The sequence below is a fragment of the Hippoglossus stenolepis genome, chromosome 1 (genome assembly GCF_022539355.2).
Source record: "Hippoglossus stenolepis isolate QCI-W04-F060 chromosome 1, HSTE1.2, whole genome shotgun sequence".
Classification (NCBI taxonomy): domain Eukaryota; kingdom Metazoa; phylum Chordata; class Actinopteri; order Pleuronectiformes; family Pleuronectidae; genus Hippoglossus; species Hippoglossus stenolepis.
In genome coordinates, this window is record NC_061483.1 from 4,777,350 (window position 1) to 4,911,428 (window position 134,079).

Genomic DNA, 134,079 nt, shown 5'->3' on the forward strand with positions numbered 1-134,079 from the left:
TTGGTTGAGACGACACACGCTGTGTAGTACCTGTTGCTAGCGGCTGATCAGCGTGGTGTCTTGTCATGTGAAGACGGAGGTTGGTCGTGTTGCTGCAGTATTTTACTTTGTTTCTGCATAGCTTGCATATTGCATGACTCATGTCCAATTCCCGACTTCCTGGTGTCTGCAAAAATCCGAAATGCTCCCATATCTTGGCCTTGAGTTTTACCGGCGGTGGAAACAGTTTTTCACTGTTTCCTTCCATGTTTGTTCTGGGTTGAGACGTGTGCTCTTTTTGCCTAAGCTGCCACCTATTGGCTTCATTGTGCACTGCACCATAGGTGATGTTTCGTTTTCAAAACAGCCGTCACAGCATTTGATGCCGTATCGATACAGTAGCATCTGCATCGATGCGTGCATCAGCAAGGAGGACGTCACGATATATTGCCATATCGATTTTTGAGCACAGCCCTAATTTAAACCCTAATAGTGGTACAATTATTAAAACCACAAGTTATTTTATGCATTTGCCTCAAAAGCAATGTGTTCTACTGTATCAAGTGCTTCAGACGAATCAATAAACACAAAACACAAACAGAATGCAATTCCCCTTTCTCTCTGGGGAGTTTGCCATATAATAAATAAATGAGTATTGTGTGGAATCATTTTTCATCTTAGCTACAAGCAAGCAGTCAGTAGTTTAGCGTCAGTAATCAATAAACAGTGCATTTATCCCAAAAATTCACTGTAGGTGTCAGTTTTTATTGCCGCAGACAAACAGGAGGTGTATTTTATTGAGCGTGCACCAAAACTTTTTCTTCTCTCTGACAAACTCTGCGTCTGTCGCAGTGTAAACTCAATTTGTTGAATGTAAATGTTAAGCTGCGAGCTGTTAGGGACGTAACGGGAATGTATCTCTCCATCTGTCATCTCCTGAAATAGAAGGCCCACACAAACACACTCTGATACTCCGTCGTGTCGGAGGGAACAGAGGACGTTTGACTCGCCAAGATGGAGCAATAACCTTTAAATTCAAAAACGTTGGAAATTGGCTTTCCTTTCTTCAAGCGTCAAGCACCAACCTGGTCCCGGTGTTAAAGTTGGTTAAATTGCTCCATGTTTTGTTGAATGTCACTTAAATGTCATGAGTGATTTCTGCATGACTGGCTTTTTCAGGATTTACATTCCCTGCGTTTTGCAAAACTCGGTGGGCTCTCTTTGAATTCAGCCACATTCCTCCCGAGTAGCACTGCTACTAATGGGTTTCTTTTGAAAGTACAACTCAAGGTTGTGCATTTTTCTAAATCATGTTTTGTTTACGTCGCAGACACGAGAGCTAATTCCAGAGTCCATTTGTTATCAGAAGGTGCCTTGATTGGTTTATTACGCGGATCTGAGCCTCACCTCGAGTGTGGCTTTGCTGAATTTCCGGAGCCAGCGGACCAGCGAGGCTCTCGGTTCCGTGTTGGGTTTGATTAAGGGGGGTCACCTTCAGCTCAGAGGAGGATAACTATAAAGGACTTTTCCTGTATCCTGCCTTATACGCGGCATTAATTCCCTCTGCCACTCTAAAATTGCAGTTAGTGCATCTCCGAAGGTGTGGAAACGCTTTGGACACCAATTTGCTTTTCCTGTTCTCTGTGTCCTCTTCCCTCCTAATGGAGCTTTTTTCCTCACGGCTGCACTTTTAGGTTTTTAACGTCCTCGAGAAATAGAGAATTATGGAAAGTGAATGTCATTGTTTTTGTGTAATTTAATTGGCCAGAAACTTTGCTCTGATGACACGTTTACTCCTCATTCCTCTTGGATTAGGAACATTTATTATGCACACTAACCTGATCCAGTGAATGTTCTATAGCTGCTCCTTCTCTGCATATACTGCGGGGAAAAAAATCATATTTAGTGGATCATCGTAAACAGATGTACAGCGAAGGGGCTTATCTGCAAAATAAGGCTGTGTGGGCGTTTGGTGGGTGTATTTTTTTTCCACTCAGTGAAAAACAATCATTCTTTCTCTGTCCTGACTGAAGCAACAAACTAAATGAAGCTGAACCGCAACAGCACAAGCTACATTTCAAATGACACTAATGGGCCGTCGCGGTAATGATGCATGGGTTCTGGAGCCATGTTTTGTTTTTGTCGTTTGTTTTTGCCATTGTTTACTTTTTTCAAAACAACAAACTCTCCCACCTACACCCCGACAAAGCAGGTGATTCCTCAGCGACACCGAAAACAAAGGTGCTCGCGATAAAAAGCACACACACGAGCATTTTTTCTGCCACCAGGTAAATACAAACTCATTAACACTACAGACACATTCGATTTTGTGTATTTTGAGGTTCCTTAATGTCTTGTGTTGCCATTTCAATGTCTTTTCAGCTCCGATGCTTTTCCACAAAGTCGTCCAGAGTCACAGAAGTGATGTGACACATTAAAATATCTCCTGTGTAGAATTGAACCCGCTGGTTGTTTTGCACGTAGAATGTTATAGAACTAAGTGAGAGAATTACTGTAGAGACGACACTAAGTAACACTCAGACAATACCGCATACGACTAAAAATAAACGATTTTTTTCAGCCATATAACAATGTTCTCCTACTGTTTCCTTCGTTACTGAGACAAGACAGTTATTAATCCCATCACAGTGAGTTTACTCAACCCACAAGTCCTCATTCCTCATATCGCGTCCTTGCATTTCAAAATAACCTTTAATAATAATCCTCTTGTCAAAACAACTCATTTCCTGATCATCTAACTCCTTTGGTCAAGTTTAGTCAAATATAACTATTTGTTTGAAGTAAGAGAAGATCAAAGTTAAAAGAAACTAAATCTCTGACAGTTGGAAAGAGGACGTCGACCACAAAAGCGATATCAGGTGCGTCTCAGGTGTCTTCGCTCGATTCAGACTAATGCAGTTGTCATTTTCCCACTGAGCTCCACTTGCTTTTTAAATAGAAAGCTCTTCCAAGGTGTGGTCAGACACGTTGTTGACACGTTGCTTTCCTAATGCAAAACGTTTGCAGTATTTCACAATTATTTCAGCGCTGCATTATTAAATGTTCTCCTTCAAGTCCTGAATCCTTCAAGTTGCAAGTGCAGCTGTAATTTAAAGTAAATGGGAGGAGGTACTGTGATTGGTTTGTTGCACGTTATACCCATAGTATACACACGGTTAATAAAGAGACTAACTCCAACCATTTCCCTCCATGCCACTGCTGCAGCCATCTGTGTTTTCTTGTGGATTTCTACACACTCTGGTGCTTCCTGCACTGTGAGGCCTCTATCATCTTGGTCTGAGGCGGTGGAGCAATCACATTCTGCAACGCGCCTGATCAAACCTAATGCTCAGACCGAGACCAAACGTTAGAACACGTGCACTGAAGGCTGTCTCTTACTTACCCTACTCTGTATTCTGCACCTTGTTAGCAGCTTATTTGGTTAGAAATCTGCATGTGTATAAATTAATCTAATGGAAAAGCTTTTTTGGTGTGTGTGAGTCTCTGTCTCTCTTCTCTAAATGTAACCTTAACACCTCGTGTTTTATTTCAGAGAAAAATTACTTCCCTGCTTTGGTGACTTGTCAAAATAAGCAAATTAGACCTGAAAAACTATCCCATTTACCATCTTTCCCCCAGTGAGTGTCGCGGCTTTTCAAATGAAAAATAGCAGAGACAAAATATAATTGAGGGAAATACGCTACCCCACCAAATAAATAAAGCCACTGCCCGTCGAGAGCCACACGTTAATATGACTCAATGTTTGTGCCTTTGAATAAATATCAGCAGACCCTCATCCCACACACGCTGCAGATCAGAGTACACAGCATAGCTCCACTGTTGGTTGTACAAACATGGATCTGTTTACATGTGGGATGCGGGAAGCTGGATCGTTTGCTGAGATACAGGCTTCACGCTCAATGAATGATGAGATTTTTTTATGAGATTGCGGCGAGTTGACCTTCAGCGAGGTCGGTTGGAGCGGTGCCACAGACGCCGGCCAGTTTCGCCCCGGTGTCTGATCGTTCCCGGGAGATTTTGTTTTGTTGACTCATTTGACTTTGTTGTGTTTTGCTGTACGGCCCAGAATAGCCGAGCAAATTTGTGTAACGTCATTATGAGGTGACGTGAATGTTCTGGGAGAGTTGCTCCATCCATCTTTCATCGCAGACATCCACAGGCACGAGTCACCCTAACACTTAGTATTCAAAATAAGAGCAAGAGAACAGAAGAACCATCAAATAGTCGTAAAAAAAGGTCAGAATCTGTTGTTTCAAGCCGGCAGCTTGAGCTTGACTGAGACTTAAATAAAGATTGAGTGGCCTCAGACTCAATTTGGCTTCGATTATGCATTTAATTGTGAAGTGTAACTCAGGACCTTCTATTTGGAAGTAGTTTCAATTGAGCCAAAAGCCCCATTAAAAAGGTTTGACTCATCTCAAAATGTAGGGTGTGTTTTCATGAAATAAAAGAAAATTACTTTCCCACATTATCGGGCTCTGTTGTGTTTAGGGGCCTTTTAAACGTACTCAGGTTGCATCTGTAGGGTCCAAAGTTTCTGGACACGTCGACAATCTCCTGTGGATAAAATTCTATTAGGCTTTTTAAGTTCATTTTCAGTATTTACTTCATATCAGTGGTGCACACTTTTCCTCCTGAGTGCCGTGCCAGGAAATTGCATCGCCACCCCGTTAGACATTAAACATAAAGTGGATAAGTGAGCACTTCTAAAGGGAGCAGAGGCCAAACTGAAACCGTAAACCAGGCGACATCATCCACGATTATCATAAGAAAATATGTTGTTGGGTGTAAAGCTTGAGATTTAAAAGTTATTCAATGTTCACACGTCATTGACCCATTTCATTGAGTTTTCTTTACAGGAGACATTTAGCTTTTTTCAGTTTCTCTTTTTTCTGGTTTGTTTTTGTAAGTTTTTGTTGTGTATATGAAAGTTTTGTATATTTCCAGCATGAGTAAGAAGCGGTCGACCAATCGGAACAAAGTGGGCGAGCTGACCAATCAGAGCAAAGGAAGGGGGTGCCTTAAAGAAACAGGAGCTAGAACTTGGCAGCGTGCATTGATGCAGCCGCCTGGAGCTCTATTAGAATTCTACCTTTATTTTGAATTCCTTGTATATACACGTTTATAGATATTTAATCCTATTTTCACTGTGTTTTCTTAGCCTAAGCTTCTTCCTGTTAATTCCATTATAGTCTTAATTCGTGTGTGTTACCAATTCTGCATCCACAGGTTTGCTCCACACAAAATGTCCTTGTACTTGTGCAGTGACGACTAAGATCTCAATTTGAATCTGAAAACCAAGTGTTTCAGACCGAGGCTGAACAGAGGAGCTGCAGCATGTGATGTGTTTTCTGGTCATTAGAGCCTGTAAACATTTCCAAGTAATAACATAATGAATGTGAGCAGAATGCGTCGCCTCCAAAGAATCGCAGCATGAACCTTTTTTCAACTGAGCTGTGCAGTGAGAAAAAAAAAAGAAAATCACCCTTATTATGATGCAATACATCGAACGACATTTCCTTTTGTTATTTGTCGTACAAAATCCTCAAATTTATTGCGCCGTGTTCAGAAGGAGCTGGATGTCCCTGCTACCTCGTAGGTAAATCTCAGTAAATCACCACAGTAACAGGACACAAGCAGAGAGAGGGAGAGACGCAGGCAGAAGAGGAGCGAGGGGACGTCTTATCATCGTCTTCCGTTGCTCCGTGTTGTTCATTTCTATCCCTGCCGCTGTCGTGGATGTTGCTCTCCTGGATCGCTCACCCTGGGAGGAGGGATCGTTGACCTCTGTGAGGATTCCCCTTTAAAAACACGCTAACTGAGTCATGTAAATAAATAAATAAGCTGCTGCATGTGACACGCAGTCGAGCCGCTGTCCTTGAAGGTCGGGCAGTTGGCCCAAAGAGACTGAGGAGGCTGATCGGACCTTGAGAAGATCCACAGTGACAGCACATCAGTGCGAGGCCTCTTCACCAACATCCCCCCTCGCTACCACACTGTCACTCTGTAAGTGTGCGGACATGCATGCAAGTAAACACACACACACACACTTGGCGAGCAGTTCTTTATGGAGATCGACTATGTAGGGCAGCCTCCTTCACTGTGTGCAGCGCTGACATTGACACATGGTAACAGAGGAGACTCGGCTCCCTCACAGGGTCGGTTCAGGGTTTATTTTGGGCCCGTGGGTTTCATGGAGCGGAGTGGCTCACTCCTGAAGGGGCTGAATGTGTGGGAGTGGGGGGGAGGTGTGTGTTTTGAACATGTTTTAAAAGATCCTGACTGAAGGTTTGAATGTTCAGTTCTGCACGAGTCAGCAAAACATTTCATTCCCTAAACTTGACCTAAAGTCCATTTATAAATAAATCTGTAAATCCAACTTTTAGATTTTGCCCCCATCGTGAAGTGATATTTGAAACTGACAGTTTCCTGGTACTAGAATTTAATTTGATACTGTATATTTGTGGTAATTACAGACGACAAGTAAGAATGAATTGAGCAGATTTTCACGAGAGGTTCAGCTGCCTTCAGGAGGCTGTGGCTCAGGAGGGATGACGGTCGTCTGCACTTCCTCCAGTCTCCACTCTGAAGTGTCCTTGGGACCCAAATTGCCTCTGATGGCAGTGCCGGCAGTTTATGAATGGCGTGTGATAGAAGCATAGACTATAGGATATATATAGGAGCGCTGCATGTGTGTGCATGAATGGGTGAATGGGACTTGGACTGTGAAGAGCTTTGAGTGGTTGAACAGACTGGAAAAAAGCTCCATATAAATACTCTCCATTTACTATTTACTGCTCATACAAGCAAAAAAACCCAAAGGAATTCAAATTACACATCTTTATTTCCATCCGAGGATCCGAGAACATGCGCCCAAACCAAACGTATAAAGAGTGAAGGCATTTATCCCCATGTTAGCTTTGCTGGTTTAATTAGCGTCAGAACATTATCCAGTGAATTGCATGAGATGTTGTTTTTTTTCCATGAACATGCAAAACAGACTGAGGCGCTTTATTCCCATTAGCCATCCTATGTGGGATACACGGGCGGGGGGCTCTTTCATCTTTACATTCACAGTGTCGGTCAAGTCAAGTGATTGATTATATTCAAACTCAAAACAAAAGTAATGAGCGGACATGGGGTGGTAATTGTTTTAATCACAGTTATTTAAAGCACACGGTGATTGTTATTGTCTTAAATGTCTCAGTTTGAATGTATTTCTATTGCTCCTGTAAATCACTCGGAGTTGCCGCACGTCTGAGTGATGCCGTGCAAATAAACATTCAAGGCCTTACCCCTTAAATGCCTTTTTTAGGTTTCTCCGCGGGAGCTCGCTTTGTGTGGGCGGTTGGGTTGTGAGTGTGTGTTTGAGAGCAGCGCTGCAAAAACTGCAGGCGTGAAAAAGATCAACGGTGGAATGACAAATACTGAAAACAGTTATGTTATGTTGGGAGAGAACGTGGAAAAAGACGAGCCCCACAGAGAAAATAACCATCAATCAAACACCAATCTCAATTTGTGATCTGCGTTTAAACACAGCAGGATCATTATTGAGCATTCTGACTGTTTCATATTGTCTCTACATTGATTTGAAAGCAGTGAATGCGCTACAGTACAATCTGAAAATGTGTTTTTTCGCAGGTTGTGCTGCCTCTGCCTCATCAATAACGCTCCCGAAACAAACTCTCACAACAACAGCGACAAATTAGATTCCAACAAAGCACGGCATAGATCACCGGTGACTTGACACAGTCGGTGCGGTGCGGCCCATCAGTCACACGGTCATATTATAACAGTACGGCAGTAAAGAAGACGGTTTTATTTATCGGCTGTCAAACAAACAACAGCAGACACGGCACCGAGCGGAGATTTGTACGTGAACCTGAAAGAGACACAAGTCACTGGGTTTGTCTCTTCAGACGCGTCACCTGTTGGAGAGGGTTCATCGACACGAGGATCATTAAGAGACTTTATGAAAGAACGACGATTGTGTGAAAACTGCTAAACTAGGGATGGGACTCAGAAGAACACATTTTATTTCGGTGCAGATATTTGTCTCTTTCTTTAGCATTTCTCCACAGGGAAAAATGCACAAATCCTTACTTCCCACTGTTTAGAATGATGGTTTATGACAAATAAATAATACAAGTTATCAGACCACTTGTATTTCCATAAGAACCAGACAGTGATGTGTAGGATTGCTTGGCCTTGGTGCAGATTTGCACTCTACTGAATGGCACATTGTTCTATTCATACTTTAATTAACTGCTGCTCATTTGAATACATGCTCCAGTGGCTTGTACAGTAAAATGAAAAATTGTTGTAGCATGTAATTTATAAATATATAAGAAGTCCATATGTCCATTAGCTATATTGTTTTGAGGGCTACAGCCGGGGGGGGGGAGTTAATCCCTTAAGTATGAAGTGTGCACCCACATTATATATATTACATATTTAAGACTGAGATAAATGTCAAACTATCATTATTTTCACCTTCAAGCGTTTTTTTTAACTTCTCAGTGTTTTGAGAATAAATTGAAAAATCAAACTGAAGTATATTTGTCACAGCAGCAATTTTGACATCAAATCACAACTGTATTCAATAACCGATGACTCCACTGAAGGAAAGTCCAGTTATTACAGTTAACTTGAATATTTTACTGGGAAATGAAACAGAGCCACCATTAATGTCACTGAGTCCATCTGCTACCTATTTCTATTATTATTATCATCATCAAATAAGTGCTGTTAGCTGCTGATACTCGAGACTAATTACAGCTGATGTGTTTTCATCCTGCTAATGGGGGGGGGGGGGAGGCAACAGATACATGAGGAGCTGCAAAGAGGACCTCAGACTTTTAGTTTTACTCCCAGAGAGTTTTACTGGTAAACACGTACAACAACCTGAACGTGATTATCTTTTAACCCTTTTTATGTTTGTTTATGATACTTTATGTGCTCCACTATTTTTCATTAGTTTTCTTTCTGGCTCCTCTCTGCTCATGTTAGTCTGTGAATTGGAATCGGATTTGAAGGAAGTGGGATTACTTTCTTTTAAAAATGAAAATGCCTCTTGATCTCTACGTGTAAAATGCCATAATGTCTGGCCTCAATAAAACATTGTAAAAGGTTCAGGATCCATGAAATTATAATCTCAAAATGGTCTAAAAGATTAGAAACATGAATAACAATATACAAATGTATATTAGAACATACAAATGAATTACAATGTATTAATTATTCACCATTAAAGAACATATTTACATATATAAACTAAAACATTATTCAGTGGACTTATTGTGCATAATGAGAAAATGAACAAATAATCAGCAGCTGCATATAAAAGCATCTTTGTTAAGTGATTGCATGGTGGAGCGTTTTTTTTTTTTGTGTTGTGGTGTTTGTGTGTAACTGAACTAACAAACTAAAGTTAGAGTTTAACTTAGACCGTCAAAAAACGTAAAAGTAAGAGCACAATTTTAAAAGGCAAAAAGGGTTTTGTAAGTAATCGTCATCACCACGTGTAAATCTGAAAACAAGAGAGAGAGAGAGAGAGAGAGAGAGAGAGAGAATAAAGCACAGGGACATAAAGTTTTCAATAACCCACAAGATTTACACTCTGAATATGAAACGGTTTGCAGCAGTGCACCAAAAATAGGAAAGTGTTGCAAAAAAAAAAAACCAGAGACGAGCACAAGAGCGTTCCCACTCGGGTAAACAAAAGAGCACTGGGTGGCCATCTTGAGATTTTCCCGGAACATTATAAATGTTTCATGGCAGAAGCAATTAATTCCTATTTTGGAGAAGAGCAAACGCAGTTCTATAAAAAGGTATGGTCCTGAGATGTGTACGTCACTTTTGGCCTAGATTCAGTTGTTTTTCTGTTTGGAAGGAGGAAGTTTACCAGTTTAAAAACTACAGAGAGAGACGGAAACTCTTCCTCCCAACTTGGGAAACTGTTTTGGGAACGATTCTGTTTGAACAGCCTCGTTGTAAAAGGGCTGATTTGAAATATGAGTTGGAGGAATAAAACCATTAAAACCAAGGAAATAATCAGTGGTGTCATGTTGTGTTTTTTCAATAAGCCCGTAATACTTTGTATGGACAACAATATGCAGGCTGAGATGAGACACAAACAGAATTGCATTTGGATCAAAGCAGTGCAGCGCGAGTGTTTGTCCTTCAATGTCAAGGTCTCGGAAGAATAATCCCTGTGACAGCAAACATTCACCCGGCTGAAGTGTCCTTGACAGGAAGCGCTGTGGAAGAGTTTCTCCCGTGGGGATTACAAGAGTATCGCAAAAAACTAAAATGAAACCACGCGCCATCACCACGGCTGTCGGCTGCAAAGGGAAACCATCACACAGAGAGAGGGAGGCCGAGGTGGAGCTGGAGGAAGGTTTCCAGGTATGTGATGCAACACTTGCACGGGGAGACAGGTGAGGGTAAACAGGGAGGTGGAACTTTCTTTGCAACTGGGCATGAATTGCTGGAGAAACTATTTAGAGAGGTTGTATATTTTAGGCTAAACAAAATAGAAGCGTTGACAGAGAGGAAATTGCTCGTAGAGGAAACCCGTTCCCTGGAGGACGAGGCAGAAGAGGGTCAGAGAATGAACAGGGAAATGAAGCTCAGTGGAAGAACACTGTCTTTTTATAAACTGTGGAAATCAACCGATTTATACAGAAGTTACTTTGATGAAAATGTGTTTTTGTAATTTGTTTCTGAAATAAATCTTTGAAAATGTATTGACGTTGAGTTTATTTGAATTGAGTGTTTTCTTCTCTGGTTTTGTTTGATATGATCTCACACTTCTTTTACACCAGAATCTGCAGATAAACAACAAACTCCTTTTACTGTGGAGTTTGTTTTATGTTTTCTTTTCACGTTCGACTAAACATGCTAGAAACCAACACATCTGAAAGCTCGCTGTGTTGCCAGATCTTGCTAAGAAAGAAGTAAAAAACAATGTGTTTATGGCCGTTTACGTCCCAACGCTCAGAAGTCCGATGCTCATCGTAACGTTGGAACAGAAACGGTGCGGCGCCAGCGTCTAGACCGCCAAAATAAAGAAGAGGGAATTAGGTTGTCATGTTTCCATCCCTGCTGATGGAGTCAGAGGCGATAAAAACCTGTGAATGATTCCCACTAACAGACTTTACGCTATAGTCTCCACCAGCTCATTTCTTCTTTTCATCCAATCACAGCCTGACACACTCGCCTTGAACCAATCACTTGCAGATTGTCAAACTTAAAAAATTCCCAAACCCACCTCCACCCCAGCCTCCAACTTCATGCTCCATTCCTCATCACCAGCGTCCAGGCTCCAGGTAATTCAGTCACTCTCATTCGTTTCTGTATAAGTCTCCTGATTCAAAGTGTTTTAAACTTGGAACAAAAAGAAATAGTACATTTTCGGAGGAATGCATATCATCGCAGTTGAAAACAACATCTGTCAGCAATGCTTAGAAACATCCCATCACAATATAACACGGTTATTTCGCAGGGTGAATTGATAAAGTCGAGCTGAAAGTGAAGCCGATTCTTTCGAAGCCCCCGGAATCAACAAATGAGAGTAAACAAAACAAAATCAATGTATTACCTTCTTCGGAGAAAACAATGCAATGCATCAAATAGGCAATGTGCTGTGTGCGGATGAACAGGAATTATTTCTAAGTGGTTTCACCGAGGGGAGGATTTTTAGAGTAGCAAAGCAACTCGTGCTCCCAGCAGCCGGATGATATTTGACCTGTTACTGTTTAGTCTCTGCACCTTAATGCATCACGGGGGGGGGAAGTAGCACAGATAAGCACAGTTACATGCCCGGCGGCGAGGATACACCCTGTAGCTGCCGGAGCCAATTTGCGGCCACCTGTGTCCTCACAGATTTGGGTTAATAAATTACAGCAGGACACACGGCTAATATCAAGAAGTGTAAGGGGAAAGAAAGTAAGCCAGTGGTCTTTGGATACAAATCCATAAAAATGAGTTAATGTGCCATGAGGGAATAGCTATGGTGGTTTTAGGAGATAGCCATACATCACCCTCTATTCCTCAAATACTAGTTTCCACAGGCGAGTGTGTGCTGAGACGGTTTCTGAACGGCGGGATGGGATGTTTCAAACACACGGGGTCGAGTGTTCGTTTTTTAAAGGTCGCGCCACGAAAATCGCACACACACAAAAACACCTTCTCTTCTTACTCGTGCAGATGTTGACAGAGGGCAGACGTGACCGAAATCTGCAGCCGAGCCAATACGAGAACGGAAGGAAGTGGAGTTTTCTTCTTGATCAAACACTTTATATCTCTACAAATAGATTCTACATGTGGATATGTAGGTGTGGGACAAGATTCGGGGGCTGGGGGCCTCCTGGTTTCTCTTGGTCTGTTTGACCAATCACGTTTGAGCAGACTTTGGTTTTCCGCAGGTAAACGGTCTGTGTGGACATTAAAAGACACAATACACATTTTGCCAGATTTTATGGGTTCTTTCTTGACCCATATCTGCAAGATTTGTTGAAATCTGTTTTGTAGTTTTTGCCTATTTCACCTTTTCCTTACTGTGTAAACCTCCTTGAGATAATGTATGTTATGATTTGGTGCAACACAAATCAAATGAAAATGATAAAAAGAAAAGAAAACTAAAGAACAGGGATGAAAACCTTCTCTCGGTGGAGAAAATATGACAAAACTTTTACATTTTTTAATTAATAAATTGTCTGTGTTTAAATAAGATAAGTGCCTGCAAACATGTGCCTCACAAAATACATGATCCCATGTATGTATATATATATATGTATTCATTTCCATTGCACTGGACAGGAGAATAAAATCCCGGGAGATAACCAAACTATCTGCACATCTAGATGTCCCCAGGGTTACGAGAGGGAAATGAGGGTTTTTGTAATTTAGTTAATTGACCATTGAAACCCGTGGAATATATGAATGTCAGACAGTTTGATCTGTGGACATTAATCTGTAATCGTTTCAAAGTGATGGTGACTTCAGAAGGGACGTGAGGGCCTGAGTGTGCAGCACACGCACAATGAGGGAGGGTAACAGGCCATAGACATCATTTGTTCATATTGTGGGAGTATTGGGAACCATATATTTAATGCAGAATATAAACCTAAATACAGATTATATTATTTTTGTTAGATGAAGATTAAACGCTGAATCTCTTCCGATCCTCAGAATCGTCATTGTTGGAGCAGCTGTGTAAATCACAGCAGGACTAAGATGTTTATTCTCCATTTTATCCATTTACGTCACGTCTATCATTCCCATAATTTAGGTTCTTTCATCTGTTCCAAAAAAAAAAACACCACAGGGACAATAACAGATGGGAAGAAGACTTTATTTTTTTCTAGGGCTTTTATATGATTGATTTTCTCAGACAGAGAAGACGAAGCTGAAACATTTGTGGATGCACAACATTTCATTTATGGAGATTTTATTTGTTTGCGTTAAATCACGGTTTACTGCTTTTTACAAGGTTGGTGTCGGGCCTGTTTGAAACATGCTTATTATCTCGTGAATCATTATCACTATCATCAATGGCTCAATATTTGATTTAGTCATTCATTGTCATCGTGTAATTTTCATATCGCTGCTGTTTTTATGATATAATGATAATAGACAGTTTAATGTATTTACCCTTATTTAACCCAATAACAAAATGAGGGATGGTGACAGTTTGTGTTGCCATGACAACAGTGGTGCATACATTTGTGTACGCACATTTTTTTATTGAAGAAAATCAAGTGACACTCACGTCACATCACGTCAGTCCCAAAATCTTCCTGCTCACCTTTAATGACTGGAACTCAGATGATACTTCTGATGTTTTCCATGGAATTTAAAAGTTTTATACAATTTAGAGATGTTGTCGGAGACTAACATTGCAAATCAAAAGCTTGGCCAGTGTATTATAAATGATGTTTATTGAATGTCCACATACTTTTGGCCACATGATGTTCACGGTTCTCTGTATTGCTTCATGTTGCAGATGGAACCTAAAATAAGATTTAAGCCGCAGAAATCCAGCCTCTTCTTTAAACCTGGGTCTTTTCAGATTCTCCTCCTTTATCTGCGCTGTGGCTTCAGTCCTCCTCCGCTCCAGCACTTTTTACTCAAATCCAACTTTGTTAAGCTGTGATATTCACAAAAGCCGATTTTTTTTTCCGATATCCACACATTCAACCTTTCATCACATTACAGGCGGTTGTAAATTCCCCAACTCCGCCGGTGCTGTACGTTGAGGGATGAGGTGTTTGAACTAAAGCAGGTTTGTTAAGTTATATGTGAAACTGGAAAATGACTTGTTCTCCACATCCCACCCCGGTGACATCATCCTGCAGCCATAAACACACCCGGATGACTTTCAAACCCAATTGGCTCGGCGGCGTGATATCACGATCCCGAACGTGAAATGTAATTTTCCTTCACCACTTAAGATATCACATACCAAGACAGGGAAAGGGGCATTATGAAATTATTCATCATGCACGGCTCTTATACACACACACACACACACACAGGCTCATGCTATACACACACCTACTGCAGCTTTGATGGGAATATTTTTATTAATTTCACCTCCCCTGAAATCCAATTACTAACAGAATGGCGGCTTTCTGCTCATTATATTTCATATCGATCACTGCAGTTGAGGCTCCTGCTGATTGCTTTTCAGTTGGTCCAAGTATTTTCTGATTGTTTCATTGATGTAAAGGAGTATTTAGCTCCTTCTTATAAAGGAGCCAAGTGGCAGAATAAATGCCGTGTGACTCGGAGGAATAACCGAACGTTGAGTCTCTAATAAGGACTTTACTGGAGTTGTACTTCAATAAACAAGGCCGGGTTGTTAACCTGTCATAAAGTTTATAAGTGGGGCCGCCGGCGTGGATCACTTCCTCAGAGGACGTGAGCAACACGGGGAATCAAACTGTGTAAAAACAGCTGATCCTTTGCCAGCGGATAATGATGACGAAGTAAAGACCGAAGCTGTTTAAAAACACACGTAGATGAAGTTAAATTGGAAAAACAAAAAATGGAGAATCTGTCTTTGATTTACAAGAGTCAAACCTCGCCAGAATCAACGGAATGTAACAGAGAGGTAATTGTGAACATTCACATCTTTTCAGAGCAAAATCCACTGCGATGCGATAAATGAAATGCATTTTTGCAAGTAAGTGAAAGTGAAAAACTGTAATACTGGATCCAGGTTCATCCAGATCAGTCCTGTAGTTTTTGTGTAACCCTGCTAAATAACAAACAGACAAACGAATACTGATGAAGATTTACCTGCAGCAGGAGCATCACGTCTCCTACTATTTGTTTCTATGCAGTGAAGAAGCGCTGCACATTCTGTCTGAGGCCAGAAGTGCTGCATGTTATCTGATTCTGCCGGCATTTCACAAGGTTTAACAACGGCTTTGTAACCCCTCACACGAGCAGATAATCTGGGCCGAACATCGGTATCGACCAAGGTCCCCGACCCACGATTCTCTGGGTGAGAAACGTCTTTTTCTTGGTTCTCTTATTTTCCACTGCTGTGGCTTTGAAGAAATGAGAAGAAACCACATTTTGCTCTCATCCACTGAGGGACGTCCTCCCTACATGTCCAGCAGGCAGTGTGCGAACATCCACCGTCCTGCAGCTCAGCTCACAGCAGCTCTGCCAGATGTTCCTACACGCCCTCGTAGACCGGCCTGGCAAATCTGGACGTGTTCCTGGAATCCCTCTGCCGCCGCTGTCCTCTTTGCTTGATTAAAAAAAGGTTACCGGCAGGTCAGACAGTTTTTGATGAGTCACAAACGAGGGTTCACGAGGTAAGTCCTTGTAAAAGGTTGTTTCCGGGGTTATGATGACACAATAATACGGGAGGAAACATCCACAGACACACACACACTGATTCGTGGAGAACACACAGAGTAATCTCCACACGCTGAAAACAAAATGTCACCTTCAACACCTTTTATTTTCAAGAAGAGGAGAACAATTTACAGTTTCATTTTCAGTGGAAAGTGTAAAAAATGTCAGATTCACATGTTTTCTCCTTGTTTCTGAGTTTTATTTGTCAGAGGACGCGAGAGGACTTTTAAAAATGTAAGCGAAGACATTTTTATGAACTTTCAAAACTTTTACAGCAGACACACCGACGTCTTGCTCAGCAACTTTCTCAAGGGTGTTTTTTTCATCTCACATTCCACAACTCTGAAGAACTTTGAACACTCACTGGCCGACGTGAAGCTCCACTCCGGGGACGTGAAGTGGGAAAGACGCAGACTGGGTTCAAAGAAACTCTCAGTTTAACTTTACATTAAACTGTTGAATGTTCTGACACAGTTTAGGATTTTATTGACTCTGCACTTAGTTGTAATAGTTGTAAAAAAAAAAAAAAGGAAAACCTCTTGGTTAGAAAATGTTTGACATTATTTTTCAGTCTTTGTGAAATAAAAAATCAGCTTTGAATACATTACATTTTACATTTTGGCAGCATGGGTACCGTACTGTCACAACCACAGACGGTATAAAGATGGACGACACAGTAGTGATCGGGTTGTGGAGTTGTGGTAATCGTGGTCCTGCCGACACGCCCCTTGGACCAATCATGAGTCAATATCACCTGTCAATCAAGGTGTTTCACCCCATTTTTACTGCACCAAATAACTAAATACAACTTTTGAATTTCTGTGGAAACAAGTTTTTGTTTGTGAGCAGGATTGGAGCTTGGTGAAAACATTTCAAAACAAATAATATTTTCAATATTCCAATTAAAAATGTAATCTTTGGTCCCTTTTAGAAGCAGGAATGTTATAATTTGACTCTTAAAATTGAACTGTAATATAACTTTTATTGGACTTTGTTGACGTTGTACCCTTGTTTAGATAAGTGCTATACAAATAAAGTTATTATTAATATAATTATATTTCCTACGTGTAATTTCCTCTTTATTTATCAAACAAAACCTTTTTATTCTACCACCAGTTATTTGGGAACTGTTCCCCCTGAAAAAAAGGCGTCTCCTGCTCAGTGTGGATCTCTGAACACTTCTCTGCAGGAAACACACAGTTGTAAATTGCTCTTTTTGTCTCGTGTGCTTTCACGGGCTCTTCTTTAGTTTCTCTGTCTCCTGTTTAAATCCACACAATTTATCAGGGTAACTGCATTTGGATGATTCATTGCGCTCTTACTCAAAGTTATAGCAGGGAGGGGGGGGGGGGGGGGGATGCAGAGCTCCTGCTGTGCTTTGTATCTCCAGCATTTTAAACAAGTTGTGTCATGAAACATTAATCATCATGTCTGGAAAAATAACATGATTATTTTATTTTTTCTTTATTTTCAGATACAGACTTCAAAAAGATATTACAGAGAGAGCAGGTGGAAGACACCTTCTCTGCGGGGGTTTCTCTGCAGCGTGTTCATATTCAAAACTTTAATGGTTCTCAAACGGCAAAGGAATTTTAAAACAGATTTCCTCCACATATATTTAAACTTTCTTGTAAAGCTCAACATCAAACCAACAGTTAATAAACGGCACGTCTCTAACACGTGAAGGTTTCCCCCTCAAACATATAACTATAGATTTAAAAACATATCTTCGGGCATTCGGAATTAAATATAGAACTGAAATATGTTCGGGCCCTGGGTATATTCTCGGGGCATGACTGACATGTTTTGCGCTTTTTCATTAATCTTTCACACGAGGCAAACTTTCAGGTCACTGTTGTGATACAGTGCAGGTTGATAATGCACCGTCCACAGCTCATGCAGCTTGTATGAGCGCATGAAACATTTATAACACCGTCTATTTTATTCTACTTTAGGTTCCCTCAAGCTTGGTATATATATATATTTTAAAGTTTTTTTTATGTTGGATTATTTTGTACTGAACTGAGCAAGAACAGAAAAGGCATCAGCGTCACCACACTTGGATTTAGAAAGAATCTAAAAAACGAAAAAGCAGAAGCAGTGCAGAACACGTTGTCATTACAGCTAAAACAGACGAGGTTTACTGCTGAGCTGCTGCAGAAGAACCGACGTCCCTCAGAGGTTTGGCTTTTGCCTAATTTTAGGTTTGTATTATGTGGCTGCCAACGTTGGACTAGTTCAGCTTTGAATCCATCTGGAGAGGTTACCTGCTCCTCCTCCTCCTCCTCCACTGCAGCATGTGGAGCCACTAAGCCTCCTTTGTTGACAGCCCTTACTCATTTCCCTCCGTAATTTTTCTCCCTCTGCTTAATCTAAAAATACCTTCGTTAAGTCTGAAGCAATTTTGCTCTGCTGACGTGTTTCCTTCCTTTCTTTTTTTTTTAAATCGAATCAAATCTGGCTTTTGATCCGTCTCTGATTGACAGCGTTTCCTGTCGGGTGACGTTCCCTTCAACTCTGTCACCAACTTTCACCGACACACAGATGAGGTGGTGTCGTTATCGTTAATTGTTTATAAGTTGCAATATGTTTTATTTTATATATTTTAGTTAGTGTGTAAATAGTTACAAAGTTACACAGTTACAAAAGAAATGGTTTTGTGGATGTGTGATGCTCTGGAGGTAAAGGAAGGAGACATGATGGATAGATATGCAAAGAGGATAGACGTGCAAACAACAGACGTTTTGCAATGATTAGCTAAGTAGAGCGATGTAGTCAGGCAATATGCTAAAGGTCAGAAATCTCCCCACATTTGGATTAAAAGCCTTTAATTGAACCTCTTGTTGTCATTTTGAGGCCGTTTTCTTCACGCTCCTTCACGACCTGACGGGAGGAGAGCAGCACTTTCCGTCGCTCCGTCATTACAGCTCGACACATATAATTAAAAGTCGATTTACAGCTTCAAATCCACATTTATAAATAATACTTCTGCAAGTGCCTGTGACAGGTTGAGCCTCTTTTCACTTACTGGAGAAATCTGAAAGACGTGAAGAACCATCTTACAAGAAGAGAGTGTGTGTGTGTGTGTGTGTGTGTGTGTGTGTGTGTGTGTGTGCACACTGCTGCATGTCTCTTTTGTGGACACTTCTTGAGTCCTCTCCTCTTCTAAAAGCTGACTGAGGTTTTAGAATAATAAATAAAAAAAGTGCTGGATAAGGAAGAATATTTTCAGTTTGTTCCTCTCTCATCATATAGTGGAAATCCAAAAAGAGAACGGCAGGGTCTCACAATACCAAGGAAAATAAAATAAAAAAACGACTGAATATATTAAGAATATCTTTATTATCCCAGAGGGGCAATTTAAATAGTTAAATTGAATTTGCTCGTCCAGAAAGCTTGCAGCTCTTTGAGAAGCGTTCTGCAAAAATAATGGTTGAATTTACCATAATGCAACGTGATAGCATCGATCATTAAACCCCCTTCACTTGCTAAAACTTTCCACACTCTCAGTTTAGCTTTGTGTTATGTGTTAAATGGAGCCTTCTCTTAGTAGCTGGATTTCAGGTATCCAGTCATTATGCTCAGAATTCTTGAAGCTCTTTTTCCTGTACAGTTTTGGGGACAGTGTACAGGTATTGAGGTGGTTTGTGCTGAGGCAGCGTGTGGAGGGGACAATGGAGACCGGGGATCCTGAGCAAAGGCCGGCAAAGAGACAAAATCCACAAAGGCAAAACTAGACTGAGTCTCAGATTTGGCCAAAGTGTTATTACCACTTTATTGTCGAGCACGATGATCTGGCAAAGATGGGAAGTTGTGGTCAAGCTGCTCTTAATTTACTGCAAGAATGAGGATGTAGAGTTGGCGGGGATGGATGTACCGGGAAGCCACGCCCACCCAGGAACACACACCGTCATGTCCAGCAACAAAGAGCATAACACACACACACACACACACACACACACACACACACATCATGATACTGACGAAACCAGAGGCATAAAGTCCAGAATCCCAACAGTTTCTTTTCTGAAATTGCAAATTCCGCCATTGTTGACCTTCTTCTTGTTCTATGGTCATCTGGCTTGAACTATGAGCTACACCCTAGCCCTTGTCTGTTTCGTCCGTATCTGTTAGCTCTCCGAAGACGTGCACATTCACGGACAAAATTACCGTTAAGTACGAACAGAAGGCCTCGTCAGTTTCTGTATCTGGCAGTGAACATAAATGAGTCTTTAACGGGTTCGAGGGGTTGTTCCAATGTCACAGAACTGGAGTCACTCTTGCATGAAATACCTCCACTTGCCAGGAATTCGCTCACCATTCATTTGTTTGGATTTAACTGCAATAGGTCAATCAATAATAATAAACGAAAGACATCCAGACAGCCAGGTAATAGCTCCAGTGATCACTAATCTGATCGCTGTTAGTCCCTACAGGACAGGAGCCATGATTTCCTCTGCGCTACATGACAACCACATCTGTCTCCGCGTGTGATACGGCGATGGGAAATGATGTGGCGTGCGTGGTGCTCGACCTCGGGGATGGAGCTGCTTCAGTGTGAGAGCAACGCAGCCAAGGATACGAAATGGAAATGAGCAAACGAAGAACGCTACTGTAAATCCTACAAGATGAGCTGGAATATGTTAATAGGAATTGCCTGGAGTACAGTATTTGCATTGCACCGCGTATCATTGCTGCAGAGGCATGGAGGGGGGGGGGGGCGATGTTTGGAGTGTGAGCGTACACATGCACAGTACACATGCAGATCTGAGCCCGTGACTGCCAGGGAACACAAGAGATATACACGCAGGATTCCAGGCAAACATCAGGAACCCTGTGGCTCGAGTGTACAGAGCAGGAACACACGACGTGCGCTGCTGGCATTTTCTGGAATGTGAACAGCTAACCGTACGTGAAATCCTCTGATATTCTACACCACGCCACTTCCAACATTTAACAGGGTTATCGATTGTTTTGTAGCTCGGCGCTCTGTCAGTCATCGTGATTGAGTTGACCTGGGATTTGCTGGGGGTGAATGTGGAAGCTGAGTGTGTTTCATAATAACAAATCGGTGCCATAGAGGTTCAGCAGTTGACAGGAGAGTCGGTAGAAGATGTTGTTTTAGTAAATGTCATCAAGGTGGAAAACAGGACGGCTCATTGTCTGGTAAATTTGGTTTTAATTAGTTATTTGATGCTATAAAAATGGGATTAAACGTCATAATTGACAGCTGAGACTGACTCCTAATTGGTCAACAGTTTGTATTGGTGGGATCTCGATGTTGCGGCTCAATCCCATTCGCTACTGGCTCCAAATGCACAAGATGGCCTCCTTCGTTCATTTCTGGACGTTGAGAGGAAGTGGAGATGCCTCGTCCGTGTGTGCATCCAGTCTGTGGTAAATATCTGTAAATTATTAAAGTGTTATATGAGAAAACAACACTTATGTTGTGGTGTCAAGAGATGAGAGTCATCCCTGTATAGTTTTTGCATGAGCATACAATTAACTGCCCTTAATACGGTAGTTTATGTTTATTACAATGCACTTGTTTAGCAAATTACACATATTTCCAACTGCAACCAACAACTGTCACAGCTGCCAATCACTACGTGTAGACTGGTTTCTATAGCAACAAATATCTAGTTTAAACCAATCGTACGAGAGAAGCAGTTGAACATACACAAACTGTCTGAAATCACAGAAACGATGGTGGTTTTAGTTTGGTCCATGCCCTCATCCACTAACATGGAGGAGGCAGTGTGTGACCTATACTGTAACCAGCCACCAGGCGGCGATCAAGGTGATTTGGCTTTCATGTTGTGCATATTTATATTCAGTCGTTGGGTCAAACCATGAGGTTCTGCCAATAAGTTGTTTCTAAGAATTACTTTTTTCCCCTAAATGATATTCACGAAAAAAAAAAAAAAAAGTCCTTGACACAAATCCAGCTGTAATAACACAGTGTGTCTTAGTGTCCCACTCACATCTGTACTAAATGTCTTTAATGGACCATTTTGTGGCCTTTTTCTTGGAGCTTTCACTCGACCTGACAGGAAGAGAGCGGCACTTTGTGTTGCTCCGTCGTTGCAGCTCGACACATATTATTTAAACTAGATTACAGCTTCAAATCCACATTTTAAAATATTACTTTAGCAAGTATGTGTGACAGGTTGAGCCGTTTTTCACCGAGATGTGAAGAACCGTCTTACAAGAAGAGAGAGAGTGTGTGTGTGTGTGTGTGTGTGTGTGTACTGTTGTGCGTCTATCTTTGTCGGTACTTTAGGAGGTAATTTCTGGAACATGAGGAACGTTCCCTGAAGCCCTCACATCTCCAAAAGGCTAACTGACGTTTTTAGACTTATAGAATGAGAATTTAGCTATAAAGACAGGATAAGGAACATAGGTTTAAAAGTTAAAGGGGCACAGAAATTGAATTTAGCTGGCAGCCATGTAAGAAACATTTAGCACAAATAATAATGCTCAAATTTGCCTTAATGCAACTGGATGGCATCCGTCTCTGCCTGCTGAACCTCTCTACCTCCACACTCTCAGTTTGCCAGAGCGCTCCCTCTCACAGGCCGGTCTCCTCCTTGACGTGTAAAAGTGGTGCCGAGCCCGTTCCCAGATGAGGTGAGATGTCAGTGAGAGGACTCACAAGTAATAATCTGCAGAATGTGTGGGTGAGAGGCACAGGTGTGGCGTTAAGCCTGGCCTCGTGAAATGGAGACTGTTACTGTGTCAAGGTGTTGACGCCCCGGAGCTGTCATCTACCTGGTCTGAATTCAGAGAGCGCGGCGGCGTCCTGCAGCTCCCGACACGTAATAAGACAGAAGCCTCGACACTCAGCCGCACAGAGAGATAGAGGATTTGAGCTTGCAGAAATTATCATGCAGACATGTTTCAAAACCACTAATATCAGATATGATGTACATGTACATATAGAAAACATAGCCAAATTACTTTGTACATCAAAAATAAGTATTTGCGCTGTTCACCCATCTTATTTTCTTTCTGTGTTTTAATGCTATTTATGTTCTTGCAATTATATTTTCCACTGGTTCTAGATTGTAGGGTATTGACATTTTTATTTCGTTGTTTGCTGTTGTTTGCCTGATGAATGTGAGAATAACTGCACAACAAATTGCCCCTCAGGTTATTTTCAAGAAATCCTTGATATTTTCAGTTAGTTTTCACTGAATTTATCTTGTTGAACTCTACTTTACGATCTGTTTATTTTAAAGCGTTGCACAAAACAGTAAATGGAGTTTATTTTAACACCAGAACGGTTTGACACTTCCTCGTCTGGCGAGAGGTTTCATTATGCCGGGTGAGTAAAAAACCCTCCAGTTTGTCCGTGATGCTGCTGAATTGATTCCCTGAATACTTAGATTCACTGATTGTGTCACTCACACCATTACTGTCTGTCACACACGGAATAATATGTGATAATGAGGGCGAGTGAGGGTCACCGGGAAAGTTTGGAGACACTATTTAAAATGATTTGTGCCGTGAGGGGATGTTGAACTGTATCTGTTTCAGTCTCGTATTGTTAATATGTAAATTATATAAAGAAATACAAAGAAGGGATAATTAAATAACGTTTGTGTAGTTATCTCCAGTCACATCCCCGCCTGCTGAGTAGCTGGAGATATCAAGAGCTCGTCTCTAACTGCCGTTGATAATATGTCACGTACAAAACCTGCTGGATTCTCCATCACGAGCTAACAAGCTAATTTATCGAAGCCTCATTCCATTTTGCTTCGGGGTATTAAATCACTTGTCAATCAACCCGACTCAAATGAGCTCTGTGACATTAATGTATTCGTGTTTGAAGCAGTTCAATCTCAGCTCGGCTTGACACCAGGAGGTTTGGATCACTAGAAGGGAATCGATATCTTTTAAAATATTCATCAACGTTCAGCATTGACGAAAATGATCCAATACACCTTTTTGTTTTTTATTGGTGGTTTTCTGAGGCCCTGGGTTCAGACAACGTCACGGTAAAGATGAGTGTTCCCAGTCCCTCGCACTTCACTTCATGTCCGCCATGCTTCTCCAGCCATTCTACGTTGATTAATCGTTGTGTTGGGCTCTTATTGTGCATCAGATAACCTGTATCCTAACCTCTCCGGCCTCTTTCCCCTCACCGGTCTGTCTATCTAACCTCTGAACTCCCCCCTGCCGGCCTGACTCCACACTTTCCTATTATCCACCCGACTCTGTCTGTGTCCTGCATACTTAATTAGTTGTGTTGAAAAAGTCACAGTCCGGTGGATGAAGTTCAACAAGTGCACACCCCTATGAGCAACCAGATGTCAGAGAGCAAAACAAACCCATCTGTCGGGTGGGGGGGATTAAATTCTCTAAGACGCCGTGTTTCTGCGTTTATCAGAGTGTGAGTGTCCAGATGAGACCAGAGGTTTTCAGGAACCTGTCTTATCTTCATCTTTATGTGGTTTTTAACTATCTCCACCAGAGATATGTTTTTATTCCCATTCATCAGGATCATTCAAAAACTGCTGAACCGAATTCCATGACAAATGGTGACCAGGCGCAAACTCCTTTCACTTTCTTTAACATGGAGACATAGAGCGTTACCCTTGACGAAGGTATCCGCTCTCAGAACGGCCTTCTGCTTAGAGGTTTCTCCATCTGTGTCTGAGTCCGATAAGTAAACACCTTTCAGATGGGAAATCAAGCAGATAGAAACTGGGACTGTGGCGAGAAACGATTTCCAATGAAACTGTGGCCATTTGAACCCAAGAGTTCCCTGCGTCACTGGTTTATATTGTGTGTAAAAACCTGCCGTGCCGAATGTGTCTTTACAAGTTCTGTCACGCCGTCAAGCCTCAAACCATCGGCTCTAACTTCCCGGGATGTGCGTCAGACTCCGCCCGGTCAGGCGCTGTCACCCTGAATCTCAGAAGCATCTGCTGCAGCTGCTGACGAGACGCTCCTGCTCATCTGAAGAAGTGAGCTTCCTGGATCTGCAAGTGGAGTAGATTCAGTGTCAACATCCATTAGAGAGCTGGTAATTGAAACTGAGCGCTAATAGACTCCTGGCCAAATTGGAAAATACACGCCATGCAGTTAAGAGTATAGGGGAGGGAGTCACATATAGGATACTATAGAGACACGAGTTTTTCATTTGAAGGATCCAGGCTTGTTTTAATGTGAATCCGTGCATCGATTCATTGATCATCTCTCACCTGCAGGACATGCAGTACATGCACAGGTTAATTTACATGATCAAACTCAGCACATGGACTGTAAAGGCTAAAAGCTCCACATAGAGCTCAGGAAAACACACATAAATAACATTTCTGTAATGAGCTCCGCCGTCAGTTAACCCCGCCTCGGCGCCCTGACACAGAGGAATGTGAGTCCGGCCTCCGGTGTCACTGGCTGCCGTGATGAATCTGTGCTGCTGCGTCTAACCAGCGCTGAATGTTTCCTGATATGAATTTCTCTTTATTCTGCTGAGTGGGCTGATGTCACCAGGTTGAACGTCAGCTCCAGCGTCACTCGCTCAGAAGGTTGAGAAAACAGAAGCAGCTCCCTGGATTGCTGGCAGTCTTCACCTCCGACAATAAAGTCTCTGCACGACGAGATGCCCGTTTCGCTGGCAGCAGTATCATAATGATAGTGGCTACGAAATCAAAGCAAGAGTTGGTAATCCTGGAAAAAGCAGGCTACACTTTGAAAATATGCGACTGATACATCCCAGGCCCAAAACACAAGAACAGACAACTTTCAGAAGACGAGTTTTCCCAGAGTCGCTCTCTCACTTCAAACTCTTGTTTCTTCTCTCTGGCTGAAGATCCCGTCGTTTCATTCAGTCCGAATGAAACGATTGGTCGTGTTTCTCAGAGTCCTGCGAGGGCCACGGACTCTGGCTTTTTTTCAGACAACTTCATTTATTTATTGCTGTAGGGACGTGAGGAGGATTTGAGAAAATGAGATAAGAAGCAAATGACCAATGCTGCCTTGAACAAAATGAACTGGTTGATTCATTTTCTCCAGTAAAACGGACATACTACTTATTTAAGGTGTGAAAGAGGACTAATTTATTCAGCCTTGTACAACCAATGCCACAGGATCTGAGATAGAAGACCTTTGTTCATCGAAACCTTCAAAGGTCACATGTGTTAGAGCTGCATCTTGTCTCAGAGCCACTAAAGTCAGATACTACACACACAGAGTATAGCTTTAAATAACGTGCGCCGAAATGACACCGCATCTGAGGGGTTTTATTCAAACGCATTCCTCCTCTGTAAGTACATCCTGTCTGTTGTTCTCCTCTTTCTTCTTCTTCTGACAACTTGTTGGATCGGAAAATTATACATGTGCTTGTGTCTGGAATCGACCGGGGAATCATCGTGAACCGGATTCTGTCAAACGCTTTTTATAAGGAACTCTGACAGCTTGTTTTCTTCTCACTCGTTGTTTGCCTGGAGATGATGCATTCGGGTTCAATTTGACATCTTCGTCGGTGCTTGCTCACATCGGATTCTGCAGACTTTCTGTTAAATCAGGGGCCCAGACGGAGAAAGTCCACAGATAATCCGGAGCCTCACACTCGGACATTTGCTTTCACACATACACGTCCTCCGGAGAAAGTGCGGATAGTCTCTGGCGTTCAGTGCATGTGTGAAAGCAGCTTAAAACAAATCATATTTTACAGGAAACAAAACCTAAATCACCAAAATGGCGTCACAGCAAGAACGTTCTGGGATCCTTCTGTGTGGAGTTTGCACGTTCTCCCATGTGGGTTTTCTCCGGTTCCTTCCACAGTCCAATGACATGCAGTTTAGGTAACTGGGGACTGTCGGTGTGAATGTGAGTGTGAATGGTTGTTTGTCTCTTTATGTCAGCCATGTGATAGACGGGTCCACGGCCGTCCCCTTCCTCTCGCCCAATTGGCTCCAGCACTTCCACAGCCCTCAAAGGATAAGCACTATAGATAATGAATAACATGGTTTGAAATCTACAACTCATACAATAACTAGAAGGATGTACGTCCCCTAATGTCCTGTCTTCATGGCCATAATAAAGGAAGTGGAAAAGAAAAATCCTGGATCTGCTCCGGTGATCGAATAAGCTCCAAAAGTTAATGAGTTCTTCTTTGGGTCAAACCACTCCCCTCAAAACAATTTCATGGAAGTCGGTTCAGTAGTTTTTGCTTAATCCTGCTTGCTAACAAATCGACAAACAGTGCAAACCTTGCCAAGAGCCCAACAGTCCCCTCATGGAACCACATCTAAATGCACTCGATCTGGACATTTGGACGTAAATATGTGATTTTTTTTTCATCGAGATCCACAAATGATTGTCTGTGAAATCAACGAAAAATTATCCCTCTCTAGAAATGTCAAAGAAAGTGAAAACAATTCCTGGATCAGCCCCAAATATTTAATGGGTTCTTTCCTCACCCATGTGGCTTCCTTCCACCAAATCGTGTTGTAATCCATGCAGTAGTTTTTGCATAACCATGTGTGTGTGTGTGAAGAACACAACTGGTTAAATGGTTCTCGTGCCACTTTTTAAAATCCATTCCTGGATAAAACACAACTAATAGACGATGCATCCCATTAAGTGAAGTGATTATTCTAAGTGTTGTTTCTACGTGTTGTCTTTCTTCAGGAGCGCCGCGGAAACACGACTGGAATTAATCTTGAAGCTCTGTGAAACCAAGAGAGAGATCCCAAGGGTGCGTGCGCTTTAAACACTGTGTTTATCGGAACATATGAAAGAGGAAAACCTATTTATTGCAACATTTATAAAAAAAATATCTATAATTAAAAAACGAAGATAGTAATGAGACCCCACGTAAGAAGCGAGTTCCGCTCTTTTAACTTCCTGGAGTTTTACGGTAATTATAATGATGGTGGCGTATTATCACTTTTCAAGTGGTTACTCACATCAGCCCATGAAACACATTGTTCCTTTCACACAGAAACTAATAGAATAAAAAAACTGACTCACAATAATCAGAGAGACAAGTTTAGACCTTTGTGTTAAGACGACATCTCCGTGATGATCTCATTAAATATGGATACGTCAGTTTATAATGAGTTCAAAATAAACCAAGGCTGAATTAATGATATTTATAGAGAGCTGTACAAATATGCAGGTTTGAACAATGGTTTTCCTGCCAAATCTGAGGTATATAATGTCAATTCTACATTTACAAATCTCCAAATTTAACCAAAGGCCGTCACAAAAGAATTCCCGTTCACATTAGGGTTTAAACAACTTATTTAGAGTTTTCTGCTGCTCAGTTTATCCTCGACTTCGTGCAACTGCCTCTGATGCTGTTCAGTCCCATTTGACTCAACTTAAACTGGCTGTTGAATGGAGACAAATCCAATTTCAAGCTATATCCAAAAGGCTGGTTCAGCGCTGCTTTGTACCGGTAAGAATTTGGTCCAAGTCCAAGTCCTGCATCTTTAAAAATACAGTGTAGTCCACTTTAAAGGATCAGGAAGTAGCTCTTATGGTCACTGTGGATGCTCCTATAAGTTTTTATTGAAATTCTGCTTGGAAAATTGTATGTACTGTATGTTGTGCACGCATGTGTATGACCTGTATTTGTCTGTTTGTATTGATTTTATTGATTTTGCTACTTTCTTGGCCAGATCTCTCTTGTAACAGAGATTATAATCTCAGTGTGACTTTTACCTGGTTAAATACAGGATATATATCAAATAGAGAAAGGTGAATGTAAAGCGCTGCTCTAATTATTACAACTGAAAGTCAGGAGCAATTTAATTAAATGTAAATGCAGTGTTGTTGCCTGCATGTAGAAAAAATGAAGTTACTGAGGAGCTGGAGGTGATAAATTGTGTGAGAATACAAGTCTATAAATGCTGTGTTAAATACACAGAGAGAGTCTGATCCAGTAGGATTTTGAGTAACAGAAAACATGATGAGTAAAACACTGTATTCACGTGTGGAGCGGTGGCCGGTTTGTTTAAACCGTGTAGTTTGAGAAACAGATTACGTGGAGAGGAAAATGACTTTTTGACCCCTCGAGGAAGGTGAGCGAGAGCTTTTTGCAAATTGTACCATGCGGGCAGAAGACTGTGTGCCGAGAGAAACAGAAAGCAATAATTCAGTTTCACCTACTGGGGTGGTGGGGGGGGGGGCAAAGTTCAACCTGCAAGGATGGAAAACAAGTGCTGCTGTTGGAAAAACTCAATTTACCGAGCTGCCACACTGTGATATGGTCGCAAATTAGGCGCTGGAATAAGAGAGGGAGCAGCTTTCGTAAGAGTTAAATAAATAACACAGGCTGTTTCACACCCACGTAGAAACATACAGGCCCCGGTTCATTTTATTGTGCTTTGTCTTGTTTGTTATTTTTCCAAAAAGGCCCAGAGACCTATACATGTTTCACAGCAGCTTTATTTTCTGAGACTACATACGAGAGTGAGCTGGGTGGTATCTTTAATTAATCTGTGAGGAAAGGTGAACAGTGTCTGGAAGATGAATTACTGTTCAGACAGGGAACGATATCACGTGCACACACAGGAACAACAAGCCCAAACTAACACAGTCAACATTACACACTGTGTAATTTAAAAAAGGTCACGTTTACAGCGCTCGCATCTTTTGTCTTGTTCTTGTTAATTAATACAATGTAATACGATAGTGGCTCAATAGCTGGTTTTCAATTTCAAAAACACAAAAGTAAAACTCAAATATAAGACATTAACATGATAAATTTGTTTGCTGATAAAAAATTGGCTGATAAAAGGCCGTAATAGACATATAATGGCCATAGACACCAATATGAAAATGATTTTTACATTATAAAGAATACAGAAAAGAACTAGATTCATGTTTTTACATATTACATTATATATCATTTAGCTGACACTTTTTTTATTTATAATTCATACATGGCTAATAGCATTATGGGCTTTGTCATCAGTCCATATTGGTCAGGCTTGAATATGTAAGAATAACTATTTAATAAACCAACAATAAATGTGTCAATAAATAATTATATAATCAAAAGCTGAGTTTGCCTTCATCTGTTCACCTTCGGGATACATGATTGATTTTAATAATAAAAGAAAAAGGGGAGGAAAATGATATGTTCACCTGAGAACTTTACTTTTTCTGTTAGTGACTTATTCATTTTATTTAACATTTCTATTAGCTAGAGAATCTTGTTTATAAAAGTGGTATCATCTCAAAAAGGACGACCTCGGGTGGCGATACAAGATACAGAATCCAAACAGCCGACATCTGACTCAAAACTTTGTGTTTGGGTTCAAAAAAATAAAAATATCTGTTGGCTCCAGATGCAGGAAACATTTTTCTTTCTTTAAATTGGGGCATAAGTGGCAGAATTAACATTGTGTCTACAAGATACACGTTGAGTAAATGAAAGAACTTCTCCTCCTCAGCCTGGCCTCATGTAACGCCCCCTCATCGACCTGAGACAAAGCTTTTCAAGGTGCTAAAAACATCTGTGGACCGATTGTGCACCAAAACAAGCTGCATCCAAAGTGGTCGACGTAGAAAAACCTTCTCCTGCCTCAATATTTGTGCTTATTTCTATATATAAAGGTGCATTAGACTGTTTTCTGTATCACTGCATTAAAGGCCTAACTGTTGTAATATGTGTAGTTAAGCTAATGTTTCCCTAGTCCTTGTTAGTGCTGTCTTGGCAGTGTGTGTGTGTGTGTGTGTGTGTGCAGATGCTTTGGCTCTGCATGTGTCATCTGATAAATGTGCCGCCTCTCTGGCACTGAGGAATGTCTCGCTCCCACGGACAGTCGGAGTCTGAACATCCTGACAGAGGCGAAGGTGAAACAGCTTTTGGCCATAATTAGAATGAATGTGAGGGAGAGATGTGGGGAAATGAACCGTCACAACAAAACATCACTTCTTCCTATGAATCACTTCTTTAGTTTCTTTCAAAAAGTGTAACAGAAATTGCTTTTAAGATGCTCAGATCTATCTTCCTCCATCAGTTTATTTTCCTTGTCAATTAGGATGCAAATTCTGTCACTGCACGTGTTTTGCATGTTTTACAGGTTTTCCAGGGGTCAACCTCGGAGCCCGTTGGCTGTCGTCTGATTACAAAATAGCTTCTGCGTGGAATGGACAATACTTGGAGGCATCCGGTGCCGTTAGCCGGGTCAAGACTCCATCTTCTGTTTGCCCTGCACGGTTTACAGTCCGAGGTAAACGCTCCTCCACCGTGATGTGTGTCCCCAGCTGCTCATATTCCCACAGGTAACTTCTCTAGGTGGTCAAATGAGTCTTGTATTAGAGGGACGTGAAGTACGACTGTGTTCAGGTTCGACTGAAATGAGCTCCTTCCTCTTATCGTCTCCACGCCGGAGCTGCTCATTACTCTGCAGCATCTGAGCAGAGACAAATGCAATTTGTATGGAAATGCGCGGCGCTTAGTTACGGCGCTGTCTGTGGGTAGCGGCGTGTTGTGTGTCTTCTGTGAGCTGATGGCGTGTTCACATCATATCAGAAGTCAAAGACAAGGGACGACATCTCACTGCTGCAACTTGGAATCAGTCATGTGAGTAACGTGTGGGACGGGTCGCGTTTAAATGAGTTTGTATCTGCGTGTGTGAAGTGCCCGTCAGCTCAAATGGACCAGAGAGGAAAACCAACACATATCACTTTAATTTAAAATAGTCTGGACTGTTGCAGGTGAAAGTTGCTTTAGTGTATAACATGAAACTTAAAGAAATTATTGTTATTTTATCATATTTTCATATTGAGCTCTTTCTCTCTCTCTTTTCTATCACATTTTCTACATTTGTTCACCATCGGAGGTTTCATCTTGCATCGCCCTCTTCTTCTTCTTTATCTTTTTACTGACACACATCTGGAGGATTAGCGGCTCCAGCTGTTCCCATCAACAGGATAACTCTTTAGGTGCCCGTTCTATTTGTCGTATAGTTTTTTATGTGCATATTAAAGGTGAGTGACAAAGGCCAAAGTCTGTGGCAAAGAGAGTCCTTCTCTCCCACAGGAAATGAACTTCAGCAGTGCTTTACTTCTGTAATGGAACTACATCCAGAAGTAACATGCAGTTTTTATCACGACGTGGGATGAGACGATTACAACGTTGCAGTCAAAATATAAAAAAGAGACAGAATCTGTGAAATCTCCTGCTCAAATCATTTTTACAAAGATAAAACTTATATCGAGCAGTAAAAGAATGAATCTCTAAATGACTGAAACATGTGCACTTTAATGTTCACATTACAGCCGTGGATGGAAACACAGTAATTGGCTTTTTCTTTGGCTGAATTTATTTAAAATGTGCATTTCATTGGATTTTATACAGGAGTCTTTTCTCTTCTCTCTAAATGCTTTAATAGAACCATTATCTGTAGGTGGTGTATAGATAGATAGATAGATAGATAGATAGATAGATAGATAGAGAGATAGACAGATAGATAGATAGATAGATAGATAGATAGATAGATAGATAGATAGATAGATAGATAGATAGATAGAGAGATAGGATCTCGGTAAGTCCTTCTTTCAAGTGCTAATCCTATCGTGCGAGTTCATGTAAGAGGCTGTAGGAGTGGATTTATTAGACAAACAAAACAGTGAACCTCAAGAGAAATAAACATGAAATTGATTTAAATAAATCTGAATTGATTAAAATAAATCTCGGGGAGAATGCGCTGCAGTGAGTGGTGGAGGCGATTTAAATCATCTATCAAGTTGCCAGCAGAAATGCTATTTTAGCATAATTCAACTAACCAGAATGGAGGCACTTAATAACTGTGCTCTCTGGAAAAATATGAACTGACAATCACATGAATTTAAGGTGCAAGGTCAGTAGGAAACAGATTTGTGCGCTCGGGATTTACCCAGTTGAGTTCAGCATCCGCAGGAACCTTACACCGAAACCAGCCATCGGCTTTATCGCCGGGCCACAGACGTTTTCTTCTCCGTTCCACAAACGCCAAACCGCTTCACCCTCACACATGTGAAGGTCACAAAGTGGGATTACACGCTGAATTCACAAACATGAATATGTGAGCATTCTGAACCAGAGGAACCTTTGAGTCACGTGCCCCCCCACCACCCCCCGGTGTCACTGCACCAGGAGCTTCGCAGGGCAGCTTATAGAGGAAAATCATTTGAAACCAAACCAGTGGAAACCACACTGCACGTTAAAGAGGTGATATAGAGGCAGATGAGAGCAATTAAGGAAAAGCAGGAAACACATTTGGAGGCGAGCTGCTTGATTTACTGTTTAATGCAGCGTTGCAATATACTGTCCGTCAGGCAAAGCTAATCCATTGAGCAGGAAATGCGATGTGATTTCATTTAAATTGATGAGATTGTCTATTAATGTACAGAGGACGTGTTACTCGTGTTTTGTGTTTGGCTGTTGTGTCTGTTGGGCTCATTACAAAGTTGAAGAAAGTTGTAGGAAAGCATAGCTGATGTGATGAGACTGTGACGTTAATGGGGAAACTCTATGCTCCTTATATTTATGGATGAATGGTTTGATAATAAGCGTAATGGATTTTAAGGGATTTTTGTGCAGCTGAGTTTGGGGAATAAACTTGTGACTTTGCTTCAGCTGTGCAAAAAACAGGCTCAAATCTTACAATTGAAGCTGAACTGGTTCAATTTGTTGATGCATTATCTGCTGGTATATGTGTCAGGAAGTGGAGCGGCCACCAGGGGTTTCAGAAGTTTGCTGGTTTGATTCCTGGCTCCTTGTGTCCTTGTCTCCTTGAATGAGACACTGAACCACACACTGCTCCTGGAGCTGAGTCACGAGCGTGTGAGTGAGACGTTCATCTCAATCGGCCTTTTGGTCGACACACTTGAAAAGTGGTGTATGAATGCAGTCCAGTTTAATGCAGTCCATTTAGCATTCATGCATATTTCATAATACGCACGAACCAACAATTTAAAGTGCAAACATGCTCACACATAAAAATGTCTCCATTGTCAATTCAGATGTGCTCAGGGATGAAACAACCCAGAGTGTGTCCTGCAGCGAGGCTCCTGTCTCCATGTTTTCCACGGCATGTTGTGAGGGAGCCGGCAGATCATTTATCTCAAGAGAAGTTTTTTTCAGACACGCCGAGTTAAAAGAAAAATGAATAAATATATGAAACAGCGACTGAACTGAATCAAACATCTGTGGCAGCCTAAGATGTAATGAAGGCGAGACGAACAGAGAAGCATGAACAGCCTCAACAAGTCGTCCATGGAAGTGAAGCCGTGATGAGAGATCATAAGATTCAGAGTCTCGGCGTCAGCGCAGAAGAAATAACAAACGACTCGTGTCGGTCCAAGTTGTCTGTGTCCCTCTGTTCCTCCCTCTCCTTGATTCCAACTTAGATGTGAATGTTTTTGTTGAATCAAATTAAATTTAAATAGATCTGCCATATGTATTCATTTCAGAGAAGATTTACTTTTTTGAAGTTTTCTTTTCCCTCTGGACAGCGACTGCATTACCATAATGCACGTTGGGCAGTTTCCATAGAAACAGTCTTTCTGAACCTTTCTTTTATGGAGCTGATGTTTTTTATAGAGTCTGAGTTTTTGTCATCTGACAAAAATAAAATTAATTTTAGAAGAAGTGAAAGTAATTAATTAAAATGACAGCCTGCACAATAGTTTGTTTTGGGCTTTGTATGAACCCACAACACTGTCTTTTCCAGAAGTATCATTTAATTAACGATTTGTATTGTCACAAATATTAATACTTTTATTGTTATAACTTTATGAATCATGGCTTGTAAACAAAAACCGCATGAGACTGACACCTCAGCAATGTTATTGGGTATCACAGCTGATTGTACTTGTCCTTAACGAGAACATTTTAATAATTATTTTATATATTAATGCTGAATGACAGATCCATACAATTACAACTGCAGTTCTTGGTCGTGATGACAAGTTGTGCATCATCTGCGTAACAATGTCATTTATTGCACATGCGTTCTGAATGACGTCTCTGATGTCATCACCTGCACAAAGATCTTGGTTGTGAAGAAAATAATCTTCATCATCTGCATAGAAATGTAATTTGTATGTAGCTTTTCATACATAATGACAATGAATGAATGGCAGCTGAACTGACATGTGTATGTTTAGTGACAGAAGGATGATTTATTTATCAAATCTAACATCGTAAAAGTTATGTGGGTTTTAACTTAATGCATTTTTTTGTGCACTCGTCTTTCAGGTCTGTGTTTTTTTTACCTAAATGTGCCACAGTTGATTGAACTTTGATGAAAACAGAGCTGCTGTGTCACCTTATGAAGTAATAATGATAAAAACTGACTAAATCAAGTTGCGCATATTCAAAGGACCATAATTTCCAAGAGGAAGTATTTTAGTTTTCTGCATATATACACACCTAAGTGTTTATACTGTACATTGCACTCATCAATCCAGGTCAGATTTGCCCTTGAAAACTGCTCTAAGACGTGTTATGCAATACAGAGAAGTTCACGTTGAGTTTAATTAATTCCGAGGGCGTCGCAGGATTTTGCCAGACAACTCTCAGGATTTCCATGAGGGAATAATAACACACTGACGTACAGTGCACTGCTTCGTGTACACATTTAAGTCTCTCTTTATAGATGAGTCTCTGTGGTGGCACATCTTTTAGTGATGTAGGCTGACGAGGTAATTACCAGTAAACACCGGCTCTGACTATCAAAAACATGAATAGTCGGCTAATCATAGTACATCCTCGTATAGCAAATCCAGACAGGACACAGAATACAGCCAAAGCTGATCCCGGCCCCAAAAGAAACAGGACATGTTCAACATGTCAGGCAAATGAAATGGAATTCAATTCTTTCTCATATTAGCCTACATCTAATACACCCCCGTTCTCTTTGGCCTCGCCGGAATATCTAATGCTTGGGAAAAAAAAGGCTGGAGAGGATGTTTAAGAGAAATTCTGTTTGATATGTGCCTCTACAAAGATAAGAGAGTTAATGAAGTTGGAGATAAGTAATTTAATTTCTCTGCCACCTCGGCGCGGTGAGATAAGAGGAGCATAATGGAGAGAAGGGAAACTGGAGGAAAAGGCCGAGCTGTTCGCCTGCAGGAGAGGACTTCTACCGGTCAATAATTAAACCCCATTTGCCAAATGAGAAATGAACTTGGAAGCTACCGTCGAGCACCACCATCGAGTAGTTTGGATATTGTATTGTTTATTACATCCTTCTACATCAGCTGTGCTTTGTTCTTGCTAAAATAACCTCGGACTCCTCTTTTTGTTCCGACATCTCTAATTAAACGCCCGCTGATGCTGTGTATCGACGGATCTTGTGTGTGAGCGGCGGCCAAGCTCGCTCCTTGAGCGTGTTCATTTGAAAAAAGGTAAATGTGTGGACATAATGAGCATCGTTCTAACAGCGAAATAATGAGGTTAAGTTGCATTTAGTTTGGCTGCAGGAGTGGTTTTCCACTATCCCTCCACAGACAAGTTTCCCTGCTGATGATAGTTTCTCTGTCTGTTGATCCCAGAATTACAAACTTTCACTCAGATACTTCTTCACCTCAAACAACAACAACGTCCAGAACAAATCTTCTGCTCTTCTGTTGGTCTCCACTGGCGTCTTAACCATCACACACTGGGAACGGGCTGTTTCTTTGAGCCTGTGGTGATGCTGGTTGCAGTTTTCTTAAATCGTAAATCAAAAGTAAAGACCAGCTGCTGGAACCGAGTTGAGTGAAGATGGACTCATCCCCAAACTGGAGAATCAGTCGTCCTTGTTCCACATCACTTCTCGATGCTGCTACAGAACCCTGCTCGCCTGTTTATTCACAGTTTATTAAAATATTGAACGTCTTGTTTGTCCAAATTACACAGAATTCCACGCTGCACTTCCTTGGGCCCATAATACTCACACACAGTGTGCAGCTGATCAAATGAGCGGTTGTAGAGATTTGTGATCCACGAGTCTCTGGTCTTTGCATTTTGCTCTGAAAACCCACTCCTGCCCAGAATGAAGCTGCTCGAAGGAGGAATATCAAATACATATTTTTAGAGTTGAATTTTTCCCAAGTGTATTTTGGTGGTACTGAACCGTGGACTCTTGTATTATGAATCAAAGTGTGCTGACTGCATCAATGCCCCCCTCGAGAGGACACACATTTTAGTGGAAGCAACAGGACCTTCAGTGGAGGTCGCGCCGCAGCTCCAGAAGCCAGATTTTATAGAAAAGACAATTAATCGCTATTTGACATTTACTGTGGGTCAGTGTTTCTGAACACTCCAATAAAAGTGAAATAAAAATCCTTGTGGCAGCAGCAGACAGCGAAACACCACATCGTCAGAAAGTCTCAATGCTCTGAGGGGCCTTCTTTCTTTCTTTCTTTTTCTTTTTTATCCGTAAGAAGATGCGATTGTTTCAAAAATCGTTTTTTCAAGCTGTCTGTAAATCGAAGAGGTGTCACAGATTCAGGACAGGAACAAACTCATATCTCATCTCAGAGTAATAAACGTTCGCCGCGGCGTAAACCTACAACACCCCCCCGACGTGGAGTCCGTGGAGCACACGGGGAAACGGTGGATTTAAGAAAGAGGCCAGTGTGATTTCCCAACGGACCAGAAAGGATAAACTCCGAAGGGATTTCTTGCCGCATTTTCTCTCCTGTTGCAGTTTGTCTGGCAATCGATCCAGTGCCACACGACTTCCTCCCAAGAATGATTACTGCTTGGATGCCGTTTTACCTTTTATCGCTCGCTTCCTCTTTTTCTCCGCTGCTAATAACAGAGTTTCTATTTTCGAGAGGCTGATGAAGTGCTTCATTTCCTCTGCTGAGGAAAGCAGATATAATAATAGATCGTCAGCTCAACCGACAGCTTCTTTGATTGTTAAGTGATTTCAAATTGTGACACCACAAAAAAAACATGAAGTATTAGGTGCATGATTTTATATTTTTCTTTTTGCTATTCGTTCCTTTTTGTTATATTTACTGCGGGGAGTTTTGCAGAACGTAGTGGGCGATGAATAGTGCTGCCAATTAAGGTAATGCATTAACAAGTTCTTGCTTTTGATTTATTTTTCAACAGTTCTCTTTACTTCACTCCGGTTTTACAGTAAAGGCCAAATTCGCTCTTTGCTCTTTCCTCTTTGAAGGTTTTCGGGTAAAGGCAAAGTGTGGGAGGTAATTGTGAAAACTCCCGACATGAAATTGCAAAGTGAAAGTGAAAAGTAGAACACGACTGCGACACGTGCACTGCAAGGTCGACAAATCTGAGCGAGGCGATCGCTCAATGTTCAAAGCGTTTGATTGGAAATGCTGCATCGTCAGCTCTCTCTCGGGTTATTCTACCTAAAGCAATTCTTTCAGCGGACAAAGGAGTTTATGGAATACATCCGGGGTGGGTGGGGGTTATTAACTTATAGAAGCTGTGGTAAACCCACCTAATAAATGCAGCGGAGCAAATGGTACATGGTAAAAGCAAAGAGCGTTTGTACAATGATGCAAAGTGGATGATCTCACCTTAGAAATTTACAACAGCATCAGACAGCGATGAAAGAAATTTACTGAGCTTATCACTGCTACACGGCCACGGTCAGCTTCAGGACTTTGTTGGAGTGACCATGATCACAACCTGCATCCAGTGGAACTGCTGTTACACACACACACACACACACAATTTTATCTAGCTGAATTCGGAGGACATTACATTTACTTAGATTTATTACCGTGAAACTTACTTTAACGTTAACCACCATAACCCTTAACCTAAACCTAACCAACACTTGAGACATCTATCTAATAAATCTGTAACCCTAACCTATCCTAACTTAAATTAACCTGACCTTAACATTACCTAATTTAACCTAATATATCCTAACTTTAACTAATCTGACCTTAACCTAACCTAACCAACACTTGAGACAACTGATAAATCTTTAAACCTAAACCGTACTTACCTATCCTAACTTAACCTAACCGATCCTAGCTTAAACTATTCTAACTGAATCTAACCCTAACCATTCCTAACTTATCCTAACCTTAACATAACCTTTCCTAACTTAAAATTACTTGATCTTAACCTAACCAAATCCTAACCGAAACCATTCTGACTTAAACTTACATTAACCTAACTTAAACTAACTTAACCCCAACCTCACCTATCCTAATACATTGAAACATGCCTTCACCCAAGAATTTGAGTCCCTAAAATGTGACAGTGTAAACACAACACATCAGTACTACTTAGACAACACACACACACACACACACACACACACACACACTTGTGCTCCCCAGTAGGCAGGAAGTCCTGAAACTGTCTGCTGCTAGCCCATGAAATAAGCTGCTCCCACACTGTTCCACCATGTGCTTTAATTTTTGGCTTCACTGGTCAGAACCTCATTGTGTGACCTGGTTTTTCTCAGCTGAACTTCACAGCTTTGGTTTCTCTCCAAACTCACTTTTTGAATGTCTTTTAAAAGTTAAAGTGGAAGAAGTGTTGATATAAAACTCCTCATTATTCATACATCACGGAGGGAAAATGATTACATGCGTGTAGTTAATTGAAGGTGAGCAATTGCTGTTATACATTAACAAATAGACATGTTATATTCAAACTGATTTCTTTAAAGGCCAAGAAAATGAAGATGAAATTAAGTGTCTACTCATCCTCGTGTTCTTCATCCAAATGTTATACAGTAGTTTAACATCTACTTTATGATGGTAACTGGTAAAACTAAGTTTTGGAGCTATTTACTTCCGTCCGACCTCTAGTTGTCGATTCAAGTCGTTTTCCCTGCATGTAAAAAGCAGATCAGATAATTTTTAATTCATGAACATTGTATTTCGTAGGCCGTGGATCAGCTGCAGCTGGCAAATTATAGATTCTGGCTCGGCTGGAACCTTTCCAAGAACTCTGCATTGGGCCGGAGCCACATCTGGAGCTGCTGCCAAGTTTGTGTCATAGAAATATGCCTAGTATGGGTGTTTCTCGTTTGGGTGCTGCATGTATAATACAATGCCAGGACACATGCAGTGTGATATCAAGCGTGATTTCACAAGCTACTTAACTAGCTCGGCTTCCCGCAGCCGCTTATTGACAACCTACTACAGTATCCTGGCTCCTTCTCACATGGGATTATAAATCACAAAGTGCAGCCATCACGGTTCATTTTATCACCAATCCTGCTAATGAAATCACTGAGTCGCTGCGAGCTTTTTATTCTGTAAATAGTTAGAACCACTTAGTGTGAAGAGTGTAGAACATAAAATGTCTGTGGAAATCTACTAAAATATCTGTTCTTATCCTGAACCCAGTGGTCTACAATCGTAAAAGGGACATGTGTTAATTACTTTGGACTTTCAAAGACAGAGGGAAGTATAATAAAGGTGCTACAGTATCCCGGTGGAGCTGGATGTACCGCTGTACTTTTTTTTACATTTACAAGGCTCCTATTCTCCAACAGATCTCTCCTACTTTTTAATTTATTTCATGAAACAAATTATCTCACTTACTTTAGTGGAGGATAGTGTCATTGAAATAGTCATTAAAATTACAAACGTATTGGATTTTGCATTAAGCAAATCTCCTCTAAAGCTTAAAGCATAATCTTGGTAGAATCGAGTAAATAATTGATTAATATGTTAATATTAACCACGGAATATGTACATTTTTTATATTAATTCAAATCATAGTGTAATTTATCTTGCAATTTCTTTTCAAACTTTCCACGGCCAAAGAGCTTAAGGACTCTTTAATACCATTAAATAACTACTTAGAACCAAACGTTTCAGAAACAAAATATTATTGGCCAAACATCTGTGTGATATTAACGACCTAAAATGACAGAAACAATCTTTCTAACATGATCTTCGACTTTTAATCTTGCTCATTTATTAGACAGCGTGAGATAATTGACACTTTCTCTAATTAGACTGTTAAAGTAATAATTCTACACTACGCACAGAGTTGTGAGTAAAATCTGAAAAGTCCCTTTTCCTGAAATACAAAATTCAGAGGATCAATGTGAGGAAACTGACGTCCACAGAGCTGCTGACTCTGGTTACAATGAAATCAGTCTTGCGGTGCAGAGCCACCCCCCCACACTCCCTCCATTCCCAGTCAAGAGCCCATTAGTAAACCTGTGACAAGAGTCCATTCTGTTCCAGTAATATATGGCCCTTCACTGACCTTGTTTGATTACATCGCTGCTCACCATTTCTCTTTTGTGTGCCCAAGACAGAAGCTCCTTAGTCAAGTTACAGTCCCTGAATTGATCTCTCGGTCGCTCTTCCCATCGAGTGTACGAGAGGATTTCCCTGAGAAAGCCCATCGACGTGGACGGGTCCTTTGCATTTTCAACCTACAGCTTTACAGGATAATAAAGAAACTGCCTCATATATTACACAGAAATACCACAAGACAGCTGCAAGGAGCTGATACTGATCAATACTGAGGCCACATGGCACCTTTAATACCTCCCCCCTGGGTTTGAGTGACACGTGGTTATATAGTGTTAACTAGAAGAGCTCAGAGAAGTGAATACACCACATGTAAATTGATTTTTAAAAACTAAATAAAAAGCTGTTTTAATTGGATCTGAAAAATGCAAAGACATCAACAAATATGTTGAAAAACACAATATGTTAAAGAAACTGAAGAAAATAATCCTGGATCTCGAGCTGCACCAACATTTTCACGTTTTGTGTCGATCGGTTCTTTAATTTTTCCGTAAACTAACAGACAAACAAGGAACACTTAGATGTGAGGAACCAAGATGAGGGATTGATTTTTATTTCTACTGGATCTCAGTATATTATTAGACCCACTGGAAAACCGGGTAGGACTTTCTGGCAAAGCGCTATCACTGGTTTAAATCCTAGGATTATTTTTATGTTTATTGGTAATTACACATCTGAGCAAATAACATGTGGAATCCCTCAAGGCTCCATGTTGGGGCCCCTTCTGTTCAACATCTACATGCTTCCACTTGCTCAGAAAATGGAAAATATCCAAATGTGTTACCACCACAGTTATGCAGATGACACATACATTTACATAACTATACCACCAGGGGACTATAATCCCGTACAAATATTGATTTAGTGCAATGAACAAATCAATGATTGGATGAGTCAGAATGTTCTACAGCTAAACAAAGATAAAACTGAAGTATGTGTTTTTTGGAGACGGTGAGGAAGGATTTAAAAGTCAGTGCTTGGCTTGAATCTGTAAAGTTAAAAACCTCAAACCAAGCCAGAAATCCTGTTGTAGTCATAGACTCTGACCTTAACTTTAACAGCCACATTAACACAATTACAAAGTCATCTCATTACCACCTCAAGAACACACATAAAAGGACTTAGCACCTAGAAAGTGGATCACATCACACTTTTAAAGATATTTACACTTGCTCCCTGTCTGACAGAGAATCAACTTCAAAATCCTGCTGTCGGTTTGTAAAGCAAAATAATATATCTCTCTTGCCATATGTTGTTGAAATGTTCTAGACAAATAAACTTGCCCGGCCTCTAAACAATAAAAGAGAACAGCAAATAAAAAAAAATTGAGATTACAACTTGTACGAGATTAGATCATGAATCTATATGTTCAGTAGTGGCTGCATTGAGAAAATTTGCATATTTTTATTCATAAACTCTCCATATAAATATGTGACAACGAGCTACTTGTCCTACCTGCACTGATTTATAAGCTTGAAGGGCATTTGTCAGGCTTCACACGCTTCAATGCAAATCCATCATTTCTCGTTTGATTCCTTGCATCTGTGCACATCGCAGACGACTGTGAATCCACCAACTTTAGTGTAACACAATGGCGAGATGGGAGATGTGCCCACCGGTCCCTTTCCCGTGACACTTCCTGAATGGCGAAGTAGTGAAGAACGGAATAAAGGACGAGACGACGACATTGCTTTCCGGGCTCAGTCATCAGTGTCACATTTCACGAGGCAACAAAAGAGATTCGCTGGCAGTTCAGTTGAGCCAGCACCTCGGCTCCCTGCGCTCATCCATGATAACAAAGAGCAGAGTTAACAGGCCGTTTTGTCCGGGACGGGCGGCTGTGTGGCATCTCTGATTCATCCAGGGCACATTGAAGACACAGCCTGTGTTTGGATACCAACCTGTTATACTATACACTCCGCTATACTGTTACGAATCAAAGCTGGTCCCAGTATCCACATGCAGCGACTCATATTGTAATGTGGGGAAACGGCAGCCTCCATCTTGTGATCCTGACCCTGATGCCACGGCAGCTCAAAGAGAGATGTTTGTGCTTTGTTAGCCTTTTTAAAAAGCAGTGGCATGTCCGGCTAAAGAAGGAATGCAGTCCTCTGACCACGGAAACAAATTATTATCGTGCAAATATTCCTACACTGTCCCAATTTTGACTGCCGTTGAGATGAATATTTCTCGAGATGTGTTCCAAACACACACAGTCAGACAGAGTTATCTGGAATTAGTAGACAGATACTATCACTTCTGTACACTTCTGAATATTTAAAATAAAAACAGGCTCTGTAATCATCAACTTCCCAAATACAGTAGATGTGTAATCATCTGGTAAATGACATGTGCTAGACTCAATATTCACTCACCCTCAAGACTCAATTTAGCACAAGAACCAAAACGTGTTTGTCGTCACCTTGAATAACTGAAGCCGTTTTGGCCTTGAAGCACACGCAGCTTTGGAAACTTTGCAAAAGGGTCACCCACTTACATGTGTGAACTTGGGAGGTGACAACCCACCACAGCAAACAGACAGATCCCAATAACAAACAAACACGGCCATGTTTGCCCTGCAAGCTGAGCAGCTGCGATAATTCTCCTCGCACAGCTTGTTGTGCAAACAGGTAACAGCACATGCATACATTACCAGTTTACGACTTTGAAGTGATCCGTGGATGCCAGAGCGATATTAGCAGCGTGATACCGAGGAAGGTATAACTTCAAATGCATTGCTCGTACATCAGAACAATATAAAAATTATGACCAGATTATGACGAGCGCATTTCCCCCGTAGTGTCGGATATAAATCTGTCCACGCAGCAGGGAAGTGTTTTCCATATGAATCCAATGGTCTAGTTTTTACCTGTGGGCTTTTATTTTCGGTGTCGTCCTGCTGAGATTCCATATGTCGCTGCAAACTGCTTATCAAATTTTATGAGTCATTCACAGAGCACACAATTCGCATCCTTATTCTGAACTCCATGCAAAGCTGTTTTGTTTAGGCCAAGTCAGTCTCATACGGAGGCACCAACCACAGGGACAAAACAGAGAGTGTATTGGTAACGCAGATGAAATGCAACACATGAATTTTATAGTATATATATATATAATTATATATTATATATATAATATAACAATAATAAAAATAATATTTTTGCAGGAAGTCATCCATCTAGACTAGGTATCCTAAGGCCAGAGTCTCCAATTAATCTAAACCCAATCTGTGAGAGAGGCTGGAATACCCGGAGAAAACCCACCAAACACTGGGACAACATGCAAACTCCACACAGGAAGACCCCGGCCGAACCTGGATTCAAACCGGGAACTTGCTGTGAAACATCAGAAAAGTCCTGCCTACCAGAATACTTGGACCGCTGTAGCCTGTAGGACAATCAAATGTCCTCCCTTCCTGATGCAGTAGTTTGCAGCATTGTCCCTGTGAGATGTGAGGAAAGAAGAAGAACTACATTGAACTGCAAACTTAAAATGCTGCAGCCACTGGCAGCTGAACAGCATGAGGAGGATGGTTAGATGTCAGTCAAACTCAGCTGAGGGAGACATGGTCTAATGTGATTTGGGTGGAAAACAAACATCAAGAAACATTACATCGCTCCAACTTTACAGGCTCCATTAGAATATGCACCAGTGGTGTCGGAGACATCACAGAATATTATTCATCTTCTGAAAATGATAAGTTGTGCTTACAAGAGAAATATTTCACACACGTCTGCTGCTGCAGCTTGCGTCGAACATCTGCATCGACATCAACAGCACTTAAGTGCAAACTCGTAAATCGCCCACTGTCTGCCATCTGTATTTCCTTCGTCCCACTCGTCGCCGATGTGCTGAGGACAGAAGGGCAGATTGTTTTTGATCATCTCATCAATCAAATCCATAGTTAACCCAACGATTCTATCCCGAGCAGGAAAATGAAGAGATACAAACACTTTTCTGTAAATATTAACCTGCAGCATTATTCACACAAAGCTAAAAGACTGTTGCTGGACAGAGTGATGAATTCCACAGATCTGTCTCTTCTATGTTTATTTAGCTGAACACTGGTGAGTATATTCAAATCCGCATGTGTTCAATCTGAAGAACTCTTTATACATATATAGCCTTTAAAGATGTCTTGTTTGATTATTTATGTGCTATATGTATTCATGGACGCCGTTGGGACATTTGTTACTTTGTGATGACACATCTGTCACCACCGCAGAGTCTATAGAAAGATGGACCAAATCCTTTTGATCGCCTCCTGGTGGCTGGCTGGCTGCAGAACGAGTCATAAACCCTGCCTCCTCCATGTTAGTGGATGAGACGTGGGTCAAACCAAAAGGGGAATCTGTTTGTTTTAGATGTTTGATGGTATAAAAAGATGTGAAACGTCTTCATTGAGGATTATGACTGATTGAGGATCTCGACCATGATCGCTGCTGCACAGACTTGTGGCTTCAAATGATGTCAAGAAAGCAAGATGGTGGCACCTGTATATGCAATATTTTGGATTCATTTTTGACACGTTCATCTCTACGCTCTACGGCCCACCCAGATCCACAGTCCACTTTGCAGTTGCTATATTTTATCCAATTTCCATTACGGACTCTTATTAGTGTTTTATTGGACAATTTTTCCAGCTTTCAATCATATTCTTTTCAGTTCTTCTTTGATGACTTTAATTCTACTCTTCTAAGATTCCTGAGTGACTCTTGGACTGAAAACATACAGGATAATATCGGCTCCCTGGCGTTGGAGCGCTGAAACATATAAAAGCTAAAGTAAGTTGTTCAGTAAAAGTGAGTAAAGGTTAAAGTTAAAGTACTTCTCCTGGTAATCCACTCACCATGTTCCACCCCTGCTGTCCCAGCTGCTCAGTAACACACCTCAAGGATGTCTGTGATGGTCTCGTATTGTGCAGCCATGTATGCTTCCCTGGATGACCTTGACACAAAGCTGGGGAATTTAAAAACAGAGGGGGGTGAGCACGAGGCAGTGCCAGTTGGCTCCAGCACCCTTACATTGGACCTGAATGCTGCAACAGTACCAAATGGTCCAGGGGGTTTCACCAGAGCCAGGCCAAAGACTCAGGCTACAATAATGGCCGATCAGAAGAGAGGACTCTGAACGTCCCCTCTGATATTCCAAACCAACCTGCTCTGACCAGCTCTCCAGCTTGAGAGGTTGAGAAATACAGATGTTCCCAGATGATGATATTTTTTCCACTCTTAACTTCATATTAGATAACCTGTAGGTGAATCAGAAAGTTACGAAACTAATGAATAGATGAAACTACTGCAGTTTACACGAATGACTGTCAAATACATCTAATACACAAGGAGACAGATAAGTTATTCCAGTTTTCCACATATCAGCACATGTGCGTTTTCCCAGCAGTGCAACAGGACCTATGTAATGCTATTACAATTATCCCACACTACCCGGGTCCATTGCACAATTCACCCTCTGCCACCATAAAGCTCACTTTCATTGACGCGTTGAACAAAGGTTCACATTTAAAAGCCGCCGCATATCAGAGGGAACGACCGTGTGGCTCAGATCAAAACCTCCCCTTGACTGAGGAGAAAACTCAGCTAATTAAATGCTTCCTGATTAATTCAGTCACTCTAATTAGATGGGAATTTATTCCACACTGTGTCAGCAGAAACGCCGCCGTGGCCACGAGAGAACGGAGAACACAACTTCTTTCTACGCGCCCGCCTGGTCCGCCCCCGCCACCCCATCACACTCCGTGACACACACACACACACAGACACTCACACTGTGACTGTGAGCACACACACACACACACACACACACACACGCCTAAGCTGTCCCACTTATTTAATCATTTGTCTTCTCCCTCTGATGAGTTATTTCCCCTGGTGACTGATTTTGAGGTACGGGGCTGATGCAAGAAATGAAAAGTCAAAAGTTCACCAAGTCAGACCAAACTGCAACTGAGCAGCTTTTAAAATGATGATGACTGCAGACGTGAAATCAAGTACAAGATGCTCTCCTGCTTTATTAAAGTAATTATTATTCTGAGAATTCAATCATTGTTACTTACCATAAAGATATTTATTGATTAATTCCACTGGTTTAATCATATTCTGCAGGCCGATGCCCCTGCTGTTACTCTTGAGCTGATGCTGTGTGGATACAGATCTGTTAAATATTTTCATTTTCTTTTCTTCAAAATGAGTTTTGCTGGGACTTTAAGAAATAACCGACTTTCTTTGATAAAGTTCCAACAGCTGTAATTGCTCGGATGCTGGAGGCCTCCACATTAAACCTTAATGAGTTTGGGCTTCGTCCATGCAGAAAAAAAGGCTTTGTTCGGCAAAGCTGATCCCAGAGTTTATTTAAAACTTCTCTCAAGTGAAATTAAAAAGGTATTTACTTTGTGCAGTTCTACATTTGACTTGTTTTACAGTAGCAGTTTTTTTGGGGGGGCTGTGTTTGTTTTAAAGACTTTTTCCCACATGTAGTTCTCAACACAAGGGACCAGAAGAGAAAAGCTGCATATATGCTTCTGGTTTTGTCGTTCATATCCTGATCGTGTTCAGATCATAGCTGCTGGTTCTCGTTAACTGTACAATGAGGATTATCACAAACAATTCAGATGATCTATAGAGTCTGTGGGCATCACCACAGCACTTAAGGATCTGTGCTACACCCTGGAGACACATACACACATACGATACACACTCACATTGGGAAAAGGTATGAAAGAAAAATAACTTTATCATCTACCAAGGGTGGAAAACGGCCTTCGGCTCACCAGTACAACTTAAAATCAGACAAACAGGTGAAAGGACAACTCATCAAAATTAGTTTCTGTGGGTTGAGGTACAACTAGTGGAAATAAAAGCAGTTACAACAGTTAAAAGTGCAGTTTGGTGTTGAGAGTGGAACAATCTCAGAGCTGAGACACTTTAAAAACAGTCAAAACCTTAAAAAAGTAGGACAAAGACTGAGGGTTAAAATGCGGCGATCGCTATGTTGAGTTAAGAAAGTCGATGGCACATGGGGTGAAAAGGCTTTTTGAAAACATCAGAGGAACTCTGTAGCGTCTCCCAGAGTTCAGGAGCTCAAACTGGCTGCTGAGAGGACGAGAGTTCTCTGTTCCCTCAGTGAAAAGTTGGTTCAAAGGTCTTTTCTTGTCTGCCAACTATCTTGCTACAGATCAGTACAATGTTTGAACGTTTTGCTTTTGTTCTTACAGTTAAAATGACCGATACCAGGCAGGAGGATGGGTTGTTAGAACATTCTCAACAAGGCAAATGCAGAGAATCTTCCTGCTGACACCAAGGCTTCTTAGAAGGTAGATGCGCTGTGAGCATTTCTTTAATAAATTGTCTGTATATTCCCAGAGAAGCTCAGCTGGTAATCCAGGACAGTCCCGAGATATTTGAAGTTCTTTCGGATCTCTACTCGTTGCCCGGTTAGTGAAACTGGCTCCGTATCCAGATAGATTTTTGTTGTGTTGATCATTTCCTTGTCTCTCGGGCGTTGGAGTGGACCAGATCGGGCAGCTTACATAAACTCACAGGAATCTTCTAGTTGTGAGAATATTGTGTTTTATTATGATGTTTGATTTTTAATGTTAAATCATGTATTTAATGTGAACAAATCTGACGTGAGTAGTTAAGACATCCTTTATTAATGAAATGAAATTTGAATTTCAAGGGAAATTGGGCTGAGACAACAATGGTCCAACAATGGAACCCTGGGTAACCCCACGGCCGGACCTTGTTAGAAGAGCAACCTTCGACACTAACAAACCTGATATTTTAACAATTTAGAAGCAGTATCATGAAAACCACATTCCCAACATGGCACTTCACTCCACACTACAAACAGGAGAAGAGGCCTGATGACGCATTTCAGTTCCTAATGGAAGAAATAGATGAAAATATTAATAATTAAATCACAGGTGTTGAAATAAGGTGACTTCTTTGTGCAGGGTAACCCTCCATCGTGGGTGTAAAGCTGAGGGCTCAGAGAAACTTGGAAAATGAAGCAGGAAAGTAAAAAAAATAAGCAAGACAAAAATAGGGGGAATGATTGAATGGGAGAAACACAAGAGTCCTATTATCGATCAAGCACAAACGGCTCATTCACCCCTCTAACAACACATTCAAGGCTGGTGTGAGACCAATTTCAAACAAAGGAGATAATTAACCAAGCCCGTGGGCAGCAGTGCAGGAGAGTGGAAACACAAGCGTGCAGTACACAACCACTTTAGCTTCATTAGCGGTGTTGTAACCAGTGAGTCACTCAGTGAGCTGCTCGGCTCGTGACCTTTGGAAAGCACTCTTATGCACTTTACGCGCTTTGTTCCGTTCCCCGGGACGAAAGTAGTTTAACTTAATTCACCAGAAATTATTACCTCAACCAGAAATGTGTAAAACAAACGGAAACGACTTGTGTTTATTCGTTTTTCACTGGTATCATGAGGCTTGAATCATGAGTGTTTCAGGAAACTACGATATAACTGCTCAGTTGTTCTACGTCTATGTGTGATTGACTGCTTCTCATTAAAGGAGTTGGCCTTTCTTCTTCTTTTCCTGGTGAGTCATGTTCAACATCACAAACAACACATGCCAGTGTTGTAGCATGATGTTCCCAAGATGTCAAATATCAATAAGTACACACAGGTAATGGCTGTTTACACACCAGCATAATAGTCAGAGGATTCATCTTTTCTGTCTTTCACCTCATCACATTTTATGCGACGACATCATCAAGTTCCGTTAAGTACGGTGAAAAACTTTGTTGATACCACACGGTGGCACCAGAGAGGAGCAAAAACAACAGAACAAATACAAAATGTACATTGTTTAAGTTTCTGTAACTAGAAATCTTTGGGATCCGTGTGTTTTATGTATTTATTTAGCAGAATATGGTGAGAAAGATTTTTTGGTTTTCATAATACTTTTATTCCATACTTTTATAATTTATATGGTTTATTAACTTACATAACCTTTTAGCTTGAGTTGTACAGAGTTTATACCAATATCGCCAACTTCAAAGACAATGGCAGACCAATAAATGAGCAAAAAGAAAATTAAAATCTCTCAGGATTTGCTTCACTTTCTCTCTTTTAGCCGTGACTTTGCTTTAGTTGATAATGTGTTTGAGTGTTATATTGTTTGACCGCTAACCTATCGGAGGTGTATCGCCCTCCCCCACTGCATGCTGGGATAGACACCTGCCCTCTCCACGAATGAATGGGAGTCACAGAAGATAACGGATGAGTCTCCTAGACAAAACGACAGCAGCATTGTCATCGTGCTGCTCCTTTTGTGCGACTCACAGAAGGATGAGTCATCATCACACTCGTTCTGCCAAACATGTCGGTCTGACAGTGACGAATACAACATCTGCACACACTACGCACTGCAGCTGTATTTCATGTAGCCGAGCCAAGAGGACGATGGCCAGCGTATATACTGAATAGTTAACGAGGTTCTTATTAGCTCTATCGTACTATTTCATTCTGAGAGGACGGCTCATTCATGTTTTATGATCTTGGTTCTTCGGGAGGATGTCGTCCTTTCTTGGCTCTAAAACTTTTACAAGGTTGGGATGTTTTATGTGGCATGATGGCCGATGAAATGTCCCCTCATGGGGGATTGTTGCCATTAGCTCTGCACTCGGGAGGTTTTCGACTCGCAGATGAACAATGAATGTGATGATATATTGTGAGAAAAGGCAGAAAATCTAACCGTGATATGTGGTGCGATGGGAACAAACACTAAAAGCTTCGGTGGGGCGGTAAAACAGTTTTTTTAGTATTTTCTCTATTGCACAATTTGTTCCTGTCTTTCTCAACAGTCTCCAAAGAAGAAGAACGACTCAGGTTGTTGTGGTTTATCGGTTTTTAAATCAATATGATGTCTGGGTAAATAATGTGAGTCACCTCTGAATAAAACTAAAGGTGTTTTATCGCTAATAAATAACAGCCTGAATGCTAATTAGCTCATTTAGGTCATCAAACAGGACTATAAAAGATTTTACAAGGAAACTATTTTATTCTGTCAAGTAGTCACACAACATAAATTGGATATTTAAGTTGATTTCACTTTTATTTTTATTTTCTAGTGAATTAAAACCAATGTAAAAACATCGGCAGGGTTCAACAATACAGATGAAACAATGTGAAGGGGCCTGCACTGCTAATGTTGATGAAATTTAAGCTGTTCATCATTTCATAACTTGATCAGAAATGGGAACAACAGCATCTCTGGATTTTTAAAATTCATCTGTTCTCCTTACGGGGATTTGGAAGTAAAAAAAAAATAAAGTTTTGCAATGACTCAGTACGAAATAAGTTGGTAAACAACATAAAAATTGTAATTGAGATTCGTGCGTTTCAAGTCAGACTCTCCTTTAAACTCTCTTCAAAGCCAAAACTGTTTGTTCAGGTACTTCTATAATTTAATATCAGTGAAAGATTTGTAGAGTTTTCTTTTCATTGCAAAAATAAATCCAGGGCGCATTAGTGTATTTCTACAATTTGTTTTTTTCCTTTATCTTTTTTTCAAGCCCGCTTCAACACTCCAGCTTATTACAGTGAGAAAACAGAAGTTGTCACAACCACAGAAATCAAAGTGGTAAAAGCAGCATCACTAGGAAAACCAGTGTTGGTCAAACATGGAGGATGATGTATGTTGTTTTAAATGAATCTGCCCCGTGAACTGTGTCACGTCACAGCCTCACCGGCCCGATATCAGCTCCCACTACTCGCTGGGCGGTTCAGCTCGACTGTAGCATTCAGTTCTCCGTGCTGATACTGAGACTGTAGTCACAACGGCCTCATTTAATGATGGCGGTGTCATTAATAATACATAACCCACGGCTCCAGTGAAAAAAAAGGGGGGGGGGCTGGGATAAAGCTGCTTCCTTGACTTTTCTATTCGCTCGGCTCTTTCACCAATTAATCATTCATCATCCGACTTTAACAAATAACAGAATGTGGGTTTTTCCCAGTTGCTTTATTTAATGTTGATTTATAGAGTTGATCCTGGTCATACTGAAGAATGTCCTCGATAACAGGTGTGGGACACTGAAGACGGACGAGGAGGTAAACTGCTCTAAAGCAGATTATGTTTTATTCAAGCTGATTTAATTATGATAATCATCTTCTTATATGTGTGATCTTGGCATATTTGTCCCTGTTAAACAACCGTCCACGGCCCTGCACCACTTTCTTGAAAAGATGGTACAGTCCAAATGGTACAAATGCCCATTGCTGGCCCGTATGTGGGCCACGGTCACACAAACAGGGATGCATGTAAATATCAGGGGGTCAAAGTTCACCAAAGTTCAAGCCCACGCTGTTGATTTGCTTCACCACAGGAAGTGAATGTTTTATTCGCCCCCTTGAAGGAAACAAGAAGCTGTGTGTCTTTTATGTGTGTTTATTTTTGCGTTGCTCGCCATGTCCTCCGTACCTCAGCTGCTGCATTGGCCTCATACAGAGTTCTGAAAAGGACATAAACCGATGCGCCTCTTACCGTGACACTCGAGCAAACAGCAATGAAGAGGTTGTTAAGATGAGCACATTTGTCATTTTGATTATCAAGTGGCCGTCTTTCACAAACGTTTGTTGAACGAGGCCCTTGACATTTAACAGAAGGGTTGCGGGAGGAAAAAAAGCCTGTAAATTCTGCCCTTGACGCGAACATGTGGGGATTCAGAGAACTCGTGGTGATATTTCACCCGCTGCTCAATGACCGTGGCACTTTCCACTGATTGATTTGAGCCGACGGAGCGGCAGCATCACAACAGGTTGACTGATCTATGTCATGTTTCAAAAGAAGGTGATGTCTTCATGAAGGTGTCGTTTCTTTCTGTGATTACAATCTGTGATATATCACACAAAAGATCTCTTCAACCCGTAGATCAGACGCAGGATTAGTGTTTCGCATTAAATGTTAATTATTCGGAACAATCACTGGAGGAATCATAGATCACTTCCTGTTGTAAAGGTGCCATCTGGACGGAATGTGAAATATCGTCTCTTAGGAGGCAGAAGCTTCAAGCTGGAATTCATTACGACGGTTTTTATAACATACAATTTGCAAAGGCTCATCAAAGTTAACGCAAGTCACACAACATGAGAATAATCTGGAGGTTTTAAAGTGTTAAAGTGAAGCATTAGGCAGTTCTGTGGCTGTCAATCAAATTATATTTGTTTAGCCCATTTTCACATCCTCACATCTTCGCCCTTAACCGTTGAAAAGAGTGAGGAAAAACTAAACAAAAGCTTTTGTCAGGGGGAGAAAAAGAAAATATTCCCCACAGTAAATGGAGAGCTGTATCAGCGTTTGAAAAGAAAAGAAAACAAAAGAAAATGTCCAACAGAGATAAAGGGAGCAATAATGACAATTGTGGTGATAGCGGTATTGCCAGTAATAGTAATATATGATATATCATTGTAATCAAAATCCACGATCAGCTGCCACCACCAAGAGACAATGTCTATTCCTCTGTTCACATTAAATTTGGTTTCACTCAAATTTTCTCAGTTTCATTTGTTTCTCTATAAGAATCTCATGATTGACATGTACAGTGCTTTAAAAGGGGCAAAAATAAATAAAGATATCTAGAATGAAGAACTGTGTTGCATTTCATCCACTTTAACTATTATGTAAAAAAAAAATGATATGGAGCCACTAAAGTCCAGATAGGTGATATATATATTTTTTAATCGTGTTATCTTATGCAAACAAATCATTATCTTACACACACAAGAAAAGAAAATTACTTGGCAGGACTTTATAGGGGCTCCGTAATTTTCAGTTTGGAGTTGACAGTTATTACTTATTTACTTTACACACTGACATGCTGGTCGGACCTGTGCTAACACACAGTGCAGATGCTTCATGATTCACCTGCAGCATCTTCCCTCACTTTTTGTGTTTGCTTAATAAACCCTCCTCAGCTGCCAGGGGTCGGGGGGGCAGGACAGTAATGTGAATACTAAACTCAGCTGCAGCGTGACATGTTTCTTCTTGAAAAGCCTGAGCAAAGGGGGGAACAACGAGGGGTCAGACACCCTCTGATGGACACACAGGCTGAGTCAGGCTGCACACACGCTGCCTGTGCTCCTGTAGGAAGATTGATGCACCAGAAAACTGACTACCTGTGTATTGTTGAAGAAGATACTGTGTGTAACACCAACACACAACGTTCACTCACAGCAGATTTCCAGCATCTTCAGTGTTGCTACCAGAAAGTGAAGAGCAAGTTAAACTTCACTCGCTAGATTTTAGTGAGACGCACTTATCAAGATATTTAGAAAGCAGCATGAAAAATAAATGTTGCATGCTCTGCTGTGACAGCACCGACTGGATTCAGCTGGATTCACTGCTCCACCTGCTTCTTCAACATGATCTCTGTCACAAACCAGACTAACAAACACATAACCCACACTGCTGCTGACAACATACGTCCTCCCACACCCGACATCACTCCCCCACTCCACTGCCACTTCTCCGTAATGCCGTCAAGACGCAGGTACATGAGAAGCAACCGGGCCCTCGTCTGCAAATACCTGGCAGACCTGCAGCCGTAGCAGCACTTAATGAGACATTCAACCGCTAACTCAGCTTCGACCTTTTACTGTATGTCACTGTGATATCCTTGTTTATTATTACGATGAGGTGCACTGTCTGCTGGGACGTGGTTTCACAGGACGTGGCTTGTCGGGGGTTATTGCACTGAAACTGAATTTCCTCCTCCAGGACAATAACTAACTAAACTAAACTAACAACTACACGTAAAAACAAATGTGTGCAAATGAAACGCAGAGCACACACTCCGATATTCAGACAGTATAAAAGCAATCAATACAACTAAATCCTACATGAAATGGGTTTTAGGCAGTCAGCAGCTGCACCTGATATAGAAAAATGTTTTTTATGATTTTGCAGCCACTTCTATAGAATTAAGAAAATAAGGTGTTGTAGAGCTTGTAGATAAATTAAAAAAGTGTCTTAATATCTATTGTAAACTTGGGGCGTGCTCAGAGTACGTCAAATAAAAAGTACTGCAAATATAACTGTAGGCTTCTCTCATCACAAGTAACTTGTTGTGGTGTTTAAAATGTAAAAACTGTTTTATACTATGCGTTGCTTCATGTAACTTTGATACAGAAACAGGTCATCATCACTATGCAAGTACATGTTGTCTAGTTGTGTGTGTGTGTGTGTGTGTGTGTGTGTGTGTGTGTGTGTGTGTGTGTGTGTGTGTGTGTGTGTGTACCTGAGTTCCTACAGACAGAGTCAACATTTATGGTGTTTTTCTGCCACCTCCTGTCCTGCGGCAGTAGTACAGGCGGAGTGGATCAGAGGAGCTTAAATACCTGTTGCCACAGCATGGGAATCAAACTATTCTTTTCCATTCCACAACACACAAACATGTTTTAAAGTCAGTGACGGGGGAATCAGATAAATGACAACTGGAAGAAAAGTCTTTATAATAATTGATTCTATTAATTCAAGTACTAGACTTCATTTGTTTTGTTTGCACATTGCTTTTAAACACCACAAAGATACGTCACGACTCCTGCATCTGGTCGACTCTTATTTCATTCGGTGATTTTCCTGTTCAATCATCTGCTGACTGATGACATTATTCATCATTCATTTCCTTTTCCTTGGTGGCCTGTGGAATTTTAAAATCAATAAGGATTTCCTATCTTTAGGGTGAAGTCTGAGATGCTCAGATTTAAAATCAAACAGATACAGGTACATTTAAATTCCCCTAATGCCTTTGCACACATCAACCCACATGGAAATCAGTTGAGCACTGTTGATGATTCTATTTAATTCATTTTAATCCTCCCTCAAATCCCACGTATTGTCTCCTGACGTGGCAGGACGTGTTTAACAGGAAAGTCTGGTTGTTCAAACTGCACCTGTCCTGTTTCCTCATGGGAGGAGCAGCACGAACACACGCACATTTCCTTGTTGAAGTTTCCTCAAGCTGGGCATCACGTACAGAATCCAGGACAGCTGAAGGTATGGAGACAATTTCTAAATATCAATAATCCAATGAAGAAAAATACAAATCAAGACGTGATTAACTCTTCAGCAGGTTATACATCTGGTTGGTAATTGGACGAGAGGGTAAATGCAACAGTGCAACTTCAGATGGAGCAGAGAGGAAATGGATGGATGAGTAAACTCGTTTCAATATTAACAAGCTGGAATTATTATTTTAAAGAAAAGCGCACAAATGAAATATAGAGAAATTAGTTATTTTAAGGAGCCCGTGTCTTTAAATTCATATAAAGAGTTAGTTCAAATGCGGAAGTTGTCTCGCTCCAGATTTCTGGTTGGGGCACCTGCCTTCAAAATAAAAGCATTTATTCATTCGTTCAGTGAAAAGTTGTGTGTCGCGAGACAAAATGTAAAAATGTGGCTCGGTGCAGTGTAAAATTTAAATCCAAAATTTATATAAATTTCTTCCACATGCTCTTTCATCATTATGCTTGTTGTTTTGCTTTTGTTAAATTATTTTGATATTAAAATACAGTGGTACTTGTACAAGAATAAAGCTGTACTTGCACAAGCATACAGTGGTACTTGTACAAGAATACAGTGGTACTTGCACAAGAATACAGTGGATATCTGCGAGCATGGGTTCTCCTTGCTGCTTATCCCCTAAAAAAAGTCTTTATCACTATTCTTGGTTAATCACGACTTTATTGTTATAAAATTACCATTTATTTATCCTATTATATATTTAAAAAACAGCCTGTGGACACTGCACTGATGTCATCGCTGTTTCTTTCTTGTGTTTTACTTCATACCCTGACATGCTCTATATTTGGGCCTTGGAATTAAATACAGTTGTTTTGAATTAGTACACGAGGAGGGGGGGCTTTTATTCTGAAGAGGTCTGACCGGAAGTGTTAGTTGTTGTTGCCCCAGGCGGAAGTCATGTCCGTGAAGTTCCCTGTTAGCAGTTAGCACTTAGCTTCCGTAGCTAAATGTAAATGCTCCGCTACTCTAACTCCGGCCGGACCTTCCCGCTCCGTGTCGCCATGAACAGGACGCACATGAAGCGGTTCAACATCTTGAAGATGGCGCTGTGGGGCTCCGGGGGCTCGGAGCCGGGCGGCCAGGAGGAGACCTTCCTGTACCGGTCGCTGAAGATCGCGTCGGTGGTGGCGCTCTACTGGTTCATCTCCATCACGATGGTGTTCCTCAACAACTACCTGCTGGACGACAAGGACCTGGAGGCGCCGCTGTTCGTCACGTTCTTCCAGTGCCTGGTGTCCGTGGTGCTGTGCGGCTTCATGCAGCTGCTGGCCAAGCTGTGCCCGTGGCTCATCGACTTCCCCCCGGTCCGCTTCGACCTGAAGACGTCCCGCGAGGTGCTGCCCCTGTCCGTGGTCTTCATCAGCATGATCACCTTCAACAACCTGTGCCTGAAGAACGTCGGCGTGGCCTTCTACACGGTGGGTCGGTCCCTCACCACGGTGTTCAACGTGATGCTGTCCTACGTGATCCTGAAGCAGACCACGTCCCTGCAAGCTGTCATGTGCTGCGGCATCATCCTGGGTACGTGCCGTCCCTTGTTTATTACTCATTATACTCTATTGTTTATTACTCATTATACTCAGTGGTCACCAACCTTTGCGAGCCCAGGATCACTTTTTAATTCAAAACGTGAGCCGAGATCTACCACCCTGATGTCTTCCAAGAAACCCACTTAGGAGGCTCATACTTATACGTTTTTTTGGCAATTTCTGTTAAAGGCTGAATGTACGAGCATAAATATACACAAAGAAAGGCGGTTGTGCAACTTTATCTATTCAATGCACAATACTCACATTAATACCAAATTCATATTTACAGCATCTGTTCAGTGCACAATATTTAGCTACTGCAGCACAAGGTTTTTACATATGCTTTGCCTTGAATATGGCCATAAATATGAATATTTCCTTGTATGAAAATAGTCCCTTGTACTCAAATAAATACAAGTTCTGTACAGTATGAAGCCGTGTGTCTTCCGCTCCTGCAAATATTTCACAATGAAAAAAGCGTTGCTTTTAATTTGAAACGCATACAGAAAGTGCTTTTAACATTTTAAAATGCATGTTTGAGACATAATTTCAACAGATAAACATTAAAACTCAGGTGAAATATCATTTTCTCTGTTTATTCTTCTGTGAAACACAACATTTATCTGTCTATGACACAAACGTATTTACAACTCCAGCGTTTCACTTTCTGAAACCATTCATTTGTTCTAACGGGGCTTTGATTGTTATCAACAGACCGAAAGATGCACGTCTTCGTACCGTAGTGTCCTGGTGTTTAGTTTAGTACATAAAACGACTTGTTTTGAAGGAGATCGACAGTGAAGACTGCGAGATCAACCGGTAGATCAAGATCGACGGGTTGGCACCACTGCTCTATTGTTTATTACTCATAATACTGTGTAAATACTGTAATACTGTTCCTGAAGCTAATGTGAGTATCTGATATGTCCTCAACGAGGTCAGGGACGGAACGTAAAACCTGCCACTGTTCTTTCAATTCGTTTCACCTCAGGAGTCATCACAACAGAACAGGGTTGTGGTTTTATTAGAATAAAGTTGTGGTTTAACTAGAATAAAGTCTTGGTTTTACCAGAATAAAGTTATGGTTTAACCAGAATAAAGTCGTGGTTTAACCAGAATAAAGTTGTGGTTTTACCAGAATAAAGTCTTGGTTTTACCAGAAGTGCTGATCTGTAAACCTACACAAGTCTCCTGTCAAGCAGATCCGGGAAACGTTTGCATTTACAGGATACGACACAAACTTAAGCTTCAGGAAAAGTAAACTTCCGTGTGCCTGAGAGGAAACTTGTCATTGTCATACTGCTACACACCTGGACAAGAATTCCAAGGGTTGAAAGAAAAGATTCATATTCAGCACAAAAAAAACATTATTATTGTTCTTTAAAAAGGGGAAACAAAGAATTGTTGCAGCTCTAGTTTGATCAATAATTAAATTTGTGCCTGAAAATATCCATTAATCCAATTTAGAGTTAATAATTTGTATGGCTCCAGTTGTGAAAAAGCTTTATTGTGTACTGATGTGACTGATATCCTGTGTGCTCTGTCTTCTCAGGTGGATTCTGGCTCGGTGTGGACCAGGAAGGTGTAGCAGGGTCCCTCTCCTGGTCGGGGATTTTCTTCGGGGTCATTGCCAGCGCTTGTGTTAGCCTCAATGCCATCTACACCAAGAAGGTGATGCCAGCAGTGGACGGTAACATCTGGAAACTGTCCTACTACAACAACATCAACGCCTGCCTCCTCTTCCTGCCGCTCATGCTCGTCTTCGGAGAGTTCGGTCGTCTCTACAGCTTCAACCGTATCACTGACATGGGCTTCTGGGGCATGATGATCTTCGGAGGAGTGTTCGGTTTCGGCATCGGCTACGTCACGGGTCTCCAGATCAAGTTCACCAGTCCGCTCACACACAACGTCTCGGGGACAGCGAAAGCCTGTGCGCAGACTGTCATCGCAGTGGTGTATTACTCGTCGACCAAAAGCCTGCTGTGGTGGACCAGTAACATGATGGTTCTCAGCGGCTCGTCGGCCTACACCATCGTGAAAAGTCGAGAAATGAAGGGCAGCCCCCGTAAAGAGCCTCAGGACTCAACCAAAGAAAAACTGCTTCCAGAGGAGAAAGACGGCGTTGGAGTTTGACCACCGGCTGAGAAACGTGTAGCATTTGTCCGTGTGGTGAAATAATGTGAACTGATGACACAGTAATAATGTGATATGATGTGATACTTTTCCTTCGTGGAATCAGAGTGGGGTTTGTGGGTCTTATTTTTTTGTATGCACCTTAACTCAAGGTGTAAAGGAATTTGTACATATTATTAAATTAAAGCTTCATATTCATTTGAGGCCTCTTTTAAATTCTTTTTTAATAGAGAAAAATTATAATGTGTCTTTAATGGTGTAAGCTACGCCAGTTTTTTTATTCAGCGGGAGGGGAGAAAATATTTACTTGGTATCACGTTTAAAATAGCTATTTAATTCTGATTGTTATATTTTTAATAGAAGGGATGTTGAACATGCAAATTGCAGTTAATTATGAAAAATAATGAAACAATCATGTCAATGATTTGAGCCTTGGGCTATAAATCTATTAGTTATCGCAAATATGAATAAAGCCAATGTTTAATTGCTTGTTTTTTAACAAAGGTTTGCAAAGTTCATGTAGCTGCTGCTGCAGATCTTAGTATCTGTGTCTCAGTGGGAGTCCCCACTGTGCATTTACGTTGTTTGGTTATTATCAATGAGTCTCCAAATGGAATATTCCTCCGGGCAACATGGAGGGTTGAAAATAGCTCGGGGCACCAGGGGTAATTACACGAGCTGAAAAACACTGGTCTCTGATGTCAGGAGCTCATTTCAACAGCGAGTTTGGCCTCGTGACATAAATGAAAGTTTTGTAACTGTCAGAATTGGGACACATAATCTCCCAGGCTTCCATCTTTCTCATGATCAGTGTTGAGTCCAAGACTTTGATTCAAAGGTTTCAAGAATCAAAAAGAACCCACTCGTGTTTCTGTATATGTGGTTGTGAAAAAGTCCCTTAGTTAATTATTACCAGCACGTTTTCAGTGTGTCACAGTTTTATCTTGTGTGCAGGAACATTTTATATTATATGTTATGTTGTAAACACCTGTTGTAAAAATGATTTCTTACGTGGTTAAATATCCTGAGCGGCCATCTCGTCAAACTGAGACTGAACCAAAAGAGCAAAGCTGCAAGTTGTAAAACAAAAGCAAGGAGCTGAAAGACACTTAACATCTCACCCTTTGTTTTTATACCATCAAATAAGTAATTAAATATATTCTTAGTGTGAAAGTAAACACCTGAATACATCAGCGGGAGAAGAACTACCTCAAACTACAGAAACCATCTTTCAGGAAAAAAATTAAGACCTATATACTGCCGCCAGCCACCAGGGGACAATCAAGAGGCTTTGGCTTCACTTTTAGGGAGCAGTCATGTCCACGTCCATCTTCATATAGAGTCAATGGTGTTTCCCCGTTCCCCCTGAACTTGGTCCTACATGTTGTTGAAACACTTTGTGGTTTTCACCGATGCGATTCTATGGGAGATCTACGTCCTCCATCCATCTATCATCCATATCGCTTATCCTTTGAAACAACAGGGGGCTGGAGCATATCCCAGCTGGTGAACGTTCATGTTCACCTAGGTCGTCGAACAGGTTGTCAGCGGATCACAGGGCTGACAGATAGACAAAAGCAACTATTCACACCTATAGGCAACTTGTGTCAAAGTTACCTGAGCTGCATTTCTGTGAACAATCATAAAACAAAGAAGAACACAACCAGAGTCCCAAAGTGTCTCAATCCTGTCTTGCAAGAACAAAATAAAAAATAATAGTCTTTCTAAAGAGCAGTTGAAGTCACATCTCTCCGTCAGTCCATCTGCAACCTGCTGTAATGCAGAAGATGAGAACTGGTATCACAACATGGAATCTCTCAGGTAACGTAATGTCTTAGGTTAATGGAAAAGCAGCCCTGGTCCTGCGATGGGCTGTGACGCTGCTATCAGCCTCATTGCTCCTGGCAGATCCGCGGAGACTGACATCATAAACATTTGAACGGGGTCATTACAGGCAACATCTGGTATTTGTCTACAAAGAAGCTGCGAAGCCGTCATGTCTGCCGTCTGGCAGCTGGTGTGTGATGACACATCAGTAAACTCGTTTGTCTTCGTGCTCGTGCACGCACGCACAGCGCATATTTTATATTTCTAATGACTTTGACTGTTTGGAGCAAGAAGAAGCTTCTGCAGCTTCCAAGAAAAAAAACATGTTTCCTCCCCCTGAACTGATAGATTTTATTTTTCCTCTGCACTTTCTTCGTCACTGCTTTTCTCATTAGCTTGTCTTCATTTCCCCTCAAATGCTCTTTCCACTCACTTTGCCAGTGAGTGTTTCTCCCCCCCCCGTTAGTCACAGTGTGCTCTGATCAGTCTGAGCTCATAACGGGAGCAGAGAAAGTGGAACCAGTTGCAGATGGAACACTGATTGGGAGCCGAACGATCTCAAAGCAAATGAAAACATCCCGGGAGGAATGGGTTAATGATTTCTGTCCGTTCTGCCGAGATGGAAGAATTCATCATCCGCAGCTACGCAGTGTTCTGAGCAGGAGAGGATGATCTGACTCGGAGCTGGAGATACTTCCTCTGAAGCCTTGTTGGACGGTCGCTGCAGCTGAGATGTTCCCTTTCCTCACGAGGAAGATGAACGTGGCCCCTGAGCTCTGCTGCCTCCTCTTAAATATCTGTTTTTGTGTCACAGCTTGGCCACGTGGTGAGTGAAAAAGCATTTGTCACAGCTTCGATTGAATGTTGTTCTTACTTTACACAACTTTATATTGATTGCCTTCATATTTTGTTAGAATTCTGCTAATTTTTTTTACAGAGAAGCCTGTTTACTGACGTGCTGACTAACTGTGGAGGTATTTCTTGGTGATGAGTCATTTCCTCTGCTCCCAGTTCGTGCAGCAGACTGAAATCAGAAAAACACTTTTCTTCTCCTGCTTCAACCTCTGTTCAACCCTTTATTGTTAATAAATGTAGATATCAGACGTATTAGCGAAGGTTCAATATCTGGGAGGATTTGTTATTTACACTTAACACAGAAATCCATAGATATTGATGGGTTGAATTAAACATGGGACGATGACAATTAGCTGTGGCCTCATCTGAATCAGGGGCGTAGGAGGAGCAAAGCAGGGAATGGCCCGGGGCCCTGAGGACCAATAACTAAGAGGTCAGATGTTTCTTGTTAAGTTTGATCCAATGGTCTCTCCTCTGGTTTCCACAGCTCCCACAGGGGACACCTGTCCGAGCGCTGAGTGGAGCATCATGTGTCGTCCATGTTGTGAGTACCACCTGATCCAGTGCCAGTGTCCCTCCAAAGGGTCGAGGGTGGGTTACACCGTCCCCTGCTGCCGCAACGCTCTGGATCAGTGTGACCCCTGTATCATCCACCCAGGTACTCTCTCACTGTGGCTCGTACAAAGTGTTGTTGGTCGATGACCTGAAATCGTTACCGTCGTCCTCTTTGTGCCCTTTGACCCCGCGAGGCTGCAGCCTGTTCGAGAACTGCAAAACCTGCCACAACGGAACGTGGAGGGCCAACGACGACTTCTTCGTCAATGGGAAGTTTTGCACCGAGTGTCGCCAAGGCTGGAGTGGAGGGGACTGTAAAAGTGAGTTGCTGTAAGCGCTTATCTTGCTATAGTATAGGTCTGATGTTCTGAATATCATCGATGATAAGAGAATGCACTGATCACATGGGGCAAACACTGCATTTGCCAGTTTGGTGTCAATGTGGTTAGTGAACATTTGACATTTTAAGTGTATATGCAACTGCCGACAAGTGAGTGTAGCCAGTGACTGCGACTTATATTCGATTAATTCAAACTTCTTCATGTATTTCAAAGTTTTACAATCTTAATTTATAATTTCCAGCATGTATATTTAGACATTTATTTTAGTCTAAAGTCTAAAAACATAATCCTCCACTTAAGATTACATTTCTTTAATATTTATCATAATATATAATATACACATTATTTTGGGGATGTAATCTTTATCAAATCTGTGTCGTCACCCTTTATAAACTTCAACTACACATTTGTAATACACCACATGCTCACTTGGTGGCGACAGCGTCCTTTTTTTGTAGTATCTCCTTTTTTCTTTTAATAAACATAATCATCAGCATAATGTTTTGCCGAAGCTCCCGCAGCTAAATGATTTGAATAAAGTGTGGGCTGGTGACGCTCATGGTTTAATAATAGATGAACACAAACAAGTTGAACACGTTGCCACTCCTGCTTTTCACTGTGAAACCTTTCTCTGGTGGAAAAATACCTCACACCTGATGGAGTTATTTCACACAAGAGGATCCATTGTGCTGCTTCTGTTGTCCTGAGCAACCTGTGTGGTGTCTCACTGTCAAACTGATAAAGATTTTTAATTAAATTGGCTGATTTATTTGACTGATGATTTGGTGAAGGAGGAAACCTTTGTGTATTCTTTTAAAATTCCAAAGAAAACCTTAAACCCTCAATAGTGAAGAGTGATAGAAATCAAATTAGAGAATTTACCTTATCTTGTTTTTGCTTAATTACTCAATAGTCAATAGCTTTTGAAGTTGGTGGTTGTTTCCCATCATGTCACCACCTGCCACATTAAAAACACATGACCCGTGAACCCATGAATTTACCAAACGGAAGTGACTACGTTTCTCTTGCAGCATGTGGAGGCGTCATCCAGCGAGCCCAGGGTCTCGTGGTCCTGGAGAGTTACCCGACAAACGCCCGGTGTGAGTGGAGAGTGCGAGTGCAGAGGGGCAGGAGCATCGAGCTCAGGTGAACGTCACTCCTCCACAGCACAGAGAGAGAGAGAGAGAGAGAGAGAGAGAGAGAGAGAGAGAGAGAGAGAGAGAGACACCAGTTTCCCAAACTACACAGACAATATGTATTTAATCTGAAAAGCCCAGCATGTTTTTGAGAGGACTTGCTGAGCCCCTGGTGACACCAGAGTGAGTCAAGCCGTCAGAAGATGTTACCGTCTCTGTGTTTGACTTCCTGGATTCCTCAGGGTTACGTTTGGCTCCAGTCGGGGAAAATATTTACCATAAACACAGCGAATAAGCAAGTCGTACATGAGCGGCATCGTTGGATCTCACTCGAAACCGTGTTCAGATTAGAGTGAGGAGTAAATACCTGGAACATGAAGTGACATGTGTGTTAGTGCAGTACTGGACCAACAACCCACGTAGAGTGTGGTGCATGCTGGGAAGGGCCGAGTCCCTGAACATGATAAGTGATTATTAGTAAGTTGTCGGACTGTAAACTGCCACATGCATGAATGACTGGGATCATTTCTACCATCAGCCAAAGAGGTTCTGATTCAGCCCCATGCGTTTGTTTGTTGGTTGGTTTGTGTGTCTGTAAGCAAGATACAACAAGAACAACACAAATTGTAACCTCACCATAACATCTCTGTGTGTTTGTGCTGCAGGTTTTCTCTGCTCAGTTTGGAGTCCGACCACACGTGTCGTTACGACTACGTCGAGGTGCGCAACGGCGACGACCTGAGCTCCCCTGTGATTGGCCGTTTCTGTGGGGATCAGCTGCCTCCACCGATAAAAAGCTCCGGGAATCGCCTGCACATCCTGTTCACCTCAGATGGCTACAACAACTTCGATGGATTTGCTCTCACTTTTCAGGAGAGTTCAGGCAGGTATAATATATATATATATTGACACGGCATAGGAGAAATTACACAATCACTGACCAGTTTAATCAACTGCTTCCTTTCAAAGCTTTATGATGTGTGTCTTACTTTGAGTGAGAAAGTTTCTGCATTATATTGAATTATAAATCAAGTCAGATTCATTTTTGTAGCATGTTAAAAACAAAAGTAGTTGATTCCCAGTGCTTTACATTCATGGCAGAGGAAATAAAAAGCAAGTATGGATACAAATTTACTGTACAAGTAACTGTGCGACAAAAAAAACAAGATAAAAGTAAATTAGATACAAAAATTAGGGGCATTAACAGAATCATGAGACAGAATCAGGCGGAAATAAAAGCAGAATTAAAAATACATATTTTTCTATATGCTGTTCCTTCTTATTTTGTCCACACAGTCTTGGCAGAGTCGTCTTATTCCCCGTACGAAGCTGGTTTCCTCTGTGGAGTCCACATACACAGAATACTACCGCACCAGTCAGATTTATTCTTTTTCATGGTATACTGAAGGTGTCTACTTCAGATATCATGAATACACGATGATTCTCCGCTGCCCCTCCATGCATAGTGCAGCACCTCTCTCCTATGAAATGCAGCACATTTGCTTGTGGACTTTTTCTTTGTGTGTGTGTGTGTGTGTGTGTGTGTGTGTGTGTGTGTGTGTGTGTGTGTGTGTGTGTGTGTGTGTGTGTGTGTGTGTGTGTGTGTGTGTGTGTGTGTTCAGCGATGTGAGACGGGCAGTCAGTGACACAGATTTATCACACTCACCTCTCTCTCTCTCCGTTTCTCTGCAGCAATTCATGCATCTAACTTGCATCCCATTTATTCGGTGTTTTCTCCTCATGGGCATCTCTCGGCCGCTCACCAAACCGTATCATTTCACCGCGTTGCTGCACGAGAGGGCGTTCAGGCATTTTTTTCAGAAAGATTTCTGGAAAGATTTACATCAATAAGTTACAGAAGAGTTTTTCTTTTTAAGCATAGAACCTCTTCCCTTGGGAAAAAGAAGGGGCCTTTGAAAAGCTACGAGATAAAAAAAAGATCAAACTAAAAGGTGGTGGTTTTCAGAGATGCTTCAGTAAAAGAGGTCAATTTCTCTCTCAATGTTAAATTCTGTCAGGTTGAAATAACCTTTTTTTATATTCGCTGCATAAACTTCTGGTTAAAAAAGTCTCAGTCTGTGTTTTTCCAGCTGTTTCTGAAATTAAAGCCTTGGACAAAAAATAAATGTAAAGGTTTCAGTCCCTAAACACATTTTTTCACCAAGATCCATGAATTATTCTCCCTAAGATTTTGCAAACATATTGAAAAATAAATCCTGGATCTGCCTCCTGATACAGGCAGAGGGTTTTGTAAAAGTTTGCAAAAGAACCTGCGTCAACTTTCAAACCTTCAATCACTTCCAGTGCTGCAAATAAATCATTTATTTAAACCCTTAAAACATATATTTTCTATATTTACTCAAAAAAGGTGTTATCTTTTTACCTTGGGCATCTTGACACGTTGTAAGATTTAAAAACTCAAAGACTGTTTCTATTACACTGATTGAAAAGTGACATTTTATTACTATTTAAACATTTCAGTCAAAAATATGCTGAACACACAACAATACATTTTTATTTATCACATTTTCAACAATTCAAACCCAATATGTCAAATATCTGCAGAGTGGAAGATGTGTTTTTTTGTTTTATCATCTGTATTTTTCATATTTCCTCATATATATATATTGTACTTTTACTTATTTATTACTTTTACTGATGGTTATATTTTTACAATCTATAGTTTTACTACATTTGTACAATCAAATGTCCCCATAGTGGGACAAATAGAGGATTATCTTTACCTGGTCTCATTTTCAAACTTCATAATCAGTTTTTTCACTGTTGATGGTAATAAAATGTAATAAAACTAACCTGTTGATTGAGTGTAGGTTTGTTTTCTCCTCCACTTCAGCCTCTGGGGATCCAGGCTGTGCACCTCCAGAGGAACCAGTGAATGGATACTTGCTGCCAGTGTACGGCCTCCAGCAGAAGCTTGTGCTTGTGAACTACCAGTGTCGTCCACCTTTCACTCTCACTGGCTCCCAGCAGAGGAGCTGTCTGCCTGGTGGCCTGTGGAGTGGCACCGCTCCCACGTGTGTGAGAGGTACTTTCTTCCACCAGGTTTTCTCTGGGCTTCATTTCTGATACTAAAAGCCACACGGTGCATTTGCTGGAAAATTCTTCGTCTCTCCTTTATTGCTCACACAGGCCAGACGAGCAGAGTCCAGTGTGCCCCTCCACCCAAATTGCTCAACGGCTACTACAGGCCGGCTCAGGACACAGCGGGGGGCGCGGAGGCGGAGACGATGGAGTTCTTCTGTAAAAACTCCTTCGTTCTGAGTGGAAACCACCAGAGCACCTGTCTCTCTAATGGATCCTGGAGTAGCAGGCCACCAAAGTGCGTGAGAGGTTAGTTGTTTTCAAGAACACACCAGAGGTCGACCACTCACACGCGCTGGTACACACACGATGTTTCCACTTCATCACAAAGACGAACTCCAATTGTGTAGTTGTACCTTCTGATCATCTTTATTCATGTTATTGAAACAGTGGAAGTGATTCCTATATAACAACAGTCGCTCTTTTGATTTGCAGCCTGTCGAGAGCCCAAAGTGTCTGAACTTGTGCGACAAAGTCGACATGACGTCTCTTTGGACGAGCTTCCTCGTGGCTTTCACTCAGTTCACACGAGCATCAAGTACAAGTGTGCCTCGCCTCTCTACCGCCACACGGGGAGCCCCCGGCGCACCTGTCTGAAGAGCGGCAGGTGGAGCGGGCGCCACGTCTCCTGCTCGCCAGGTGAGAGCCGCCGCAGGTCACACTGTGAAGTGAAAGATGAGTTAATGTCAATGTATATTCTTCTTTGAAGTGAGTAATGTGAAGCATTAAATAGATGAAAAGTTCAATAAAACATGTTTCATCAATGTAACATACCTGAGTGTGAAGGGCCTTGAAGTATTTATTACAAATGTCCTTGTTGCTACAGCAGAATTATGTCTAAACCTATATTCTTCACATATTACTGCAGTTTTACTTGTACTTTTTGACACTTCTTCCTCTCTGATTGTTGCTTTTTCCACAGTTTGTGGCAAATTCGACACTTTCAGTCCCCAGAACCTCTCGGAGACTCAGTGGCCGTGGCATGCAGCCGTCTACGTCCGCTCGCCCCCTGACCGCACGGCCCGCGGCCACAGGTCCCAGGGAGTGAGCGGCGGACGGGAGGCCTCGGAGGAGTCCACGTTCTGGCTCCTGGCCTGCAGCGGGGCTCTGCTCGCCCAGCGCAGCGTCCTGGTGGCGGCTCGGTGCGTGGTGGACAAGGACGAGCAGCGGCCGCTTCACCCTGCGCACGTGAAGGTCGTGATAGGCGTGCAGCAGCAGCACCAGGCGTCCAGGGCTCAGTCGAAAAGCCTGCACCACCTCAGGGTACGACACAGTCGATAACAGCCCACACATCTGAGGGAAACTCTCTCACATGTTTGCATTTAATTACTGAAAATAACTGTTTCATTGTAAAAGGTTTGTGTTGATGGTGGATTTTATTCCATTTAATTAAACAACATTTATTTTTACTTTTAACCTCGAAGCATAAACATGTTTTCACATAAAGTCTTCCACTGACACTGGTTCTATTTTAAACATTTCACAAAGTTTCCCTTGAGCAAACAGCAGATGCAATGAAGAATTAAGCAAGAAGTCTTCATTAAATAAATATAATCCTCTGGACAGGGTTTTGTTTTTACACGGTGACAGGGAGAAATCCTTCCGGCATCAGCATGTGCACTTAAAGCTTTACCGGGATACAACTGTATTTGATTTGGGTTTTAAAAATAAGTGCACAGCTTGATGCATATTATCTGATCTCAACACTTATTGCAAAACTGAAAAATGGTGGAGACAGGTTTTCATCAGGTATTCTACTTTTGAATTCCATTTTTCTCTTTTTCCTCACCAGGTCTCAGATATTTTAGTCCATCCAAACTTTGACTTCACACCAGACGCCAGCGTGGCCGTGCTCAAGCTGAAGGACAAGGCCAGGATCAGCGAGCGCGTGCTGCCGGTGTGTCTACCCAGAATGCACGGCGGAGATGTGACGGAGCGACAGGCCTACACCTCCAGGTGGATTCCACCGGACAATCACAGGCACCTGAGCCGCTACGCTGCCCCGAGCCAAACGGAGCTCGTTGAGTTGAGTGATGTGGCTCATTGTGAAGAAGCTCGGGGGGGAACACGTACCGCAGCGAGCACACTGTGTGTCGTCGAGAGGCCGTCCAGTCCTGAAAGCCCTTGTGCCGTCCCGGGCCTCACCACCCTGCCAGCTGTGTTCCCCCCCACAGGTCGAGTCTTGTCGGGTCAAGAGGAGACTCGGGGAGCCTCCAGCAGCTCGGGCTGGCAGCTGCTCGCGTTGGAGGGTTTCAGCTACGAGGAAAACAACTGCCACCGACAGACTCACTCAGCTCAGACACGAGTTGGCAGTTTTCAAGACTGGATAGAGGATAACATGAATTGAATATGTTTATCATCTTTAATCTGAAATTAGTTAAATCTCAGAGTTGGTGCAGACAAGTTGTGTGTTGTGCTTCCTGTGTGTGTGTGTGTGTGACTCTGTGAGGTGAGATCTGTTTACTTTTAAACGGTAAAGTTCTGTATTTGGGTCACCTCCACTTCAAACACAAGGTGCACATCCACCTTCTTATTAAATCTACACCTTATGGGTATGTGGCTTATTTTTCACAACAAATTCTGTCGATAATCCTTTTTTCAGAAAATAAATTCCCCATTTTGACAGTTGGACTTTTTAAAAACTTTACTTGTTGTCCTGTTTTTGCTGATTTCTTTTGCCAAGTCAGTGCCGAAGCCACTGTCAAATCTAAAAAAGTGCGCAGGAGCTCAGAGTGTCCATCCTTTAATTCCACCTCTCCGTCCTGCTGACGTGTCCTTGGCCGCTGAATCTCTGTCGGCTCCAGGCCTCTGACCTCTGACTAACCAGGAGATAACAATTTTCCAAGAGGGATGAGTCTCTATCTGCACATCGAGTCGTAATGTTCATGCTGCAGGAGTGCAAAACGTGCATGTATTTATTTTCTGCTGAATTGATTTTATTATTCAGTTTACATGCATACTTTTAATTTACACATTAAAAAACATGCACATTTAGTCGTCAGTTTAAGAGCACGATCACGGAGGGGCCATTCTCCCTTACTCTGGAGCTATGCATGTGTGCACGTGCATTGGCGGCACACCATGTACAGACTGCATGTTCATCTTAATATGTACAGTACCTGTTTGTCTGCAGCGTGTTTGCATGTGAGGGCATTGGGAAACAAACACACTGAGAGGATTTGCTAAACTTAGCTCTTACTCCTGAGACGCAGACACCCGCTGGGCCGTCCGCGGCTTTGTGCAGGACACCTTTTAATCCCAGCCAATTAAACAATGAGTATAGTTCAGTAGTCACTCTCTGCGAGGGGGAAGACAGAATAAAGCAGGAGGGATTCTGTTGCTTTCTTCTCGCACAAAGTGAAGTCACACACAGAAGTCGAGGCTAGTAAAATGCCTCATTGATTCAACTGCAGAAGAAAAATTCAGTGGCTCCGCTGCACATTTGAGAATCAAAGAAAGGTAATGCATGCACTGTAAAAACAAAGGCATTTAAAACTGTTATGTTTATGAGGCGATTTAACCGACGTTGGGCCTTAATGTCTCCTACTAGCAGGAGGTCTCCATTTTACTGTCTGGTGTCACGCTGCTTAAAACAAGGGCCAAACTCTGCTAATCTGCTCCTCTTTAACCGAGAGGAGAACACCCCACCCACACCTGACGGGAGGTGCTGACCTCTCATCTCGAGTCCCCACCCCTCAGTCTGTGCATCAGTGTGGATGTGCAGGACGCTCGTTTAGGTCGCAGGGGGGAAGGAGCAGGGATTTCTGCACCTTAGCGCGGGAGAGGAGGAGAAACCTGCTGCAACACCTGTATGAGTTCACTCCACAGACTCTGCACATTATTGATTTAAGGAAATTACCTTTTTTTTTTTCAAGTCAGGAAAGAAAATTTAAAGAATGCAAGACTTCCACAGGTGAGAATTATTATTCAAGGATGTTATGAGGTGCAGGATTAGACGATACTTTTCTTTACATGTTCATATGCGTAGAACTTTTACAAATAACTTCCATCAGTGTTTCTTCCTCATGCTGGTTTCTTGGTTCGAGAAAATTCAATCGTAGCTCTTGATTTGCTGTGCTGTTAGAGCTGTGACCCATTTCTACAGATACCTGAGTGTACTGGTTGGTGCTGTGCTTGGTTTTACTCCCACTCCCCTTCTCCTGAATCAATGGCTCATTGCAGGTCACGTTAGGAAACTGGCGAAATGCCTGTACCAGAAAAAAAAGAAAAAAATCATCATCAGCGCCCAAAGTCTTGAAATAAGCTGCGTTGGTGAGAGACACATCTGTTCGTGAATTAAAAGATTAATGACTTTACATCTCGGGACAGGAACGAGTCAACTCATGCATTTTTTTTTTCTGGAAGTGACAGTTTCTTAAAGCAATGCAAAACTGATGGCCCCCGGGCCACATGTGCATCATTAGAGATACTGGCGCTCTTTGAGATTCAATCCCCCACCCACCCACTCACACACACACACACACACACACACACACACACACACACACACACACACACACACACACACACACACACACACACACACACACACCCTTCAACTCAAGAGAAGATGAAGTTCAAAAGAATCGCCAGAAGGATTACGCTGTGGATCCCAAGTGAAATTAACTGGATGAGTTGCACATCACTTTTCTTTTTTCTCTCTTTCTGCGTCTTATTAGTGAACGTGACCAAAGACACGATCACATCTTCTTTTGACACAGTATAAATTAAACAATGCATTTCGTACATTCAATGCAACTTTGTCGTAATATATAACATTAATATTATGTCATAGTAATAGATATAAACATTAGTTTGGACATTTAGACTGTAATGAAGGGAATAACTCTTTCCACAGAGATTACGTGATGAAGGAAATCTTGTTTTTCTGGAGGTAGAAAATGTTCTTTCACAGAATAAGAAGGTGGTCAGTAAAATAATTGTCCCTTTTATTCACTTGTGCCTGAAAGAGACTTTCAAGTGTCTAATCAGCAGAATAACTGGAAATCCTGAGGAGAAATCTCCAGGTCCAATGGCTTGGATCAAAAATACATCAAGTGCAGTTTGTAGAGAGGCACGGATTTACTCAGTTCCCATAAAAATCTGTTTTCAGCATCTTAAAATGACAGTTTCATAAATGTTTTGTGTTTGATTTTGCTTTCTTTGAATATAAATACAACTTTACATCAGGATTCAAATGTTGCATGACTCCTTAGACCTGTGTGTTTTATTTATTTATAGAATTACAGATGAAACGTTCTTCCTCTATAAGTGAATTCGAATATAATGAATAGATGTGAGAATCTGAGTAGTTTCCCTGCACGTCGACACTTCCTCTCCACACCGTGATGCATTTCCCCTGTAGGTCAATCTCTCCTGCTGTTAAGTGTGAACGACTCTGCGATGACTCATCTTATCCCAATCGAAGAAAAACCTCCTGACATCGATGATATTTTTGAGACACAAAGTCCAAAAGACGACAGAAAGACACTAACAAATATTTAATTCAGTCACAAAAGCTTTAATCGTACAGCATCTCCTCTCTATTCTAATTTTAAAAGGTTGTTTTTTATTTTCAGTTATTTAAAATTCCACCTCCTCCATATTTCTATTTACGGCCTCGGGCACAAAGCAAATGATTGTTGTCTAAATGTGTAATTACTCTCAGTGGGCACAGGAAGCGGCGGAGGGACCTTGGCATGTGTCACGCTGTCATTTCCATAAGCAACCACTCAATTCACTTTCTTTTGGGAATTGACAATGAATCAAGTGATAGTCGCCGTGTGCAGTGTTGGAAACGGGTCATCGTGGGACTATAAAGAGGTTTTTATTCTGTTTCCTCAAGACTTGGCTCCTAAAGCAGGTGCCCATTAAATTTATAACGCAGGTTCCCACAGTCTTACAGCATTAGATCGTTCAACTCCTCAGTGAAACTGTGGCACTTAAATGCTTCAGGAAAAGATTTGAAATTTAATCACATTTTGAGCAATGAAGAATTTTAAATTTCTGTAAGTAAATCCATGCATATTTATCTATTTGTCTACCAGAGAGGTAATAAATTAAGATTAAGATATAATGACAGCAAAGAGAAAAAAAAAGACACAAACAAAAGCATGAATACTCATTTAATTATTATAATTATAATAACTTTAATAATACGTTTATTTACATTGTACGTTTCAAAAGCAGCGGTTAGTGTTTGTTTCAGATCATTCACACTTGTTGAAGTCTAACAATGATAGAGTGAGATGATGAAAACCATTGTTTACAGACAGAAAGCTCAGTGTCGTGTCTCCATTGTGAAGTTTTCCATCTCACAAGATCCCAAACAAAACAAGGCCCAGCCCCCAGTTAAACCAAATCAGTGATGTCTGGTCGCTTGTTCACGATGTTCAAGATGTAAACAAGATTTTAGATCTGTTGAAAGACGGATTTTTCTGTTTTGGGGCCGAATGGAAGCTGGTTTTCAGTGAAACAAGTCGAAGCCAGTTTTGCGCAGCGAGCTTTTCAATGCACAGAGATGCAAATTAATAATAATCATCTTCTCACCTCAGCCATGATAAGACTGCAGAAAAGTGCACCTTCCCATAGCTTCATTAATTAGCTTCACTCTGTGGAAGGGATCGGTCGAGGAGACGCGGGGAAACGAGTCTGGGTAAAAACGACGTTTCCTTTCGACGTTTCTTTCTCAAGTGGAGTCAAGAGCTGCTCATCCGATGGGAAATGTTTTAATTGTACATCTCCTGCATAAGTAAGAGCCGTTAGCTCTCGTAATCAGGAGCTGTGACTCAGATCCAGCTCCAGTGCTGCTCTTATCAGACAGATGTCATTAAATTCATCACTGAAACACCATCATCAGCCGCGCTTCCTGATTGCAATCCAGGCCTCGGCGATGCTAAACAGGGTTTCTGTTGGCTAATGACTGCTCCCACTGCAGAGCCTGTGGTCCACACTGAGCCACTGTGTTGCATTTATTAAATCTAAACTATAAAATAATACGGTTATTCTGTTCCAAAAGCTAAGATTTAGATTATTTTCCAATAACATTTTTACTTGGTCTTTAGTTTTTGTTGAATCTATTTATTACACTGGGAAACTTTATCTACTTCCTGACATCAAGTTTTTGCAGACAGGTGTGAATCCATATTTTTGCAGCTCTTAGTTTATCGACTCATGTTTTTCCTTCTTGCTCTCAGAAAGAGTTTGAGTTGAGTTTGAGGTCAGCGGAGTGTAGGAAGAACCCTAAACCCCCGATACCTCTCATGTTGATGTATTCTGTTGAATATATTATAAAGTATAGTATATTATAGTATATAGTATTTTGCTGAAGTAGCTTAATGTCAAAGCTGATGATCAGGACCAAGGTTCATTTACCATTAGCAACATATTCAGCTACTTGTCAAGTCAAAGGCTTTTTTAATCTGTTATCTGAAAATACTTAATTGTTACCAACTAATTTTATATCAGTGGAAATCATTTCAAAATCATGTGAAATATTATCCTGAATATTACGATATTACGATTATTACTTTTACTATTAATGAGACTATTACTATAAATTTACTGTCTCACATTAACATATTTCATTTCTGTTGTAGTTGCTGTGAGGCACCAGTTCTACATTCACTCTGTACAAAAACATTTTATTTTCACACATACTACACTTTATATCTTTATTTTCTTGCATATTTTACATTTGTAGGTTTATTTTTCACTTATATATTTATACTAAATACTTCTTTTTTATTGTATTATTATTGTTTTAATCTCGGAGCAAGACGGTTCAATAATTTCCTTCAGGATTGATATAGTTTATTTTATCTTATCTTAAATATAAGAACTTTTAGTTTTTTTTACACTTCCGCTTCAATCAATTCCATTAAAAACAACAATATTATGGACTGAGTGTCTGTTGGCTCCGTGTTAGTGAAACTCAAGACATCAACACAAGTAGGATTTGTTGCGTTTGTGACTTTGTGCAGTGACGTGTGCAAAGCTTTCACACAGAAACCCTCCCACATGGAATCACAGGCGGACGTATATCTGAAGACGCATCAGTGTTATCGTTAAACTGTTTTTTATTATCTGATCCCAACGAGGTGATCCACCATCAATATCAGCGTGTGTCCGCAGCATCCGAAGGAGGAGGCCTCGGTGCCGTGATGTGTGGGAAATATGTTCTGAGATCTCACAGCTGCCGACCTGTTCTCGGACCGTGTGTCTGATCCATCTCTGTGTGTATGTGCGCTGGATTAGCGTGGCTCAGGACAGATTAGATAATTATAGCCACCTGCTGTCTAAGCGTGCTGTGTGTTGTCAGGTGTTGCAGCATGAGGTCGGCTTGGTGCTGAGGGCAGGAGAGGTGGAGCGAGCTGCGGAAGACGCACGGACGAGGGCTTTGCCATGTGCCCTCCTCCGTCCTGTAGAAGCCCTGAGGATGCTGGGTAATGGGAGGCCTCGCGCACGCCCTGCGGATGTTGAGGGTCACCTATCCGACGCACAGGGGCCTCCTCACACAGCAGGGATAGTGGGGCCTATTTCCTGCAGCAGTTTATATACGTGCTCCTCCTTGTCGCAGACCACCGTGCAATCAGACATTCAGTTCACCTTCCAATTCCGATCCTCTGATTCCCACGTCGAGGGATGAAGTAGGAAAAAAAAAAACGTTGACATGAGAGACTGACCCGTGATAAAAGAGCAACTTTCAAACGGCTCCAGACGCCTCGGTAATCATCTTGTCCACACGCAGTCGCTCGCCCCAGCACAACATTAATCAGTGCTGTGAATGTGGCCATGGCAACAGCATCGTGGCGACGGCGGGCGCGCACAATGGCCGTGTCACTCTAAGAGAAGAGGCTGAAAGAAGCTACGTTCGATTCCAGGAAGAGCACGATCACACCGAGCACTAAACACTAAAAACTCGTCAAAAGATGTCGTTCAGGCAGATGAGCACAAAAAACATTCATGTATGATAATAATAACAACAAACAAAAAACTATAAACAGTTTATAAAATGATAGAAAGGTTTATGTTTTCTGTGATTTGTCTCTTTGTTCGCAACAAAACTGACAAATGCTAAAAAATCTCCCAGAAACTAGGTCTATTTTTGCATAAGTCATAATTAGCGAGGTTATATGTTAGATTGAAAGTTCAAGAATGTCTCGAGGAAACAGCTGCAATTAATATTTCTCCTACTTTTATTCCGACAAATTACTTTTCATTGGAGTCTTTTGCTGCTAAATTGGGGCGATACTGTCTGTGGTGAACTCAATGCAAGAAACTCACTGCGAATCAAATGTTAACTAATTTATTAATTTCATTCGTTCTTTCAATTGAATCTTTCAAAAAATAATGAGAAATGCAGATGAACCCAATTAACATTATAAAAATAGTTTGCACAAACTTTAGTCTTGGTTTTCAAATGAGTAAAGTATAAATTTGAGTCAAAAATAATCAGCTGCTGTTCCTCTTGTCAAAAATGTCCCCAAAAAATAAAATTTGAACCATTTTTCTGAATTAACGAGATAATAGACAGTTTCTATGAATTATTCCTGCTTGAATAATTGAATTGAATTGAACTGAATTAATCTTCTCAAGTTAATACATCGCACCTCCATATGTTTTGAAGGTGTTTTCTTTTATAATTCATGGATTGGCACATTAGGAGTAAAGTAATTAAATGTTCTAATTGGCACAAGGTGAATATGAGACAACTTGGCCACAGATCTGTCACATGAAAGCCTTTTTTTTCTTTAAAGGATAAATCTCATAATTGATTGGTCGAGATTTTTACGCTTTAAATGTCACTAAAGTTCCTCAAGTGGTCAGTGGAGCCAAGAAGATAAATCGTGACACAACTACTGATAATATCAAAGTGTTATTTTATCCACTGAGGTCGACAAATAGGTTTTGGAAAGGAAGCAGCCATGTTTGTGTTGTGCTCAGTTTCCTCTCTCGGCCGCGAGTAACAGGACCCGTAAACGAAATAAAAAAACTTCTGCAAACAAAACAATTTGCGCCCTTTAACGCTGGAGAAGTAAACAAAACACAAAAGTTATAAAAAGACCACCACCGGGATTTTCTACTCGCTGGTAATCTCAGCTGCTTGACTCCGCCCTTTCCTGTCTGGGAGGCTCGTGTCAGACCTCCATCACTTTCCCTTTACACGCCTCCCTGCAGCCGAATGAGCAGGTGACTGTGGATTTACGCCGAACGCTGAGGACGAAGATTTTAAATTACTGAAGATCTTTTCTTTTTTCAATCATGTTCTGATTGGATTTATTAATGCACGAGTCATGGCTTTGTTAATGTCTTCCCCTGTGAAGACGGCTGTGTAGTAGATCTCCACCAGTTTAATTTCAATTCCAAAACAACTTGCAAGAGAACTGGTGAGTATTGTTTTTTAATGGGATCATCTTCATACTGTTATAATGAAGAGGTCCTTTTCAAAATAAAGTTCAGTATCTCCTGAGCAGCTTTAAATTGACATATATTGATGTATAATCGATGCAATAATGCAAAGGTGTATTATGTATATATGTGGTATATAAAGGTTATTTTTATACAGTTATACATCTGTAGTCATGCAGTTAATGATGCATATTGATTTAAATTTTCAGATTTTATTGAAGCTCTTTAAATGTGGCGCACCCTTTTGTGATCTTTGACTTGTTTGCATCAGGTGTCCAAACCAGAGAAAAATCAGAACTTTATAAATGTTTCCTTCGTCACTCGTGCGTATTGTTTGGACTCAAACTGATTTGTTGTCGTTGCCTCTTTGCCCCAAAACAACAATAAATCCTGTAGCGAACGTGGCGGTCTTGTTTTTAAAAACGAGTATAATCTCCTGCATAATCGTAAGTATGCGGGTGGAGGTGACACCTTGACTTTTCCTGGGAAGCCCCTTTTCTGTTGCATAACTCGGTGGCTTGTGTGCTGGAGGCGCTAATTATATCCTCTTTAAAGGGCTTAAGTCTCATTAATGCTGGAGCACAGTGTATCAGACAGGCGTGATTGACTTGGCAATTTGTCCTCACCTCATATGTTCCTGACCCCTTTTCTTTTGCCTTTTGCAGAAACTAATTCACATACGAGTTATTACACGTGGAGCGATGTGTGCTTTATGTTTCTGTGCTATTAGAAATCAATCAGCTTTTGTTCCTGCTGTCCGTCGTTCATGGTTCTCTGAAGGGGAAGCACTTTTTCTCAGAGGAAAAGTTTCACTTAATTTACAACCTCTCAGGAGAGAAACGTCTTTTTTTCTTTTCCTGTAGCGTTTGCCTCCAGCGTTAATATTCCAGTTGTTGAAGGCATGAAGGTCGACGGTGTCCCAATGAAACAGATCTACGCTGTTACATAAGTGTGCACGTCTGTGCTGCACAGAGGATTTAAAGGCTGCACAGGGGCGAGCTGATCTTTAAGTCCAAGAGGCTTTACGCCAGACCACAACAAACCTGAGATGCTTTTTGCTTCGGTGACACGATGGAGCAGTGAGATGAAGAGGTGCCGGGTTCATCCAGCACCTCTTCATCATCCTCATGATCAGCAACATCTGCACATTACGCTTATGGACAAATAAAAGAAATGTCCCGAATATGCATGTTCTTTTTGCTCGAGTATTTTAATGCACACGTAATAAACTGTCATGGATTGCATTTGAACAGAAGCAGCAGCAGAGCGGAGGACAGATGGTTTATGTGTTTATTCAAAGTCAGCGAGAAAAAAAGTGGAATAAATTGCACAAAATGCCGACTACAAAACAAACTCTTATGTTGATTCTGTGCTAATTGTTTGTGAATGTCAGTCCCTGATTATAAAAGTCCACCTGTGAACTCAGAGTGAAGAGTGTGGAGAATTAATTAGATTTAATCATGTGTACATATGTCTCTTTTGGTAAATTATAAACAGGACGTAGCAGTTATCCTTTTCCGTGTGCACCATTTCTCCATCACCAATCAACTCTTGTGCTGTAGCTCCTGTGGTCTAAGTGGAGATACAGATGGAAATGAGTCTCCTCCAGTGCACATGTTGCTGCTAATCAGCTGCTCGTGTTTTCTACCCACACCAGCAGTGACCCGTTGGGTACCGTGTGGGAGCTTCACGCCCTTTCAACGTCCTCAAGCTTCATTTATGTCGCAAATAAGTGTTATTTTTATATCAAGGAATCAGCCAAGGTCCAACAGTCTCCTTAACAAATTACACACACTCATAGATTTCAGTCCTTTTAATGTGAGGATCAAGATCTATCAATTATTCCCTGGAAAATTGGCAATGTGAAAAAAGTGGAAGAGAGAAGACTTGATCTTTCCCTTCTGTTCTGATCAAAAATGTAATGTTTTGGGGTTTGTTTTGGTCCATATCAATACTTCCATCAAGTTTTGTGGAAATCCGTTGAGTAGTTTTTGCGTAATTCTGCAAACAAACTAAGTAGAGTTGCACTCAGAGCACCGCCAACAACACACCCATAGATATCCGTCCTGTAAATATGCCGTAGTTGTATTTCGATTAAGATCCATGAGTTATTCCGTGGGAAATTGGTGAATATGTAAATTTTAAAAAAGAAACGTTAAAGAAACAAAAATACTAAATACCTGGAACAACCGCTCTGTCTCGATCCACCATTCTTTCTTCTTTCTCTCCCACGTTACATCCTTCCACCAAGTTTTGTGGAAATCTGTCCAGACAAACAGGGGCAGAAACATAACCTCCATAGAGCAGAAGTTGTTGGAAACCCTGTGATGAACACTCCTCGTTGTCCCTCTTCCTCTTTTAGTGCCAACATGATGAAGAAGCAAGTGGAGGTCAGGATGGACGAGAGCCACCTGGAGCCCATCGTGAAAGATCCCGAGGGCATGTGTAGCAGTTTCTGTGACAAAGTCATGAAGCACATGGTTCTCACCCTCACCATCCTCGGTACGTCTACAGTCACACAACTCATTTACTAATCATCACTTATCAAGGTCATGGGCGCAGGTTTTCCCAGCATGCATCAGACAAAATGTAGGTTTGCTGCACACAAACACATCTACAGCTCCCGGGCGATTATCCCACCTACATGAATTTGGGTTGTGGGAGAAATTCCACCCACACGAGGAAGAATACACAAACTCTACTTTAAATGGCTGCTGTGTTTTTCAACTCCTGCGGTTTCGGCTGAGAGGAAATTTAATAGCAAGCAACATATTTTTTGATCTTAATGGATTTAAATTACTCTGAAGCACTTTATATTTAATTTGAGTTTTTTTTCATTTATGCTCATGTGTTGACGGATAAAATCTGATATAAAGTGGTGCTTTTATTTCATTAGCTGCTGCAGAAGTAAAACGTAATGAGCTCATGAGTTTAACGGTTTTATTCATCACATATGTTGTAATTACCCGGGAATCTAAAGTTAACATCTTGGCTCTGACTCAGATGACAGTTTGTGGCGATGATTAAAAATTCTGATGGGAAGAAAGTGAGATTTTATTCATCACACGGTCGTTAATGTATTTCCATTAAGTCACATTAAGTGTTCACATGTCTCAGAGTGTGATGCTGATATTCGTTTTTTGCTCCTCGCCGGCTCAGGTGTGTTTCTGGGCTCCATCGCTGGAATGCTGCTGCGGCACATATCTCCTCTGCCCGCTGATGTCATCATGATCATCGCCTTCCCGGGGGAGATCCTCATGAGGATGCTGAAGATGCTGATCCTGCCGCTCGTTGTTTCCAGTCTGGTCACAGGTACGAGACGCTCACAGCTTTCTGCTGCACTTAGGGACGAGTGATACTCGTGGTGCAACCTGTTGCTGGGGAGAAATGGAGGGAATAAGTATTTTACTTTCCCCTCAGGAAAAATTATAAAATGCCTCTTAAAATACTGTCATCTTTTCAGAACTGTATAATGTGTTATTAATGATGTGTATTTTATATTTATATGTATTTGCTTTAATTTGAGTTGACTGTTTTTTAACCTAAAGTGTCTTCGAGCATCGTTTAAAGTCTTTTAAGATGAATTAATTATTATAATTATTGTTGTTTACTGTTTGTATTAGAATAAAATACATGTTAAGTATATACACAAAAAACAGTGTGAAAGACAGGAGGTCTTTTGTTCCATGATTATTACTTATTTATGTTATATGTTTATTTTTAGTGAAAACTTCAACCTCACATTAGTTTTAAAAGTAGAACTACACAACTACAATCTCCCACATATAGAAATAACACGCGTATAGTTGTGTTGTCATTTCCTCTGAAATACACAATCAAATGAAATAATACATTTTAGTTCTTTATAAGAATATAAGAACAGTGTTTCTTGTTCTTTATATTATACTGGTCAGGTGTATTTGTGTGTATATAAATGACCACAGATCTGTTTAACAAACTTTAACTATCTTTTCAAATGCATACAACAATAAGAGAAATACCAAATAATCACCAGCTATCCAGCGCATATGAAGATTTAATGCACATATTAAATTGTATATTGTACAATGTGCAGACTCATATAAAACACGTCCTCTCCACAACTTAAACACAACCTCTGACTCACTCTCAGTCAGCATCCCTGCAGAGTTCACGTGCAGAAGACAGATGTTGTCGGCACCGTGTGCTGTTCAGGAAGTGGAGACACCTTGTTCCCTCCATGAGTCAACAGAGAAACTGAGTCACAGTCACCTGCTGTCACGCTGGATAATTAAACCCTGAATTCAAAAGATAAATCCAATTGTCTAACTAGGTACAAACGTGGGGAGCCGAGGTTGTTCTCGTGCTTACATGTGCTCGAGCAGCAGTTTCCGAACCGAGTCGTCTCACTTTGATTGTAATTCTCATAAAACCGCCAGGTGCAGAATTTGTTTTTTCCAATATATTCGCACAATACGTCCTCAGGGAGAAGTCACAATCACAACAGCTCCTTCAGTGGGTGAGATGAGCTGCTGTGTGCACAGGCTGCAGGTGGGAGAGAACAGGAGAAAGTCTCACTGTCAAATAAATACAGAAATCATACAAACACGACTGATCTTTGCAGTATTTCAGGGTTTTATCCTTCTGATTGTGGAGATTGTCTTTATTTCTCTCTATTTCTTAACAGGACTCGCCGGTTTGGATGCCAAATCCAGCGGGCGCCTGGGCACCAGGGCCATGGTGTACTACATGTCGACGACGGTGATCGCAGCCGTCCTGGGAGTGATCCTGGTGCTGCTCATCCACCCCGGGAACCCCAAGCTAAAGGCGAACCTCGGCCAGGGCAAGAAGAACGACGACGTGTCCAGCGTGGACGCTTTCTTCGATCTCATCCGCAATCTTTTCCCGGAGAACCTGGTGCAGGCCTGTTTTCAGCAGGTAGGAGTCTCGGAGAAGAAAAAGTTCTCGCCCACCACGTCAAGTCTGATTCATTTGCCACTCGCCCCAACTGCTTTCTTTTTGTTCGCTTCTTGTCCAGATCCAAACAGTAACCACTAAAGTACCAGTGCCCACCAACAGGACCAAGGCACCCCCACAGTTCACAGTGAAAAGGTCGCTGCAGTTCAAGAGTGGGATGAATGTCCTGGGTAGGTGAAGCGTTTGGAAACAGAAATAGAAATAGAGAACAAGTACATAATAACTCAAGTTCCTCCACCAGTGCTGCACAGTCAGACTTGATCATAGAAAAGGGTTTTGATTCTTCATCTGGATCCAGATCTGTGTCGAAATACTTGTAGTCAAGGGACACGTGCCAGATTTTTTTATTTATATGTTTTGAAAAGAGAAAATCCTCAAAAATAAAGCTCTCGTTAAAGGATTTATTTGGTCGTGATGTGTCGAGCATTCTGTGATGTGTCAGAAACACGGAATAGATACGTATCATGGTAGATATCATAATTAATAGATAGAATAAACAGTGTACAACATACAAAAGTCATGTTGGTTTCCAATAACAGCTAAAAAAACAAAAGAACAACGTTCGTACATCGTCTATACATAGAATATTATCTTTGTTTTCGTAGTAACAGACACACTGAGGAATAAACCTCACTCTTGTATATTTCTATGCAGGTTTATTTGAGACTGACTCAATGTCTCTGTGTTCTGCGTCCTCCAGGTCTGATTGGGTTCTTTGTGGCGTTCGGAGTCATTATGGGCAAAATGGGAGAAAAGGCCAAGATGATGCTGGAGTTTTTCAACGTCCTGAACGAGATCGTTATGAGGCTCGTTAGTGCGATTATGTGGTGAGTGCTGTCCGGCGCAGGCATCGATCCACGATCAGTGCAACTGCCAATACTCAGAGTATCACACAAACAAATGCGACTCCTAATCACACACGTGTATCTTCAGGTACTCCCCGTTCGGTATCGCCTGCCTCATCTGCGGGAAGATCATCTCCATCGCCGACCTGGAGGTGGTGGCGAGGCAGCTGGGGATGTACATGGTCACCGTCATCGTGGGCCTCCTCATCCACGGAGGCATCTTCCTTCCGCTGATATATTTTGTGATAGTAAAAGAAAACCCCTTCAAGTTCTTCATGGGAATATTCCAGGCTTGGGTGACAGCGCTCGGAACAGCGTCCAGGTTTGCAAACATTTTTAAAAAATATTCTCTCCTGCTTTAAATTCCACAGGTTTATATTCACACCTTCACGTCTTTCTGCCGTATTTTAAATAACAACCACAACTTTTATTCCAAGTGGCGACTACGCAGCCGTCTCGCCAGCAGCGGCTTCTCACTTTGCCTCTATGTGGGATATTTCTTTCCTACACTCTATGTTTTATTAATGATATGAGATACATTATTTGGCCTCCTGAGGTGAGCTCGCTCGCTTCTTTCAAGTTCCTGCCGGCTCACTGCGGCGCCATCTACACAAGAAACACTTAATTATCAGAGTAACCCAAACAAAACAACTGCTGAGTCACAACCGACGTTGTCTCACCGTCGACTCATGGTGAATTCCAATGAGTAGAAGTTTTAGTTTCTTCGGTGAAGTCAAACTCATGAAAGTGGATTTATTCCAGTATAAATACAAGATTAAAAGATCCAGTCAAATTAAGTTGTTTAAGACAAAACCCCTTCTTCCCGTTTTACCACAGTGCCGGCACCCTGCCCGTCACGTTCCGCTGCTTGGAGGAGAACCTGGGCATCGACAAGAGGGTGACACGGTTCGTGCTCCCCGTGGGCGCCACCATCAACATGGACGGCACCGCGCTCTATGAGGCCGTGGCGGCCATCTTCATCGCTCAGATGAATGGGATCCAGCTCGACTGGGGACAGATCATCACCGTCAGGTGAGAACGTGGCTACAGGAAGATGTCACAGCACGTTTGTGAGGGAATGTATTGACAATAAATCAGACGGATTCTGCTCAAACAGTGAATATTATAATTTTAAATATTTTTTTCCCCTGTAAATATCGATGAAACATGCATGAATTCAAAAGTTTTTAAATATAGCAAATGTATTTTTTGACATTGTTAAATAAAACTATGGTTTATATAATTGAATCTCTCAATCGACTTAGTAAAGAGGATTTTCTTTTAGTAGAAATGCAGTGACTGAGTGTGAAGCGTGTGCAGTGTGTGTGTTTGTCGGAGGCCGTGAGCCTGTGGTTTGTCCCGCTGAGCGTTGGACTTGTCTCCCGTGCAGTATGACAGCCACCCTGGCCAGTGTCGGAGCAGCCAGTATCCCCAGTGCGGGACTCGTGACCATGCTCCTGATCCTCACGGCGGTGGGGCTGCCCACTCAGGACATCAGCCTCCTGGTCGCTGTCGACTGGCTGCTGTGAGTTCAACACCAACACAAAACCGGTCCGTCGATTTTAGCCCCATCACGGGTTTGTTAGAGTCACAGATGCCAAGACTCCCTTCAGACAGAAATAAGTTTATTTCCTTTCATTTCATCAACTCGACAAAACTGAGAAATGTAAGAAATGAGAACCACATCATGCTCAGTTTTAATAGAATAACAGTAATGTTTGTTGGCTTTTAAGCACAACTCTCCACAACCTGTTTCCAAACTCTCACTGTGTAGTTGCTTCATGATAAGATAAGATAAGATAAGATAAGATAAGATAAGATAAGATAAGATCAAACATTACACCAGGGAAATTAAGTTGTTACAGCAGCCTCAAGTCAGAATGAGGTAGACAAGAGGAGAAAGAAATATAAAATCTCATTAAAAATAAACCCACACCTTCTTTAACATAATGACTGAAATAGACAGTCTGTGTAGTTAAGAAACTTTATCTTTCTCTGTCTGACTCTATACATATATTTATGGATTCTTCACACACACGCAGACATTGAAACAGATGCTTTACTTAAAATTTAATTTAGGTTTGTGCTCTGTCTCATTTCAGTCAGTGAGCACATTGCTCGGGTCTCTACCATATGTTTTGGGGGGGATGTACACAACTAATACAACTCTGGCTAAGGGGCCGAAATCGCTGAGATACGGGGGTTAGCCTGACCCGAACCCATCATCTACAAACCATCACTGTCTGTACAGGGGAATCCATCCCATAGCTTTTAAGAGGCTTCACACAAAACTAGAGGAACTAGGGGAACCAAAATCATCAACGCTAACCCATCATCTGCAAACCACAGTTTCATATGAATCCCTCCAAAAATGGTTGGGATGAGACGGTGCAGTGTTAATGTTTTGGTTTGTTTCCTCGCTCTCCTCTCCGACACGCAGGGATCGTTTCCGGACCTCGGTGAACGTGGTGGGCGACTCGTACGGCGCGGGCATCGTCTACCACCTCAGCAAACACGAGCTGGACTTGTTTGACGCCCAGCAGGCCCGGATGGACGAATTCGAGATGGCAAAGACACAATCCTTCTATGAAAATAACAGCAACCAGAATGTATACACTAACCACAACTCAATCTTGATAGACGACTCCAAGGTACATTTCATGTTAACGGACATAGAGACGTGTATGTAGAGAATCCTCCCCCCGGCTCTGTCCACGTGTTTGTCTTTTCTCTCTATGTGCTCGTGTTTCTTTTTTCTACGTGACTTCCTGTGTCGGTGCATTTGTGACCACGTGCATAGTGACTGTCATTATGAAAAAGCAGTTTTTTTGTGATACCAGGTTCCAAAAAAAAAAAGCAAAACTCACATTCTACATTTGTTTTTTTTGTTTTTTTATCATCCATCAAAAATTCTCGTATAAAACTCCAAATGAAAGTGTTTATTTTTTAAACATCAATCTTACAGAAAGCGTCGTCTTGTACACGTTTATACTTTAGTCTGTACTTTGTTGTGATATGTCTTGATTTCACTTTTGTCTACCCAATTGGACATGTATTTATGGCAGCCCTGACCAAATTACAGTTTTCTAGAACCTTCTCAGAGTTTTTGTGGTACACATAAAGACTGCTGTTTCACCATGTCTCATCCAAACTGATGCATTCATTCATGAAATGCTGATCTCAGATCCTCCCCCCCCCATCTATAGCGTAGCTTTAGTGTTCTAAACAAACAGAAGCTCGGAGAATTCTCATGCATTAAGTTTCTGTTGATATTTCATTGCCTGTGTAATGCAACTTTTTTTTTTTTCTGATGCTATAAAGTTGCATTGTGATCATTTTTGATAAGGATTGTAATTCGGTTTGGGCAGAGAATCCATAAAATACATGGCCAACACTGGAAGACAGCTCCTCTGTATAATTCTGTCAATAACAATATGTATCAGTGGATCAGAGGACATGTTTGTCAATGCCGGGGGATTCACAAACTAAACCCAGCCCCAGGGCCAGTGGCCTGATGTACTGAAGCTATGGCTTCTCTGCCCACAGCCGGTGACGGTCTGTGAATGAAGGTGCCTTGGCCCCCAGTGGTTAGATGTTCTTGATAATTGCTTTCAGGTCACCATGGGGAAAAATGGCAAGACTACAGACTTCTCTCTTGTTGAGGAGGAACCATGGAAATGCCAGAAATAAAGCAGACTCAGATGCTGCTGCGCCTTACCCTGAGTTCCACCATCTTTTACTCCTCTGCTGACGACACTAGAAAAAAAACTACAACCCAAAAAAAAAAATATATCATATGCAAAAAGAAGAAAAAATAAATTTAGCAGAGTCAACAGTTCTGCAAGAACAGAACAAAGTCGGACATTTGTTTTGTTTTTGGTCAGTTACCCGTCCGGGGAGCTACCGGGACAAACCACACGAGACTCACCAACCTGTATTAGATCTTTGGCTTTTGCACCAACTGGACACAAACTGCATTGAACGGGTCACGCACTCGTTCCAGAAGAATAAAAAAAAACCCTCGCTTGACAACACTCAGGGCCTTACTCGGTGCTGCTTCGAGAGCATGGGAGGAGTGAACAGTGCTTCATGTGGCATTATGATGTAAGTGCAAGAAGGTTAAATACTGCTATTACCTTTGACTGTTTGACTTATGAGATTACGCCTTGGTCGTCATGGTCAAGCCTAAGAAGCAAAGCTTAGGACTTAGGACCATAAGGGGAGAAGGGGCGTGGCCTCTAAATGTGGTAACAAACAGTACAGGATGTTTTGCAAAGAGCTATACAGCCAGAGGATAGAGTACGACAAGGGTGCCCTCCCTGTTATGTATTTATTGACGTATTTATTTTTTGTATATATGTTGTTTATGAGTGAAGCACTGCGATTCTTCTGTTTGTAGTAAAAAAAAACAAAAAACAAAACAAAAGTATGCCTGTGTACTTGAGTTTATGTGTTTCTGAGAGGGGAAGAGAGAGGGAGGGGGAGAAAGTTTGAACGGAAGCTTGTGATTGTGATGTCTCTCGAACTCTCAGCAGGCCGGTGCATTGCTCTGTGTTGTTTCAAACTGTTTATTTCTTTGCTGTTATACAACCTTGCCTTGAAGACGTCAACTGCCGAGCGCAGTCAGTATGATTTCTGGAGAAAAGTTACTCCGGTTCATGAATGACAGTTTAGCAGAGGAAATTTAAAACAGCTTTCCACCTTCCGGCTTCACTGACCTCTGGGTGAGGACGGCTGGGCCTTCCTCACCACATATCAACTTGGATTCAGCAGATTTTTAAGTTTTCTTTCGCACAGTAGACATAACAAGGCTTGCAATTGCATGTAGAGTTAAGAAGCTTCGGTTAACGTTTGTTTAGCGCACACTAACTTCTGCCTCCAGTTCTCGTATGAATCAGAAGCCGTAACAACAAGGTCGTTGGATGTTGATGCTGTATTTGTACATGTTTTTGAGTTTAAGTCTGTGTAACAACCTGAATTATTTATTTCTCTTTTCATATAAGTGACAGCTTATATGTTCATGTTTAAAGTGCCTCCTTGCACTTTGTGTATATGCTTTCTTTAGATAACGTTTATAAACATATGTATAGAATTTGACTTGTTTTTTTGCTATGCTAAAAGTTTCTATAAAGACCATAGCTCTCTCTCTCTATTTAAATATAAATACGTATGTGTGTAACAATGTTAGTACAGTGGAAATGTTCTTTTAATGGGCCACTAGTTGTGACAGGTTGTGAACGTAGGGTGATTTATTTTATAACCATACATTAGTTTTATGTTTTTAAAGCAACACTGTGTAACTTTTACCGAACAACAGCGCCCCCATGTGGTGGTTTATTCTGTTGGGCTCCTTGTCAGAGCGATGAAGTGGTTTTTTCATGTAGAGAAAAATGTGTTGAGTGGAGCTCTGACTGCGTCGTCCCGCTCATTGAGCTGAAACACAACGGAACGCTGGAGATTACCCACGATCCCCGGCTTCCTGCCGCTGTAACAAATCCACCAAACTCTGTTCAGAATTCTTCATATTTTAAAAGTTTCCTGCTGAATATTGGAGATAAACTCTGTTTTTTAATGACTTGTAAGTCTTTTTAACTGATCTACAGTTCTTTATTACTCTTTAAAATGGGCTGGACGTGATTTTGACAATTTAAGCTTCGACTATCGCCCTTTTTCCAAACCCACCAACACCTGCTAACATCTGGCTGTTGTCTGCAGTGGGAATGGAAACGTTTTAATCGACTCCAGACGTTTCCATCTGCAGTGATGAAAACGTCTCAGTTCTCGGTGCGTTATCGACGTGGAAAACGACGTCACAGGGGATCGTACCCAAAGTTACATAGAGCAAGGAAACATTCTCCCTTTTCCAAGTCAGTGAACCATCAAACTCCTTTTGAAGCTGTGGTTTTTAAGGAGAAAAAGTTGCATGTTGTTGCTTTAAGAGAAACGACTGAGATCCAAGCGGTTGTCACAGAGGAAATCTGTCTCTTGACAACTTTGTATTGCTATTGATTCACTGCAGATGTAGTATTTTAAGGTTATGCAGTGTTGTGTGCATGATAATATTGGTGCTGGCAACTACACTTTGTCTGCATGTCGTTGACCTCGAAGCTCAATCATCACCTACCTGGAAAATCTGAAATCTGGAGAAAAGAAAAACAATCGTAAATCAATTACACCAATTTTCCATTGATTCCATTGGTCCTTTTCCTAGATAAGAATATGCTGTTAGTCAGCTGGCCGAGTGTGTTTAGTGTTTTCTATGAAACAGGTACAGTTGTACAATCTTTAGGAAATAAAAGTTGTGTTTTCTATCTTTTTCTCTTTGTTTCTATGCACATATTGGTCCCAGAACGTTTTCAACACCTCTCCTAGTGTCGGACTTTCATTGTAATGCACGACTTCTTTCTGACGTTGACTGACTACATGCTAATGCCGGATTGACCGCACTTGTTCTACATGAGCTACAGCAGAGCACAGAAACATTTCTCAGGCTGATGGACTGGAAACGTGTACATGCTTTAATACCTGTGTGTGTGTAAATATTAATGGGAACAAATAAATGTTTATTGAATGAGCCGCTGCTGTGTTTATTTCTCCAGTGACGCGATGCGGTTACGTGAACGCTCATCAAGTGCACGTTAGAAGAGCTGAAGTCATGCGTAGGTTGTGAAGAGAAGCTAATTGGTTGGTGGGCTGAGTTCTTTAGAGCTTACATAGCGAACGTGGGGAAAAAAGCTGCTTTATTTACAATCCACATCACAGTCTTTAATAATATTATACAAAGTGATTTAAGTTACATTAGAAAGAAGGCACTGACAAAAACAATCATTTTCTCACAACAGAGATTTAAAAACTGTTGTTATTAAGTATTTACAAGGACACAAAAGGAAATGAAGCGCTGACTTTTCTTTAGTCGTTTTTTGAAATAAAGGGCATATGTGCATCTCACCCCAGACCGATTTGGTTTGTTACAGTTAATGCCAGAGTTGAAATGGAAATAAATAAATCAACCAAAGTGTTGCTGTAGATTCAAAGGCAGGGTGTGGCGAGGAGTTGTTGAAAGTCAGCAGGAAAAACCAGATCAGGATTATTGCTCAGAACGGGCTCGACGCTGTGGCCGTCCACAGACGCCCTCTGCTCAAACAGTTTTTGTTCCTCTGGTCAAATCTGTCTGTTAAAAAAACAGTCGCGTGGTTCTGTGATGAGTCCCAAGCCCCCCGAGGGTCTCTCTCTCTCTCTCTCTCTCTCGTTCTCTTGCTTGTCAGTGTGACGAATAACTCTCTGGAAGTTCCTCCAGAGGGATGACTGTGTACTCTGACTTCCCGTTCTCCTTGGGCTCGCTGCGCAGGAACGTCTCCATCTCTTGTTCCCTCGGCTGGTTTGAGGAATCAGCCTTGGTCTCTGGCTTGGACACCTGGCGAGGTCCATTCCACCTGCACGTTGAGGAAGAAACGGGGATTTAATTCCACGCTCAAAAAAAGTCAGAAATAGTTTTCTTTTCTTTCTGATTTTCGAGTCTTACTTGTCTCTGGTAGCGATGGCGACGCACAGCATTACCAGCATTGCAACACCGACGATAAAACCAAGGATGATGATCCAACCTGGAGATATGGCAGAGAATGGGTTGATTAGTTTCATGCCAAGATGCTATCGTGTCCAAAGCTGGTTAATTAAATTAGATTTTTGTCCTGGACTCACCTGGTGTACCGCTCGCTGCCCCCTGCTGCGATGGAGAATTGCCATCTACAATAATGGGTAGTTTAATACCTAAAGGAGGACAAACACTCTTAAAATCTTCCATAGGAAACAATAAAGACAGTATAATAGTGATTTCAGGTCAGAACTGTTGGGGATAGAGGACATTACCTGCTTTGTCTTCCATGGCTGATAAGTTTGAAGAATCCTCCATGGGTACCAATCCTGACACTTCAGTGTCTGTGAGCTGTTGTGTAGTTTCGTATTGGAAGAGAATAGCCGTGGAGGTCGATGGTGCGGTGCTGGTTTCTGTGAAGGAACATTAAAAACACAGGCTTAAAATCTTCATAGGCAAAGAATTAAGACGACATGATGGTGATTGGAGGTGAAACTATTTTTCGAAAAAACTCCTCTGACGTACCTTCTGTCAATCCTGAGCCTGATCCTTCACCGTCTCCAAACAGTCCTCGATGGATAAAAGCAGCCGTGGAGGTCGATGCTGCAGTGCTACTGTCTGTGTTGGACACAGGGGTCGTGCTAGAGCTCGTGGTGGCGTCCTGGTCGGACTCCTCTCCGTCTCCAGACCCCGAGTCTGAACTCAGAGTGCTCAGGAAGCTGGAGACAGCGGGGTCAGTGGTCTGGGCGGCCGAGGTGTGGGTGGTGGTGGTTGACGGTTCGGCGTCATTTGGCACTGATGAGGGCGTAGAGCCAGATGGAGAGCTGTGAGTGGTAGATGAGTCTGTTGTGGTTGTATTGTGGTCACCTCCATGCTGGATGAACACGGCGGTCGTGGACTCCTCGCTGGGCTCCTCGCTGGGCTCCTCGCTGGGCTCCTCGCTGGGCTCCTCGCTGGGCTCCTCGCTGGGCTCCTCGCTGGGCTCCTCGCTGGGCTCCTCGCTGGGCTCCTCGCTGGGCTCCTCGCTGGGCTCCTCGCTGGGCTCCTCGCTGGGCTCCTCGCTGGGCTCCTCGCTGGGCTCCTCGGTCACTGCTTCGCTGGGCTCCTGGCTGGGCTCCTGGCTGGGCTCCTGGCTGGGCTCCTCGCTGGGCTCCTTGGTCACTGCTTCGCTGGGCTCCTGGCTGGGCTCCAGGCTGAGCTCCTCGCTGGGCTCCTCGGTCACTGCCTCTTTGGGGTCAGAGGGCGGCTGCTGGGACGCGTGGACAGTGGCTTTCGTTTCGGGCGATTCAGTTGTGAAGAGGTGGTTGACGAGGAACCCGTCGGTCACCGCCTCTCGGAAAACGTCCTCCTCAGCTTTGGCCGGGATCTGGGTCACAGCTGAGACAAAACAGAGATGGAAAAACCCACAGGTCACGTGAAGTGTTTACCAACCGGCCCTGACATGAATGGGGAGGAAAGTTACCGAGCTTTTTTTGAAGTGTTACAAAGTCGTCTTATGTGGGCTTATGTGCTTCGCCCCATATTCTTGTATAAACTTGTGCTGCGGGTGTGGTGAGAAACGGTAATGATTAACATCGTCGACTAATCATCAGTGAGTGGGTTGACAAAAGAGAGGCCGGCTCATCAAAGCATCCGTTTGGCTGAGAGCAAACCACACAGCGCTGACGCACCTCGCACAGCAGAGTAAACCACCAGCGCTCCGTTCTGTGTGAGTTGGACTGAAGCCACTGACATAGTGTCATGTCACAGAAAGACGAAGAAGCAAGAGGAGGAATCAGGCCACGGATTTGATCACATGACGAATATAAATATTCATTCTTCTCTCGTGCATTTTAATGTTTTTTTAGCTGCCTGTATAATACCAGTTTAATAGCGGTGAGGATATAGCTTATTTACATAATCAGTGAGGGACAATACTATATTTCCAACCCTACTTTTACTCTTCTACATTTCAGAACGAAATATTTAGATTTAAATTAATTATATGTATAGATGTTGCATTTCAGAGTAATATTTTATATTGAAAACACAAAGAATCTGTGGTTTCCAACTATTTGTCATGTTTCCACCTAAAAAAAAAGTGTCTATGAGCAACAAATGAAAGATTTTTCACTTTAACGTCTGAAAATATTTCATTTGAATTAATATCTGAGGCCCAAGGAGGTAAAATTATAACATTTCCCCCAAAAGCAAAGATTAGAGGATAGTGAAAAAGTATTAATTTATTTTAATTAATATTTTTTTTCCAATGCTTGAATTTCATTTATAATACAAAAACTACATTGTTACGTTCACTTGAAGAACCGATCTGTCTCACTGACCTTAAAGAGCCTTGTGAAATCTCAGTCGCTAGAAAAAAGATGTTAATTAAAAAACTAAAGGAAAAACCAATAAGAATCAAATCACACTTCTCCATTTTCCATTTCTGCCCTCATCATGTTCTGCTCCAGTGAACACTATGAAGTTACCATTCGCCAAGACTGGTGTAACAGCTCTCTGCCGATCTTTGGTTTCACCTCATTCAAGCCGTACGCATTAATGCACCTCCTGGAGCAGCTCGGAACATTTCACAAAGGCGTCTGTGTGTAATCTGGAGGTGCGAGTGAAACCTGTGCAGCGACTATGAAATCCTATTCTCACAGAGAGAGTCAGACGTGGAACACAAGGAGCATCTGAGGTGGCGGCAGCGAAAGCGCTGACTCACGAGGTGGCGAAAGGGACACTGTGGGAATTATTGAAATTTCAGGGGTCTGCACAGAATAACTTCTGCAGTTTTCAGCCTTCATTGCCCGTGAGTGCGGCCTCGCGAGTCCTGAGATACAGACGAGAGTCCGGAGTTTCATTGACCATCAGTGAAAGTGACGACGTAGGAGTTGGACCTTGATTTTTAAAGTTTGATTCTCAAAGGTAACAATCCCATGGCTGATAAATTAATTCTCATACAGTTGCAAAGAGAAAAAGAAAGTGTTGGTTTAAGCTTTTAAAAGAGATAAACTTTTTAAAAAACCAATAGAATAAGAAAGGAAAAAGTATTTCAACTTACTAGGAACTGGTGTCATCTGGACAACAGCAAGAAGTCCAAGAAAAAGTCCAACAAGAACACTTTTCATCTTCATTCCAGAAAGTGAAGGAGCTAAGGACTGACGTTATTAGTTCACAGGTCGGAACTGTTTAGCTGAACCGATTTGAAACAGGTGAATCATGCATTTCCCTTTTATAGACAGCAGCAGGGAGGTGTTGCATCAGTACAACAATAGCTGGCAGCACAAAGCATACACACAGGAGGGCCGGCGCACCTGGGAACACACCCTCTCCCTCTCCCGCTGACACTTTCTCACGCTTCTTTCCTCCTTCTCCCGTCAGACACACAAAAAAAATATACACAGTAAAAAAAATCTGTTGTTCTGGAAGTTTCTTCATTACCAGGTAACACAAATATAACAAATACAGCAGACAAGGCTGTAAATGTTATAAAGACCATAATGCGATCCAGAGCTGCCAGACACTAACAAAATACCAACAACAAATACAGTTTGCCTAATTTCATTAGAGGAGAAACCGCAAGAAAATAAAGGTTACATCAGTTTCTATTAGATTGAGTTTGTACAGAAGCGTATTGCATTCACTTGAAAAAAAAAAAAGTTCTAAGTTTTATTTATTTATTTATTTTTTATTAAGATTTATCTCGGAATTTCCGAGGAAGTAGAAAGTCAGAGAGATGCTGCATCTGTAGTTTTACATACTTTCCCATAGTATCACTTACATGTTAAGTCGCAGATTATTATTGAAAAACACGAGTAGATATAATAATAATACATCTGTGGCTCATTAAAGACCATTTCAGTTGTGTGTATGTGCTTTCAGTGTATTTCCCATGCATTAGCATTGACCTTTAACTTTGATCCCATGCTGTGACCTTGACCTTTTGATGGATTTGAAGAAATAAATCAATAACACCAGGTCCCGACCTTTACCGCCGACCAACGTGTCGGGTTTAATCACGTTTAGATGAAAACTGCCAGAGTTATTGCTGTGATCAACAAACAGGCATGTGCAGTTTTAAAATAGCAGGAACATTTCAAGACAAAAGAACAATAATCTATTTCAGTTTTGGTAACATCATTTTCTTATTGAAGAATGTTTAACCAAAAGAAAGAAGTGTTTAGTTCCCAACCTAGTCATGAGCTGATTCCAGACACACAAAGAACAATTTCTCTGTAGTTTGTAGCTTTTTAGTTAGATTAATATATAAAACTAATTATAATTTAAGTATTATAGGTACAAGCTGCAATAAACAATGAAACATTAAAGCTTATTATTGCCATCTTTGCTGGAAAGAGCATTCCGATCTTCATGTCGCGACAGACAGGTTAGAGACCTCCACCACAAACACACACCACAGACCGTCAGGGACGACCACAAAGCTGTGTGATAAAGCTCCAACTTAATCATTAACAACAACAACAAAAAGAGAAAGTTCTCTGTGCACAGTTGGAAACAGCTTTCAGAGAGATGCGGAATCTGTTTGCCCGACAGCAAACTCCTCAGAACGCAGCTCAGGTAGAGATGATAAATCACGAGCGGCTCTGGAGACACATGAAACAACACGCCCCCTCTCATTAGCACTTCCTTCCGGATTCTATCTCCCGTCAGCCGGGGGATTCGAACCAACCAAGAATCTTCACTTGTGGTCTCGTTTCGACATTTCGGAATACGCAGTTTTGGACTCAGTATCAACTTGCCTCAGGCAGTGTGCAGCATATAATGACTGTTGTGATATGCTGGTATCTGACGAAAATGGATGCGTCACCGCAGAAGTTTGGCCCCGGGCTTCCTGGCACGTTTCATGGCCTTACGACACTCATCATTAATTACTCAGCGTGTGTGGGTGAGCGCTCGTCCAGACTTGAACGCCACACCTTGAAAGAGACTCGTTACAATACAATTTCTTTAGCTAGGGTGAGTAACTGGACTGACTTCAAAACTTGCGTGCAGCAGTCGGCTTGCACCGGCTAGACTTGTGAGTCAAGATTCAAAATGCTGTCAGTGCGCAGTTGTCTGTGGGTGACGGAGGAGGGCTGTACATCAGAGTGTGGGAGAGTTTGAATCCTCTGAGGCTAAATGTGAGGAAGTCAATGACGTTTTTTATGAGAATTATCTAAACATATGTCAAAAAGGTAAATTATCCAAATGATCTTCATCCCACAGAGTACATAGGGCATGATAGAGGCCACTTTCAGAATGGCTCTGATTCCAGGAGAAAATTATTTTCTACTGAAGTGTAAAGATTACATTCTCTGGAAGTTTGGAAACTAAAAAAGTAAAAAAACCATTGCAACTGATCCCTCTCCAACGACTTCCAGCACACTTATCTGTTTATTTTACCTTGTTTCTAATATACAGTTGCAATATATTGTAGTTTTGTATGTATTTATACAGCCTTTCATATAGTGTGTGGTATACTAACCTAGCTGAACGATCCGATCAGTCAAGGTGATTTTCATGGTCGTGGTAAACATTTCCATGAGCTGCACCAATCAGAGACGTCGCTATTACACCTGAGGATTGTGGGTAGTGTCGTAATTCTCCTTGACATTGCGAATAAAACACGTTTATCTTAAAACGCAATCAGACGAACTTGTCACTGTTTGTCACTGAGCTCTAATGCCTCTTGAATAGTTGGGTTAAAGCAGCTTTATGTGGAATTTGTTGTGGACTTTTCGTGCAGACACATAACGTCAGTGTTCTGGGGGAAAAGGCTTATGAGTAACTGTGGAGGCTTTAACTGGCGAAGAGTTTCATCACCCTGCAAAACTTCAATGGCTTTTCAACTAACATGAGGGTGAATCAGTGATGACAGGATTCTCATTTCGAGTTGAGCTGTTGCTTTTACATTTTCTGAGATATTTGGACTCAGAGCAGCACTTCTCTTTGGTTGAGTGTTTTACATTTTTCAGCAGCGAGCCTTGATATGGAGCCCTGAACATCGGGCCCCCGCTGGTGCAGGGCTTTTTCTTCAAAAAATATTCCAGTGCGTTTAAATCTTGAAAAGTGAAATAGCCTGAATTTCAAAAAGCACGGCCTGAACATGAGCACTGCTGGCCGATTTCCAAATGTACGAGTAAAAATCTTTGATGTTCATCTTTTCTCTCAAGTGGTTCAAAAGTAAAAGACCCAACACACACTCGAGCGTGGCCCCGCACACACACACACACACACACCTCAGGACTACCACATTTTCAAACTCACGGTGGTTTTCTCTGTGTTCATGTATAATCAAACGTGTGAATGGACAAACTTTTGCAAAGCAGCAGAACACAAGGTCTTTGGAGGTAGATGTGCCGGGCATGTGCAGGTCAATTAGCTGCCTGTGCAGACTCCCTCCCTCTGCTCCGCTCTTATCTCATGTTTCACAGCAGCCACCATTGTTGCTGTCCCTGAAATCCCCAGATAACTGAGCTATTCTTATTACCACCAAGAATAACCAAGAGAAAACTACCGCGGACAAATATCCACTTCAGTCCGTCAGGCTCACAGAAGCACGACAGAGACAGCAGAGCTTGTTCCTGCCTCTTACCTCAAAGAAAGATCTGGGGAGGAAATCACGTTGCTTTACTACCGTCCCATGTTGACCTCAATGAGATGTGAAGGGAGATTTATTAAATCAAGTATGGAGGAAAGAAAACTGGAATGGAAAGATTACATTCAATGGAAGTATGGAAGGTTGATGCTACATTGTTCACCTTGTTCCATCCAGAATACACTCTTAGGGATGGTCTCCATGAGTTCCATTATGGTCGGCTGAGGCTGAGGGAGCGGGTCGTCCACCAACCAGAAGGTCAGTGGTTTGATCTCCGGCTGCTCCAGTCTGGATTCCAAAGTGTCCTTTCAGGATACTGAAGCCCCAAATTTCCCCTGACAGCTTTGAAGGAAAATAAGCACAGCATAAAGTGTGCGAATGGGTGAATGTGATTTTGGGTGGTAAATGAAAGTGCTAGTACACTATTTAATCTGATTCTATGTTTTCATTTCTTTTGTACAACTGAAACTTCATAGTAGAAATTGCACAATGATAGAGCTGATTTAAAATATGTTGGACAATGGGTATAAAATCCTGCCAAATACGAATAAACTGAATTTAAATGTTCCTTAACTAATCATAGCACGAACAATAATAGACTTGTTTAAAGTTAACGAGTTAACATTGGAAATAACACTATTGCTGCGGCTTGCAAACCGTCACCACTAAGTCAAAGTTGCTTTAAAGCTGTATTTGTGTTTATTCTAGCTGAATGGCATTTGAACCTCTCTCCCTGTTTGACCCATATTGGATGAAGGCGAAGCGAGGGAACACGAAGCGGTGCAGGTAGCAGCTATTCTGCTGAATCGTTCAATTCACAGTCAAAGGTAAATAAGTGGTGCGGATTAAGCAACATATGTTTTGGTCCGTGCCAGTTTTTCAAATGTTCGAAAGTGGAGTACTTGACTAAGTGTCTTTAATTTGAATAGTGAGTGCCAAGTTCATTAGATTTTGTTAACACGCACTATGACTTCCTGCGCTCTTCGCCACCTGGAAAATCACTTTTGGGACACACCCAATGTTTGTGTCTCCATGTTGCTAACTGCTGAAGTTAGGCAGGAGCCCAATACGCTGACGTCTTCATCCCAAATCTGGCTCGGCTGGATTTATTTACACCACTGACAATACTTGACATGGCAAAACATGGCAGGCAGCTCGATTCAAAAGGTGCCACTCCTTTTTCGTTTGTAGGTGAATTATGCCTCAAGGGTTTAAGGAACTATTATATCCAGGATGGGCTGATTTGCATTTGTTTCAAATCCACGAATAACCTTATGTCTGTATTAACTGTTCCCATGAACACAAACAAGTTTATATGGATGATGTAATAATAATGTGCGATAAATATTTTTGCATTACTTGCTGATCATGATTTCACTTTGATTCATGTATAAATAATCTAGTCCAAGTGTTCTGCAGTGGTTTTACCACTGGGAGCTTCAAAAGTACCTTAATCTTGTCATATTTAAATGACAGTAATTCTGTAATTCCACATTGATTGAAATGTTCTTTTCCTTGTTGATCAAATTACAAATATGAGAGTAGATGATGACTATGAGACATCATGTTCACTCTGAAATGCTTCATTATTCGTTTGTTTACATGTCTTTTATATCCTGTATTCAGATTTACATTTACCGTGTTCTATTTAAAACTTGACTACATTTTATTACATTTGATATTTCACTCTGGATGAAATGTTTACTTAATGAAAGCCCCAGATAATACAAGTGAGTAAGGGAAGCCTCAAAAGTCATCAGCCTCATTGTCTCAGAATTGGCTGTGTGCGCCACATTTTTGCACTTATTCATTCGATTGATTTTGAAATATAAATGAACCTTTAACCTGCTGCTGGATGTAATTACTTAATTAATTAAAGTTATATGGGTTCATCCTCATGGGACCATTTATATCTGTAGTTTTAATTGCAAATCAATCCATTAGATAATTGGTGACATACAATATTGAAGTCAATTCCAAAGTGGTGGACTGACCGACTGACCGACTGGCACCACCATCCCTAGAGTCTGTCACTGATTAAATGACTGAAAAGAAGATTAAAGTTGAACTGTATGAATCCGTATGCAGTCCATACATCTGCCCATATAGATATAATCGTATAGATACTGTAATAATATCAAAGATTGAGCTGTTTCAACCAATTTCCCACACACCCAGCCTGTGTTTGTGCCACTGGTGCAGTTTGCAGGGTTTAATGACACTTCACTGTTACACAACTCACTCGCTCATCTCTGATGAGGCCTCTGACGAGAGGTAGACCCTCGGTGACATCTGCCAGACTGTAGATCGGCCAAAACACATTACTCACAGCATCATTTTCAGTATCTCATACAACCGCTTGGGACTTGGAGTCTTCTCAACAGGGAACAAAGCAAAAGCTGTTAGGAGGAGTGGCTGCCCTGCACGGAGCAATCGTCATCAATTCCCGGTAAAGTCCCTCAAAGCGATATCAGAGCGCACATCAGCCAAACAAGATGAGTTTTTCCATAAAAATATTAATTAAAGCTCTTCTCCCCTGCCGCCTTTGTTTTCCCTAACCACATCACAGTGTCTTTGTGTGAAGTCGGTATCCAGGTGATTATTGGTGACTCACCACACAGTGAATTGAAATCTGGGAAGCATGGATCATCACAGTATGGACAATAATAAACATATTTAAAGTTGTGGAGTTAGCATTGAAGATAACATTATTGTCGTGGCTTGTAAAACCACCAAGTCAAACTTGACCATATAAGCTGTCTTTGTCTGTCCCTGTTTGACCCGTATTGGATGAAAGCAAAGGGAGGGAACACAAAGTGCAGGTGGCAGCTATTCTGCTGAATCATTCAATTCACAGGGTTGTTCTCTACATGAGGGAACATGCGTTATACTTTGCAACCATCAATAAAATCAATATGCAAATTTTCATATGCCGTAAATGTTTATATGACAACAGACATATTAAATAGTCTGTTTACTGCACATATTCGATTGCTTGGGCTCAATATCAAGGTCGATTTAGGAGAAAAAAAGGGGGGAACAGGGGATCGTTAATTTACATCATTTAAAGGTATGAGATTGCTTTAAGTAACACGTGGCAAAAAGAAATCATCCAACCATCCATCATCTATTCCGCTAAGTCTTTGAGGCTCACATATTCACACCTATGTGCATGCTGCAGTATTCAGAGAAGACCCCCCCACACACGTTGGGAAGAACAATCCCATTAATTAAAAGTAATGATTTAAATGCATGACCATCTTTGTCCAGCTGCTATCTCCTGGTAAACGTGTAGTCTGTGTTTATATAAAGGGACTGAAACCTGAGTTAAAAAACTAAAATAAGTGAAATGTCAAAACTTACAACATAGAGTCTGATGTAGAACGGAAAGTTTTATTAAGTCAATGAGCAGAGATGCGTGATGTAGATTTTTAAAAAAGTATGATGTTAGCTCTAATTGCATTACTGTGATCTCAGTTTAAGGAAAAAACATCTGGCAGGGGTGATGTGACCCCCCCCCAAACAGCATGTTATCACACAGACGAGGCTTTACACACAACTGAGCAGAGTTGAACTGCTGCACACTGGTGATATGAAAGAGTTTGATGTAAGACCAGAGTGGATTACTTTTCATTTTATCATCATTTGACACAGTAGGTAGCAGTGCAACAAACTGCAGTTCAGCATCTAACCAGAGAGAGCGACCACTGCATGTGTATAAACACTAATGGAGGTCCAGACTGAGCTTTAAACCAGTATTGAGAGTGTGAGGGGATCTATATGTGTAAATAATGTAAGTAAAATGAGGATTTATACAGCCTTGTGCATGTTTCAGGCAATAAAGATTCTTATCCACCATGCAGTCCAAACAAGGTGTCTGTAAATCATTCATTCATCAAATATATCCTCTGCAGCGACAGGGAGTCCTGCAACAGATGGTTGAGACGCCCACAGAGCAACGATCTCCACATCATGGAGTCGCTCTAAGTTACAAGAGGAGACAAATGAATCCACAGAAGAAATGTGGCAGGTTCTCCAAGATGCTCGGAGCCTCCTCACCTGCCAAACACTACCCTGGGGGACTGGTGCTGACACTGCACTTTGTATGAAGCTAATTTATAAACTATTTATTGGAAAGCATCCTTACTTTATTTTTAGAATGCAATTAAAATACATGTATTTTTATAGCCTTCTTCTACTTCTGTTCTTTTAGTTGAGCATTTTTTATTAAGGCGAAATTGAATATTTATACAACATGATTCTACTTCTTACACTGAATAATCTCAATACATCTTCCACTACAGATGATTCAGTGATATGTACAGTATGAACAGAAGTAAAGATTAGCCGACACTAAAAACACACGTTTCATGTCTAGTGTCTGTGTCCCCTGTCGATATGTTTCCCTTTACTTGAGTATCAGCCAAACCTTATCTAGTGTTGGGACACTTTTATAGGTACTGATTGGCAAAGGGCAGAGATATCACCATATCAATTCCGTATCAGCAATAAGATCAAAGAAGGAAACATTCAAACTTTACACAATATATAGCCAACAAATCTATAACTTTCCAAGTGTTTAGATATTGGAAACAAATGTAACTTTTGCAATGAGGCTCCAGAATCCTTCCATTTTACCATCGTATACATTCAGTTACTTTTTGGACTCGATTTAAATTTTGTATATATTGTGTAACGACTGATCATAATATTGAGGGGGGTAGTTTTTATGTATGCTTATTTCATATTATTTTACAATTCATTTATTTGACTCTTATTTAATGATAGTATTTCTGTCAAATATTTTTCCTACTCGTTTGAAAATCTTTGCATTTTTATTTACTGTAATTGTGATTGCTTTTGCAGAAGATGTGTTATTATCGGCTGTTACGTGTCGTGTGATTTGCCTTCATATATAAGATACCAACAAACCAATTTCAGAAAGTATTGGTCAAATTCTGACAAACAATCTGAAACACAGGTAGCAGCACGAATCTCTGCCCGTCTGACTGACATCTCTCAGTGGATGTCTTCACACCACCTGAAATTTAACCTTGACAAGACTGAACTACTTTTCCTTCCAGGGAAATACTCTCCCAACCATGACCTGACTATTAACTTTGATGATTCCTTAGTAACCCCCACCCAGACTGCTAGGAACTTGGGTGTGAAGCTCGACAGTCAACTCTCCCTTACTGCCAACATTACTGCAACAACCTGTTCCTGTCGATACATGCTGCACAACATCAGGAGCATGCGTGCCCTTCTCACTCAGGAGGCGGCGCAGGTTCTGGTCCAGGCTCTGGGCATCTCACGCCTAGACTATTGCAACTCCCTCCTGGCAGGTCTACCTGCTAGAGCCATCCGACCACTGCAGCTCGACTGGTCTTTAACCTAAATTCACTCACACTACTCCGCTCCCTTCACTGGTTACCAGTGGCTGTCTACATCCAGGACATGGTCAAACGTTACACCCCAGCCTGTCCACTCCGCCCTGCATCGGCCAATCAGCTTGTTGCTCCCTCACTGCGAGCTAAGCACTCAACAGAATCACGACTGTTTGCAGAACGTCTACACATCTTCCGCCGCAAACTAAAAACACATCTCTTCAGACGATACCTTGAATAAAAATAAAAAGTAGCACTTTAGTAGTAATTGTGTGGCACTTACATATAGCACTTTGCAGTTTGGCTTTCTTGGTGAAAATTGTACGTTCTTGATTCTTGTTGTTCTGGGTTTGTACCCTCATGGTGGAACGCACTTATTGTAAGTCGCTTTGGATAAAAGCGTCAGCTAAATGAAATGTAATGTAAGTATCAGTATTTTATTGAATATATAAAGTTTGGTATCGCCGTCTCTACCAGAAACTGATCTGGACCACAATCCTTTATTTTTTAAAACATGTATACACAGAAAGTGTATAAATATATATAAACAAACAGCCATTTTATCTGCTGTTTATAACTTCACTTTCATCCTAATCAACTATTTTCCAAATCACATAATCCCATTTTAACATAATCCCATCCGCGTGGATTGACACCAACTACAGGGGGACGAACCATTCCCTCCACAACACTGTATTCCCCGTTGGTGTGTCGCACGTTGACGACGCAGCGTTAGCATGCACACTAGCGTTAGCAGCAGCGGTTAGCATGTCAACACGTCGCTCTTTTTAAATCTCAGACTGGATTTACAACACGAGGAGGTAAGAAGTTGTCTTTACCGTCGTCACGCGTCTGAACAGCGAGTGTGAAAGCGGCACGAGTGTGTGTGTGTGTGTGTTTTCTTTTAAAAGTTAATCCAACAGCCGAGTCAACGTTAGCATCAGCTAGCCGCACGCAACGTAATTTCGTGCTGTGTTGCACGAGCTAACAAAACTACCCAGCTAGCTTAGCCTAGCTTCACCTGGCTAGCTAACCCTTAACCTCTTCGATGGAGAAAACGTCGCTACTCACGTTTATCGTTATTTCCCCGGGGAAGAGTTTTACGATGTGCGACGTTACTTCTGTGATTTAACTTGTAAATAAAACATCCAACAACAAGTTTGTCCCTCAGTCAACAACACCAGCTACTTGTGTTCACTTTTTAAAATCTATACTTTATGGTTTAATTGGTTTATATGTTGTTCAGTCAAAGCTGCAAATTCATTCGTATTATTTATGACAATTAACTAGTTTATTTTTCATCATAATACTGTTTTGAAATAGTTCCCCCTCAAATTAATGTGTGTGCCATTGAAGCTACATATTAAACATCTTGAATTGAAAGTATGATCATATTATATTAAAAGGAACAACTTAATAGAAATCACAAGTTAAGAGACATTAAAATGAAAAAGCCAAATAGAGGCAATGACTAAATATTGTTTGATAAATATCACAGCTGCCAAGAGAAAGCGGTGACATAAGACTATTTAATTTAGTTATTAATTTCTATTTGATCTAAGTATACTTTATTATCACAAGACGATCGAAGATTCACATACTTTAATCTCATCAAATCATCAGCAACATGTTCAATTTAGCTAAAGTAGTGACTTCTCACATTTAAGAACCAGAAACCACCAGAAATTATGTATATTTAGTAAAATAAATTAAGTAAAACTGCTTAATTAAATTATTTGAATACCTGTAAGAGAAAGCGGTGATATAATACGATTATTAAATTGAGTTATTTGGTTATTACCTGATTTAAGATTACACTGTATTATCACAGTGCTTTTCTGAAATTTGTCCCAAGACGTTCACAGATTCACAGAATTTAATCCTATCAAACTATTTGTTTTGTCCAATAACAGCAACATATATTCAATTAAGCAAAAGTAGTGAATTCTCACATTTAAGAACCAGAAACCACCAGAAATGTGGTATATTTAGTCAAATAAATTAAGTAAAACTCAATGAATTAGTTGAATATCTTTATTTTCAGCCCCTTTTTTTAATATTCTAATCTAAAGTAATTGCACTTAATGTGAAAGTGTTTGCCACATGCACCATATTAAAATTGCCTGCTAAGGAGTAAGATAAAAAAAACGACAATGTTGCATCTGTAAAAACAACATGGATCCAGTTCGTTGAAATGAATGTATGAGTATATACTGTATATATATATATAAACTCATTTACATCAGTGACATCAGCGGCTCTGTACTAGTTAGTTCGGTGACGTCAACACTACTTCATGTTCCTTACCATGGGAATTCTACGGTTTACGGTTGGATGACACATTGATTGGCGTACGTGTGCTGATTTAAGTTTTTCCAGATAAGCAACCACATAGTTTATTAGCAGGAAACAGGTGCAAAACAATCTGGGAAAGCACCCCGATTAACATATCATCTCCAAAAGCAGGTATTGAGAAATACCGAATTTGATAATGTCATGATAACTGTCAGTACAACTTTTAAATGTCAAATGTCACCCAGGGTCAGTGACATTTAAGTAACTTCAGATTTCAAATGTTATGTCCACTGTTCCTCTTACAGTAATTTATCGTACATTAATCACTTTGCGTTGTCGTCAGAACAAAGGTGACATAAGTAACGATCAGTTGTCGGCTTTAATTAACGCTCCTGTGCTCATCCACTCAGCTCCTGAGGGAATTCTAGCTGTGTAGCTCACAGGCATCACACATTTGCGTATTCTCCTCCACTAAACCGGTCCATCTTTACTGTAAACTCCAAAAAGCTAACTAACACTATTTACCTGTCAACACGCCTCAATAAATCCCTCTGACTGTCTGTTTGTACAGTTTCCTGCAGCACCACCCGTCCCTTCAAACCGTAGTCAAACATAAAATAAAACTAAATGTTCTCTCAATACTGGCGTCTCTGCATCAAGCTAGTCCGCAGGTAACTGTTGATTTGTGTGAAATGCTCTTCGTTTGTTTTTATTTGGGCATTTTAAAACTAGAAAATACTTGTGTGTTTCCTGTTTAAACTGACGCACAAATCAGCTGATAATCTGTATATTTACATACATGTTGGATTCATAGAAAAGGACGAATGACGGTGGCGTTGTTTATTAACTGTACAGCAATGTATTTCACAACTACAATGAAGACACTGCTTGACTCCCTCAACACACCAAAAGAACATCAGTTTATTTTCCTTTCCATCATCCGTGTCATCATCCTTCCATACAAGGAAGCTGCCACTTCTGGCTAACTGACGTGTGGGAGGTGAAGAAAAGAAAGGAACGACTGATTCCTGTGTATTCCGCCATGTGTTTTTCAAACAGTATCTGATTCCAACAGGGAAGAAATCAACTGAAGGAAGTAAAACAAACAAAAACACAGGTTTCTTCTTACTCAAGAGCACTAAGCCAGTCTCATATGACAACAAAAAAAAAAACCAGTGTTGCTGCAACCATTTCCCTGACATCTCTCTTGGCATTCGCAATTGTTATTAATGTTGTCAACGGTTTTCTCACAGGAGATGTCGTCTGTGTGTGGTACCGGCAATGGCTTCCAGGATGAAGGTCAAGGGGTCGCAGAGAAACAGGCAAGCATCAGCACGACAGATAAACACTTAGAACAGCATGTGTGTGGGACATGATGATCACACCTGGTGTTAACATGCATCTCGGGGGATCCAATCACATGTGAGTGTACCTCCGTTCACCCCTGACGTTAAAATGCGTCGTCATATTGATCTCGAGTGACCACTTGTGATCAGATATCATTTCTCCACTCTGTATGCAAATAAAGAGGTGTGTGTGTTGGAGAGAGAGAACCCAAGCTGCACAAGAGGCCGAGCTAATCAATTGGCTGCGTGGAGCTCTTCAATGAAATTAGATTTTAGCAAGAAAGAAATTGAAAATCAATGTTGATATCGTGGTGGGCAAATAAATCAATGTATGGGAAACACTCTGTAAAGATATTTTGGGTTCATTGTGTAACTGTAGCAAGTCTGCTGAGTAGACGTGGGTCAGTGTGGCCTTGGACGCATTTGTATTCACACAGCTAAAAAGAATGTGGCCACATGTGTCCCAGACCAACTCCGAGTGTGGTCTGATCCAATCTCAAATGTGTCCTCAATGCGTCCTGCATGCGTCTACACCTGTACTTGGGTTTGAACTCCGTACTTTCTCCTGAAAGTTTCTGGAGGGGCCGTATGTGAGAAAGCAAATGTCCTGTTCAGTTGCTCCGGTCGTTCTTCAGAGTTTTTCCTGTCAGCCCTGTGGTAAAATGTCTCGGAGAATGTCCGAGTGAGCCCATATCAGAATACTCTGGGGGAATTCTCAGCAAGTGAGTGTAAATAACATTTGTAATATGCAAAACTGGGAGAAAAAAGGGAGAATACAAATATATCAAGTCATGTCCTGAGTCATGCATGCTCTACCCACGCACCAACCCGTCACTGTGACAGTTCCGGACATTTTTCCTGTTGTGAACAAACTCCTGCTGCGTTCTTTATATGCGACGAGCAAAGTCATGTTTCCAGATGTTAATACCAGGTCTGAACAAGGCTGTGGAAACACACCTGAACTTGTGAGAAATTAGAAGATATCTTTCAGGAGAAGTAACACTTACACACTGATTTTTGTAAAGTGTGATAAACCTGAGCTGTGATAAAGCCATCAACAATTTTTGTGTCTGTTCCAGGACCTGGAGCATCCGCGACTGCTCATCCCTGAGTTATGTCGACTCTTCTACCAGCTGGGATGGGTGACGGGGACGGGCGGAGGGATCAGTATAAGACGAGGGTATGTATCAAGATTAAGTCTTTGCAGAATAATGCGGAGGATCAGAAATAGTACATGTTTATTAAACTCAATCACTTATCTATCCGTGACTGTGTTTTCCAGCTTAAACGCTGCTAAATGCGCTTGTTATTCCACTTTAATTACTAATTGGCATTCCAATCGTTTAACTTCTGAATTTGCATAACTTTGACAGTTGATTTTTTTAAGAAACTTTGTATGCTGACAAAAGTGCAGTGGGGGCTAATGTGAGGTCAGTTTTATTGGTTTTGACAATGTGTGTAAATTTGGGGGAGAAGATGGAAGGCCACGGTTTTGCCATAATGAAGCCGAATTCAAACTGAAGACTTTGACAGGTTATTACAAATGTCTTTGAACTGTGTTATTTTGGATGGCAGCTGCAAAGAAGGCACCACCCATTAGCAAATCCCTGCTTGAAATGGGGACTGGCAGACATTTATTTAATTCCCTGCAGGGGAACCTGATGAAACCTCACGATGAAACCAAATAAGATTTACTGACGGCTGCTGCACGTATGCTGCTGTTTCATTCTGACAGAGAGAAATAAAAACCTCTGTCACTCTAACGTGATTCAAGAGAGTTTTCTTTCATCTTGTTAAATGATTATACTTTTGGATTTAGATAGAAAATAGGCGGTTCTCTGCCGAACTCCACCACGAGATCTCTGTAAATGATCATTTCTCAAAAGAGCCGTGGGTTTGATGGCTATTTTCAAGTTGTCGGCAGGTAGAGCGTGTAGCACGAGGCTGAGCTCGTACTGCAGCTGCCGGGGTTTGAAAACGTTTATTAGACCAGGAGGCAGAGTCACAGGCTTTCAAGCTTCTGTGCACTTCTATTTGAGGGCTACTACATTTTACTTTAAAAACAAATCAATGTTGCTACGTCTACACCGACCGTCTACAATAATCAAAAGTTTTCGAGCGTGTAAAACAGAGAAGTTTGGAAACACTGCTGGCCCCGTGTTTAGTTAAATAACGCTTTGCTTCCTGATTGGTCATGACAAGCAAAACAAAAACGTTGTAGCATGGATGTAGCTACAGAGTACATACATACTATATATATAATATAGAATTAAATCCAGCTTAGGCCCTTTACTAATAAAAATCGATAATCAAAACTCATGTAAAAGTCTGTGATGGTCTACTTTCAGATATGTAATTTGTGGCTGCTAGTAAACTGTTTATAAATGGGAGCTTTAATGGATCATAAATTTACTTATATGTATATTTAATGAGCCTTAATAGTGCTCAGGAATCTAAGAGCTGTATGGTTTAGATGCAGTGAACTGAAGAGCCGGGAGTGTTGTCAGACATTTTCCACAAAAAAATAAGTGTATTTATATTTTCAGTGAGTGCAGCTCTGCATTTTAAGTTTAGAAACCCTTTCTTTTTTTTTTCTACAGTTGCTTTGGTTTGACTCAGAGATGAGTCAGAGCCGGAGGCAGCCTCACCAAAACTTGTACTCAAAATCAATATGCTGCTCCTTTATCTGGTGCGTTTGTTGTGAGATAAAGACGAGTACAGTGACTATATCCTCTACATTCTGTGGGGAAATGTTGAGCCGCTCAAGACTCAAGTGCAGTATTAGTATATTTTTCATTTCAGTCTTCTTTCTCCTTGGGTTTATTTTGGACCACGGCCATAGAACGCAAGACTTTCCAATAGTGACAAGACCTTGTTAAGGAAAAGTGATGAGCTGACTCACAACATGAGTCACTCAAGTTTTTTTACATTGCATGTTCGCGGCTCAATGTGTATTTCAAGAAAATGAAAGATTGGAGCCTGATCCACAAAAAGCAGTTTAAGGAAAAATTCAAGTTAAGACTGAAAAACATCCGAAATACGAATAATCACTTACAATAAGTGCTTTGGTGGTTTTGGAACTTTTTATGGATAGAAAAGCTTTTGTGACTCTGTCAAGTTTTGCAATAGCTGGAGAGTTTCAAGCCAGTACACGACAAAACATTTTCTTTTGAGGTGAAGAGAAAAGACGCTCGGACTTGTTCTGAAATCTCAATCTTTCCAGATTGACATCTGAATTGGCGCCTTCTGAGTGCGTGGGTCCTCTTTGTAATCCTGAGATATTTGTATTCTCCCTTTTTTCCCCCAGTTTTACATTTGTTGCATATTAGAAATGTTATTTACACTCACTCGCTGTGAATTCCCTGAGTATTCTGATAGGGGCTCACTCGGACATTCTCCGAGACATTTCACCAAGAATGACCGGAGCAACAGGATGGGACATTTGCTTTCTCACATATGGCTCCTCCAGGAAATTTCAGGAGAAAGTACGGAGTTCAAATCCCAAAAATTAAGGCCACATCCAAACAACTATATTTTCATCTGAAAATGCACCTACTCTGCTGCGGATACGCTTGGTGTCCACACTTCTCTGGAGTTTTAGAGCTGCTTAAACAAAGTTTCGGTTTGGTGCTGCATTCCAGCAGAAATTGAGACGCTTGGAAACAATGACATAGACACTCCGCTTGCTGATTGGGTGTTTTCGGTCATGATGTAGCCTTCACTGATTCGTCAGGCTCTTATCACTGACCTCCTTTTGGAAGAAAACAACCGGCATCAGCCTCGACTATCAGTGCAGCAACATGGATAATCAATTACAAGCATTTCTGACCCTGTTCTGTTGGGCAGTTAAATCCTTCATGGAAGGAGACGAGCTATTGTCCTATTGTCCGTAGCCTAAGTCTTTCTGCACCTATCAACCTAATGACTCTGTACACAAGTGGTCACGTGATATTCGTTTTCAGGCATGTTAGTATGGACGAGGAGTGAAACTGATACAGAGCCAAATTTGCTTGTGACGACAGACATCGTATTAAACCTTTTAACACAAAAACATATCTTGGATGTAACTAAAAAAAAAACTGTACTGTCCCTTTCCTTGATATGAATACCAACCATGTTGTATGTCCTGTATCTCATAGCGAGCACATCTTCATCGCACCATCCGGTGTCCAGAAGGAGAGAATACAGGTGAGCAATCTTTTTACCACACTGTGAAATCTTTCTCTGCTTGACAGAGACGCTGAGTCATATTCAAGCAGTTTTAAATAAGCAGTATTTTTCAAGTAGTTTCTACCTTTGTTCTATTTTGTGCTGCTCAGCCCGAAGACCTGTTTGTGTGTGACATGGAGGAGAGGGACATCAGCTGTCCGCCTCCCTCGAAGAAGTTAAAGAAGAGCCAGTGCACGCCGCTCTTTATGAATGCCTACACTATGAGAGGTGAGTCACCGCAGTGCCGTCATACACCATGTCCCCCATAGGCACCACAGTATGAAGTCAGTGATGGAGCTGACCAGTAGTCTGACTCCCACCTATTTCCTTTCAGATGAAGTCAGTGATGTAGCACAAAGAAAGACAATTACTTTGAATTTAAATACAGATAATTGAAAAGGCTGATGGAAATGAGGTTTTCCTCTAATTTTAAAAAGACCTAATGTTCTGGAGAAGAACAGAATGATTAAACAATTGTATTCAACGTCATAACTCAGGAGCAGAAGAGGAGGTTGTGACTTTACTTCCTGAAACTTGACCGTTTGTTCGACGCATACAACTGCGAAAAGCACTGATTCTAGTCTTTTGGATAAATCTGTAATATTATTTTCCACAAAATAAAGGTTGTCCATTTGGAATCTGTGGTTTCTACCGAAATTGTAGTTATTTCAATAAATTAAACAGAGAGGACTTCACCGACATGATACCACCATGGGCATTGTAATTCACAGTCATCGCTTTTTTCTCCTCTTGCCTTGTTACAATTATCATTTCAGAAAGCCCACACCTGTAGATAACATGGAACAAAAATCCAAATCTGCTTTTCCTTTGTTAAAATACAGGGGCTCAGGCAGTAATACACACCCACTCCAAGGCTGCTGTCATGGCAACACTGCTGTATCCTGGCAAAGAGTTCAAGATAACACACCAGGAGATGATCAAGGGGATTCGTAAGGGCAGCGCCCGTACCAACTATCGGTACGTAGGAAAGTAGCTTTGTAAAGTTTGTCATTGTGACGGCATTGAGGCTGTGTCCATTGTACAAAGTTCATATTCACTCACTGTGACTGATATGGATTCGTGAGGGTCGATACGGATAGTGGGGAGTAAAAACTGTCCTATAACAACATCTAACCCTATTGAGAAGAAAATGTACAAAGATCAGAGACATTTCCAGCTTTGCCTAGTTTGGCAGCTGCAGACTTATTACCTTCATTTGGGTTAAGAAAAGCATAACCAGGGTACAACCGGTCAACTGCGAGGAGAGGAACATTTCATAACACGCTGTCTGTGTTTACACGCACATGATAATATAAAAAGATCTTTGTTGGCATCTCAAGAATATGTCCTGTCTTGCCTGAGTTTCTCACCAACTAACAGGATAAAACCTGTTGATCTGTTTTAATACAGGCCATGTTGGACTTCAAAAAGAAAGTGAATTTACAAAGAAACAAACACTCTTCATTTCAGGGATTCACTTCAGGATTTATTATTGTCTTTTCTGAAAAGTTAACTCCACTTTAAAAGCTGCTGCCAAATGTTGACGTCTTAAATAGTTTCCAACCTGGGTGTAGTTTATATCTCTGTGTCCTGCACTTACACAGGTACGATGAAACCTTGGTGGTGCCAATTATTGAAAATACCCCCGAGGAGAAGGACTTGAAAGAGCGGATGGCTCTAGCGATGGAGGAATACCCAGATGCATGCGCGGTCCTCGTGCGCCGGCATGGTGTTTACGTCTGGGGCGAGACGTGGGAGAAAGCCAAGACCATGTGAGTATTTACCCCCCCCAGTGCTATTAACCTCTCTGAGCTGGTTTATGACTAAGAGTGTAAAAAAAACTGACTTTCATGCAAAAATACTGCTTCACTTTTAGGTGCGAGTGCTACGACTACCTGTTCGATATCGCCGTCCAGATGAAGCAGTGTGGACTGGACCCCTCTGCCCTCCCGCTGGAACACAAAGTGTGACACTCGCTGCCGCTGTTTAAAGAGACGTCTGTCGCAAGAACGGGCCCGGTGGAATTCAATCAGCAGAGCAGATCGTAATCATTTGCCTTTCACGCCGGTCTGCTTCAAATTGGATGAAATTTGATGCTGAGGGCTGATTCAGGATTGAAGGAGATTGAATGCTCGCGATCCAGAAGCACCCGGAGGTAAGCTGCAAAGCACTGTGGGACGACTGCAGTCAAATCAGCGTCCTCGGGTTCAAATGCTTTCCTGTTCAAGTCCGACAAGTGCTGGAATCGAGGTCTCGGCTTGAACGTGGTGTAGCCTTTATTTAAATTGTGCTGTCTTTGTTTCAATCAATAAAAAACGGATGGAATGTAAATCGTCGAGCATTGAAATTCGGTTTCTCCTCCCACAGACGAACCCAGAATGAACCAAAAATGTGCCAATTTGCAACCAATTTATTTCTCATGCTGTTATTTCCTCACTGTATGTAAATGACCTATAGGAGCATCAATCATTAACAGCTGCATTCATATCCATTGACAAAGCACTGACAAAACTAGTGTCGGACTTTTGAGTCATACAAGATGCTCTTTTAATACTCACATTAATGAGCTATCGAAGAAGCTGAATTTGTGTTTCTTTTATAGAAATAGTAAATGTTTTACTTTCACCAATAGATTGCAGATTGTGCAGGCAACATTTCTATCAGTGCTACACTACGCAGATGTGATTTACATGCATGCAGCTACACGTACTCTCAAGCCACCGGAGGCTTTATATCACAGTTCCCTTTATTACAGGTGACAGTTATCGGAGCCATCATTGTCCCTTGTACCAGAAAGTAGCGTGGCCTTCACTTGCCACACGTACAGAGCTGCTTCTTTATTTATCATCCCTTTTTTAAAAAATAGAAATATGGATCACCACACTCGTTCTCAACAACACGTCCCCCTTGACAAACCCTACATGCGCACGGATTCAGATACCACGCTCCTCATAGTTGGAATAAACTTCAGGAGTCAATAAGGGTGGATCGTTTTTCAACCTTAGAACAGTTAAGGTTTTTGTTAAAGGAAGTTTTAGTTGATGAAAGCTCCTGTCTCATCCCTTTTTTAAGACATTTAAACTCCTCCGTATTTAAATTTTTACTTGTTTATGTAAATGCAGGGCACCATTGTAAACGAGAGCTCTGATGTCAACCGGTTCATACCCTGTCTGAATAAAGGTTTTCTCTCTATCTCTATCTCTCTATCTATTTTTTCGAAAAAAGCAGAGTGATGTTTGCTTTTGTTTTCTGAACAAAAACATCAAATACCTTTTTTGTTGCTTTGTGGTAAATGCAGCATACGTACAAATGGCTTTGGTCATTTTGTCAAACACCTTTCAGGGAAAATAACGCTGCACTGAAAGGACCCTCGCTGTGTCCGTGGATCCTTTCACTCCCACTGCACCACGCTGGCACAGGCAGGTCCATTTGGCGCCGGCATCGCACAAAGCCTGTAGATCTTTGCTCAGCGTGCCTTCAGTCGTTAGCGCACTCGTTCTCCCATGAAAGCTGGAGCTGTTGTTCTTTTAACAAGCTCCCTCTGCTGCCACCATCCCAGCACCTCCGCAACTGCTCTCTGAAAACAGAGCTCTGTCAAATGTGCCGCAGGCTCATTTAAAATTGGAAAAACAAGACATGTATATACATAAAAAAAAAATTGTACTAACAATGCCAAGATACCCCGTCTTCTGATTACTGAGGCATTCTGGGGAAATGATTTGAAAGTAGAAACTGAATGTAAGACCTTGTAAAGACATAAATGAATTGTCATATTGTTATTCAGTTTTCTTGATGCTGCTCAGTGGTTTTATCTACAAAACACAAACTAGTATATAAACAAGAAGAAAGAAAAACGACTCCGCAAAATATTCAGCAATGTCAAAATCAGATAAAAAAATCTGGCCCCAACATTTCAAGGGGGTCAAGTGCTTGCGGCAAATGTTGGCTGTATTATACAGCATATTACAATATTCACTATGTATTCACATTAATATTTATTACCTGTCAGCTGGAAAGATTCAACAACAGACACATTAAGAATTAAATATGAAGGTTAAAAAACGGAGTCACAACATAGAGGCTGTGGCACATTAACCATTCTGTGGTGACATCTGCCGCACGAATACTTAAAGGGAGTGAAACTGCTGCAGTTAAACGTCCATTTTGGATTGTGGGAGCAGCCCAGCGCTACAAAGCACAGGTGGTCACTTTGGAGATAAGCAGGAACTAAGAAGAACGAGGATTTGAACTGACCAGAGGTGCATTTTTAAACCTCAGTGGCAAAAACAGTGGGTTTCTGACATTTTCTGACACCACAGCGACAAGATCACGTGTTTGTGTTTACAGCACATCTTGGGCTTTTATCACCAGAAGCTCTCTTGACCTTGTCCTCTGTGTCTTCTACGTCTGAGGCTCCACTTTTTCATCCTGAGATATTTGTTTTCTTTTTTGTTTTTTCATTCCTGCATGTGTCCGTTGTTAGAAACTCCTGTTGTGATCTCTCCTCTGGAGTTTCTGCAGACTTTATACCAGGGGGACAAAGTACGATATATGTACAATATAATTAAGCTGTGTCTCAATTCAGGGGCCACGTCCTTCTGAGGACCAGGTCGACTACTACATCCTTCATCAGCCACTTAGAGCGGACGGACTGAAATGAGATGCTCTGGTTTTCTTATTTCATCACCAGCTTGTCCCGCCTTTCCAGCCGCAGCCTGGCAACAGAGCTATGAACAAAAAAGTTCTTTGGTTAATTAAAAATGTATAAAAGATGTGGTTCAATTAGCTGTTTGGTTGAGTATTCACTTTTAAAAAATAAACTCCAGATCTCCAGAGTTCAGTGCCTGCAGTGTGAAAGCAGCTGAGGAGAAGCACTGATGGAAATAATGAAATGAATGACTGGGCCTCTTGAATAGAACAGAGTCATTATGGAGGTTATCAGGAACACGACTGTCTCCTCGTTATAATAATATAATGACGTTATTGAACGCTCTGTTCTCTTTAAGGTGCGCGCCCTTAATTCATGGGATTAGCAGCACCTTGGTTTGGTGGCTTTGTCAAGTCAAATGGGCGGCGGTGAAAAAAGCTCTAAGAGCTGGAGGCCAACTGCAGTAACACAAGGAGAAAACCTTCCCCCCCCCCCCAAAATCAGGTCACTCACTCTGACAAGAATCAGTTTGACTCTGAAAAATCATTGAGGAAACGTTTAAATGAGCAGTAAAAGAAATCATTCTACGGAGCCTCTGAAGTCCCGACAGGTGATATTCATTCATCTGGTGCACACGACATATTAAGTTGTTTTGCACATGATAAATATCCTGTGCGCACCACAATGGAGAGAACTCTGCTTTTATTTTCATCTCTGAATGTCATGTAATAAAATTCTTGCTGCTCTTGTATCCTTTGCTGCACATACATGAGCATCCACGTTATTTGTCTTGTGTGCACGAGATGTTTATTGTTAAGTTATTATTTTGTGCATACAAATAAAAAATAAATACAAATCTTCTGTCAGAAGCTGTGTCTATTTGTTCCTCGGTCAAAATAATCACACAGCAGCCATTCAGCTATTTACACTCGTGTTAATTTCTCTTTTTAATTTGCTGTTACAGGACAGGATGTGCCAATTAATAAGCACCGTGTCCCGGGTGGCGTTCTAAACGTCTGCCACCTTTTCAAATGCCACTCTATAGCAGAAAGACTGTGGATGAGGCTGAGTGGTGGAGGTAAAGAAGTCATCACCAAACAGGCAGGAGGCACGCCACCAGTTTAGCACCCGGGGGAGATTTGAGCACAGGTGATCCACAGGAAATCCATCAGCTATCAAACTGGCAAACTTGTCTGGTAATGACTTCAACAAAATGAGCTGCAGCCACGATCACAGAGAGAGAGGGGGCGTCATGTGACTACAAAGTCTCTCTCTCCCTCACCTGAAGAGCTTTCCCTGGATGAATGTATCAAGCGGGGGGGGGGGACTTTCATCCTGGAATCCCGGGATTTAACGTGTGATCAGGAGTTGATCATCTTCAGACTTCAGTGACTTACTTTGTTTTTTGGTTTTCAGGCACAGATTTAGGGAATAAAACGAGTTGATTAGGTTCAGAATTAGGTTAATTCCGACTCTTTCATGACATTAACCACATGAAGCCGGGCGTCTTAGGCCCAGGAGACCCGACCTAAACGGTGGGGGTGAACAAAGAGAGTGGCTGCTCCACTGTGGGAGCAGATTGTGGGGCTACATAAACTGGATGCTTGGCTCTGTCGTTCTATTCACACCAGGGGGCAAAGTGTTTTCTGTTAATTAGCCAGATAACACAAAAAAGCTCCTGGACGGATTACCTGGAAACTTAGTGGAAGGTGTTCTGTAAGGGTCAGAGGAGAACCCAGTAAATATTGGTGCGGATCCAGGAATTTAACGTTGCAAGAAAGGGTGGTTTTCAAAATGATTTTTGAGAGAATAGCTCGTGGATGAATCAATCAATCCAATTTTATTTGTAAAGCCCATATTCACAAATTCACAAACGCGTCTCATAGGACTTAACATGATGCAACATGTTCTTATCCCTCAACCCAGGTATGTTTAGGGCCCTGATATTTACGAGTGTGTGCAATCTGCTGCAGATCTAGAGAATTACATGTGGTCTCATTAGGAGATGGTTGGGCCTTGGCGGAGGTAGATCTGCTCGACCGAGGGCCCTTAGTTCTCTACTGGTTTGCAAACAGCATCTGCTCTGGCTGGATACACCCACAGGCCCAGTAAACAGCCACGCTAGCTGTCCACTCCAGGTGCAAATAGCTGTTGACCAAACAGCATCTGCCAGAATGAGTGCTGAGGAGAGTCAGAGGATAACTGACCTACAGGTTTATCCCCACTGTATACTGTATGTAAGAGGTGGTAAACAGCCACAGATGGAGCAGTTGGTTTGTCGGGACGTTCCCTGAACTGCACTTTGTGATTACACTCAGAGCAAAGTGCTGCTTCCTTTAGGTCGTTCCCTGACACAAGCTCTGAGGCAGAACTGTGCCCCGTGTTTGCATTTCTGTTTGAACTCCATTAAAAAAGGCTCATTTTAATTTACGTGTGTTCATGAAACTTTAGATGGTGAACACAGTGGGTTGCCTGGCTCGGGAAAACGGAAAAATCACACTTGTGTGTTTGATCCTCTCCTCCTTCATCACTGCAGCCATTAGCTGTGTGTGGTTTTTTTTTGGAGCACACTATCAGTTGCTGTGCAGGGCATCTCATTACGAGCGCTGCAGAAAATGTTATTTTCCTTTTCAATCAACCAAGGGACATAGAATAGTTCAAGTGGCGACGAGGCGCCGCTCAGCACATAAATCATGTTCAAGTTGTATTAGCGTGTTTGGCACCTGTGTCTCAGGAGACAGGGAACACTCATTGCTGCACCATATTTTTCAGGATATTGATTAAATTGTAAAAGTGTTTATGATTTTTAGCTCCAGTAAAAGCCCCGTGACAGGCCAAATGGTGACATAAATTCTGATTATTGACGGTCAGACACAGAAGCAGCGCCCGGTCATGTGTGTCCGCCGCTACGCACCCGTCCACGCAAAAAGACAAAACACGTGAAGCTCACCATTTATCTTAGGGTCAACGTTTGAACCACCATTTCTGCACGTTGACGTTCTCATGGCGCTTCGATCTGTTCTCTCGTTTGTCCGTTTGTCTTCATTTGATGGAAGAAGAGTCTATTTGACACCAGAATATTATTATTTGTATTTTCTTTAGTAGTTTGTCACTTCACATTTAGTATTATATATTATGGGTAACATGTATTTCTATAAATTAGTTCCATGATTCATGTGGCAGAACTATAACTGTACACAAGTTATTATCTCGGCTGCAGCAGTTGGCCGCTGCAGCCGATTACTTTTACTTTACGAGTCTTGTTTGGTTAAATTTTATATTCTGCAAATTCGATAATGGACCAAACGCAGACAAAGTGTTGCATTGAATTCAATAGTTCGTCTTCATTCACTGCGACAACAACAGAAGCAAACACTGACGGCATTTAGACACAGTCAGTTGTCGAGGAACAAGCTCATACACATCAACTATTTGCATAAGTATATGTATGTAGAAAAAAAGGGGGTGGAGCATGACCCAGGGGAGGAACCCACAAATGTTTGGATGCAGATCTGGATCAGGGAACGGATCCAGGATTTATTTATTTGAATCTAATAATTAATTTATCACTTTCTTTCTTTACTTCTCAGAGAATAATTCATTGATAAAATGACAAAAATGCAAATTATATAATGCAATTTGGTGCCGATCCAAATAAACATCCTGTCATATAGTGATTTTTTATATATTATATATTGAGGAATAAGGTCGGGCCTTACTGGAGAATTCTACCTGAATATTCCAGCTGCAGATGAATTCCACTTCATGCTGATCATTCCTCTGTGGTGGTATCTGCTTGGTGGGATGGAGGCCGTGAAGATAAAGACAACCAGAGGTTCAATGGGTTTGTATCAATAAAATATTGATAAAATACTTAAAATAAATCAGAGCTGCAGGGAAACATAATAAATTTTGACCGAACATTGACTGAATTTACATTCTGCCGAGGATTTATGAGAAATATGAACGTGTATTCAGACTTAAAATCCTGAGGAAACGTCACTTGTGATTCAGTGATGCAAACACATCACCTGTGAATCACTGATTGAACTGATTTAAATCCACTGGGGGAAAAAACCAACGCAGGACTTTGAGAGGGATTAATTTCTGATTCAGGACTCGAGGTGTTGCTGCTGGTTCACGATGGCATTGAGACTTAAGCCTCTGCATCAGGTTTGATTTCCTGAGCTGCACGCCACACCCTCTAACCTAGATAGCTGCTCGATACGCTCAGAAATCCATACGAATCTCATATAAACAAAAGGGTTGTTGTTATAGATTTGTTTTAGCTACAGTTAGAGAAAAATGAATCGTCTACTTATTTTCTTGTGTGTCCTCTGCAAACAGAAACGGTTTTGATACGTTTTAAAGTGAATCAGCCGCCTCAGAAAAACTTATCGTCGCGGCAGCAGCACTTCGCTCTGGGCCGTCGTCTTCTTCTCTTAATCCCTCCGCCCAGACCTCACTTTGTTTCCTCGCCTGCTCTGACTTTGCTGATAGAGATGTGACGAACCTCCCCTGAAAACCTCTGTTTGCAGATACACCCAGTTTCACTTAAAGCAGCTGAAAACAACCCAAAATGTCTTTTTAAACCACTTAATATATCATTTAGCTTCCAAACGACACTTAAATGAGAGTATCTTCTGAATGAGTCCAACACTTAGAATGTAGAAAGCTTAATGATCGCAATGTTGATGAAGTTTCGCAAGTCATTTAGAGATTAATGAACTCTAGAATCTCAGTTTATTAAAATCCATATCAGATAAATCATATTGTAGGGTCAGGTAACCATGGAAACCATTGAGAGATTTACTTTGTTTAATCTAGAGAAAAGGTCATTAAAATCAAATTAGTTCGTCCTCTTGAAGTGAAAAAATGTTCTCAGCTAATTTTATGGTAATCTGCCGTGCAATCTAAAATTAGGTTGTGAGACATGTAGCATGCAGAGTTGATATATTTGCAAGTATATGTATATGTATATTTATATATACTGTATATGCCATGTGACAGACCAAAATCTGAATCATCAGTCTGAGACCCCTCAGTCGACTGTGACTCTTCTATTCGATCATGTTGTGTTTTTATTCTATTGTTTGTCAGTGTGCAGCTGCTTCTGTCGGCAAATCATGTTGTTGCAGATTTCAGATAAGAGTCGTTAGTAATGTGGACACATTAGTTCAGAGGGAAACTTCCCTTCTTTACTACATGACGTGAAAGTTTCTGAACATTCCAGCAAATCCCGTAGTTTAATAAGTGTTGTTTAGTTTGGATTTGATCGATCAGAGGAGTCGACTCAACAGTCCAGTGTTCTTCACAAAATACTACTTCAACCTCATTCTCGACATTTCAACTTTACTTTTGACATTTTGACTTCATTCACGAAATGTTATTTTCCCTTTAAACTCAACATTTTGACTTAATTCTCTGAATTGTATCCCAACTTTATTCTTGAAATTTCAACTTTTTTGCAAATATAGTACTCTGACATATTGAATATTAAACTGTACTCATCATTTTTAATTAACTTTTCCTAAATTCCAAAATATAAATATTGGGTATTTTGTTAAAGCTTCTTGAGGTTTCTGTGTCTATTAGTTAATCAGGTTTAACTGTGCAAGCGAATGTGAGATGAATGTAGCATCAATGAAAAGTCATTCAACTGTGATAGAGACTCTTCGGGGGAAACATACATTCATGTGATGATCAATAAACAGACATTCGCATGAACACCTGATCAGTTGTGTGTTTTTCACAGACGCATTTTATATGTGAGTTTGTTTGAGGAGACGCCGAAATGTCTGCCTTCAATCATGTGGCTTCAAACAGGCTTTGAGAATATAGCTCCGACTTCAGCTTTGGTTTCCTCCTCCTCTGAGGCCCGTTTGGTCCCCAGGGCCCTGAACACAGCCTCAAACACGTGGATGGAACAAGAAGGCTAATCAGGGAAAACACAGAATTTACATCAATCAGACGCAAAACATTAAAAACGCCCGAGGCAGATCAGTGTCAATGCATAAGCTGCTTCGATGCATTTCATCCTGGCACGTGTTTTACATCTTATTGTGGAGCTTCACACGATATTTTCTCGCCCCTGCAAGTAAAGACCTGCTGCTGGACCCTGAGGCCGTTGCTGTTCACCTGTTTATTCAAAGATCAGTGAAGCTCGAACGTTGCATTGCATTGACGAGTCCCGGCTGCCGTCGCTGCAGAGCGCCGGTCACCTGTTCACGTGAAGTTTATCCATATTGAGCGTATCAAGTGTCAAAAGTGACCCTAATTCTCCACTGCACTTCCTTTGGCCTTCGTCAGACACGAAAGAAAAAACACGAGAGTGGATATGTGACAGATTATGAGCCAGACTTATCACTGATTGACAATAATTCCCTCTAAATCCTCATTTCTAAGTGACCACCAGACCCTGGATGAACCAAAGCCATAAATAAAGTCGATGCTCCAGACTTCAGAGAGAGACACATAATTTCATTCTTCATCTAAAAGTGCCCTAATGCTAATTCCCCCAAGGAGATGCCACTAAATAACGACGCTGATATCAGCTGAAGCAGAGACTGTCCCTCCAGAAGCAGCAGAGATGAGTTCATCTCATGAAGTGTTAGGTAAAAAGCCTGGATTAGAGATGGTGTTAAACCCCAGTCTGGCAGACCGGGTCACTTTATCACGGCCAAGTTATATGTGTGTCACCTGTCGAGGATCAAATGGATTAAAAAAGTATAATTTCATGTTCACGTTTCATTCACCCGCTGACATTTTACACGGCATTAGTTTGAAAATGTGATCCGTGCAAACCTCTGGTCTTTTATTGGTGCGTTTTAATTAGCCGCTCTAACTGCAAACCAGCTTCATCCTGAACTGCACATCTTGGGGGTGAGGGCTTTTTTTAAGAGGGGTTAAACGATAAACATAATTAACCTCAATCTTTAAGGTTTAGTGTGGAAAGTACAAATGGAGAGTTACAGGATGTTTGGCCTGCTGATGCTAACGGCAATAATAATAAACGCTTTCTCTGAACTAAGGTTAATTAACTTCACTACGAGGTATAAATTCAAGAGATAAAAGACAATGGGGATTATATACGAACAACAGTTATTCAGCAGAGCAACAATTACACGTGTTGTAAAATGGCTAATTCCATGTTTTTCTCACTTCTTGCATGCAATAAGAAAACTTAAACGCCTAGATTAAATTGAATTAAATGATATTACGAGAGCCAGTGGTGCAGATAATAGCATATTTTCCACATTCAAGAAACAGTTATTCAAAACTAATGTAAAAACGCAGCCTCCAGATTCTCCTCTAACGTGCACGGCTTTCACACAAAATGTCATTTCACCTGTAATTGTTCTCTAAATACTAAAACCCTTTTTAAAATCACATTGTTACTGAATATTCTTCTATTAGACTAAACATGAAGTTGTATTATCGGCTCCATACTGTAGCTTTTCCTGTATTTTCATAAAGGAAGTTGTATTTTTGGGCTATTTTTACTTCCCCGTTTGGTTTGATGCCTTAAATGTAAATGAGCCGCACAAATAAAGTTATTATCATCTTACTGATTTTTCCCATCTGCACGCTCTGTACATGCACTTGAAATCGCACACAGTCAAATACAGAGCGATGCATTATTCAACCAGCTCTTTTCAAGTCTCGTCTTACTTTACAAGTCAAATCCAAGTCCCTTTATTCTCCTAGATCTTCTATCTCGTTAGGAAACAAAAGAGGTTTCAGATTTCCACGGCTGGTGTGTGATGAACGTTATTGATTCGCCAAAGAAAAACGCGTCAGAGCCTCCAGACTGTGATATTATGTAATATACAGTAGCTTCAGTAGATCCCAGAGACTCTCACACACACACACGCACACGTTTCTAATTTTATCCCGGATGTTTTATCTTTGCCCTTGTTTGTTCAGAGTCTACAACACTTATTTCTCTCCTGCTTTCTGGGTCGGCCTTTATTTTAATACATCCACTGAAGCGGAGCCTTTTTTTAAGTTTTGTAACAAAAACATAATGTATTACGTTTCAACAGACTGGTTTCTTCACTAAGTCGCTGCTTCATTAGTCCGACTGTCTGAAAGTGGACTTCAACACTCACACAGCTACAATTATACTCAGACATGATTTAAACAGGATCTTAGCAGGACCACCAGGGGACTTCTATTCAGTTTGGACAGCCTAACCAAAACCTGAACCGTAAACATGACCAATCCATATCTAACCCGAACCTTCACCTCACCACGTTTCACATCTTAGTCCTGACCTCAGAAGTGATGTGATGCCTCTTCAGGATCAAGCTCTGGTCCCCATGAGGTCTGCTGGGCCTGACAAGGTCAATGTTTGTACTGGAAAAAAGCCCTAAAGAGGCAACACAACAACTACACAACTGTTGACTGGAGATTCAGCTGTAATGTCTTTGCGTGAAAATGCAAAAGACAATATTTGCAGGAACATTTCCACTCGATGATTTTGACACAATGAAACGCTGACGTGCTGTTTGACCTGGAAGTTGATTTGGTACAGATGCACATTGAGCAGAGATCTTTCATTTGAAGTTGTGAATCTGGCAGTTGAATCTGATAATGTCGCATTAATTTGATTGTAATTGTAATATTATGAAAATGAAGTTGTAAATGAGAATAAAGTTGAATTTAACAAGTAAAAAATGTCAATGTCACGAGAATGAAGTCATAGTTTAAGATTTAAGATTCAGTTTCTCTTTTCAAAGCTTTGATATTTATGTGAAACTGATGAGACATAACATTAAGTATTTAAATATTTGTGAAACTAAGATGTTGCACATTCCTTATTTTAACACAAGCGACAGACAGATCTTCTGATTTTCCCCCTTTCACATGTCACGTGTTCTAAAATAATAAGTATTTTAATATTTTGTAATATTACAACTCTATTGACGAAATCTTGGATAATTTCTTTCCCCTTGAGTGGCCCTAACATTTCGTGGTAGAAGAAGCCAACGAGACACAGAGAGTAGTTTGTACAGAGAGGGGCATCAGCCGCTGGGTTCGAACCCACGGCCTTCTCACTCAGAGCCACCCCCCCCCCACATATCCACTGCACACTGCAGCCTAAATCCATTAGGCTTCACCCGAGCTGCATAAAGTGTCATTTCAAGATGAAGTATTACATTTATTAATCAATTGTTTTGTATGAGCCCTGGGAATCCTCCTCCTCACTCATTTAGCTTCTCCGGGCCTGTGCGTCATTCACCTCCTCCTCCTCCTCACCTCCCCCCCCAATTGGAGTTCAAGGTTCTGTCATGCAAAGCACATTTTGCCAAATCAAATTTGAATGGATTGGAGGGATGACAACCATTCCCAGTGAATGGATTTGCAAGGGACTTAGTTCCTTCTTGGCACACGGCCCCGCTCCAAGAAAACAGCCATGAGACAGGATGCCTGTGCAGCTGCCACCGCACATCTCTGCCGCATCACACTGGAAATATTTTATATTCCTGCCGTGCATTTCATACATAACGTGATTGGATGCATCCAGTGGAGATCTGGCAGGCGTGCTCCTAATCTGGTTACTTCCACATCTGGATTAAATTAACTGCGAGGCCAAGAAAGATGTTGGATGATAGTTTGATCTACACATATTTTATAATCAATGCAGATCCTTGTTTATCTGACATCTCAGGAGCGGAGGTTGTTTGCTCGGGGAGGGTGTGAACGGTTGGATGATGGCATCATTACAATAGAGCTCACTCTGAACCTCAAAGGTAAAACGGTTAATCTCGGCGCGCAATCACAGAAAAGAGCTGCAGCGTGAGGGGCCTCAGCAACCACATCTCCCACAGTCCTACCCACAGCGGACTGTGATTGCCTCTGAAGCCAGACGTTTCTGAGACAGCCAGTTACTTTCCAGTTGTGCCTGACTGGTGCTTTTAGGTTTGGAGCGAGCTGACAGCTTCACTACTGCTCCGCAGCACAACATGGCAGGAATATGTTGGCCCGACTTAACTGTCACATTTAGGTCCCATAAGCATCTGATCGGCCCGCGGCTCTCGCCTCTTCTTTCCCGGTTCCTGCCTCCTCTGGGTTCTTGTTAAATGCGGCTCTTGGAGGTGCCCTACAAACGGCTGCCGGGGAGGATGATGCCTTATTGATGCCCTCTGCTGGTGCCTTGTTGCTGCTAATTGATGATATTAATGATGCTGTGATTTACTGAAATGAATTAAAAAGGACGATTGAAAACAAGGGAAGCCTCTAATCCACAGATATCCTCAACGTTTGATCATCATAGATACATTTACGTGACTTAAATTGTAATTTCTTTAAAAAAAAACATATACTGGACATCTAGAGACTATTTATTACGAAGTGAAGTTGTTAATTTCATGCATATTATGGATTCTCCTCAGGTGCAATCTCACAAACTGGAATTCTGGACAAAAAGGAAGGAATGTCCCTTTAATACATGTGAAAAAAAGTTACCAAAAGGTTGAACTCGCTCAATCGAATGACGATCACACACAAACTACTGCAAAAGATCTGCAGCTTTGCAATGTGCTCTCAGAGCCGAGCTACAAAACGTGCCGTGGGACTGCAGAGCGGCTGCTGTATCCATGACTTGCTCCAATTTAATTTGCAAATACATGCAAATCTTGTAGACGCTTTATATTTGTTTAATTTCCGCTCAGAAGAGAAAAATGTCCACTTTGTTGTGTTTTGTTTTTCGCGTTGTTTTGCCCTACTTTCCCTTTCACACCAGCTTGGCATGCAGAAGCACCCACTCAGCACTGCAGCCCACGGTGTCTGGCAGGAACATGTGTCGAGTTCACATTTCTCCCAGTGTCCCTGCCAGTTACGCTTCATGGGCCCCCGGTCAAACAGGAGGGGCGGCGGCCTCGCCATTCCGAGCTCGCAGCGAGGGAGTCGGCCCACAAGGGAGCAGATCACACTCGGCCCGTGTTTTGTTTTAACTCTTGCATTAATGAGCGCGTGTGCGAGGATTCATCATTAGAGCTCGTTTGTGTCAAGTGTTTGATAACAGGAGCCGGCTGCTCGAGAGACATGCGAGTAACATGAACGCTGAACATGAGCAATGAGTGTTGAGTCAAGACGCACGTGTGCTACATGTGTTCTGTGGCAGCTCGTGTGGGAATAGAAAGAACACACGAGTTTCAGATCTGGGGTTTTCTCTCCGTGTGAAGCATCTGTCTTCCCTGAGAAAATCACCTGCGCTTCCACGTTAGAGTTCAGGAAAAACATCACCAGCGATTATCGTACACTCAAGTTGAATTTTCAAATCACAGCCTCCAGAAAGCAGCTGGCGTCTGTTCACTTAAGCAGCACGGGGTATACGGATGATTATCTTATTATCTGCAGAAGGTGAATGATAAGAAGCAAAACAGATTCACCAGCTCACAAAGGGTCTGCTGTCTTGCAGGAGGAACACAAGACGGGGCCGAGTGCTACAAACTCCTGCGAAGCTGAGGTAATAATTTAGACGTGCCGCCAGAAGACAGGTCTTACTGAGCTCTTAGGAAACCATGACGGCACCTCATCTGTCATCTGTCATCCTCCCTTCAGACCATCTCCCGGGCCCGGCTGGAGAGCACCCTCCGTCTCCCTCTCCCTGCACATAGACGGACGGATATATGATGGATGAGGGGAGCGTGCACACCAGCCTCAGTCTCTCAGCAGAGCATGACTCCATTTACACCTACAACATCAGCAGTGAGCACCGTCTGGCTGCCCCGGCGTCGTCCTCATCCTTATCCTCTACACTTTTATGAGCCAAAGGCAGACAGACACCCCCCTCTAAAGAGGGAGGTTCGTACTTTATACGATTTGAGTCTACTTTACTTTAACGTCCTCAGCACTGTCGCACTCTGACAGACAGAAGAGAATACATCATGAATTATTCCTCTACTTTTTTAACTTACATTAATTATGACAGCTCTTGTGTTTTTCTCGCAGCGTTTTCACTTTTCACTTGTTGGGATTCGCTTTCGAGGGGAAAATGTGCGTTACAAAGCTCTTTCCCAGCGGCTAAGACGGCACAACTGTCAAAGCCTGTTTCATATTTGATTTGTTTGCTTTACTCCTCACTTCCTCCTGAAGCTGATCAGACTTCACAGGTGAGATAAAGTGATCACATGGCTGCAGGTTACTCCAACAGCACTGACGTTTGATTACTGACTATATAATGTGCCTATATGTGGCTGAAGCACTTCTTTTAATGAATATAAGAACATTTCATTTGATGCAGTTTAACTCTCTTTAATCAAAGTACAAAGAACAGTTGTTGCAGCTATTTCTCAACTTTAATGCGAACATTTTATGATACAATAGAAAATAATACTAGAAGAAGTCATAAGCCTGCCCCCCCCCCATCATGTGCATGTCGTTGGTATTAAGCTGAGAAACCATGGTGATGTGTCGCCTCAGTCAAAGAACAACCAGGCAAACGGCAGCGTCTCTTTCTGCTCTCATGTTTTCTCATATGCAAACATGTCAAACTGCTTCATGCAACACAACACTAACCCTAACCCAACTCTATATGGTCATGTGTATGTGTGTATGTGAACTGCGGCCTGTGTAGGGACGTATTATTGGCCAATGTGTAAGAGATTTTATTCTATTTCATGTGAAACTGAAATGGCAAAGTAGTTTTATAAACATGGTCAGGCCAAAAACCTGACCTGGTTTAAGGGAAAGGTTGTGGTCATGGCTGTGGGAATGAGAAGGGAATTTAACCACAGACTCCTGTAACACAGTCAACCTCCTTCTTCTAGTTGCAATTATGACTTGATAATTATAAGGGAAATGAGAATAATCCTCATTTTCCATAAGAGACTTCACATCTAATCACATCCTGATTCAACGGTTTCTGTAAAACTGGAGTTTATTCATCCACGAGCAAATAAAACACTGAGGAAAAGCAGCACGGAGACAGAAAAAAACCTTATCTAAGCTTTTTTCATTACCACAGCTTGTAACTGGTGCCCATTACTCTGTTATATTCAAAATCGTTGTATTCATAACTTAACTACCAAGGCACTTAGCACATCATGTTCTGTGCCGATTAAGGCCCAATATTCTTTTTAAATTCAAACTTTCGCACACTTAAGAAAATGCCCCGGAAATATGCCAGATTGTCTTCATCAGGATGAAAAACTGGTAGAAAATGTGATTGTGAAATTTTTGCAATAATAAAGAAAGAGAGAAGAAATTTCATATCTGTATCCACAACCAGGTTTTATGGTTTTTCCCTGATCAAACCACATCCAGTAGTTTTTTGTGTAATCCTGCAAACTAGCAGACAAACAGGAAAACAAACAGACGAAAACATAACATCCTCTGCGAAGGTAACAAGCGCCACCAGACGACGACGCCGGCAGTCCGCCTCCATCTTTGATTTTATTCTGAGGTCATGTTACATCACGCTAGATCGTCTGGAATCGCCACTCAGACACCATTTGGGTCGGGTCAGTAGTTTTTGCGTAATCCTGTTTATAAACACAGATACAAACCAACCAACCAGCAAACAGACACGGGGTGAATGACTTCACCTCCATGATGGAGCTAAATATTTGTTTCGGTTTATTTTGAAAGTCAGGATGTTCGAGGGTCAGACGGAGTCGTTCTTCAAACTGTTAAAAATAAACTGTTGTTTCCAGGCGAATCTGTATCACTTTGTTTTGTCAAAGGTCGAGAGCCAAAAAGACTCTGAATGAAATAAATACAAATGAACATAAGGAAAAGCTTTTGCTGAATGAATATATCAGTGCAATAAATCATTCCCAATCTGTATGTAAATAAATGACTGTGTGAGTAAACCCAGGTATAAGAGGAAGTGTTGTCATAGAGACCTCAGCAGCCTCACGTCTATCCACGTTAAGTGTGTTGTCCCTGATGTTGTGTGGATTCCGATGTGTCTACCGGGGACGTGAGGGACGTGTAATGAGCTGTGACGTGAATGAGGAACGTCAGGTGCTGCGGTTACATAACCTTCTGCAGGAAATTTGGGAAAAAACAACATGAACTGAGGCGTGGAAGGTGCAATAAAAGCTGTGCAAACGTAATGTGCGTTTAGTCGTGGACGTGCAGATTTTTCATTTCATATATAAACACAAAATCTGTCAGGTCAGAATAACCTCACTGCTCTGCTCCTCCAAGTTCTTCTTCATCTTCCACCTTTAATGTGATATCATAATCCGCCCCGTGCTTTCTAATAATCCATTATGCACCTCTCTGTTACCTCCGGACTGAGTTAAGATAATACTCCCACTCTTCCTTTATTAGTTTGAATCTGGGGGGGCCACGCTTATTCAATTCCAATATGCTTTTATTTTTAATGACAGGGATACATGGAGGATTGGCCCTGAAGAGATCCTGCTTGTCTCACACCACACAGACTGCACCGCTTACATAAACTCATAAAAATCGACCAACCCGTTAAAATTAACAGCACCACAGTTAAAATGCGTTTTCTTTTTCTTGCCGTCATCCCTAAAAAAAATGTAATTTTTGCCATTTTCCTGCCTCGCATTTAATTTCTCCGGCAATTATTCTTGGTTATTTACATTTTTCTTCCCCTTTCCTGTTTTTTTATTTATTCCTCTTTTTGCTGATCCTGCTGCTATTGATTGGCTGCACTCTGTTGCAGCGGAGAGGGATGGGTAGGTGGTGCGTGGGCGTTTTATGATCCGTCCTCATCCTCTTTCCATCCTGTAAAGTGCTTAACGACAATCAATCTTAACTCCCCTCCTTAGGAGATAACGTTGACCATGAGGTTGGTATTGATTTGTGAAGAGGCCTCCAGGTGGTCTTTAGTCATTCCGCAAACCTCACCTACACCCGCCGACGGAGGGAAAATACTGATCTAGAAGGGAATCCGAGCGTCGGTGATGAATTGGGCTCGGTGGCGTCGGTGGTAGCTAACACAACACCGGCAGTGAGGAGCGCACATCTGATAACCAAGGAGACATAACCTCTATTAATTAAATTAGCTGGCTGGTGAATGGCGCAGTTAGATGAGCTGGTCGCGTAATGAATTGCGCTGCCTGACTGATTGTCACGCAGATTTATGCCGCAGTCACTATTTGTGGGCGAGTAGATCCTTCTCCTGACATGTGAATCGGGCTCCGTGTGTGCGGCTGCTCCGTCCGAAATGTGACACAAAAGCCTGGAACATCAGATCCTGCGTTTTGATTAATACGACCGCCTGATCACATCTGTCATCCATCCGCCATTTTACAGGATTTCATGGCAGAGAAAATGGTTGTTGTTAAGGTGACAATTTTATCGACAAGACAACTAAAGGATGGTTGACTAGACCTACGTTTTAATTTATTTCTTTCCTCCCTTCCGAGGCATTGATTTGGAACATAAATGCGTCCGGCGTCCAGAAACGATTTTAGCTGAAAGATAAGGTTTAAAATTCCGCACATGAGCATCGGCAGATCAATGTTGCAGGAGACTGGCTCGGCTTGTAAGAGGCAATCCTACAAATGGAAGGTCACTGCTTCGGTCCTTTATGACACCCGCTGTCCATTCTGATTAAGAAGGACATTGAACTGCCACTGCAGGAGCGCCACCAGTATCTTAACCTGCTGCGTGATTCTCACAGTGATGAATGCACATGTTTGTCTACCTGTGATTAATGTGGAGAGGAGCAATTTTCCCTTTTCCCACTCGGGTGAAATTTGAATTTTCCAAACCCTGGATTGAAAGAAATGGACCTGCAACGTAAAAAACACAAATACATCTTCAACCCCCATCTATCTAAACGTTATCCTCATATTCCTTTTCCTCCCTCATAATGTTAAATCACCCCACAGATCACACACGGATGTAAAATGTATGTACTGCCTGTAACGAGCTGTGATTTCTCCGCGCCGCGAGCGCTGCATGTGGCAATCTGCGATCACTCAGCGGGTTGTGAGTGCTTCTGCTTTATTGTGACATGCTACAGCGTTTATGACAAAATAACAGGACACACTAAATTCCCCTTAACTGCCGTCCCTGTCCGCACCTCGGCGCCCAAAGCATCTGCATTTATCACCGTCCTCGTGTGTTTAGCCCTTTTCCCGAGCCGCACCGCAGGTTCACGCGAGGCGGTAAAACTGTCGAGAAAGTTAAAGATAAAAGATAAAACACCGGAGCCCGTTTTAGCGGTGCCCTATCTCCCTCTCTCTCTCTCTTCATGTTTATGCTAATAAGCCTCATTATCATGCTTTATAGAAATCTGGGCCCGTACAGGAAGTGGCATGAAGAGGACTTGGTACGCTGCTTTGGAGGTCGTTCAAATCCAATGGGGACCTGCTGTAATTAATCAAAATAATGTATTCTGGAGAAACGAGGCCTGTTGGACAGCGGTGTTGAACAACAATGGGAACACGCAGCGTGTTTGACCGAGCGCCAGTTGGAACGCCGCACGAGGGTGTAGCGTTTGCAAACCTCCTCGCTGTTTCCTGCTCAAATAATAATCTGCCCCCGGAACCAATGACAAGGTTTAAAATATCATTATTTTCATCCTCACGTCTTTTTCTTTTCATGCGCCTTCTTCTTGCAAGTGTGTCACAAAAATCAGCGGCGTTTTGCATAATTGGCTCCTCGCAAAGCGGCGACCAGAAAGATTTAACCGTCTGACTGTTGCTTCACATAAACCAGCATTTATTAGACGTGTTGACATTGACGGTGGGAAAACCCTCAGCGTTCCTCCTAATTGACAACACCATTAATCTGAAGAACATAGGTGCTTTAGTAGGAGAATGACACACGGAGCTGTTAAATCTTGATGTGCAGATACAGTTTTCTCTTCCTGGTTTTCCACTTGTTTTTTGGCTTCAGATTAATTCAGCGCATAAAATTAAACGATCAGCTGTTTCATTCACAAAGGCCCCAAAGAAATGCAGGCTTTTGTAACCGAGCAAATAAACGACTTTCTTTGACCTACATACACATCATGTTTGGAGCCTTTGTAAACCGAGGGGAAAATATATACACTCGCTAGACTCAGAGCGCTGCGGATAAAAGCTGCTTTCAGAGAGGCACTGAACTCCGGATAAGCTCCTGACTTTCTCCTGAGGGGCTCCTGACTTTCCCGGGAGTTTCTCCGAGAACACGGCACGAGATTCTCCGCATGATTCACCTCGAGCGTGTGAGCGAGGGGTGATGACATTTCTAATACGGGACAAATGCAAAAGTGAAAAAAACTAAAGTAACCTTTACACGTAGAAGACACGGACGAAGATGTCAAGAGAGGTTTTGGTGGTGACATCTTTCCTCCGCCTGCTGCTCATCTCATTTAGTTGTGAACGTGTCTCAGCGGAGAGTCAAAGCCAAACTCCGGAGAAAGTTCCGACCCATTGTGCGGACATTCCCCCGGAGTTAATGTCTAAAAACGGCTTCACTGAATAACTGCACACAAAAATTCAGATATTCTTTTAATCTAAAAATTGTTTGGTTTCACATTAGAAGTGGGGGAGTGGCCTCAGTGCGTCTGACGCCTCTCCACTCACCTCCGAGTGGAACCATGTGCAGCCCTCACAGTCAGTTCAGCAGCGGAGTTGTTGTTGTTGTTTCTCTTTTCTTTAATCCACAAAGGGGCTTTAGTGTAATATGCATACACAGAAACGCCACTTCAATTATCTGGAACTGCTGTAATGAGAGGAAACACGGTCCATTAAGGTTCATCCTCCTACGCGGCTCACTCTGATCACTGAATACTCACGAAATGAAATGAAATTTAAAAGAAAAAAATGAATATGGAAAATAAATTCAAACGCCTCGAGGGCTCTCTGGGGGGGGGGTTTCAATTCAGTCATGTTGGAGCAGTAAGACGTCCTCAGTCTTGTGTCTTTAGAGAAATGAAAGTGACAAATCAAAGGGGAAATATGTTGATTACACATGTGTCCACACAGGGAACATGGACACTGAAAGGAGACTAAATCCTGTTTTCCTGCAGAGGATCCTTAAACCAAGCGTTTCCGACAGAGGCTGAAAGAGGAGCTGCAGCAGTGGACCGGATTTGTTTTTCTGAACTTTAGAGACTGGAAACCTTTTTCAAAGAATAACCCAAATTAATATTATGAACCTGTACATGAGCAGAATATTTCTCCTTTAATGGTTTAGATGAGAATAAGAATGATGTGAATCAAAAAGAAGGAATAATGGTTCAGAAGATGTT

The 134,079-nt window shown here is 41.5% G+C and overlaps 5 protein-coding genes across 9 annotated transcripts; 4 read left to right on the forward strand and 1 right to left on the reverse strand.

Moving 5' to 3' along the window:
• The first annotated feature begins 56,037 nt into the window (after positions 1–56,037).
• Positions 56,038–60,320, forward strand: slc35c1 (solute carrier family 35 member C1). Of its 2 annotated transcripts, XM_035162858.2 has the most exons (3): positions 56,038–56,132; positions 57,169–57,680; positions 59,241–60,320. In XM_035162858.2, the coding sequence occupies exons 2-3, from the start codon at positions 57,176–57,178 to the stop codon at positions 59,819–59,821; spliced, it is 1,086 nt and encodes a 361-aa protein (XP_035018749.1). In that variant the 5' UTR covers positions 56,038–56,132; positions 57,169–57,175; the 3' UTR covers positions 59,822–60,320. The 2 variants fall into 2 exon arrangements, with proteins under 2 accessions (XP_035018749.1, XP_035018740.1); XM_035162849.2 differs by lacking the exon at positions 56,038–56,132 and having other exon boundaries at positions 56,800–57,680.
• A 1,763-nt stretch (positions 60,321–62,083) lies between these two features.
• On the forward strand, positions 62,084–70,293 carry LOC118114535 (inactive serine protease PAMR1). Of its 2 annotated transcripts, XM_035165007.2 has the most exons (10): positions 62,087–62,474; positions 62,991–63,161; positions 63,253–63,378; positions 64,431–64,545; positions 65,201–65,418; positions 67,390–67,581; positions 67,686–67,886; positions 68,073–68,276; positions 68,560–68,900; positions 69,430–70,292. In XM_035165007.2, the coding sequence occupies exons 1-10, from the start codon at positions 62,381–62,383 to the stop codon at positions 69,982–69,984; spliced, it is 2,217 nt and encodes a 738-aa protein (XP_035020898.1). In that variant the 5' UTR covers positions 62,087–62,380; the 3' UTR covers positions 69,985–70,292. The 2 variants fall into 2 exon arrangements, with proteins under 2 accessions (XP_035020888.1, XP_035020898.1); XM_035164997.2 differs by having other exon boundaries at positions 62,084–62,474; positions 65,201–65,422; positions 67,390–67,886; positions 69,430–70,293.
• Positions 70,294–70,941: 648 nt separating this feature from the next.
• On the forward strand, positions 70,942–90,422 carry slc1a2a (solute carrier family 1 member 2a). 3 transcript variants are annotated; one of them, XM_035154040.2, is made up of 11 exons: positions 70,942–71,096; positions 80,410–80,549; positions 81,207–81,359; positions 82,714–82,964; positions 83,065–83,173; positions 83,704–83,830; positions 83,937–84,170; positions 84,686–84,880; positions 85,239–85,373; positions 86,289–86,499; positions 87,464–90,422. In XM_035154040.2, exons 2-11 carry the CDS (start codon positions 80,417–80,419, stop codon positions 87,536–87,538), a joined length of 1,623 nt encoding a protein of 540 aa, XP_035009931.1. In that variant the 5' UTR covers positions 70,942–71,096; positions 80,410–80,416; the 3' UTR covers positions 87,539–90,422. The 3 variants fall into 3 exon arrangements, with proteins under 3 accessions (XP_035009931.1, XP_035009914.1, XP_035009923.1); XM_035154023.2 differs by lacking the exon at positions 70,942–71,096 and adding an exon at positions 71,326–71,550; XM_035154032.2 differs by lacking the exon at positions 70,942–71,096 and adding an exon at positions 77,454–78,025.
• Positions 90,423–90,567: 145 nt separating this feature from the next.
• Positions 90,568–94,928, reverse strand: LOC118105967 (cell surface glycoprotein 1). Its single transcript, XM_047341020.1, has 6 exons — positions 94,483–94,928; positions 91,965–92,816; positions 91,715–91,852; positions 91,547–91,615; positions 91,371–91,449; positions 90,568–91,281 (listed from the first exon to the last, which is right to left on the reverse strand). The coding sequence occupies exons 1-6, from the start codon at positions 94,553–94,555 to the stop codon at positions 91,110–91,112; spliced, it is 1,383 nt and encodes a 460-aa protein (XP_047196976.1). The 5' UTR covers positions 94,556–94,928; the 3' UTR covers positions 90,568–91,109.
• Positions 94,929–104,084: 9,156 nt separating this feature from the next.
• Positions 104,085–114,448, forward strand: LOC118105975 (APAF1 interacting protein). The gene is made up of 8 exons (XM_035154065.2): positions 104,085–104,227; positions 106,955–107,023; positions 108,127–108,227; positions 111,187–111,235; positions 111,367–111,484; positions 112,099–112,234; positions 112,861–113,028; positions 113,133–114,448. The coding sequence occupies exons 2-8, from the start codon at positions 106,958–106,960 to the stop codon at positions 113,224–113,226; spliced, it is 732 nt and encodes a 243-aa protein (XP_035009956.1). The 5' UTR covers positions 104,085–104,227; positions 106,955–106,957; the 3' UTR covers positions 113,227–114,448.
• Positions 114,449–134,079: the final 19,631 nt, after the last annotated feature.

What these genes read in the sequence shown, in the direction of transcription:
- slc35c1 (XM_035162849.2), top strand. Translation starts at nt 57,113, where the DNA reads ATGCTCCGCTACTCTAACTCCGGCCGGACCTTCCCGCTCCGTGTCGCC. An exon ending in GTGCTGCGGCATCATCCTGG is followed by an intron (nt 57,681 to 59,240) that starts GTACGTGCCGTC and finishes CTGTCTTCTCAG; the next exon opens with GTGGATTCTGGCTCGGTGTG.
- LOC118105967 (XM_047341020.1), bottom strand. Translation starts at nt 94,555, where the DNA reads ATGAAGATGAAAAGTGTTCTTGTTGGACTTTTTCTTGGACTTCTTGCT. An exon ending in AGCCATGGAAGACAAAGCAG is followed by an intron (nt 91,616 to 91,714) that starts GTAATGTCCTCT and finishes GTCCTCCTTTAG; the next exon opens with GTATTAAACTACCCATTATT. An exon ending in GCCATCGCTACCAGAGACAA is followed by an intron (nt 91,282 to 91,370) that starts GTAAGACTCGAA and finishes CTCAACGTGCAG; the next exon opens with GTGGAATGGACCTCGCCAGG.
- LOC118105975 (XM_035154065.2), top strand. Translation starts at nt 106,958, where the DNA reads ATGTCGTCTGTGTGTGGTACCGGCAATGGCTTCCAGGATGAAGGTCAA. An exon ending in AGCGCCCGTACCAACTATCG is followed by an intron (nt 112,235 to 112,860) that starts GTACGTAGGAAA and finishes GCACTTACACAG; the next exon opens with GTACGATGAAACCTTGGTGG. An exon ending in TGGGAGAAAGCCAAGACCAT is followed by an intron (nt 113,029 to 113,132) that starts GTGAGTATTTAC and finishes CTTCACTTTTAG; the next exon opens with GTGCGAGTGCTACGACTACC.
- slc1a2a (XM_035154023.2), top strand. An exon ending in GAGTGGGATGAATGTCCTGG is followed by an intron (nt 83,174 to 83,703) that starts GTAGGTGAAGCG and finishes TGCGTCCTCCAG; the next exon opens with GTCTGATTGGGTTCTTTGTG. An exon ending in GTCGCTGTCGACTGGCTGCT is followed by an intron (nt 85,374 to 86,288) that starts GTGAGTTCAACA and finishes TCCGACACGCAG; the next exon opens with GGATCGTTTCCGGACCTCGG.
- LOC118114535 (XM_035164997.2), top strand. Translation starts at nt 62,381, where the DNA reads ATGTTCCCTTTCCTCACGAGGAAGATGAACGTGGCCCCTGAGCTCTGC. An exon ending in GGCAGGAGCATCGAGCTCAG is followed by an intron (nt 64,546 to 65,200) that starts GTGAACGTCACT and finishes TTTGTGCTGCAG; the next exon opens with GTTTTCTCTGCTCAGTTTGG. An exon ending in GCCACCAAAGTGCGTGAGAG is followed by an intron (nt 67,887 to 68,072) that starts GTTAGTTGTTTT and finishes TTTGATTTGCAG; the next exon opens with CCTGTCGAGAGCCCAAAGTG.